Consider the following 143,539-nt stretch of genomic DNA (forward strand, 5'->3'; position numbering starts at 1 on the left):
CCCCTAAAGGTGATCAGTACTCACATGTATACAGCCCCTAGAGGTGATCAGTACTCACATGTATACAGCCCCTAAAGGTGATCAGTACTCACATGTATACAGCCCCTGAAGGTGATCAGTACTCACATGTATACAGCCCCTAAAGCTGATCAATACTCACATGTATACAGCCCCTAAAGATGATCAATACTCACATGTATACAGCCCCTAAAGCTGATCAGTACTCACATGTATACAACCCCTAAAGATGATCAATACTCACATGTATACAGCCCCTAAAGCTGATCAGTACTCACAGGTATACATCCCCTAAAGGTGATGAGTACTTACATGTTTACAATCCCTAAAGGTGATCAGTACTTACATGTATACAGCCCCTAAAGGTGATCAGTACTCACATGTATACAGCCCCTAATGGTGATCTTCCACAAGGAATATCTCTTGAACATCTTCTAGACTCAAGAGTTATAGTTTAGTCATGTATTTTTTTCACACTTACCCTTTTACATGCGTGTAGGCAAACACACAACCAACACGCATGGGCTAACGCATGCATGCACACACAAAAACAACTATGGGCATATTTCTCTGCAGAGAAATGCAATGCTGTAATAGCAGTGCCACGGAGGACAGATAAACTGTTCTCCTGTTGCAGAGAAATCTGAAGAGGCTATTTGTACACAGTACACAGCTCCAGTGGAACTATTTTGGATGTTGAATCAATACACTCCATTGTGTGGAAGTTCTGTGAGAGACCAACAGCATTTTGGATACAACTGGCCTGCTCTCCTCGGCTGTTCAGGTAGGCATGAGTGCATCTTAAGTTAGTGAACACAGTTTGTCCTGTCTGGATAAACATTATATCCTCTCTCTATTAAGGGGTTAGTAAAGCTTTGACGTTTTGTTTTAGAGCCATCATGGCAGAACATTACTGGCTAGTCTGAGTTATTATTAACACTTAATACTAAAGTACTTCATTTTGAGAACAGTTTGCGACGGCTACAGATGATCAGATCTGTAAGATCAGAGATCATAGATTGGTGCCGTACCTGCTTAAAATGCTTGGTTGCTTATTTGCTCATACAAGCAACATAAGGCTCAACATTGGGCTCTCTTGTGTCCCTCAGCAATTTATCAACAAAATAGGCATCTAAAAAACAGGGGGCTCACCTTACCAAGGTCTGGGCTAATTAAAAAGGACCCAAACAGCCTTATATGTCATATGATGTTCATTCAGGAAAATAATGTCAATTCTTTTTCAGCTCTGAAGTTTTTTTTAATTGGGAGTAGAACATTGGAGTGCTACATTCACCTGACAAAGAATAGGAACGTCTCTCGGTTACGTATGTAACCTTCGTTCCCTGAAGGCCTTGTCACAAACCGTGACAAGGGCGCTATAAAGGCAGCCGAAAGGGCAGGACCATTCATCTCTGAAAGGCCGAAATCAAGTGCCACGGGCAGGCCGGGACTATGGCAGAAAGTTTACGCAGCGTCTCGTTCCCTTCAGGGAACGAAGGTTACATACGTAATCGAGAGACGTTCCCTCTCAGGGAAATCAAGCTGCGTAAAAACGCTGTGGGAACCCAATGCCCACTCACCATATAAGCAAGTGACCGTGGTGTGAAGTTTAAGACGCACACTCAGACGAGCACCTGTGCTCCAGGTGTAGCGTTAAGGCCAAGGTGGTAAAACCTCACGAACGTGTGGGGAGAGGACCAGCCTGCCGCCATGCAAACGTTGTGTAGCGATACTCTTCCCGACAACACGGCTTTAGAAGCCGCCATACCCCTAGTAGAATGGGCCCGGACAGCCAAGGTGTGGGCTGGCCGGCCGATTCATAAGCAAGTGTGATGGCCTCAACCACCTACCTGCTCATCCTCTGCTTAGTCACCGAGCCCCCAGTGTTGGGAGGCCCGAAGCACACGAACAGCTGTTCGGAGAGCCTACACAGGGAGGTCCTGCGGACGTACAAGTCTAGGGCTCTGAATGGGCAGAGGAGGTTAAGCTTCGCCTGGTCCGACGCTTTTTCTCAGGAACGGGGGAGGACAGAAAGCCTGCAGCACAATAGGCCCGACCGTAGCGGACGGGACCTTAGGGATATGCCCGGGGAAAGGTAGTAAGAACGTCTTCACCATACCGGGTACAAATTCCAAGCACGATGGGGCCACCGAGAGGGCTTGCATATCTCCAACTCACTTGAGGAAAGAAATAGCGAGCAGGAAGGGGGTCTTAAGAGCCACATACTTCACTGCAGCCTCCGCCATGGGCTCGAAGGGAGCACCGTAGAGACCCTCTAGTTACGATGGCCAAGTCCCAAGACGGAACTCTAGTGCTGGCTGCTGGCCTTAGCCTCAGGGTGCCACGAAGGAAGCGGGATGCCAGCGGGTGTCTCCCCAGGCCTCGGTCCAAGTCTCGACGGGGCGTCTGCCCCCCATATGGCCAGAGCCCGCAGGCAACGCCGAGTGACCTTGATCAGACGGCACTGGTTTCCCCTCGGGGAGAACCCTTTGGCCCTGAGCCACTACTGCAATGGTCTCAAGTGTAACGGGCCGCAAAGGATCACGTAGGATTCCGCTGCCAGGAGACCTAACAGTCTCTAAAACAGTTTCACAGTGAGTGGCTGGCCTAGCTTGTCCTGCTTGACTGCTGAGAGGGTCGAAACAACTCGAGCGGGAGACGGGTATGCCCGCATCGTGGTCGAATCTCAAACAACGCCCAGGAAGGTGGTCCTATGCACTGGGGTCAGCACGCTTTTCCTGGCGTTGAGTCTCAGCCCCAGACGGTTGATGTGGGCAAGCACAACACCTCAATGTTGGACCAATCAACCAGTGGTCTATGTAGTTCAAAATACGGATGCCCTGGAGACGCAATGGTGCCAGAGCAGCGTCCACGCATTTGGTAAACGTACGGGGTGAGAGGGCTAGGCCGAACGGAAGAACCCAATATTGGTAAGCTTGGTCCCCAAAAGCGAACCTCAGGAACTTCCTGTGTCGTGGGAGGATGGAAATATGAAAGTAAGCGTCCTGGAGATCTACCATGACAAACCAGTCCTCTGACCTGATCTGTGCCGCGATCTGTTTGAGAGTGAGCATCTTGAAGCTCAACTCCGCAACAGGGTGGTTCAAACGGTGGAGATCTAGTATCGGACGCAAACCCCCATCCTCGCTTGGAACGGTGAAGTAGCGGCTGTAGTAACCCGACTCTCTGTCTGGAGGGAGAACTCGTTCTGAGGAACCCTCCTCGGAGGGGGCGAACGGCCCTCTGGCTCGCGCTCGCTGGACCCGGTCGTGCCCCGAAGCGGCGGCTGGGACAACGGACCGACTCCCGGAGAGTACCGGGGAGAAGGGAGCACTGAAAAATGCGGTTACAACCTAGCCCCTCCGGTAGGGAAACTCTCCGGGCCCTGACCCCTAAGGCGTCAGGGCCTATTGGACGAAGCCTTCTTCACTGCGTCCGTCGCCTCGGCGTCAGCCTCCGCTGCCTCTACGCTCACCACGTCCAGCTCCTCGGAGCCGGAAGATCGTGAGAGCGGCGTCTCGTCCGGGGTGGAGGAAGCCGCGGAGCGTGCCTCCGACGCCGGAAACGAGCGCCTGAAAAGGCCTCAGCCTTAATACAAAATAATACAAAATTAATAACATAAAAAATACATCTCATCATCATCTTTTTATCTCATCAACATTTCTGTTTGTTCAACAGGTGAGAGCAGAGTTAGACAATATAACTCATGTGTCTTGTGTCATGTGTCCATGGTAGCAGCTTGTTGGAGGAGAATGCACAGGCGTGATTCTCGGGGTCAAACTGCATGAAGCGGCCGGCGGGGAGGGAGGTGGTAGGGTGGCGTGGACTGCGCATGCCTGATGACCTTTTGGCGGGCCATCCAGACTCAAAGCCTGATGTTCAGAAAGTCATGTAGATACATCAAAACACAAGCATTGTGTAGTTCCTTGAAACACGGGGAGAAAAGCAGGACCTTTGGTTAAACCAGAAGACAGGACTGGGTATTAGTGTCCATTTACCGTTTTGAAGTATTAACTTCAATCTCTCCTTGATGAGCACATTGGAATATTTTCAAAGAACAAGGAGCCTGCTTCAGTTGGAGAATCGAAAATCATGCATCTTTGGGAAATGTATCCAACGCCCTTAGCGCCATATGAATCATAACCCGGGAAAAGAGAATATGTAGATTGTCTGTTTTCTGTGAATCACACAATCCTCCACTGTGAAATTACAAGCTCCTCCCTGATTATCCACCCCCCGTGTCTCGTTGCTTCCCCCCCCCCCCCCCCCTGTGGATTTAGTCTGTGTTAATCCCTCGTTCTGTGCAAGTTTGTCTCAGGCTGTTCCAGTGATCTTACCAGTGATTTCCTAGTGTGTCTGCGCTGTGCTTTGACCAGGTTCCGTGTACCTGTACGTTTTACCTGCCCCTTTGGATACTGTTGCCTGTCTGACTAATTACCTGTGCACTGAGATCTTCTTAAGTAAAACCATATATTCTCCACCTGACTTTGTCTTGCCTGAGTCTGCTTGTGAGTCCCTCCCTTGTGGTTGCCAGCGGGCTAACAGAATATATTGGTGTGTTGGTTCAAACCTAGTTGCAGCTCACTTTGTTTTATGTTTTATTAATGTACATCACTAATTAAGCTTCTTTCCGGGAGTTTTTTGTGCTTTCTGGCCTAGCAGGTCTCCGTGGATCATAGTGTCGTGCGGACCCTGGTTCTGACTCCTGGCTCATGGCTCTGCTGACACCTGCTGCTGCCATCATCATTACTTTAAATATGATTCATATTACTGTCATCGAAAAAATACATCTTTCTGCTCTCCCTCCCCACAGAAGCCTCTGTGGATGGTGGTTCGATCTGATGGAGGTTGTCCCTGCAGTGGTCCTGCCGTACACCTGTTCTGCTACTTGCAATTACTTGTATCATTTCAGTTAGAGAAATTGAATGTATTGTACATCTTTTACATTGTTGATTCTGTACACATGACATCCATTGCAGTCTATCCATCCCGGGAGAGGGATCCCTCCTCTGACGTTCTCCCTAAGGTTTCTTCCCTTTTTGTCCAACCCATTGAAGGGTTTTTTCATATTTTGGGGAGTTTTTCCTGTGCCGATGTGAGGGTTTTCGGGACAGAGGATGTTGCATGTGTACAGACTGTAAAGCCCTCTGAGGCAAATTTGTAATTTGCGATTTTGGGCTATACAAAATAAAATGAATTGAATTGAATTGAACTTTGACTGAATGCGGGCCAGACCATTCCGGTCGATGGGGGGGGTGCCGGCAAGGGGGGTGGCACTGACGTTACGCAAAAGTCGGTCGTTTTTTGGAAAATATTCATATGGCCCGACGTCTCAACTCACGGCAGGACCGTAGGGCTTTGTTTTTTGCCCGTATCAATTTCACGATCACCTATCGGCCAGGACACAAGAACATAAAGTCCGACGCCCTCTCCCGTCAGTTTGGCCCAGAGGAGGGTGACTCAACTCTGGACAACATCCTTCCCGCCTCGTGCGTGCTTGCGGCGGTTAGCTGGGAGAACGAGATGGTGGTACGTGAGGCCCAGAACACCCAACCCGACGAGGGGGGCCCCGCCGAATCACCTATTTGTTCCGGTGTCCGTCCGTTCCCAAGTCCTAAGGTGAGCCCATGAGTCCCACCTCTCTGGTCATCCCGGTATCAGACAAACCATACATTGGCTTCACTGCAACTTTTGGTGGTCTTCCACTCAGAGGGTTGGCGGTTTGATCCCAGGCCCGGCTAACCTGCATGTCAATGTTAAGACACTTAACCCCAGCATTGCTCCTGTAGCTGCGACTACATTGTGTGATTGTTAGTTACTGATGGGCAGGTGCCACTGTGTATTGGTAGGTCCTGTCATCGGTGTGTGAATGGGTGAATGATGTCATGTGGCATTAAAGCGCTTAAAGCGAGTGGTCTGCCACCCAGAAGACTAGAAAAGCGCTGTACAAGTTAATTTACTTCTGGGGGGATTCCACCGCCAGACTAATGGTCAGACAGAGCTTGAGGTTTTCCTTTAGGTGTGTGATCGCTAACAATCGCTCCTCATGGAGTGGTCACCTCCCGTAGATTGAGTACGCCCACACGTCAACGGCCACTGGACTGTCCCCATTTGAGGCCTCCTTGGGATATCAGTCCCCCCCTGTTCCCCAGCCAGCCCATCAGTCCTGAGCATTGTAGGCGAGTCTGGAAAGCGACTCGGGCCGCGTTGCTTCGCACGGCAGAGCAGAACAGGAGGGTGGGGATCAACGACGCGCACCTTCCCCCGCCTACCAGATCGGCCAGTCTGTTTGGCTTCCGTCCAAGGACATCCCCCTACTCACTGAGTCTAGAAAGCTCTCCGCCAGATATATCGGTCCCTTCCCCATCATCTCAATCGTCAACCCAGTTTCTGTCAAATTGCAGTTGCTTCGCTCCATGAGGATAAGCCAGTGGTCTCCAGCCCTCTGAACCCTCCTCCGGAACCCCCTCCACCCCCCCGTCTCATTAAGGGGGGGCCTGTCTACACTGTTAAATGACTCCTGGATGTGCGCCGTCGGGGCAGGGGGTATCAGTACTTGGTGGACTGGGAGGGTTATGGACCAGAGGAGCGATGTTGGGTGCCCCGTTCCCGAATCTTGGACCCGGGGCTCATTAGGGATTTTCGCCGCAGATTGTCTAAGCGGTTTGCCGAGAGGCTCCCATTTAGTGAGGGGTACTGTTAGGGACCCAATCTGCATATCTGTTGTTTTTTTGCCCTGTGTTTTTGTTCTGTTTTGTCAATCTAGTTTCCACCTCTATGTTCCGCCTTCGGCCACGCCCCTCTCTCTCAGCTGTGGCTCATTCCAGGAATCACCTGTGGCGGGTATAAAGGCTTCAGTGTTCCCAGGCCTGTCGTCAGTTCGTCCCAGTTCCCAGGCTGGTCTGAGGTGCTGTTTTGTATCAATCAGTTTTTTCACCTGTTTGCACGTTTTTGTTTTTGGGTCTTGCAGTGCCAGAACGTACCACGGAGTACACCTTTGGACAAGACTTTTGATTATGGTGTCGGACCTTGGGTTTCCACACCAGAACCCTGCCCCATACCCTCGCACCACAAGACGTGGTACGGCGGAAGAATTAAGGTAATTAGCTCGGTTCAGTCATTCGCTCGCATGGTTTCTCCTACCAAAGCTATGCCGATGACACCCAACTAATTCTCTCCTTCCCTCACTCGGGCACTCAGGTGGTGACACGGATCTCTCTGACGACATCGCTCAGTGGATGTCCGCTCTGATAAACCCCGACAAGACTGAACTACTTCTCTTCCCCGGAAGACTCTCCCAACCAGGACCTGACTGTTAATTTCGGCAACTCCGTGTTAACGCCCACCCTGACTGCTAGGAACCTCGGCGTGACACTTGACTCACAACACGCTCTACAACATCAGGAGAATACGACCCCTTCTCACTCAGAAGGCGGCGCAGGTACAGATTCAGGCTCTTGTCATCTCCCGCCTTGACTACTGTAACTCTATCCAGAGGCTGCCCGCATCCAGTTCAAAACATTGGTACTCACGTACCATGCTGTGAATGGATCAGGTCCAGTCTACATCCAGGACATGGTGAAATCCTACATCCCAACCCACACACTCTGCTCTGCATCTGCCAAGCTGCTTGTTCCTCCCTCTCTGAGAGAAAAGCACTCTGCGAGATCGTGACTCTTTGCTGTCCTGCTCCTAAATGGTGGAATGAGCTCTCTGATAATATCAGGACTGCAGAGAGCCTTTACATCTTCCGCCGAAAACTCAAGACACACCTCTTTAGGCTATACCTTGACTAAATTACTAACAAACTGTAGCACTAACAAATTGTAGCACTTAAGTTGTACTTATAATGCACTATAAAATGTTTTGAAACTGCTTATTTGATGAAAATTGTACTTTCTTGTTACTTGTTCTTCTGAGTTTGTATCTCTACTCTCAAAATGCACTTATTGTAAGTCACTTTGGATAAAAGCGTCAGCTAAATGACATCCAATGTAATGTTATTGGCTTGAAATTGCAATGGCAGAAAGTAGTTCATCAACGCAATGACGCCAATAAGCCTTAACAAAAAGAGAAGAAAGAAAGGATCGAGAGCTCTTAACGTGGCCAAAGATGTGTATGAAAGAGAAACGTAGCATTTTTTTTAAACTGCCAGTGTGAAGGCTGAAAATGAAGTTTGAAGAACGCAATTTTGGATTTGTGTCCTTAAATCATGGTTTCGCGGCACTCTGGAGAATCAATCAATCTTGTGTTGCTTTTAATAATGGCCTTTATCTGTTTGTAATTTAACTTTTCGGACAAACTGTAAATAGCTAGTGAGTAAGCTCCTTTGATTCAGGAAGCCCGGTTAGATTTGCATATGCCACTTGAAACTGTTTTCTGGGTTTGGTCTCCCTTCCGAAGAAGGCTGTTGTTCAGTGCTCTTGCAGTATGTTGATGAACAGAAGCGGAGCTGAAATTGGTTTTACAAGAACTGAAATGTTAACTAACAGTTCTTGTATTGTATTGCCACTCTTCTTTCATCCATAGGAGTCATTCAGCCTGCTTTAGCCCCTGTTCAGATTTGTGTAGGATTGAGTAGAATTGAGTTGAATAGAAATCTGTCTCTGCTCTCTGAACAATTTACAGTGAATGTTCTTTTCTGAAGTGCTCGGTAGCGACAGTGTGTTTGGTTGGCCTCATCAGGTCAGGTAGCTTTACTTCTGGTATTTGTGTGATTTCTCTGTGTTTTCCTGACATTGCTACTGGCAAAAACAAAGACCCACCCGTACCTTCACTACTGGAGCCCCTAATAGGCTAAATGTTCTGGGAAGCAACAGTGCATTTAGGAGACGACAACATGGCTGAGACCACAAATGAACATGATAGAAATACCTGAATATATAGACGAATTGCAAATGACAAATGTGCCTCAGAGGGTTTTACAGTCTTTACACATGAAACACCCTGTCTCCAAACCCTCCCATTGGCACAGGAAAAACTCCCTAAAAACACCCAGAGTAATAAGCCAAGTGTACGGCAGGACCATTGCAGAGAAAGCCATATTAAACTCCTTCCCTTCTCAGGCCCATGCATCTGATTATGTCCATGTTCCTATAGAATTATAGGACCTGCCGTTGGCGATGGATCATGTGACCTGCTGTTAATGTCATAGGAAGGTGTCTACAATTATAGAGGGACATGCGTATCGACCGTGCATGCTAGTTGGGCGAACGGTTTGCGCGGACAAGGGCACTAGCGCTAGTAATCGGTCCGCTGGTGCTCTCTGTCAGTTTGGTCGGTTATCAAAACATTGGCCAAATGACCCGTTTCAGACTTTATTAGCAAATAGAGAATCCCTTTGTGTTCATTTCTAAAGCTTCACATTAGGGCATACATCATTTTATTGAAGATGCTGCACTACTTTCAGGTAGCTGTGTTGTGCCAGGTTCTCAATAAAGTAAGAAAAAACATGTACGGAAAACCCACTCACCAACCACCGGAGGAGCCGACCATCGAACACCAGAGGAACCTACCACCGACCACCGGAGGAGCCGACCATTGACCACCAGAGGAACCGACCACAAGAGGAACCTACCACCGACCACTGGAGGAGTCGACCATCGACCACCAGAGGAACCTACCACCGACCACCGGAGGAGCCGACCATCGACCACCAGAGGAACCTACCACCGACAACCGGAGGAGCCGACCATCGACCACCATAGGAACCTACCACCGACAACCGGAGGAGCCGACCATCGACCACCAGAGGAACCTACCACCGGAGGAACCGACCATCGACCACCAGAGGAACCTACCACCGACCACCGGAGGAACCGACCATCGACCACCAGAGCAACCTACCACCGACCACCGGAGGAGCTGACCATCGACTACCAGAGGAACCAACCACCGGAGGAACCGACCACCGACCGCACTCGGCGTCACTCAATTAAGGGGAAAAAAAGTATATATAAAGTAGTAAACATATGGATTCAATAATTAGCTTTACATTAAATTGATCAACAACAGAATACAGGCGGAATATATGATTCAATAAAGGTTTTGGAGTCAGGCTGCAGTGGCACAGAAAGGAATGCCAGCATGAGAACATTCCTGCAATGGCCTCTCTGTCCCTCTGTTTTACCTCAGTGGCCTTTTACATCTGGCATGAAGGTGAAGTTCTTTCACCACCGAAAGAGGTCTTAATAAAGTGGTGCAGCTACCAGCTGCTTGTGGTAACGGGGAAAGGCCATCAGAAAGAGCCTCTTTGTTTTCTCAGCATTTTGCACAAGGTGACCAAACGTCAAACAGCTGACCCCTGCTTGCTGCTTGTGTCCTGGACTGAGCAATGAGATAAAGAGTCCCTTGAGAAAGCCCAGTGGAAACGGGCCAATGGCAACTCCAGGAATGCCTTTTCATTTCCTGTGGGACGAATACGTTTCATTCATCCTGCAACAATAGAGTACAGGTCGGAGTATGTCTGCAATCCTTTTCTTCACAGTGAATGGCAAAAGCTTATGTTTGCGCACAGGGTAAATATTCTAACATATGCATCCCCCCCCCCCCCCCCCCCACACACACACACATAGAGTGTGAACAACAGTCTAAACAAAAATCATTCTGACCGAGAGCCCCGAGATGTGCCTGGCTAATCCCCTTTGCTCGGTTTGGGACTGTCTTCAGACTCCAAGAGGCTTCCCACTGACGGGAGGACCACTTTATCGTAGATAGTCAACGAAAGCTAATTGAAAGGCACGAATCTCATTCATTCACTCATTGAGTAACTAAATGTCTGCAAAGAGAGTTGCACTATAAATGTTAACTGTATATTTAATTCAACCATCCTTGTTGTGTTGTGATCGCATTCAAATGAAACATTTATCATAGTATGATAGTATCACCTACTGTGTTACAATGTGTATTCAAGCAACTCACTTATTTAATTTGTTGTTTGCTGCTGGGCAGGTAGTGTGTACCAATGTGTGTAGCCACAGGCTTTTGGTGTGGCTGTATTACAGAACAACCAACTGTTGATTTGGAAAAAGCATGGTAAAACTAAAAAGAAGCTGTAGGCATTTAGATATCTTGTTTTGGTAGAACGTGGTGCAACTGAATCAAGCAGACAAAAAAGCTTAGGGTTTAAGCCAATGCTAAAAACTCTATCTCACACATGTTATTTGATACATTGTTAATATCTAGGAAAGAATGATTTCAACAGGTCCTTACTCTTCAATACGGTAGAAATACTTTGGTATTGTGTATTCTCCTAATATGGCCCAGGGTAAGGAGCTCCCTTTCTCACATTACAACACACCTACCGGACGTTGCAAACACACTTTTTGCAGGAATCCATTTTAGGGATATGTGCACATGATTGAATTAGGTGGTACAGGGTCAGGTAGGAAAGGAAGGCGCATTTTGATATTTGTAGACAGCACACAGGGCTGTAGTGACTCCTGACAAAGCTGCTTTGTTTCTACTGTCTGAAGGCTTGCTGGCTCACAGAGGGATGCCATTGTTTTATCGTGTAATGCTAGCAGTGATCTGTTCAACGATAGCACCCGATGTTTGGTAAAGTAAGACACAAGTATATCACAGCCACTATTGGGTCACCTCAGCTCAGGGTAGAGTTTGACTGAGTTCTGCTGAGAACAAATGCAGATGAAAGCAGAAACCACTTCTTTTAAGACAGCATTCCAGAGGAGGAAAAGAAAGGGGACATAAAGAAAGAAGGTGAAATGCCTTTTGTAAAATGATACACAGCTCAAGAGCGATGCCTGAAAGTGGCATCTTCAGATTTTCTTGTTGCTTTGATTTTATTATCTGGGTGGGGGGGGGGGGTAAAGTGGTTAATCAAAATTTTACATCCACTTGGATCTAAGCAGGCACACACATGTACTTTTCACGTAGGAAAGAAAGCATTTAGTGTCTTTATCTTTGGCGCACAGATCACAAAATATGAACATTTGATTTGTTGATCCAATTAAATATGTAATAGAACTGGAATAAAATGTTGCTTTCAAACGGGCTGCTGCAGGAAATATTTCCTGCCCAAAGCAATAAGCCTCTAGTATTAGCTGTGTGTCCCTTACTGGTCAGCTGGGCCTGCCCCAGGTTTTTGATATTAAAGACAACATGAGGCAAATTGAGGATGCTCAGTGTTGTGATGCAAACCTTCTGCTCACCACTGAGTCACTGAGAGACCAGTCAACTAGTACTGCTGGGAACATCAGTCCTGTGTTGGGATCTTAAGAGACTGGCACTTCAAAGACAAAATAATAGTTCCGTCTTTGATATTTACAATATCTATCTTTTCAGATCAATTCTTTTTACTACCGCTGTCATGCCTTCAGTTATTAAATTATTCTCACAATTCTTCTATTTCATTAATAGTGGCAGAAATAATATTAAAGAATAAATAAAAACTTTTGAAACGCATAGAAATAGAGAATTGTGTGTTTAGTCGTGTCAGGGACACTGTATATGATCCCTACATCATCTCTATGAAGGAATACCTGTGAATAGGAATAGGTGGACTGGGCAGTGGGACAGAGAGGCTGAGTGGACTGGTTACAGTGGCATAGAGACACAGTGGTCTGGTTACAGTGGGACAGAGAGGCTGAGTGGACTGGTTACAGTGGGATAGAGACACAGTTGACTGGTTACAGTGGGACAGAGAGGCTGAGTGGACTGGTTACAGTGGGATAGAGACATAGTGGACTGGTTACAGTGGGACAACACAAATTTTGACCTTCAATAAGTTCACAAATAGCAAGTAAATAAAACAACATTTGAGTTTATTGACACATTTTCATGTTTGAAAATCAGCATAATCTGTACATTCAGTAGTTAATGGTGTGGAAGACTTACAGCCATTCAATAGCCACATAAGACATGTATGAAGTGTTTCCCTGACTGTGAAGACCAAAGTCTGCTGAGGAACCGATTGGGGAAGGCAGCCATGTATGACATACTCATTCACACACACAATACAAAAGTGTTACTGCAAAATGGCATCTTTTCAAATCCAGAGTCCTGTACACACTACTGAAACGTGGTAGAGAAAATACTGTCATGATGAAGAGTTTATTTTGGCTCACATCTAGGAATACTGTATTATCAAAATAATTAGTGAGTTAGGGGGGTATTAGTCAAATGAATGATATTCAAGACATCAGAAAACTACTGGAGTTACTTTTAAAAACACAGGTCATTTGCACATTTACAAAACTTACATTGTCAAATAGAAAATAAACACTGTCTGGCTTTGTGGTGGTTCCATTTCAGCAACTGCCTCTTGAAGAGGAAACAGCCACCCAGTGAGCAGACGGAGGGGGGCACCTGTGCACCAACCGACACCCCACCCTCACCAAGAACGGCTATTTCCCATTCCTAAACCTGGAGAGGTTCCAAATGGCTGCCATAACAGAAGTAGTCAAAGTATATATTAACTCCCATATCTGTGGTAATTGACTAAACAATTTCATGTTCAAACGTTTAACAATTGATGACCGATTTGGGCACTCTGGAAAATACTAAGTGGTCACAAGCAACATGGTCAAACTCAAAGGACCCCATTAGAAAATGCAGCATTCAGCAGATGAAAGGCCCACGAAGGGGGCAATAACAGCCAACTTATGGGACATCCAATGTCACGTTGTGTGAGATGGTCTCAAAAGGTCTCACCTCCGAGTGCTGCTCTCAGATTTGAGGCATGTCAGATTGTGAGAAGAAGCTTTGGTGGATCTAGATAGATAGAAAAGATGTGTGCAAGCAGAGATTTCTCATCTACTTCAGTTTTCTGAGGGAGGAAATGAAAATCTTTAATAATGATTAGTGTTTAGTATTACAAAAATATTTACACAGTGAGATTCAGGATAAATAAAAATCTGTAATGTGTTGGAACCGAGTGCTACGTTGAGAAATGACATCACCTTACTTTAAAACCATATTTCTCATACCGCAATTCCAATATTATATTGAGGTTTTGCTCAGCATTAGAAGAAATGCAATAGTTTGTCAGATTATTAGGAACACAGAGGACATCCCCAAATATGAAAATGAACCTGACAAATGAACGCAGCTGATCATTGAACTGATTTGTGAATACAACATTTCAAGGAAAATCATATTAGGTTCAACAAAATTTCAATATAGATTTTAAACACATGCAGAGACAGAAAATGAAATCCTGTGGTACAGGAATCAGTTAGATCCCCAATCCTGTATTTTATTTTGTGTTGTCCATATGAAAACTTCACAGTAAAATCTCCACAACAGTTACCCGCAAGAGATGATGAATTTTAAGAGAGCACCCAACATTTCGCCCATAAAGAACCAATATTGATTCCAAATTATTCTCATAAAACAGAGTTCTTTAACTCAGACACACAAAAAATAAAAATACTTGGGTCACACCAAACAGATCACAATACTTTCCAAGCTTCAAATACATTAGGAATACAAGAGATGATTTCTTAAATAAATTCTACAAAAATATCTGTTGTACATGCAATATATTTACAATGACTGTTGCTTGTGACAGTCAGTGTTATCCAAGGCCTTCCTTATCGGTCATCAGTGTCCCCCCCCCCCGCCCCTCCCAAGGCTGTAAACCAAGGGGAAACACTAGTCATGATACCACTGCTTTAGAGGAAACATGGTACTTTATCACAGTGCATCTACTCCACTGTTATAGAGCCCCCCCCCCCTCCCAGGTAAGTCTCAATGTTCTTTTTTTTACATTTACAACTTCTCGCTGGTGTCAGACAGAGAAGTGACGTGTCAAGTGTCCCTGTAAACCTAGTGGAAACTATACTCCAGATCCTAATGTCCAACACACAGCGCAGACATGGATAGTCAGATTATTATTTCAAAGTCCTTTCAACTGCAGCTTGGATTCTTGCTTGTGGTTATGAAATACAAATATATTTGTGCAAGCTAGTCTCTCATATCAGGGAAACACTTGTTTGATGGAATCTGGTTGTGTGTGTTTCGTTTGACTTGTACAATTTGATACAGCACCAAACCTGAAAATGTCCTTTTGGCTCACTGTTGATATACAATTCAAACAAACCAGCAGTGAGCTCACTTTGCTGATGTAACATGTTGATGTTATGATGTACAAGCACTATCAAAGATGAGCATGTGGAAGTTACGAGTTTAATAAATGCTGGATGCAGATTATTAGTCATTTTTGTTTACACCCTCACAAGTATCAACCAATAATAGTGTTGAGAAAATCTCCTTTGGCCCCCGTGCCTCCAGCTTCAGCTCCATTCTTTGTGCTGACAGCCTGATGGAAACCACTGTCATGGGTACAACTCCAGTATGCTAAAAGAGGCTAATTTAGAAATTCAAGTAAGTAATAAGCTGTTTAGGCTGTAATTAGGAATTTTACTAAATTAACCACATCATAAAGAATAAATAAAAAAATGGCATTAAATTAAATGGGAAAAACAAAAAAACAAGCAAAAACAAGCAAAGTTGAACTCACTATTATGGTAATACTAATGCAGGGAGTGAAACTTCCCTATAATGAATTAAAGTGTTAGTGTAAGAGCTGGTTGGATGGTTTAGATTCCTACAGCTCAGTAAAAAAAAGATAAAGAGTTGGCAACTTTGCATTTGATGATGGTTATAAAACCATGCACGTTTTTACAGTGGCAACATTAATGTAATAATGCTAAATGCTAGCTTCTTGTGACAAATCCATTCCCATTCTTCAGCCACTGTTCTTAATGTGGAAACGCAAACATAGAGATCCGTTAAACTGGAGATCCAGGCTGGACAGATTTAGAGGGTAGAGATTGCATAGTCTTTATAAATGTTGGCAGAGTTTTGCTTTCACACGTTGTCAAACTTATGTTTCAAATAGTCTTTCATAACCTTTGCAATGGGTAGATCCTCCAACAACTTCAAGCTGTGAAGGCCAATGCAGTGACGGATCTTTATACGACACAAGTCTTGTAGGCTCCGAGGTTGTCCTGAAAGAGGAACAGAAACACATATCACACAGTGAATAATGTCAATGGTGGAAGGACCATTGACTTATCACAGACAGGTCTTTGCTGTTACTCATGTGGAGAAATTAGCATGCTGAAATGAAAATATATAAAGCCAATAGGCAAAATCAGAGCACTGAGACACACTGTTGGAAAAGTCTTTGTAACTGAGGAACACAACTGGAGTTTTTTAAATATAAACTTGTAAGCTTGCAAACCTCAGCATGTCGACACCTCCTCTGACAGAAGATAAAGAAGAACAGGCTCAGACCTTCCCTTGATGTGAGTACACACAGTGTGGTACAGAGCAGCAGCCTGACGCCTCGCTGTACGGGATTCAACTCGGCTCCTTCTTGCATAGAATATATCTCCTGATTTTACATGACATGTCATTTAGGTGACGTTTTTATACAAAGCGACTTGCATTAAGTGCATTTCAACCATAAGGATACATTCAGATACCTGAAAGCGTCCCAGCTGGATTGACCATTGACAGTGTGTGTTCTGCTCAAAGAGGGTCTGTTACACATCTTCATGGAGAATGGCTCATTTAACCCTTCAGCCCACAGCCGCCAAATGAATTAAGTGCTCAATGCATGACTTGAAGAATCAAATAAAAAACAATACCTACAAATCAATATCTAATTTAACAGTGTTTGGCCAAAATCAAAGCATATTTTTTTGCTTTTCCTTTTATAAGCCTGATAAACAGTCCATGGACAGTATAAGGCTGACGTCAGGCTGAGTTCATCTCATCCTGTCATGGATGGTCAGCAGAGGGGAATGTAGCTAATGCCATGTTAATGATCAGCACTGCACTAGCAATCCATGATGGAAGAAGTTAAAGAGTGCGGTTCTTAATTCTGTCTCATCTCGGTCGAGCTGTACATGTTTGGCACCTGCTGACAAAGCTTGTTTAAATTGTTGTGTTTGAGATGTATTTCGTACTGTGTGGTATTATATTGAATGTTGTTCATGTGATTCCATATTGTATAAGGAAAAGCTTTGAAAACCCATGTCTAGGATTTGAAGAAGTTTGCCTTTGGGATATTCAAGTGTCACTAAAAGACCCTGTTACTCACTAGCCTCTCGATTCCCAATGCCATTCATCAAAAGTTCCTCTTTCAGCCCAATTGTTGTCCAGAAGCCTTCCACAGACATACATCACTCCACATCCACTCCATTGCCAGCAGTGTGCAAACAGTGGGGAGGAATCCAGGTGATGTGTGTGGGTGTGGGTAACGTGGGAATCGTGATTCCTCCGTCATGATCTCAACAAACACACCATCTCCACCATGCTAATTGCCATCCTCCACTGAACCATTACTACCTGCATGCTTCAATAGCACATCAGTGGGAAAACAGACATTCCTACCACTCTATAACTTGTGCAGGTGAGCTAAACAAATGTAATATTCTAGTGTTTCCCCGACCAGTATATTAGACACACAAAGCTTGCACTAACCGTACAAAGTATTCTGGGTTATAATAACAACAGAACCACTTAACTAGTCAACAAGTTACATGACCAATACGTCAGCCTGGTTCAAAGATCACGATTTGTTTGACCTATCCACCAAATGGTCTTTTGTGCTCTCTTCACAATCCCTAACAATTATGTGGATAACATCTGACCTGATTTTGTAGGATATCTACAATATTTTGCATAAGTATTCACTTAGACTTTTCTACTTCTGCCATGGTATAACAGTGAAATATCTAAAAAGTGTAGAGTTTATGTATGTATCCATCCATATTTATGTATGTAAATAACTGTTTTTGTAATTGATGGTAGTAGCTTACTAGGTTAGGTTTAAAAGGGATGCATACACAAGTTAACCTAAGTAGAAGGGAATTATTATTATTAACATGCTTAAATAATTGTGTTGTAACCTAGTATTAATGATATATATATATATATATATAATATATATATATATACATTAATTATATATATATATATATAATTAATAATATTATATATGAGAAGATAAGAATGCTTTCAGCACCTTGTTGAATCAATGCCACGTAGAATTAAGGCAGTTCTGAAGGCGAAAGGGGGTCAAACACAGTATTAGTATGGTGTTTCTAATAATCCTTTAGGTGAGTGTATGTGTATAGGAAACAGCTTAGGAATTCGGGCAGCGCACTCCACTAAAATAGCCAGGACACCTAGGGGGCGCTACAGTGATTAACTGCTCATGTACAGGAGCTGACAGCTGTCTAAACGCTGTGTCCTCTTTGATGACGTCTGAAAGACCACCGTACAACGAACAGAACATATGCTTCTCAAGCAGAGGATTAGACAGATTGAATTTGTTTTGTTCAGTACAGTCCGAAATGTAAAATATGCAAGTTATGTTGTGTTCACATCAAACGAGACGAAGTAAATGCAAAGAATTTGAACAAATTGAACAAAGTGGACGTGAAACCACGCGCGGCGAGTAACACGACTATCAGCGTTGAGATTCAACGTTGAATCAAAATGGAGCGGCGTGAAAGCTGCTACAGCGGGACGTTTAGCTAGCTAGTTAGCTATGTGCTAACCGACTGTGGTGAGGACACACAACCAGGACGTGCATGAAAACAGGCACATTCTATCCAAAATAATTAATTGTGTGAAGTTTTGTGGGGCTTTTGAGTTGGACTTTCCTCAATAGGTGAATAGGTTCATAGGTACAACTAAATATATATATATATATATATAAAATATATACAATTTGGAACTGTTGGACGTGTTGCAGACAAGAGAGAAGCCATGTTGGAAAGCAACATTGATGTGTGCAGCAGATGAAAAGGGCTTAGTGTCTGTCATACTGTCTTGGACAATGTGAGTTAATCCTGGAGGTAGAGGTGTAATCAATAACCCACAGATATGTGATCTAGCTGAGGGATTGGAGGCTCTGAAAGGACTTATCTGAATCAGCACACTGCTCTTTGATATCAAAGATAGGGGGGCAGTGGAGGAATGCAGCCATTGTTCTGCAAATCATAAAGCTTCAGGTAACGTGTTCTCCTGTTCCTGGGACTCAATACTACTCATTAAAACCTTCTGCTGGCCAGGAGCCATCTTACACCTTTACATTTGTCTACATTTTCACTTCTCACAGATTCACTTGCTTTGATAAAATCAGAATCCTTTTCTACACTCATCCCTGTTTACAGATTTGTTTTTTCGGGCTTATACCAATTACCAATTGATGATCCACATTGCCATGTCCAACTGCTCCAAAGTCTGTGTAAGCCATCAATAAAGACATGTAATATTTCATACAGCGTAACTCTAGTTTTTGTGTTTTTTTACTGCACGCTGGATTTTCGCACCAGCTGACAGAGGGCCCCCTCCGTTGGTGGAGTCTGTTCGCCCGACTACCATTGGTTCATTGTAAAGCTGGGGGAAAGGTGATTTGTGCAATCCTGATCCCTAAGGATAAGTAGCTGTGATCAGGTGCTGGTGTGGAATGCAGTGGGACATGCTGGTGTGATGGGGAGACTCACTGGTGGCTTCTTGAAGGAAGTCCAGACAGGGCCTGCTGATCCCAGACACGCTAACAGAAACTGCTACTGGAGTCTGGCCCTCGTAGTTCCTGGTGTTGGCATCGCCCCCGTATGTGTAGAGCATCTGGGCGCACAACACATCGTCCCTGAGGGCCGAGAGGTGAAGGGGTGTTTGGCCGTCTTCAAGACGTCCCAGGTTAGTGTCCGCGCCCCGTTGCAGGAACATGCGGCAGTACGTGTGATTTCCTTTTATGACGGCATATCGCAGCAGGAAGCCATTCTGAATGTCAATGTTGGCACTGTGGTCGAGAAGGATCCGTACACAACTGGAGCGCTCACGGATGATTGCCAGCTGGAGGGGTGTGGTCCCTTTGTCACTCAGCGGGTCCACCTCGGCCCTGAACTCGAGGAGGAGGCGTACAAACGAGTCTCGGCCGTAATGGGCGGCCACGTGCAGTGGCGTCCAGCCGTCATTGCTCTTTGCATTTATAATGTCACTGCGAAACTCCAGTTCCAGCATCAACCGCGCGATGCGCGCTCTGCCGTGCATAGCAGCGTAGTGAAGTGCTGTGAAGCCTCCAATGAAGTCCTTCACTGTGGGGTCAGCTGCACAAAGGAGAGAGGAAAGAGAGGAAAGTTGGTTTCTCCAGTCTGCACAAACTGTTACACCTCAGGACTCAAACACGCGCAATGCACTGAAGTTCACACACTGCTACACATTAGGAATAATCCGCAGATGTCGTTAGTGCAAAGACATGAAACATCCTTTAGGGCTCAATTTTCAGTAGGTAGGGATAACTTGAGCAAAAGACAGAATAGTTTTACACACCAGTGTCAGCCATCATTTTGTGGGACAGTGGGAATGCTCAATGTTACACCAACATGTAATCAATTCTAATAAAAAGCACCAGCGAGGTCAGAGCTTATCAAAGATATATATATACATATACACTACCGCTCAAAAGTTTGGGGTCACTCAGACAATTTCATGTTTTCCATGAAAACTCACTTTTATCAAATGAGTTGAAAAATGAATAGAAAATATAGTCAAGACATTAGCAAGATTAGAAATAACTTTTTATTTGAAATATAAATGTTGTTTATCAAACTTTGCTTTCGTCAAAGAATGCTCCATTTGCCGCAATTACAGCATTGCAGACCTTTGGCATTCTAGCTGTTCATTCGTTGGTCATCCCCTTCCACAAGTAGGATTGGATGGGCACTTCATGCGTACCATACGGTCAAGCTGCTCCCACAACAGCCCAATGAGGTTGAGATGTGGTGACTGCACTGGCCTCTCCATCACAGACAGCATACCAGCTGCCTGCTTCTCCCTGACTAGTTCTTGCATAATTTGGAGGTGTGCTTTGGCTCATTGTCCTGTTTTCTAGAAGGCCAGCATCCCAGAGTTGCCTCCTCACTGTGGACACTGGCGTTTTGCGGTTTAAACAAGCTGCTAGTTGAGGAGGCGTCTATTTCTCAAACCAGAGACTCTAATATACTTGTCTACTTGTAGTCCTCCGGGGCCTCTCACTTCTCTTCCTACTCTGGTTAGAGCCTGTTTGTGCTGTTCTCTGAAGGGAGTAGTTCACACCGTTGTAGAGCAATTCTAATTTCTTCGCAATTTCTAGCTCAGAATAGCCTTTATTTCTGAGAACAAGAATAGACTGGCGAGTCTCACATGAAAGTTCTCTTTTTCTGGCCATTTAGAGAGTCTAATCCAAGCCACAAATGGGATGCTCCAGATACTCAACTAGCTCAAAGTAAGGCCAGTTGTATGGCTTCTCTAACGAGCATAATGGTTTTCAGCTGTGCTAACGTAATTGCACAAGGGTTTTCTAATAATTCATTAGACTTCTTCTAAGGCAATTAGCAAACACAATGTACCATTAGAACACTGGAACACCTAGAATAGTCATTTACCACATCAACAACATATTGTGTATTTCTGATTAATTTTATGTTTTCTTCATTGAAAAAACAGTGCTTTTCTTAATAAGGACATTTCTAAGTGACCCCAAACTTTTGAACGGCAATGTAGATATATTTAAAAGGCTTTCTACCTCAGTAAAATAATGACATCTAGTGTTTACACCTATTATGACATAATGTTTTCCACCAAATGAAGCCAAACTTAACAGCAAGACCAGAAAAGAGAACGTTTCTGACCGCCATGCTCGAGAAAGACCCGAACACATCTCTCTTTTCCCTTGGCAGCAGAGAAGTGGAGCAGTGTCCATCCGTTGGCATCGCGGATCTTAGGGGAGTATCCTTGCTCCAGCATTCTGCGGACCGTGCAGACATCCCCTGCTGCCACTGCTGCCTGGATCTGCAGCTCCTCATGAAGCTCAGGGTTCCTTCTGCAGTGATGGTTCAGCATCCTGTCACATTTGGGAATGGGAATGTTCATCTGTACCTAACCTCTGTTAGAACAAAGTGGTGAACACATTATATATGTCTTGGGGAACTGGAAGGGTGTACAAGATTCGGACTCAGCAGAATTAAGCGGTTGATGACCTCACTGCTATGAAAACGTTCTCCCGTCCAAAATAAAAAGTATATTTCTCATATATGTCAGTTAAACTGGAATCAGATATTCTCTCATGCACCAAGGTAGACAGGCGCTTAGGAGACCGGGGCCTTTCAAAAGGAGGTAGTACACATTGGCCACAAGGAACAAGGAATGTAAGCCGTGCTGTGTGAACGCTCTGTTGCGTTTAAGTTTTAAGCCAGGAGAAGATATCATTAACTGCTAAAGAAAGAGGAAGATTTTTCTTTCTTTATGAACTTTTAATAATTTGTGATAAAAAAAATGTCCATTCTGATTACAGAACATGGCTCTACACTCAGGACGTCCTAGAATCCTGCTTTCACTACATCCTGCCTCTAAATCATGGTTGTGATGCAGATTACCGGCTGTGAGGACATGAGGTTTCACAGACTATCAAACAGCTTCTGTTGTTGAGAGGAATGACTTACTTTGTTTGAGTATTCAAACTTCTTTAAAGCACAAACATCTGGTTTACCTTTTGACAAGCTGAAGAGACGGGCTTCTCTTAGTCATATCGGAGCTGCAGCTGCTCTGAGAGGATGGATGAGAGGACCAGGACCGCAGTCTGCAACACACAATCAGCTTTGCATTCAGCACTAAGGTAGTAAGCTGCATAGGATCACTCAATCAATGAAAATGTTATGGGTTTTTCATGCATACAACTTTGCTGTTGAATGTCAGGCATGCCGAATGAGAGGGATGTTGTGACTACACAACTCGCTGATAAACAAACAGCTCTCATCACATGTGGTCACACTGACTGCACCTTTTCATTTGGTTAGCTTAAGCAGTTGATGAAGGAACATGGACAATAGAATGGCTTTAACATTACTTGCTAACATACAAACCACGCACAAGTACAACTAACAGAAGCACACGGAGCCAAACCGGCAGAGGAAGATAATAAGTTCCACACATTACAGAAAATTTAATTAATTCTTTGACAAACCCATCGATTTAAGGCTGGATAACAGTCTGGTAACTGTTAGCTAACGCTGGCTAGCCAGCTAGCTAACAAACTCACTAACGTTAGCTTGCTAGCTTGTGTTGACTTTTTGTCACGTTAACGTTATTTGCTGTAGCGGGTAACTACATTGAGCCCCAAGACTCAGCGTACATCAATATTAAAGATGACTCTACATATTCACTGACAAACCCAACAGCTTGGATTGTATAAAACAGAGACTGAACATACTTGACAGACGCTGAGCCGACGTTTAACTTAACCAATCAGCTCCCAGACAGGAAGCATTGGAGTTGTCAAAGCAGAATATTTCTGACTCAAATCCATCACTTAACAGCGGTAATGTCTATTAAAACTTCCCCGAATGTCATTCACAGCAATGTGTACCACCATTTCATTGGTGAACTATTCACTATAACAACAAAGTCTGTGAACACATCAGTGTGAACCCAGTAGCAAAAACAATACAACTTCCGGCGTATCCAGTCTTTCAGATTAAACATTTCCTCAAATGTAAATCTACAATCTACAAACCGTAGAGTTCGCGAAAACAGGAAATATATTAAAACATGAAATGTCCGAGAGTTAAATTAACTAAAGTTGCTTGTCGACCAAAAGAGGCACGTATCTTTATGTTGCTGATGGCTGTGGGTTATACTCTTCTGTGTGCTGTGCAATTGTGTGACTGCACAACACTTTTACATTTACATTTCATTATTAGCCACCAAGAATATTTAACAGGAGCTGTCAGTATTCTATTATGATGAAGTCATTATTATCTAGTCCACCAAAATGAAATAATGTGATATTGTTTTTATTTTGGGGCCAAACATCCGGTCTCCTTTCGTTAACTCTAGATTGCTTGACCCTGTCCGCCTGCGGTGTTATTCGCTGCAGCGCTGCTTCCGCGTGTATCACATGGGAGCGAGCATCATGGAGTCCGAAGCGGGCATCATGGAGCACACAGACCAATCCACCATCACAGAGCGCGTGGACCGGCTGACCGATGCGTACAGGAGTCTTCTGATGGGATCGTGTCCCAGCCAAAGCGCTGAGGATGTGGCTCTTCTCATAAGTTCTGCGGTGCGTGGACTCGTCCCCCATCACAGAGCGCGTGCTCCAGCGGGGATTTGCAATGACAGCTGGGTGGATGTGAGCTGTCTCAGTTTGACGCTGTTGGTGAGGATTACATCCAACCTGACGTCTCGCAGCCTTTCTCCTGCAGTCACGTGGTACTGCGAGGACATCCTGGCGCTGTCCTTTCAACGCCTGGCTCTCATGTCTCGTCTCGTAAGTTTCCGGGGCTCCGCAGGCTGCCTAAAAACATAACAGCCTGCGTGCGTTTTGTGAACAGACTGCTCCTCCACAGATTGACCAGTTCCAGAATGACGACCGGGTTGTCTCACATCTCGCTGCAAAGGCCGTGTCCGCGTGTGTTTTCCATCAGCTCCACCAATCTGTGAGTGCCAAGTGGACATCTCATTGTCTCTGTGGTGTCTTTAACAACACCAGATTTTCAGCTGCTTAATTTCACAACAGCTTTAGTTTTAGACCATGACACACCAGAATGGCAAAAGGCTGCAAAGCGAGTGCATTGAGACAAAACGAGATACACTGACAATAAAAAGGGGCAAAGCAAGCAGGAGTAACAACATAAAGCTGCTAAACAACTACTGCCTTTTGGCCTGAAAGCTGGCCCACGCAGTTGGATGTGGGTCAGGAGAGGTCACAAGGAATCCACAGCAGTTATCTGATCAATACTAGCTTCATATAGTATCTGACACTATACTATATTCCAACATTATGGGTTAATAACATGTATATTTTAATTTCTCAGGGTATATTCAGTCCTGTCTGGCTCCAGAAGTGTGTGCAAGTATTTTCCTGCTCATCCCATGGACCTGACTTGGATTCCTGTCTGTGGTCTCTTACTGAAGTCTTAAAAAGACTTCTTAAAGGACCTCATCAAGGTAAAACCCTTTGTCATCTCACACAGGGAACAGAAACTGTCTGTTCCTGAGCTCGTATACCTCAGGTATTGTCCACGCTGTGCATCTCAGTCAAATCTAAGTGTCCCAGGTTGCGTGGTTTCCTGAGAGGTGATGTCATTCTGATAAACCGTAACATGAAATAAACTGGGACAAATTGCATTATTTACATGTACGACAGTGACTTGGTCTTAAAACAAAAACAATAAAATTATGCAGACACCCCTCCACCCTTAGCTGTAACCGCCGTATGGCGGCAGTGCAGAGCGGCCGGGGGCTAACCAGTGGGGCACGCTCACATGCACTAAAAGCCACAGTAACGTCTTTCCATTCATCAGACCTCCTTGGGGAACTCCTGGCAGCTCTTGACGCCAGCCTGAGTGCATTATGTTCAAAGTTTCTCCCTGAAGAGAGGACCGCGGGAGCACAGTGTTTGATGGATGCTACCTCCACGGCGGGTCTCCTGCTGGACCTGCTGGAGGTGCTGACTGCTTCCAGTCTGATTGGTGGAGCTGATTTATGTCTGAAGAGTCAGAGAATAACCATCATTCACTCCTCAGCGCTGCTGACAACAGTCAGCTGCTCGCCCCAGTATTTTGTCAAAAAGCGAGCTCTGCTGCTTCTGAAGAGAGCGGTGCTGCAGAAGGCTGGAGAGGACTGGGCTTCAGCAGGACTGCTTTCCACTGCGCTCCGATACAATAATTTCCACTCGGACATGAACATGCTGGCTCACAGTGTGTTGACAGCCGTGGCTGCAGGTTGGTTGCAGAGTGTCCAAGTGAAGTCTGCCTCTTACTTTGGGGGGACCAAAGTTATCAGAGGCGAGGAAGGGCACAAACCAGACTGTGTGGTGCTGAGAGCCGTCAGCCTGCTTCTTCTCAAGTCCATGGAGCTTCACATCCAAACCGCTAGGGCAACAGGTGAGAGACAGGACATGTTGCATGCATTGTTTTGATTAATCGATTGTCACGTGACAATGCCACAGGCCACAAAACCAAGACTGCATGCTGTATCTGTCTTTTTTTGTGTGTGTTGCTTCCTGTCTGTTTTGCTTGCTCATAGGGTGAGTGGAGAGGATGATTTTAGATGCGTTTACAAGCCAACTAAGTTTTATTTGAACTGTTATCCTTGTGTGTCAGGAAGGACTTCTGGACACTCTGTATGACACTATTCCCACAGCAGAGGGCGCTCTCCTAATCTTTAGTTATGTTGTGCTTCCGTCCCAGCAGGAGTAGACAGTGCCTTGGAGGTCTATGGGTATCTGCAGAGTCTGTGGGGCTTCCTGAGGCGGTGCAGTGTCCAGCTGACGGAGGTGACACACCCCTGCTGCTGGTTCAGCCTGCTCTTTGGGGACCAGGACGACGACATGATGGAGGCAGCCAAAGCTTTGTTTTCCATTTTCCTGCATCACAGGTACTACAGTCAAGCATGGCATTTATTTTTTCATCAACATGATCATTTTCCCCATAAGCCAGATTTGATGATGATTTTGACATTTAAACACTGCAAAATGAAAGTAAAGCTTCAATTCCCTCAGACATGCATAGAAGAGGACCAGTGGAATCATCTGGTGCCAGCGAGCCAGGCATCATGTGTGAACTGCTTGTTTGTGCCTGCAGACGGTGTTCTGGGTTGGATGACCTTGCTTTGTTGGAGGCGGCCTGTGCCCATGGCAGTAACCCTCACTGCCACTTCCTGCTGCTGCTTCAGACCATCTCATTCGACCACAGCATCCTCCTTGACTTCCTCATCTCCACGGAAACCTGCTTTCTAGAGTACTTTGTACGGTACCTCAAGTACCTCCGAGGGGACTGGCAGGGCTTCGTGGCAGCATGTGGAAGAATCAGCTGGCACAGCTCTCCTCTTCCCCTGCAGCACTCCCTAACTGAGTCAGGTGGTGGCGACATGGTAAAGGTGACCTGTAAAGGCAGGTCAGATCAAGTCGTAGTCAGCGCATGTGTACAGCCCACTACAGGTGGTATTTTACAAGTGGGAACCATCAATCTTGTAGGGTACGATAGTTCTGACCAGTCTGATCCAGAGAACATGGAGGTTTCTGAGGAGGAAGCCGGACCATCTGTCTGTGAAAGCAATAAATGTAGGGCCATGGATGTGAAACCAAAGATTAGTGGCCCTCCGGTACCTATGAGGCAAAAACAATATGGCTCAGCGGTCTGTAAACCTAACTCCCCTCTGCAAAGAAGACCGGAAGGGCCATCAGTCCTGCAGATTGAGCAACCGTCCCCATGCCCAACCATGTCGGGACAGCTGGGCTGTGAAACATCAGCCAGAGCCGTGCTGTGCATGTCACAGCTCCGAGAGGTGGTGACGAGGCTGCACTCAAAGAAACTCTTCCCATACAACCCTTGCTCTCTCTTAAAGCTCTTAGCACAAGTAGATAACTGTTCCCAGCCTCACGTCTGATCCATTTCAATACATGATCAATCGAATCTGAATAATGTGGTCCAGAGTGTGATATCGCTCCCATGAGTTCACTGCATGTCTATGGACTACTACTACTTTGACTTAACAATCCCTGGAGGGGAAATATTCCTTCTTTTTTGTCACCTTATGCACAGAGAGGATCTACACACGTAATAAGCTGCTTACTGTGACGTATCCGTTGGCTGTTTCAGGTGCAACAACCAAACATTTGATTGTGCATTATGAGGTTACTGGTATGACTGCTCAAACTGAACCATTAGCACATGTATAGACATTCCTCTTGCACAGCCACAGTCCATTTAGTATAACTGGAGCTGCCGTGTGTGACGTGACAATGTTCAAATGGCTGGCGGCTGATATACAACAGAACAATAAAAGAAAGCTTAACATATGCAACATCCTGTCCCAAAAACCTCACATCGGCAATGCTCCAACACGTGTTAAACCAAAAATGGAATCACCCTTTGGGAGAAAACCTTATTGAGAACAGCAGTAAAATAAAAGCTTTGGAACAGCAACATGATGAGGTGCTTTTATTGTGAAGTATAGCAAATTATATGCATTTATCGTCTGCATTACAATTGCTTATTTCACCACAAAAAAAAATATCATTGCTATTTAATCAAGCAGGTCATACTGAAGTGTGTACCACTGATTTCGGATCAGGTGCATACAGCCACAAAAAAGTGAAGAAGCAAAGTGTTCGATTGAGAGGCCAGGTTAAACAGTTGGCGGACTTTGACTTGTAAATATGGCCAGCCTGGAGTTCATGACGGACTAGCTACTCATCATCCTCATACAGGATTTCATCTATGAGCACATCGTTGTCGTCGACAGGGATTTCCTGACAAAGCTGCTCTTTGAAGGCCAAGGCGATGGTGTAGGGCTTTCCTTTGGGGTGTCTGATGCAGCGCTCCAAGTACGTGTCATAGAAGCCCCTCCCTCTTCCCAGACGTCTCCCAAACCGGTCAAACCCCAGGCCAGGCATGAGGATCAGGTCCAGACCCCCTAGACAATGAGAGCAGACAATGTAAGTGCTAAAGGTCTGGGAGAAAACCGCCCTTGCATGTCAAAACAGACCGCACTAATGCAGCTATGACGCTATGCTTTTGGGACTACATAAAAAAATCAATGCTTTAAATCAGTTGGAAATCTCAACAACTTGATTCCCATCGTGTCCGGTGCCACTGTAGGTCCTAATGATTAATCTATTGATGTTGTATCTGATGTCACCAGCAGTTAAATGGTTTCTTTTCCAGTGAAATGTCTCAACACGATGAACTTGTTTGTGCACGCTCTCTCCACACAAGCCAATGTCCTCAGGACATCAGTGAATCAATAATGTCTGATACTATTGGACCCCAAAGCGTTCAGTATTAATAAGGTTTTATCTAGATTATTATAGAAAAACAAGTTACTCTACACAACCATAACATTATAACAGGCAAGTCAACATTCATAAATGTACCAGCATAACCAGTGTATATCAATAATCAATAATCTAAAAAACTTTCAGTTATGCATGTTTCAAATAACTGGTTGGAAAGAAATTTGAAATGAATATGCCCACCTAAGAGTTACATTTCTCCATTTTTCAGTGCCCTGCCGCAGCAGTCTTAGGCCCGCCTACAAATGCTCATATTGGTTGAGATGCGGTTAACGTGTGGACAACGCTGTGAGACAATGGGGGTTAGGTCTTAACGTGTGGACAAAGCTGTGAGACAATGGGGGTTAGGTCTTAACGTGTGGACAATGCATTGAGACAATGGGGGTTAGGTCTTAACGTGTGGACAATGCTGTGAGACAATGGAGGTTAGGTCTTAACGTGTGGACAACGCTGTGACCAAGACCAAGCTGGCTAGCATATTCCACCATTCTCTCCAGCAGCACTGGAGCACGCTATATAGAAGCTAAAGCTGGAGTCATATTGGGAGGAAACATTGATAGAGAGGAGCTGGGTCACATTAAATATAGACTGTAGATGGTGTGTGTCCTTACCAGCAGCCAGCGCTTCCTCTCTTCTGTTGTCATCTTTAGCAGGCTGCCTGATGTTCCATGATGTCAGAGGCAACGTCTCCATGTCCTGCAGACTATTGAGCTCCAACATGTCCATGTGGCTGCTGCTGCTCTCATATCTTGGAATGAAGCATCTTTTACCCCATTTGAACAGATCGTTGATGATTTGCTCTGTGCGCACCTCGTCATCCATGCTTAGAAACACAGCAATCTTCTCACAGGACAAATACTTGGGGTGTCTTAACAGCTGAAAGAAAGTGCAAAATGAAGACACAATATATATATACAGTATATATATCTGCTGTAACATTCCCAGAGCACAGGAACAGGGGCTATAAATGGATTATCATCTTCTATGATTGATTCATACATTCCAAAGCTGTAAATAAAATTATAGTTTCTTTCACTATGTTAGAGCTGAAAGAAGAAGCCGAAAAATCTAATAGTAAAAAAATAAGAAAGCAACGATTTCATGTCTCCTTTAAGCCTTCAATTCATTATCCTACCAAAATGCTAAAGATTCCCAAGTTAAAAATAGAATAAATTAGTAATATAAATAGGGTTGGGTATCGTTTGAATTTGAACGATTCCGATTCCTTGTTTCGATTCCGGTTCCCAGTGATTTCCGATTCTTTTAAGAGGCAAGGTCAAAAAAGTTTAAGTTTAAGATATTTTAAATGAGCTAGCTAACCAAGGGTCTAGCTAGCGGTCGGGGGGGGTGCTAGCACAATCTTTTTTTTCTTTGCAGCGCCAGCCTCACTGCTCATTTTAACAGATAGGACAGCTCCGCTCGGGCCACCCGGCACCCGCGCGGACACTGGTCTGATGCGTCACAAATTCACAACAACCGTGAGTTTTTTGCCAAGTTTTCGGTTTGTTTCGAAAAGTGTAACCACACTTTTGACCGCCGACGCACGCTATCCATGTTCGATCGCTCTGTTAAGCCAACACTTCCGATAGACGCTTCTTCGTTGGTGTTCAGCGGTTTCTATTTCCGCGCCGGCGGACTGAGAATCGAAACTAGGAATCGAATTTTAAACTTTTGAACGGTACCGGGTAAATCGCAAAGCTAGTCCCGATTCCAATCGATTCTCGATACCCAACCCTAATTATAAATAACAACATATTTAAGCACCCAACTTAAACAGTAAAAAATGAAGGTCTAATGTCAAACCAGAAAAGATATTGTGCAATGTTAAAGGGACAGGTTTTAGTGCGGTCTAGTGAAGTGTTGCTCATTTAGGGTTACAAGTTTTTTTGTTGTTGTAGGGGCCAAATCAGCCAATAGAAATTGCATTGAAAGTGCAACCGACCAACCCAGGGGCTGCATAGCTAAAGTTTGGTGTACGTTTACTTGTTCCCAGCAGGGCTGGACTGGTAATCGGGCATACCGGGCGAATGCCGACGCACTTGGGGGCCGGTCGATAGGCCTATAAAAACATTTTATTAAAAAAAAAATGTTTTTTTGCTTTCGACCGGCCCATAAAGCAGGGACAGTGGCCCATTGGTTCATTTTCCATACTGACACTGGGCTGGCTCAATCATCTCTTAGCAGGCTCCACCCCTCCCTCTCCGTGTGTCAGTCAGATGCATTCAGTGACTAAGAGCTAGAAAGAAATGTGTGGATTAAGATGGAGAAACAAAAACGTAAGAGCAAGGGGAGGTGCGGAGAAATTGCGGGCCAAAAAAATATCTAGAGGTTGATGCCTCAACATGTTCAAAAATAACCGACGTGTTTAGTGCTGTAGCTTCAGTTTCCAAAACTACTACAGAACCTGACGACATGTTGCAGAAACAGCAGGTGAACACAGCACATGGAGGACGAGAGGTGACTAGCCATAGCGATAGCGATGCTTGCGGCTCGCAGTAGGGTTTCCAACTCTCCCAACCCCAAATCAGGGACACTTTCGCGGGCTGACGGGGGGAGTGGTACTAGCGGCCGGGTTTGCACAACCTCACATGCTCCGCTCTGGCCACCGGGCACCCGCGCGCACACTGCTCTGATGCGCCACAACTTCACAACAACCGGGAGTTTTTCGCGCGTCATTGACTTAGCAGGCTGTGATTGGAAATCGGTACTGGAGCTGTCCCTATGGAATGCCGTTTTAGTCAAAATTAAATAAATGAACAAATACACGGTAATGCATAATGACACTGCATTTCATAATAAATAAAAACACGGTAATGCATAATGACACTGCATTTCATAATAAATAAATGAATAAAAACACGGTAATGCATAATGACACTGCATTTCATAATAAATAAATTAATAAAAACACGGTAATGCATAATGGCACCGTAATGCATAATGACACAGTATTTCATTTCACGTTCTTATATGCAAATCAGGGGGCGTGGCTATCTTATCACATTCAGAACAGACGACAGAGCCGTGTGCCATCGACACCGCTAGCGAACGCGGAAGCACCCCCCCCCCCCCCGATCGAATTGGGTCGCCTCTTGTCATTAAGGGGTAAAGGTGGGTCCCGAAGCCAGACAAGTTGAGAACTACTGGGCTAAGGGACGTGAGAGTGTTGACATAATGGAAGACATCGGTGGACTCCGAGATAGCATGCTAGCATTAGCGTATCAAATCGATCAACATGGGTTATCTGCAGATACTATTTTGACACATATTGAGGGTTTTCTGGAAGTACTAGGGCTTGCGGTTCCGACTTCGGCAGCTCTAGACAAACGGCCCACCAGTTGAGAAACACTGCCTTAGCCAGCCCTTTTTGCACACGTCTCCGTTGTCTGTTCTGAATGTGATAGATAGCCACGCCCCCTGATTTGCATACAAGAACGTGAAATGAAATACTGTGTCATTATGCATTACGGTGCCATTATGCATTACCGTGTTTTTATTAATTTATTTATTATGAAATGCAGTGTCATTATGCATTACCGTGTTTTTATTCATTTATTTATTATGAAATGCAGTGTCATTATGCATTACCGTGTTCTTATTAATTTATTTATTATGAAATGCAGTGTCATTATGCATTACCGTGTATTTGTTCATTTATTTAATTTAGACTAAAACGGCATTCCATATGTCCCGGCCGGGACAAATCAAAATTGCCCATAATTCGGGATGTCCCGGGTAATACGGGACGGCTCGCAGGCAGCAGAGAAAGGGGCAGCAGGTGTCTGAGTCTGACAGTGAAGTCCAGGAGGGGCAGAGTGAGCAGGAGAGTGTCATTGAAACGGTAAGCAAGCAGGTAGCTCCATGAACAGGGAGGGAGTGTTAATCAGGGCGGTGCTATGAGGACAGTGTGTGTGGACCTGGCTGGGCCACAACCAAGATGATGACGATTTAACAGTTACCTCAATTAATGAATATTATAATAAGGCAACAAACATAATTGTTGTCGGTTGATGCTATTATAAAGTCTGAGTGTCAGGTTGTCATTTGTCAAATTGTCACTTAAAAGTTACTACAATGGCCACTCAGTTAGCTAAAGTCAAATAACACAGCATAAGCTATTTTGCACTGTTTTTGTAGCTAGCAGAGTTGAGAGTTCACTTATTCAATTGCAACTTGGGATATTCTAATGTAACCATTTAAAACTCATAATGTCGACGGCCCTTCTTCTCTAGAAAAAAACTTAAATGATGCCATTTGATTATTTTAATTATTACTCGCCCACAACGAGTTACACGTTAGAAGAGGTCGCTAATGTATGTTATTTAGGGGTTAAAAACCCGCTTCGCATTTTGAAAGCTGTATATTCAAATAACTAGATATTTTCTAATGTTTCATCTGAATTTCCAATATCATCAATATGCAATATTACGGCAAGTGAATACTCTAAATTGTATATATATATATATCATCAGGACGTTTTGTGTGAGTAATTTGTTTGTATAGGTTTTTTATGGGAACAACAATTAGAGGTAAATTTGGTTTGGTGTCATATTAAAGAGGGGTTTGTACTCGTTAAAGGGATAGTTCACACAAAAATGAAAATTGTGTCATCATTTATTCACCCCCAAGTTGTTTCAAACATGTATGAATTTCTTTATTCTGCTAAACAAAAATATATATTTTGAAGAATGTCGGTAATAAGGATAGCACGGATAGTGTACTGGTTGGTGGTTGTGTCCGACCGATTGTGGTGGGCCGGTCTGAGCAAAAATGCCAGGGCCCTTTTTTTGTCCCAGTCCAGCCCTGGTTCCCAGCTGACATTATTCACATATACAAGGGCATGGTAGCTGAAGCTGGGACCATAACAAATATTGGAAATATTTCTAAGACTGGGATTATTAACATATACAAGGGCATGGTAGCTGAAGCTGGGACCATAACAAATATTGGAAATATTTCTAAGACTGGGATCCATTTGTTATGTTAAAATCTAAAACTGTATTAACAGCTGGTAACTACAAAGGGACCTGGTAAAGTTAGGTAAGGGATACACTTGGGTGGTATACCAGGTCATCTACTACAATATTATTTTCCATATATCGCCTCCCTTGAGATTAGCTTTACTACGGCTATAATTCTTACACCTATGTGTGGTAGGCAAATACCAAGTATCTAATTTATTCAATTGTTTTTTCTTATTTATGCTGCAGTTGGCACATGCATGTTCATGCATTCTGAATCCTTTTCTGTTGTATAGTTTAATAGAGCTGAGGAAACCCTGTATGACCAGAACCTTCCTGCAAGATATTACATTGTTATGTGAATGTTTTAGTAATACCGTCTTTACTTCTGACCTTAGAATAAGCTACAACAAATCTTTGAAATATGTTTCCCTGATGTTAAATTTTGACTGTTAAGATGTTTACTATATTATCTGTGCAGAGAAATTTTCAGTTGTTCTTCTGATACACGTGGCTTCAGTTGTTTTCTTTGAAAGCAAGCTTTAATCCAGATAATTTACAGAACGTCACATTGAAAAACTGGACCCATGAAAGCAAAATATACAACACTTGATAATAGATAACGTTGTACAGTTACAGCCAAGGCAGTTTACAGAAAAGTAGCCGTGTTTCTAAGAGAGCAACGCTGATTCCTCATAGCAGACCTAAGTCATGAGCCAGTCTGTGCCACCTGTTCCTTACCTGCCGTGAGAGGACTTCAGACTGTCGCTGCTTCTCCTCGGCACTCAGCGCCGCCACCCTTCGCTTCAAGTCTTTCCTCAGGGCTTGCTTTGCTGCGCGCAGGGCGGCCATTGCGCCGCAGGACTTAAACTGAAGCCAAAGTGAAGTAGAGATGAGGTAACTTAAGTAATTCTGTGAAGTGCGTTTAGGTTGATGTTACTGGGGAAGATACGGTTTCGTCATTGACAGTGTTGTTTGCGGGTATGGGTTAAACATGAACACGTGAGAGGTGGTGAGGACAGTGGAAGTGCAGCTAGTATCACTGCCAGCAGGGGCTGTGAGACGTCATCACGGTCCGGGCAACGTATCACTGCGCCGTGTGTCTGTGACGTTGGCTGCATGCCGGAAGTTTATTGAGAATAGGGCCCTTTCTCAATATGCGTTCTTGTGTGGACTTTTGTTCTCGTGGACTCGTGAAACGACATCAGTCGGAGCCCGAGTACTGTTCCAATTCTAAAGTCCGCATCTCGCCGAGAACGGTCTTAATACCCGGATGTGACTCGCCCTGCCCATTTTACCGGGCATGCATTGGAGCAGGCTCGTCTGTTCTTGTGAGAGCCAAATATCCCAGAATGCATTTCACCTCAGCAACAGGAAACAACGACAGGGGAAAATAAACAACTTTATGTCGAAGTTTATAAATACTACATTATTTAAGTAACGTAATGTAATTTTATGACTGAAGTTAGTTGTTTAAGCAACTTTTGTTGTTACAATCTGCTCCGTGGATGGAGATGTGAGGTGTAGTTAACGGACCGTCAGACTCTCCAGCACCGGGCGGTCAGCTCATCTCAGCCCACAGAAAGCAGCCTTTTTTCGGCGAGTCTTCTGTGAAATTCTCAGCCGATTTTCACGTCTCCGTCTCCAACAGGATTTAAATGTAAACCATAATTCAGACAGGACAAGAAAAGTCAACTCTCATCCTGCATTCACTTCACAGTCATTTTACTTTCTAATTTATGATCAGCCACAACTTTTCATATGTGTTTTAACTAGATTGTGAAACAGTTGGAGGGCAAGGCCTTTCCCACCTTATCCCATTGTGGTAGCACAAGGTAGGGACATAATACTACTCTTGGTCTGATCCCATTTATTCTTAACTGTACAACTATGGACGTTTGAAGTAATTGAAGAAACTCGAAGATCAAAGAAGATTCGAGTCTTGGCACACATGTTGGTTTGTGTTGAACCTTTTGGACACCACATGTCAAAGTTTAGAATTTTGTTTTTAAAAACTCTTCATTCCTTTTTCCTTTTTGAAAACGATGCAAAGAACATATTTTGTCTGTGGAGAGACACTGCCAGTGATCATACTGACATTACAAAACAAAATATATTTTTATTTCTATGATGATAATTTCTTAAAAATATGTTGCCTCACACACTATTTTAAAATGAGGGTTTATTCACTCCATTTTTTCCCCCATAAGCCGGATTCATGGATTTCTTCAATACTTATTCAATGTCTTACATATGAAACTTTGGAACATTTTAGTTTTGACTTGTTTTCTGTTCATAAGTTAGGCTCCATCTTCCCTCAATGTGTGAAGGTTTAAACAAATAAAGTTTTCCCCTCCTTCTAATGCTGTTACATTAACCATATTAGAATCAGGGCTTTTCTCCCATTAGGCTAATAAGTAACTTGGTTTTGCTTAGTCATCTACCAGGCTGGTTTGCATTATGTTGGGGAGGCGCTGCACGAGGGTGGATACAATAGGCAACGTGTGATTGGCTCTGCAGTGGGAGGCGGGCCTGTCCAGAGTCAAACATCTGGAAGGGCTTGCTGCTGCTACTCATTCACTCAGTAAAGAAGAAATACCACTGCCAAAGAAAAGATGTCGTTCCTAAAAGTACATGCTTCGTCAGATTTCTCCTTCCACAACCTCCCTTATGGAATCTTCTCCACACCTGATCATGTAAGTGCACTTTGGTTGTTTCCACTGGATTTGCAAAATAAAATGTGTTGTCGTGTTGGCCACAGTGAGTATTTCTGGTATTTCTTGGTTTTTTAAATATAATACTCACATTAATGTGGATCTTTGAGGAAAAATATAATGTGGGCTTGCTGAAGTGTGCTGAGGGAGAGGATGTATGTGGAAGTGCACACAGCTGCCACAGCTCATGACCCAACCAAACAGCATTACAACAGTGCAACAAAGTTACACTTATTCAAGGGAGAATATCAAATTGCACAACTGCAAATGCATAAATACTTGTTATTGGAAAGTATTAGTATTTTTGAAGCCAAACCTGCTCTACATAAACACTCATCAGACCAATTGGGATCCCTTCAGACTGCAGAGGTTTACTTTTATTTCATCTCACATGTGCTTTATTTGTATTTAGCTCCTGTAGTCAAAAGCACTCTGTTCCACTTCTGAAGTTTCAATAGCTGGAAATATGTATTTAATTCATGTTTGTGTAAAGCATGCAGGTACTTGACTTGCTAGATAAGACTTTGTGGATTGAAATAACTGATTCAGATTTTACATTTATAACAAGTTGATGGAAGTGGGCTACTACAAGTACTGTGGTTCATTAGGTCAATGTTATTTCTTTCCGAAGCCCAAACGTCGCATTGGTGTTGCCATTGGAGACCAGATTTTGGACCTCAGTGTGATTATGTCTTTGTTTCGAGGACCTGTGATGTCCAAACATCAGGATGTCTTTCAGCAGGTAAGATTGATCACTAAGCGGCTGTATTGATCTTGAATTGGACCTGTTCTGTCACATACCCTCCACACTCTCAACCTAATAGTCACAAATGTGAGGCCACAGCATCCATTACAATTATGCAAATTAGGCGATCTTCTCCCCTTATGACTTTTTAGCTATGCTATAAGTAAGTTAAGTGATTACACGAAGGGCTGCTTTCTGTGTTTGATTTGACTTTTCCTTTGTTTCCTTCCTACAAGGCGACGCTGAATGATTTCATGGCTCTTGGCTTTGAGGCCTGGAGTGAGGCCAGGAGGACCCTGCAGATGTTGCTGTCAGCCAATGAGAGCACACTGAGGGATGATGTCAGCCTTCGGAGCAGGTCAGTCTGGAGGTGGAAGGCCTACTGGCTTAAATAGCATCCATCAATCAACTGTATTGTACTGGGGATTCATTATTATAGCAGAAACCCAGCCGTAAATTTAACCCTTTCCTTTCTTAGTTTTTTTTCTGAGACAGCTTCCTTCACCAATGACTTTTGTCTTTTTGTCCTCTTAGAGCATTTGTCCATCAGAGTGCAGCCACCATGCACCTTCCTGCAGACATTGGTGAGCCTGATATACCCTCTCTATTCCATGTACTGATGTTCCATCACACATCCTGAATAATCTGTTTGCTTGAGTGTCTGAAAACATTTGAGGAAGAAAAAAGGCAGCAAGTACAGCTATAGCTCTTGATGGATATTTAATCAGAGCTGCAGTGAGTGACCGCAGGGACGGACTCCTTGGTTTACCTTCAGTCGCTTTGGAACTTTATAGAGAGAGCACTAAAAGGAAGCAGAAGAACCAGATATAAACTGAGTGAGAGATTGAGATAACATGAAAATTATTTATTTTCATAAAAGTAATAGTTGACTTCAATACTTTTGAGGTTCATCAGCACCAGTGAGCAGAGTTAATCAAAATACCAAATTTACAGTATTTACTGGCTCTCCCTGTCCGGTTTTTGCATTTCACTAAGTTTAGAGGGTTAAGTAAATATTTTAGTCTTTTTCTCTCACAAACTGTAATATCTGTTCTTCCCAGGGGATTACACCGACTTCTACTCCTCCAGAGACCATGCCACCAACGTTGGCACCATGTTCCGGGGGAAGGAGAATGCTCTGATGCCAAACTGGTACCCAATCAAGCTTACAAGCAGTAGACACTAACAGCTGGGGTTAGAATGGGGACAGATAAACTTTACCTCCAGAACATCAGTGTAACAACCCTCAGTTACACAGCACAGGCCTTCATGTGTTCTTGGGCCTTATTGGACGAATGCCGAGGGGATTTGTTATGTGGCTGATTGGCAACTTCCCAGGTTAAATTATGGCTTTCAGGATACATTTTAGCAATAACTATTTGAAGATGGATTAAATATTTCTGAATCTATTTAATACTTGCTACTGTGGCCTCTTCTCTTGCAGGTTGAGGCTTCCAGTGGGATACCATGGTAGAGCTTCATCAGTGGTTGTTTCCGGGACCCCCATCCGCCGCCCTTCAGGCCAGATGAGACCTGATCAGAGTAAGATCCTTGGATTCATGACTGTCTATTATATATGTATATATATATTTATAATGCACACACAAGTACATATAGTTAAACCTCCTGCAGCTGATGATAACCCTGCTTGCCTTTTCCCTTTCTGCTAGCAAAACCTCCCGTGTTTGGGCCGTCTAAGCAGTTAGACATTGAGCTGGAGATGGTGATCAAACCTTGTTGTTTTTACCAGTCTGTGTGATGTTTAATAGTAGACGAGTGTCTACTATTAAACATCACACACATTTCTTCTTCACTCTGGTCAGGCCTTCTTTGTCGGAGGGGGGAATCAGCTCGGGGAGCCCATTCCCATTGAGAAAGCCCATGAACACATCTTTGGCATGGTACTCATGAACGACTGGAGTGGTAAGACCAATATTGTCAATATTGGGGGGGACACGATATTGAACATATATTAGGATATGCTTTAGGGAGGAACTACCTTGTAATCCACAGACTGAATCATATTTTATTTATTGGTGGACATGCAGAACACACTGATCCACACATATTTTATATATTTTTATCAAACTATAATCAGTAAAAAGTATTCATCACATTCATTTTGACTTAGAAATACAGCGCTGTCCCTGAAGTTTATCCTGGACATCTGCTTTACCGAAACATAGGAGGATGTACATTTTTGGAAGTACGTTATAGTGTGTGCAATACATCATTTATTAGGAGAAATATTATATTGTTTAAAATAGTTTAAATGAAACAAGTAGAACATGAATCTCCCAGTAGGGGCCACACGTGACAACACCATGAGTTTACAGAATCTTATTTAAGTAGGATGAAGTAGGGTAACACTAGATCAGTGGTTCTCAAGTGGTGGGTCGCAAAGACAACCGCTCGTACCCCGCCCCCCCCCGTCGACGTCGACATCGCTATCACCCCCCCGTTGACAGATCGATTTGGATCGCGGCTACCACGATCCACAGCTCAGAAGACAGGAAACAAGGATGATGTGAGAATGCTTGAGAGGAATGAATGGCAGATGTATCAGAAATACATTTGCTACCATTAATCACCAACAATCTATTGGTCATACCTGATGACCTGTAAGGCTGCAGTAGCAAACCATATTGTTCTCTCATCTCCTTTCTGCTTTCAAAGTTTGATACAGTTCATTTTGCGGGACTGATTCATCTGGTCAGAACCACCCTATATATCAGGCTCAAAAGAGAATGAGGCCATACCAGCAGGTGTCTTTTAGGCGCTAGTAATTAGGGGATTGGTTGGGCCTGCGTTCACAAACCCCCCATATGCGTATAAGGGCATAGAACATTATATGATGGAAGCATATGATGGTTATTCTAATAATGTCTCATGAGTTTTTTCCCAAATTCGTTGCCAAATATAAAATATTTTTACACTTGAGAATTGACAGTAATTCTCCAAAATGCCACAATTAGACGGCAAGACCTTGAGGAACACCATCTAAAAATATCCGTGCTAAGTGGAAGCTCAGTGCCATCAAGAGCGGAATGTTGAGTAGAAGTGAAACATTACAACAAGGGATCAGACAGACGATAGAACAATGGCTGAAAATACACCTACGCGTCAAATATTGTGCAAGATTACGTTTGTGTTCAGCTTTGTCGGGCCTGTTGCTGTGTTGTGCCATGTTGGATCATATTGCGGATGTGCACTCGTAGCAATTATCTTTTGTCTTGATATTTGAAAAGAGAATATCTATTCCTGTCTTTCTTTTATCATTAGGTAGTCCTTTTTAGCTGCAATATAATAGACCAACTGGTTCAAAGAGCTTACCTTGTTTGACAGAATGGTTCAGGTATCCACAGTTCCTGTCTCCTGGGAGTTTTTCTAAAACGTTTTTAATTCCCTGGTAAAAGTTTATCATTACTAAAGAAAACCGGAACCTGCATACTTATGCAGTATTTTCTTTGTCTCCTTTCAGCCAGGGACATCCAGGCATGGGAGTATGTTCCTCTTGGTCCTTTCCTGGGGAAGAACTTTGGGACAACTATCTCCCCCTGGGTCATCCCAATGGAGGCGCTCTTACCCTTTGCAGAGCCCAACCCCATCCAGGTTAGTTCAGGGGTCCCAATTTACAACAGTAAAGAGAAGCATCCAACAGACACCCCTTTATTCGATTTAGGTGATCCATACTAATTTACAGCTGATGAATGAAACCTATTTTCACCTTTTTTAAGACACAGACAGTGTGTGGCAGTGTGTGACATTATAGCCTCCTCCTTATTTGTTTTTTTGATTCTGTATCTGTTCCTCCACTTTCTGCAGGACCCAGAGCCCCTCCCTTACCTTCAGCACCCAGACGCTTACACACTGAACATTAATCTGTTTGTGTCACTCAAAGGTACCGTTTACAGAGTGATCTTCTCTACTAACACACGCAGCACTATGAGCCATACGTAGTGCTGCGGTACAGGGCCATATGAAACTCTCGCTCTCTCCTCTCTCCCGTCCACGCTGCTTCATATTTTGCCACTTGTGCTTTTCAAACTTCACACACACGCTCAAAGCACCAAAATATGTATCATGTACCTAATGCTCAGACACGCATTTCAATGACAGTAATGTTGGAAGCAGGAATGGGTGGGTTATCTCTCTGTAGATTAACAGGGTTCAAATAAAAATGTAAAATATTTAGTTGAAGTAATTTCGTTGGGCTTAAAGAACAACCGTATTCATGTTTTATTGTGCTCATTGTTTGTCTTGTAAGATCAGATCATAATCCGTCTGATCTTTTCTGTAAGCAAAAATAACACAAAGGTTTAAACACTACAACAAACCCCTTAATTTAGCGAGTGTCATCAACAACCTGTTCGTATAGAGTGAGTAAGTTGTCATTATCAGGAATCAGGAATTATTCCTAAACATATGTTAGACATACGTGGAATTTGCCATGGCATAAATTTTACATTATAGAGCAGCATCTCTGTATTCTCCTACTAATTATTTTATTAATTAATTAATCTAATAGCAATTATCACTAGATCATTATTTCTGTTTTTGCTCAATTGAATATCTTCCATAAATGTTAACCATCACCCTCTGCTGTTTGTCAGAAGGACTGTACCTACAGTATGTTTCAATTTGTTCCCCTTTTCTGTTTGCTCTTTCAGGACAAGACATGTCAGAGGCCGCAACCATCTGCAAGTCAAACTTTAAGGTAACAGCATAATGGTGGTCTAGGGTGGTTCTGGTATTGAACAAGTTAATCGCATAGGCTGCATCTGGCCTCTAATTCTGTAGTTAGTGTATGATTAATGCTTGCTACATCCATGAGGGTGGCTAGTGTCTCTTTATCATCTCATTGTTTTGGTTTACCTCTGTGATAACCTGTAAAGCAATTATAGTTTATACATCTATTGGCTTCCACCTATCCGGGTCATGAGGCAGTGGGCTTAGGACAGTGTTCCAGACGCCACTCTCTCCCACAGTGCTTCTTCTGGGAGTCCCAAAGCACTCCTGGGTGAGACCACATATGATGTCTGAATGCATCCTGCACTGATGCCCAAACAACATGAACTTTCCGCTTTAAGCGCAAAGCAGCAGCGGCTCTACTCCAAGCTCTCTGAAAGGCTGGGCTCCTCAGCCTGAGCCCAGCCACGCTATGGAGGAAGATCCTTTCACTTGGTTGTGTCAATCTGATCTGTTCCGTCACTAACCAAAGTTCGGCACCATAGATGAGGGTCAGAACGGAGCTGAAATGGTAGATTTAGATCATCAAAGGAAGTTGGAGTGCACATCCTGGCCCCCTTTTGTACCTTGCATGGTAGTCTGTGGCAGACTGGAGTGGTGGTTCTGCAGCAGCTACCATGCAAGGTACAACCTTGTGATCGGGACTCAAACTTGTTGAGGACTCATTCATACACAGCAGCAAAAGGTTATTGGAGTAATTTGGGGTGAAGTGTCTTGCCAAAGGATCACCAACATAGACAAGCGAAGCCAGGGTTCAACTGCTGAAAATCTCATCCTTGCCCAGCGCCTCGTAGTCGCTTCTCTCATATTCTGACATTCTTATCTCTGCTTGTAGTACATGTACTGGACCATGAAACAGCAGCTTACCCATCACACAGTCAACGGCTGCAACGTCAGACCCGGAGACCTGTTGGCTTCCGGTACCATTAGTGGACCTGTGAGTGCTGCTTATATATTTTGTCATCACTTTTTTTGCTTGCGCCCAGCCTGTGACACAAGTTGGGTGTGTGTTATTAGTTATTAGTTAATATGAAACTAAATGAACAATAGACTGACTAATTTCAGTACAATTACATTTAGAGTAAACAATGAATTGTTTCAAGGTTGAGCGTGTGTGTGTGTGTGTGTTTACGTAAAATGGTGTCGCGTTCATACTGGTCACCAGAGGTAGCAAAGGTTGGTTGAACCTCTGTGTGTAGGTAGATCAGAATGTGCGTGTGAGGACGTCTGTCTGAAGATGTTGGTGTTTATCTTGTTTTATATACTTGGTAACTTTAAAATTAAATTGACGGATATTACCTGGTGACACAAGACAATATTTGACTTCTTTTTCACCAAGCAAATGTTTGTTGATTAAAAATATTATGTAATCATTAACCTTATGTCTTGTGTCTTACATGTGAAGTATATTTGCATTGTACAATGTTTCTGATTGTTCTGCATCTCAAAAGGATCCAGAGAGTTTTGGATCCATGCTGGAGCTGTCATGGAGGGGATCTAAGAACATTAATCTGGGAGGAGGAGAAACCAGAACGTTCCTAAGGGATGGAGATGAAGTTACCATCACAGGTTGGACACACAAGCAAAAAGGAGAAGATGCATTTTGGGCTTTTTGCCATAAAGGTTTTCATTTCTAACCAAATAACGATATTTTCTAAGGAAGTAAATCAGTGTCATCGGGTTTTGAAAGAAAAAGGTGATTGAATTTCTAGCACTGAATATTTATGCATTGAAATTATCTATCTGAATATTTTTCAACGTTAAAATACTTCAAATAATTCAACAGCAAAAAATGTAACTGCAAAAAATTCAACCACAACATCCGGGACCTCAAAGAAGAGCAATCGATTCTAGATTCAAGATCAGGGGCGTCAAGCAAAAGGAGCGTGACTAAATTGTAGCCATGTCCAATAAAAACGGGGCTTTAACTCTCCTTTATCAGTGTGGCCACGTATGAAGAAATACCGTATTTTCGCGACTATAAGGCGCACTTAAAATCCTTTTTTTTCTAAAAAAAACGACGCGTGCGCCTTGTAATATGGAGCGCCATATATATGGATCAATTGGTTGATCCATACTGGTTAACGAGGATCCATTGGAGGGAAAGTCTGGTGCCAGCAGCGACGGTAATTCCAGCTCCAACAGCGTATTGTAACGGACTGTGTTTTCATGTTCTGGAGCGGCGTTGCACTTTACAGAGTTTTGGGATGTTCAGTGAAGGGCGCACAATGTTACGTCACTCATCTTAGTGCCACCTATGGGGACGCGGGAATTGTTGTTGTTTTGGAGAGCGATAGTGGGTTTTTGTTCGGCGTAGGCTACGGCCGACAGTAGCCTGTTTCTCGACAATAAAAACAGAAGATAAGCACATTGTCCAGAGATTTATTAGCGAGAGTCGCTACAGTATATTAAAGCTCGTAGTTGGATGTCGGGATGGCGCTGACGGTCCGCCGCGAGGCGCCACCGTCTGTCCCAGCGCTGCCTCTCGGTGCAAGATGCACGAAAGCATTTGCCAAGAATGTTTTCATTAATCAAGAACGAAAGTTGGAGGTTCAGAGATATTGTTAATATCCACATTAACGTTTGAACAACGTTACCATGGGAGTGAAGAGTTTTCAGAACGCTTAATAACGTTTGATTTAGCACAGCCCGATCTAGTGGATGCATAACGCAGCCCCAGTCAAACATTTTACTGCAGTATCTTCTATGCGCCTTATAATCCGGTGTGCTCTATATATAAAAATAGTTCTAAAATCGGTGATTCATTGAAGGTGCGCCTTATAATTCAGTGTGTCGTATAGTCACGAAAATACGGTACATAAAAGAACATATAATGTTCACCCTGAACCAAAACGTTTTCTTGCCACTGACAATATACAATTTTATGACAAGTATAAAAATCAGCAGATCATCCTATAAGCTCGGTTGGTCGGTTGGCTGTCTTATTATGTAATGTTGATTTGCTCGACTGGGTTCGAATCCAGGTTGCGGCGAACTTTTAATAAATGTTCTTTCATGTATTTCTTCATACGTGGGAGTGACGTAGTGCTCACTTATACAATCGTAGTCGCTGCAATTGACATGGGATGCATTTTGAACATTTTCAGCAATATGTCTGCAAATGTGTGACGACACAAGACAACATCTGCCGCTGTCGGGGGGAAAACAAACAGACAAACACGCACGCGTAGGCAAACCAGTAGGTTCAAAAACCAGTAGGCACGTAACACCGTCACTGAAAAATTAGCAAATACAGGATCCCTTTGTGTTCATTTCTAAAGCCTCGCATTAAGACGTACATCCCTTTATCTAAGACGCTGTGCTACTTGCAGTTCACTGTGTTGTGCCAGATCCACAATAAAGTTTACCCATGGTCATGAAGATACTCATACGTGGACTTTGCATGCCGCTTAATACCCAACTGAGATCGGCTTGTGCCAGTCAGAAAAAGGATCCTTCCACCGACCACTTTCCACACTCGGCGCTAACTCTGCGTTATTCTTGCATGTCCTGTCGGGGGTGTGCTGCTGCCCCCGCCCATCCACGACCCCACCCACTATGCTACAGCGGCTCATGTGTCTCTTCAAGCGCGTTCCTGGTGTCAAAACTCTGCCAATCACTCCTAACAGCATGTCGAAGGATCTTAGCATCATTAAATTAATTCAAAACTAGAAGAAGAGGCGTATTCTGAGCGGCTGTACGCTCCGTTTAACTTCCGCTTAGTTCATGTCCAAAAGAGTCTGTTAAATGTACAAATGTCAGCTGTCTAGTACGGAATGACACAAACCACATTGGTGGCATAAAGAAGAGTTAAAGTCATTATTGGACACAAGCCCAAGTTGTGTTGGGTGCTCGCTCCTTTTGCTTGGCGCACGCTCCTGATCTTAAATCTAGAATCGATTGCTCTTCCTTGAGGTCCCGGATGTTGTGGTTGAATTTTTTGCAGTCGAATTATTTGGGGTTGAATATTTTAACGTTGAATTATTTGCGGTTGAATTTTTTGCAGTATTTTAACGTTGAAAAACATTCAGATACATAATTTTAAATGTGTAAATATTCAGTCCTAGAAATTCAATCACCTTTTTCTTTCAAAACCCAATGACACAGATTTACTTCCATAATTTTCCTGAGCCTTTTTGGAAATCCTAAGAAAATTTCTGTCAAAAAAATTATAGGCAAACTTCTTTTCTTCTCTTTAAAGTATATATATATTAATAATAAACAAGTTTGATGAAATATTTGACAACAAAAATATATATTAATTGTATGTCGTCAAGAGGTCTTACATCATATGGTCATACTGATAATCACTGGTCATTTTTACTCCAACTTTTCTTCTGTCCAGGTTTCTGTCAAGGAGATGGATACAGAGTTGGATTCGGACCTTGCATGGGAACCATTCTTCCTGCCTTGTAATATTGAAACACATCCTGTTATATAAGGGAGCATCCTTCTGTGGAACATATATACTTGAATACACAAGCTTACACACCCAGCGTGTCTCTGTAACCCTGTTTTGACATTCAATATTCCATGAATGAAACTACAAGCAAGAACTGCGCTACTCGCTCTCTGTCATAAACACATGTTTCTCTTAAAATGATGGGTTTTCAGCTTTATTTGTGTTTATTTGAGTCTTTGTAGAGTTGTATTTCTCTAACCTTTTTATAGAAATCCTCTGCAATATGCATGTAGTAGAGGGGTGCTCCCACATGACGTGTATAACAGTGTTACTGCCATACCAGGATCGGTGTTATTGAAGTTCACATGTGTTGGCTTTGGATGTAAAATCATCCATTTTGAGTCTCACTGTGTCTTTTGTTTTCCTTCCTTTAAGTCTGTGCTTAAATGAAATACATCTCAATCAAAAGACTCTTACAATGGCTCAAACAATCTCTTCCGGGGTTAGTGAGTTCAGACACCTCCCAGTCGACAAACCGTTGCACAAAAGTTGCGACCCGAGGTTGGATAAAGCCTAGTAAGGAAATGGTTTTATGTGACTGAATTAGATACCTACTGCCGCAGACGATTATTTATATATATAAATATACATACATATATATATTCTATACAACATATGCAAAATGTTGTGAATTTATGTGAAAGTGCAGATTGATGAAAGGGCTGGCTGGAGCCAATGATTCTCTCTGGAGACCTCATGATCCGGTTAAGTGTCCGGTCTAAACCACACAGTGATAAAAGAACATGGAAAACACTGCATGGGGGGAGTAGGATAGGACCAGCTGCTACTGAGGCAGGATGAACTGATGGTGGTAAAGTTGGAGACCCACTTGAGGTCCCGGGGAAAATGTGGATTCCAGAAACCTGAAGGTCTCCATAGGAGACACATGCTGTGTATCAAAGTCTCTAGTCTGCATCCTTGTAGCCTGCAGCCTTCAGCAGCCTTCGTAGACCTGGGCTGGTTCTCCAACAACTGCATAGGCTGAACCGAGCGGTCTCTGAAATGGGACGGCCATTGTCCTACGGGCAAATTCCTACCTTCTATCACCACTACCGCCACTGCTCCCGTTGCCTAGCGACCTGCTGTGCTTGATAGTAAAAGACTTTGAGACACAGCTACAGTGTTGAGTCTGGAGAGGGGGAGCCGAGTTGGGGAACTGAAATCTCTCCTTCTCCAGGTTTATTTGACCAACCTCCTGTCTGTCCACAAACTCATCCCTGTTCCCGAAGAGGCCAATAACCATTGTGTCCTCTGAGAACTTCATGAGTTTGACAGTTGGGTCCTCTGAGGTGCGTCGTTGGTGAAGATTTTTCCCAGCCAGTCCTGTCAGGAAGTTGGTGATCCAGAGTGAAAGTGTTCCGGTATCCCCACGGGGATCAATAATGGATTCTTTCTTTCTATCTATCCCTGTGATAATAGTCCTGAACGTGAAGCTGAATTCCAATGGTGATTTGAGGTGATCCATGAAGTGGACTGTTGCCAACTTAACTCAGAGTCTATAACTAGTGACGGATTGACTCTTGCCTCCTCCCACAGCAGTTTAAACCTGGGTCCCATATGTCCAGTGACCGTGATTCATTATGTAAAGCATCAATGAAACTCCATCCCAAGACAAATCTTTTGAGCAGATTACATTTATTGACTTTCTCTCCGTCCACTGGGTTAGGAACAGAGCTGGTGTCCCAGAAAGCATAAAGACAGAAACAAAAAAACGTTTTTGTTTAAACAATCATGAAAATGCTCAAATAAGCATCCTGAGTTTAAATATAAAAAACTGCATTTAAAAGAACATAACCACGTAGAACTTGCTTCATCAGATCATCAGAGCATTATTGTGATTTCACAATAAGAGAACTGAATCAATCATGTGTGTAAATTACAGATACCAGTATGGTTAAACAAGTTTGAATGTGGATAAGAAAGTGTCTTGAGAGGCTTGTGTGGACAGACATCTGCCACATCTGCCGTCTTGCTGCATTAATTGATTCTCTATTGTGTTCAGCAGAACCAGATGGGAGGAGAGAGAAGCCCCCCTCTCTCCTCTCCTGCCCACACTGTTTGCTTTGCTCTGCAGGGGTAACCAAGGTTGGCCTTTCACACTCCCTCTTTCTTTTTTTCTGGAGGTTTAACACAGCTGAACTGGGAGCAGGGCACAAAAATGACAAAATGGGCCCAGTGATTCCCATAAAAAGGCTACAGTACCTCAGTCCAGCAGTCAGAGAAGATAATGAACCTGCAGGGAGGTCTGCAGCACTTCAGCCCACACATATCATGATCTGATAAATGTATTTTTAGGTCTCAGCTACCAGCCACCCCTGGATCAATACCTACTTGTGGTGCTTCTCATTCTGATTATGATCATGTCTGATAATTGGCTTATTAACAAATGATAATTTCTCGTCGTCACTGACTCAAACGTAATATATTGTTAATAAAGAAGAGAACTACGTGCCTTTCACAATATTATAGAACATTCATGCTGCATAAGTCTGAATGCCAATATTGTCCTAAATAACATATTCAATGCTTCAATGACACTTCATTGCATCTATATAAACAAAATGTTTGAATTAAGGAAGCCAGATTTTCTTCTTGTCCCTAAGGTCAAACTCCAAAAGCATTTCATCCAACATTACTCTGTCAGTCATTTTTTTGGATCCTTCCTGCCTCATTTAAATATCTTTTTACTTTCAAATCTCATTCAGAGACGGACACAATAACGTTTTTCATGTTCTCAATTTCACTATTTTCTGTTAGTTTGCTATTAAGAGAGAATAAAAGAGAGGTCATGTCCAAACTGCAGCAAACCATCTAAACCATCACAATGTCATGTGCTGAATGATGAACCCCACCTGATTAGGCTGATTGTACTTGATTAGCTTAGCATAGTTGGCACACCGCATAAGCGCTGTATAAGTCTTTGGCGCTTGGTTTGTAGTCAAAGAATCATCAAAGAAAAATAACTTCAGCAGTAGTGAAATCAAGCTACTTAAACATAACAAAGCATTCATGTTCGATGAGGGTCAGGACTGACTGTACAGGAAAAGCAAAATATTGATATTAATATTGTCACAGCTTGAGAGGGAGATGGAGAGGGAGGGGAAGATGGAGGTGGAGGAAGAGTACAGAGGTGGAGAGGAATGTGGAGACAGAGGTGGAGACGGAGGTGAAGACAGAGGTGAAGACGGGGGTTAAGACGGAGGTGGAGACAGGTGAAGACGGAGAATAAGACAGAGGTGGAGACGGAGGTGAAGACAGGGGTTAAGACAGAGGTGGAGACAGAGGTGGAGAGGGAGCTGCATGTGCAGCTGCTGGTGTGTGTTTATTGACACTAACTCCGCCCATTACTTGCATCATATAATCATATTGCATCAAGTGTCTACTATTTCTTATTTAGATTCATGATTATATTCAGGGTGGAAAGGTTTGACGATTTACACGACGAAGCACCAAAGTGGACAACTTAAGATAGCAGTCGACTAACTTAAGGTAATGTTACTCTCTAGATTGACAACTTTAATATCTGTAACGTTATCTTTCTGTTTAACCGTGTTACCAGCGAGTTATTTCATTTTCATTGACACTTGATTTTATTTGTCAGCAATTGAATCATTAGTAGACACATAGGTCATTAAAATGAAATGGGAAAACAAGTATTTTTTTAAATCTTATTTCATTTCAAGGGTTCAGCACTAAGTACAATACAACACCTAAAATGCCTTCTCTTTTATTACATTTTAGCTCTTCCTTAGTCTGAACCCAGAAAGACAGACAAAGGACACCCAGGGGACGGTGGTGTCTACAAGGACAGGGAAGCTAGTCCAGAAGAAGGCAGCAACTGTGAATCCCTGTTACGTCTCCCTTAGTCTAGGTGTAAGGGAGCGCAACCCCCGCAAACATGAGCCCTGATGAACGCGGCGACCAGAGATATGGGGTCGTGGTGTGAGTGACGACTACTAACACACAGGCATATGGTGTAAACAAAATAGGAGGTTTATTCTCTCCTTAAAAGGAAAACCAAACAAATGTTCAGGGGAAAAGGGGCTGGGCGAGACCAAAGCAAAGAAACAAGCAAAAAGGGTGAACACTTCCCTAACTGACCTAACCCCCCCCCCCTTTACTCTACCTCGGGCACGGATGAGGCCCGCTAACCAAAAGTACAGGGAGTGGTCCGCCCAGGTCTTGCCTAGTGTATCTAGACAGGCAGTCAGCTACGGGTGGTGTATACCCATGGGTCTCTTCCCTAACAATATCCCCTCCCCCCCCTGCAACACAGGAAGAAAAATGTTTAACTCAAAATAACAGTATACAAAACAAATGTAACATACACACTAACCCAAAGAGCCCACGCTCTGGAACTACCGTTTAACAAACAAACAAATCTCTCTCTCTCTCTCTGAGTGGAAGGAGTGCGGAGTGAGCGGAGCGTGAGGTGAATTGTTTGATTGTGACCGTTTGAGCTGGAATTTCGTTTATTTACGAGTCTTTATGGTGTGATTGTGTGTGTGTGATTTTTGTTTTCTGTCGGTCTTAGTTTGTGCGTGCTTGTAGCCGATCGGCGTGCAGCACGCACAGATGAACCTCGCGGGGCTAACGCGGAAGCACGGCGTGAAGCTCGCGCCGTGCTTCGCGTGTTCCGTGGAGGACTGTGGCTTGGCCGTGGGGGGGTTGGTCGGTCACGGGAGCGTGAAGTCCGCTGCACGAATGAACCACGCGGTTGTTATTTTCGTAGACAGCATAGAGAAGGCGCGCAAGGTGGTGGCGAGCGGCGTGGTGGTGCGCGGCACCCTCGTTCCCGTGCTGCCTCTCGCCGAGCCGGCGGTCAGAGTCACGGTCTCGAACGTTCCGCCGTTCGTACCGGACGATGCGCTGCTCGGCGAGTTGGTGAAGCACGGGACGGTGGTGTCCCAAATGAGGAAGGTGTCCTCAGGTTGCAGGTCTCCTCTGCTGAGACATGTGGTGTCTCACAGGAGACAGCTCCACATGGTCCTCACCAAGACCCAGGCTCTCAACCTGGTGATCAAGGTGAGGATCGAGGGGTTCGACTATGTCATGTTCGCCACATCGGACGATGGGAGGTGTTTCCGGTGTGGTGGAGAGGGACACCTGGCGAGGTCTTGCCCAGTGAAGACTCCCTCCTCTCAGAACCAGAACCGGGAGGGTGCCGGGGGTGCCAGGGAGGAAGGGGGGGCTGGTGAGGCCGGTGAGGAGTCGGGCGAAGGGGTGAGTGGGGCTCAGAAGGTCGGTGGGGAGTCAGGTGAAGGGGTGAGTGGGGCTCAGAAGGCCGGCGGGGAGTCAGGTGAAGGGGTGAGTGGGGCTCAGAAGGTCGGTGGGGAGTCAGGTGAAGGGGTGAGTGGGGCTCAGAAGGCCGGCGGGGAGTCAGGTGAAGGGGTGAGTGGGACTCAGAAGGTCGGTGGGGAGTCAGGTGAAGGGGTCAGTGGGGCTCAGAAGGTCGGTGGGGAGTCAGGTGAATGGGTGAGTGGGGCTGAGAAGGTCGGTGGGGAGTCAGGTGAAGGGGTGAGTGGGGCCCAACCGGTCAGTCAGGTGGGGGAGGGGATGGGCGAAGCCCAGCTGATCGATCACGGGAGGGAGGGGGTGAATGTAGGTGTGGATGGGGAGGTGAATGCAGCCCAGTGGGCGAGTCTCGTGTGTGACCGTATGAAAGAGGGGACGAGTGGGGTGAGTCAGGAGAACCATGGTGAAGGAGTTCGGGGGTCGCCCGTTCGTGAGAGGGGGGTCTCCGACAGCGAGGAGGAGATGGAAGAGGGGGGGGTGGGCTTTAAGGTCCCCCACCTGAAGAGAAAGACGAGGGCCAGTAGAGGAGGCTCTCAGGCAAAGAGGGGAGGGGCGTCAAGCAGAGGGGAGGCGGGGGGTGGGGAGTCCGACTCCTCTTCGGGGTGGGGCTCCTCCATCAGCGTCTCCTCAGGTGGGACGGTCTCCAGGAGGTACGGGGTGGGGCAGGTGAAGGAGTTCCTGCATCTCACCAAGAACGAGAGGGGAGTGAAGCTGGAGGAGTACTTCTCCGATCTGGAAAAGTTTGCTCGCTCCGCCCGACACGGCAGTACAAAGAAAGGCGCAGGAGACTTCACCCAACAGGAGGTCTTCAGGCTGAGGAAGCTCCTCCTCAAGCTCAACCGAGAAGGGGGGAGCACAACCGGGACAGAGTGAGGCGTCAGCCTGGCTGAGGAGGATCGTGTGCGGGGCAACCCGCGGACAAATAGATGCTGGAGGAGTGCGGCGGAGTCCAGATCGTCCAAACTGATTACTAGATAAATTTTATATTATATACCTGTCTAATTTGTATACATATTGCTATTAGTTAATGTAAAAATAAAGTTTTTTTCAAAATCAATCTCTCTCTCTCTCTCTCTCTCTCTCAACAAGATACTCACAAACCCCAACAACGGAAATAAACACAGAACCATGAGGGAGGACACCAGCGAGCCACCAGAAGATTTCTGCAGATTTCCTGTACATGGAGAGACAGGACACAAACCAACACAAACACCCCCAAAACGTAACAATCCCCATGTGGCCACGCTGATAAAAAGACTGTTGGACATTTGTTGTAATAAATTCAATTTGACGTTTTATTTGTATTTTTAAAAAATGTGATTACTTTTAAGTGTGTTTGACACTTCTTTGACTAATAAAAGTATATTATTAAAAAGGCTATTTCTTTTTTAAGTCCTTTTGTCTCGGTTTGGGTCCATGTCCTGTTTTATTTTGTAGTTTCATGTCTCTCGTGTCCCTGGGTTAACTTCACTTCCTGCCTTGTCCTATCTTCCCCTGTGATTGTCTGCAGTGTCGATGATTGTTTCCACCTGTCTCCAATCACCTGCACCTCCCATGTGTATTTAAGCCATGTCAGTCTCTTCTCCCTGGTTGCGTCATTGCATGTTGTGCATGTTCTGCTTGTCTGCATCGTCTAAGAGTCATCGTGTCCTCGGTTTTTCCCCTTTTTGTATTTTGGGTCATTAAAGGTCATTTTTGCCTGAAACTCTGCCTTTGAGTCTTGCCTCTGCCTGCACCCACCAGCCCTGACACTTTTTATGTTAGCAATTCTTAGTAGTTTTATTTTGAAATCTAATACATTGAAATAATTAAATTCTAACTGTGTCATACTGTAAATATAACTTCTACAGTACTGTAAAACCTTTTATAGTAATTAACAGTTCGTGGGCATCACGATAGGAACAGTAAAATAACGGTATGCAGAAATGTACTGTTTATTTTACATTATTATGCTGCTGTTATAATTTACAGTAGGCATGCTGTAGAATTGCTCAGGAAATGTGGCAGCAAGTAGATTATTGTAAATCAACGGGGAAATTTGTTACAGTGTAGGCTTCATCCTTTGAAGCATGCAGCGGAATGGAGATACACCGTGAAGCCCTGCAGTAGTTTTTATGTTTGTGTTACGGTGGATAAAATAAAAACCCTTTTTATGAACTTTGCCATGGTGAGAGCCCTCTTTGAAACAGGTCATTTTTGTGTTCAGTATGTTTGTAGATAATTTCAGTTTTGGACATATATTTGGAAATCAAAGGAGAAAAAAAAATGTCATCCTGTGCTTTTATTTTGAAGGGACAGCGGAGTGTTGACCGATCGATTTGGGTCGCGGCTTGTCATTAAGGGGTGATGGGTGGGTCCCGGAGCCAGACCAGTTGAGAACCACTGCACTAGGGGACATGACCCTTCATTACCATGGACACCCCACTGTAGTTCATCATGGTTTGATCCCACGTCTGCTGTCTCGCTCACATACATGCTCATAGAACACCCAATGTCAATAATTCTGCTGCTGATGCACCATTTCCTCCTGTTTGTGTGAAATGTTCATCATTCAACCTGTATGCTACTGATAGGTATTTCTGCTACCTTACCGAGAGGTGAGAACAACCGCAGACAAGTCGTATATATTTCACTTTGCAAAGGGGAAGCCCAGCCACACAGCGTATGCAGTGTCGACTTCCGACGAACTTCCCTTTACATCAGCCTTTTATTTGCATCCTTCACACATACACAACAACAGGGTGGAACATGGGGTGGGGGCTTCCTCTGTGTTCTAGAGGGGTGCAGAGTTTTTATGTATTGATATCTACTCCTGTGTCAGGGGTGCAGAGTTCATATGTAGTGATATTTTGCCTGTGTCAGGCTATTTGGCCGGGTTACAGAGTTCACAAGCACGCGCTTATGTGTACAATATCTTGTGTCAGGGGTGCAGAGTTCACATGCACGCGCTTATGTGTACAACATCCTGTGTTACAGTAAGCTGGTGCTGTACCACTCCTCAGTTGCACGTGATAAATTTGTATAAGATGTTCCAAAAGCATAAAAATCACCCACCGTGCCCTATCAGCTGCACAGTGTAAAAGATACAAGCATTTATTTATGGACCACCGTGATTAATAACTACAATATTACCAAACTAAATCCAAAGGTTTGCCTCATTGATGTCTTCTAAAGCAATGTTAAATGATTAATGCCAATTAATAGATCCCATCGCTGTGAAAGTGTCTAATAAAGTATGCTTGTGAAAGGTGTTAAAATATATATTGACTTTCAAACCTTCAACTTTTTGATTTTGTGCCAATACACTTTTTCTAATGGATATATTATACTTTTCATGTGATGATTTTACATCTAAATATTCAAAATGAACTGCTTTCTGAATCCTGTATGACCACCCAAAGGCATAGCGCAAAGCAGTGAAATGATAGAAAGTTCCATCTCAACATTATGAAACCACTCAATTTAATGTGTGATGTGGACAGGCTAAAATAGAAGTACTAGAAGGGTGCACGTGCTTGAACATCTCCTCGGGGAGAAAGCCCGGGCTCTGTGGCTCTTCAAGCCCGAGCAGATCACCCCGACAGGCCGGCAGAGCAGTGGGCTCCACATGAAACAACAACGGGCAGAAACGGAACCCTGAGCGGCAGTCCATTTAAACCCCGCACCAGCCGCACTGTGTCCGCATTAATTTATTCAAGCAACCCTAAAATCTCGCGGTGCTACCACTCAGACATCTTGCATTTCACTAAATCTGGTCTTGGAGACATTTTCCATGCAGATACTCTCGCGCTGTCCCTCCCGACTAAACAAAGTTCGCACAGAAAAGGGCTTTTTAGTCGGCTGAACAACGTTTTCGTCCGCGTCCACCGGTGTAGGGCTGTTGGGCCGAGCCTCGCGTGCCAGATTCCGCGGAGTTTCGACGGCCTCTCGCGGGGACACTCAAGCCGTATTGTGCGTCATCTCCATCGCTGCCGTTTGGTTATTTTCTCCATTGAGGAAACATGGCAGCTCCCGCCGCGGTCAACCCGTCCGGTAAGTCCGTCCCAGATGTGTCGGTAGGTGGGAATGTTTGCTGCTCTAATGGAGAATAGAAAGACAAGCTGGCGTTTCTGCTGAAGGGGGCTGAAGCGCCGACAGGCCGCCGGAGCCTGGCTCCACCATCCATCCCCTTCCCCCAACGACCCGCCGTATATACCCTCACGCGGCCCGTTAGGAGGACTTGGTTATTGTGTTGCGATATCATTTGACCACACATTGGTGTTGTTTTTCGCGCCATGCTAAGCGCTATGTGCTCGTTGTGTGATACAAAGGTTGTGTTGCATATCTTCGCCCCGCAGCGGTGCCCTTCATCTTCTCCACCAGGGACATTTTAACGCGGTTGCTCGTTCCTCTGGTTCTCGCCTGTTGATTTATTGCTGCACACAAATATGTCTTGGACGCACCCATATGCCAAACCGTACGTTATTAAACAATGGGACAACGTAATACGGGGGTATTCTACCCTGAGTGACGTCTGTTGCTCCTGGAAAGCAATCTGCGGACACCGGACACCGAGTAACGGCGGATGGATACCGTGTCCCCCTCGGTGCTGTGGCACGGTGACCACGGAGGCCTGAATGGTAACGCGTCCTATCCCGAGCCCTGTGTCTCTGGATCAACTGGCAAATGAAAATATGGAAATGTTCAAATAGAGTCCGGCGTGAAGTCCTCCCGGCGCTCCGTTCGCACATTGTTTGTGCTCATATGAATGTTCTTGAACATGTTTTTACAGTGAAAAGCTGCAGTTTATGTTAAATCTGAGAAAATCTTATTTCAATGGCAGTTTGGATTCAACAGCAGATTATGTTGATCTAATCGGCCTTCCATGAGGTATTCTTTTTACTAGGACCTGAGTTTACTGCCCTGTGCTTAAGGCATCCCAGTTGAATTAAGTCATTGTAAATGTTCCGTAGCCACCTCACATCTCTGTGGAATTCCCCTAACGTTCTTTTTATCTAAGTGATTCCTGCTTCTCCAGATCGGATTCAATAACTGTCTAGTCGTAATCTTCTTGTGGAGGCGATGGAGTCTCTGAGCCACTCACACCTCCATATGAAATCATGTCATGCATGCCGTACCTCATGCTCTGTGCCATCTCATTGGCAATGTAAATGGAAAAGGAATATAAATAAAGAATTGTCTGGTTAACAGCACTGTGGCTGCATACAGAGTGCAGGGATGAGGTGTTGTTAGAATGACAATGTACAGATGAGAACATCACCCTGTCAGATAGAAGATGGGCAGTGTAATGCCTCTTTCTCATTTTAAAGTCAGGCGCCATGTTGGGCATGGTAGATGAGAGTACCTCCATGGATAGAAGCAGCACAAAACCCTTGCAGCCAGGTGCCAGACTATTGCGATGTTATGTTTGTTGCAATGCAATGATCCAGTCAGCTGTTTGAGGGAAGCGTGCAGGGAGAGGTTGGTGAAGCGCCTCTAACCGCTGATGAAACCCAGTTAGAGTTAAGTAATGCTCAATGCTGCTGCACCCAGCTGATCCGTGATCAGCCTTACTGTTTCTCGTGGCACGGCTCTGCGTCCAGGTGGGTGACCTGAGATCAGATATCCAGTGCTGTGTCACAGCAGGATTATCTCCAGCTGGCCATCACCCAGATCCAATTGGTGTAAGAGCGTTTGAAACATGACATGTGAGATGATGATGATGAGGCTGTGTGTTTAGAGAGGACAAGCCTGATCTTAATAGAAAAAGGTGTTTTATTGTACTGTAAGTGTAATGCTTTGTCAACCAGTGGAGTCATTTCTTGAAAACTTTATCTGCTAATACTAATACCATACATCCATATCAGGGTTACATGCATAGAAAGTGAGCGACGTACAACGCTTCAATTCAAAGTCACGTATTGTTAGCTGGAACATCAACCACAACGCATTCAATAATGTCATATTCATATTGAATGATGCCATGAACCCAAGCAATAAGGATTGAAGATAAGAATGATAAAAACATGTAAGCTGATTACAATACATTTCTACCTCTGGACTTAACAATGCTTTAGAGTTTTAAGAAATGAGAGGTCAACCTACACTGATTTTCTAAACAGTATGCATGTCATATCTGACCTAATAACCTTTTTCCAAAAATGATCTCCAGATTAGTTCAGTCTACAATTAGCAGATAAGAATCTTTATCTGCAGCTGTGCAGAAATAGCAGCTTTTACCCGACAGGCTAAAAAAAGAAAGTGCAGCAGAAAGTGCAGCATCTACAGTTGGTTAAGAATTTCAATTTGAGTGGGAAGCTTCACCTATTCTTTACTGACATACATCTTTCACACATGATTAAGAATGCAGGATTGCTCCTCTGATACTGAGCTCATTAGAGATGCGTGGGTCAGAGAGTCACACCCACCGGGCCGCTGTGACAGCCAATAAGCACCGGCCCGCCATCCGCTGAATGTATGCGTCACAGGCAAACAAGTCAGGAGGTGAGGATGGAGATGAGAGAGAGGGAGATGGGAGAGAGAGAGATATTTCAAAATCTGTTTATTGCTCCATTTGCAGGGAGACACAAACAGTCATCTAGTCCGTTTAGTCTTGAAAAGAATAGAATAATAAATTAAATGAAACCAACTTGTTCAGGCACAGAAAACAGATACAAGCCCATCTTCAAAAAAATAACAAACAGCTCCCCCTCCTCCCCCACAGCCCAGAAGTTGCACCTCCATGGAACCACCATTTCAATGATCCTATTTTTGGACAGATTTTCTTGTACACGTACAAGTGTGCTTCTTTAAACGGAAAAAGCTTCCTCTCATCCAAGACGTCAAACCCTACCAGTTTTTAAATGATGTACACGGATCTAATACATTTGTCAGCGTCACAAAAGTAGTCACTCACCTGTTGTTTTGTTAAAGGTTTAATCTAGAAAATAACTTATATCTTCTAGGGAGTAAAGATCTGTTTTTAAAAAAAATATCCACCAGCAGATGTTGTGGAAGCCTCTTGCTCCATGTCTGTTGCAGTATGACAGCAGTATGTTGCTCGTCCTTTGCTTGCTTCTGCTGCGCCTCGTCCTCCAGCTGTGGGTCAGTGGCGCCCGCCGCCGTGCCTTGAGATCCGCGATCTGCCCTTCAGCCGCCGCAGGTTCGTCTGCCACGGGTTCGCCCACCGCTCCGTTGGCCGTGGACGCCGTTTTGCCCAATACTGGATCTCCTTTAGTTTATGCTCTGATGCTCGGTCCATCTGAAGAAAGCCTTGTCCCATCATGGACCTCTGGCTTTCTAGTGAAGTATCGGGTCTTGTCTTGACAACCCTAATGGTTTAATAAATGTCTGTGTGTTTTTCTGATCGTTCCCCTGGAGTATGAATAGTTCATTTTAAATGGTGAATGTGCACAGGCGGTTTGACACATTGTTGGGTTGGAAAAGACATGTGGAACGAAGACAGATTAAAAGATAAGAGAGCGAGGACAGAAACAACCTTGTCGGAGGGATAGGAATAATTCATAAGGAGAAGGTACCCTCCTCTGTTGCTCCTTAATGCGTTTCCCCTCAGGGGGCTTGAGCTATTGGCTGTGTGAACATGTGACTGAGCCTAAAGACGCTGGCCGTGAGAGACTCACCTAGGTACTAAGTAACATCTCTGGCTTCTCATTGTTGGACATACATTGAGTTAATGTCAAGATGTCAACATATGTCTTGTACAAGCTGGTTTTGTTAAATAGTTTCATATAAAAACATAGTGGTCCTCAAAGTAAGATATGAAGATTTAATGTATTGGTTCTACACTACAGCAGAGACCAAATCTGTCTACTGCTGAACATCAGTGGTAGTTCCTTTTGATAATAGTGATGTTGGGGGAGTCAGTCTGGTGCTTTGTTCCCTTGGTTTACAACTGCTGAGAGTGACCTGAATGGTAGTATCTCACGGGCACACACACACACACACACACGGTGCAGACGTGGGGTGGTGTTAACTCAAACCCACTCCATGAATAAATGACTTGGACGGCACTTCGGTGTGAGTGTGCTTCTGTGGGGAGATGTGGAGGGGAAGGAATGCACACTGTATCAAATATTAACTTTGTTACTGGGTGCGCTGTGGCCTATTCATTGCATCTGACGAAATGAGTGAGTGTGTGCCAAGAGGAAAGCAGCATGGACAACAATGCATTTGAGAGGGAAGAGAGAAAGATGGACGCTGGACTGAAGCGCACTGCAGTTCATCTTAGCTGCTGCTCATGCTCATACAGCCAGCATGTATTTTACATGAAATCATAATTCTTCAAAAAGTCCAGATGAGATGAACATATCCAGCTTTTGTTTCTGAGTTTTGTGTTCTGTCAGTACAAGCCATTTTATTTTGGTGGGTGGGTCTTAAAATAGTTTTGATAAGTATATGTCTTTGAAAGTATCTTTTAAACACTTTTTCTACTTTAAACTATTGCTCATTTAATAAAATAAATCAAATCACTTTATTGCGTTGTAGTTGGGACAACTCATGGCGTCTAAACAATATCAATATTCAATTCCAGGCAGATATAGCAGCAATATCCATGAGCATTAGTGATTAATCAGCTCAACCATATTGAGTAACAGTGTATTCAACATATAAAACAATGTATATATTAGGGCTGCAACAACGAATCGATGAAATCGATTAGAATCGATTATTAAAAGCGTTGGCAACGAATTTCATTATCGATTCGTTGTGTCGCGCGACTATTATCTTTGAGTTTTAAAAGAAAGTTGCGCGCCCCGCGCAGAGCTGAGAAAAAAAAAGTTGAGCGCTCGCGCAGCAGAACATCGGAGAGACCCGTACTACTGTTCTGAAACATGCGGAGGAAGAGAAGCCAATGCGACCTAAATATTTCACACTGAAATGGGGGGTGCGGGTCCTAGCGGGCAACGGGGGGGGGGGGGGGGGGGTGCAGCGCCAGTAGTTTTACGTTCTAATCGCCGCGCTCGACTTCAAGGTGTAACCTTTATTATTGTTCGGTCTGAAACAGCGCGCCCAGTGACGGGTGGTGCAGCAATATTGTTGTCCGGGTGGAAATCAGGATAAAGGTCGGTCCGGGATATTTTCGGGAGGGGCTTTGAAATTCGGGAGGGTTGACATGTCTGATTGTAAGATATGCAAAAGCGACATGGCCTGGCACGAGAGCACCACGGGGATGATTCATGATTTTGTGCCTAATATATTTAATTTGGCGGCTGTAAAGTATACATCATGCGATGTGTGTATGTTTTTTGTGTTAGTCCATTTTATTTGCTTACTTAGGGATGTTCAAGGAGCAATCTGTTAGTGCAAAAGATATTTAGGAAATGCACAGTCAGTTCTATTTTTCAATAAAGGGTTGGAAATTAATGTTTTTACATTTTTAATTTTTTTATCCGATTCATCGATTAATCAAATAATCGACAGATGAATCGATTATTAAAATAATCGTTAGTTGCAGCTCTAGTATATCTAAAATGAAACACAAATGGATGATGATGTTCTTCATTGATTCCCACTGACCATCCAGCCTGGTTCTTCATAAGGGTTCAGAGCGGTATCACATACCAGGGGACATGTGTAATGGTGGTGCTGTGTGACGGAGGCCTCTTCTAATCCCTGTGTTGTTGTCTCCTCCAGAGATGGGCAGTGAGTTACCAGGCACAGTGGCGATGCCGGGGGCGGTAGGAGGCGGTCAAGTGAGGATGGGTGGAGCGTTGCCAGGCCGTGGGGGCAAGAGGAGATCTGGAGGGTGAGTATCTTCCCTGCTGACGTGCCACTACTGATACAAACCATTTCTACAGCAGGGTCTGAATCAACAGCTTAGACACACAGTTATCCTTTAGTGCTGCTGGTCATGCTGGCTGTTCCAAATGCTCCTTGTTGCTGATTTTCTAGCAGCCCTGTTAGAAAACCAGCATAGGGGTGCACGTTATTTATTAACCTAGTAGTGCTGTTTAAACCGCACACCGGTTGATGAGTTACGTTACAGTTCATTGTTTTTTTCAGGCATGCTACTAAAAGCAAATGACACCTTGAGATTGAGAAGGATCCTGAAAATGATGTTAACTCGTAACTAAACCTAATCGTACAGCTGTAACATGATGGATATAGGTATTGTTGGTGCCATCTGGTACGTTAATTGAGTCACATAGTGTTTGGTAACAATGGGGATCAAGGTGTGTTCACAGTTTAGTTTGGGAAATGGAAAGAGGGGGGATGAGAGACAGAGTCATATATTTGGGTATTTTAACTACAGATTTTTTTTTCAGAATATTTTAGTCAAACATAGTGGCGGCTGGTGGATTTTTTTTTTGGTAGGGCCAGCCAATCAGTTTCAATGCAAAAAAAGGGGTATCAAACATGCATTATTACTTTGCAGCTAAATATTTAACATTTATTCCACCAGTTTAACATAATACAGGCATCTTACTCAAACATTTCAGTATATCAATGAATATAGAACAATACTCAGACCATATCGTGACTATTATAAATATCCAAATTTAAATATCACATAAAACATATAATATACTAAAAGATACGTATTTTACAACATATTTATATAAAATCTATTAGAACATGTATATGTAAATATTGAGATGACGTTAGCGTTAGCGTGTAGCTAACTAGCTAGCTAAACCTCCCAGGTGTAGAAGAAACTCATTTCGTCGCTCATGGGTCCATGCTGCTTTTAGAGGGATCAGATCGGTGGGATGTTAAGGGATCAAAAGATTCTGCCAACCAAATGTACAACACAAAACAAACTGTGCGAACTGGGGATGTCAGGAAAACCATTAAACTGTAATGAATGGAACCTCATTTGACAGGTGAAAAGCCTTTTCTGGTGGTGCATTAGTGTGGAAGAAGCTTTGTATGGGTTAGGGGCCTTGTAAATCTAATCCTAATCCTCAGGGGCCAAATCATTTAACCAGTTTACATGCATCAGGACTACACAAACATGAATCAATAATAAACATACGTGGTGCAGCAAGCCATCAAACTCAGCAGAGACGTGTGTGTCTGTATGTGTGGTTGTGTGTGTCGTGCATTTCTGTAGCTGCAGCCAGGCGTGCTGCACGTCACAAATCATGTTGTTTCACTTAGTCTCAAACTCCAAGCCAATTGCGGCCCTCGGGACGATATTTTGTTGCCCACACCATAATACGAAAGTTTAATGTTAGTCCGGCCCGTGAGTTTTATATTGTAGCCATCCCGCTGTTAGCTGCTGTGTGGGACAATGTTATGATTAGGGTTGGGTATCGAGAATCGATTGGAATCGGGACTAGCTTTGCGATTTACCCGGTATCGTTCAAAAGTTTAAAATTCGATTCCTAGTTTCGATTCTCAGTCCGCCGGCGCCGACCGGAAATAGAAACCGCTGAACACCAACGAAGAAGCGTCTACCGGAAGTGTTGGCGTAACAGAGCGATCGAACATGGATAGCGTGCGTCGGCGGTCAAAAGTGTGGTTACACTTTTCGAAACAAACCGAAAACTCGGCAAAAAACTCCCGGTTGTTGTGAATTTGTGACGCATCAGACCAGTGTGCGCGCGGGTGCCGGGTGGCCCGAGCGGAGCTGTCCTATCTGTTAAAATGAGCAGTGAGGCTGGCGCTGCAAAGAAAAAAAAGATTGTGCTAGCACCCCCCGCGTCAACCGCTAGCACCCCCCCCCCCCACCCCCTTGTTCATAGTAAAGTTAATAAATTGATGGAGAAGGTCAGACTATTTCCTTCAGAAAGACCTTTGGCTAGCTAGCTCATTAGAATATCTTAAACTTAAACTTTTTTGACCCTGCCTCTTAAATGAATCGGAATCGAGAATCGCTGGGAACCGGAATCGAAACAAGGAATTGGAATCGGAATCGTTCAAATTCAAACGATACCCAACCCTAGTTATGATGTTCTGGTTTCCTAATGTGTGTGTGAATGCGGCATGCATGTGAGTGACATGGGGGGCGGGGTTGTGTGTGTTTGAGTGAGTGAGAGAGATTGATTTTGAAAAAACCTTTATTTTTACATTAACTAATAACAATATGTATACAAATTAGACAGGTATATAATATAAAATTTATCTAGTAATCAGTTTGGACGATCTGGACTCCGCCGCACTCCTCCAGCATCTATTTGTCCGCGGGTCGCCCCGCACACGATCCTCCTCAGCCAGGCTGACGCCTCACTCTGTCCCGGTTGTGCTCCCCCCTTCTCTGTTGAGCTTGAGGAGGAGCTTCCTCAGCCTGAAGACCTCCTGTTGGGTGAAGTCTCCTGCGCCCTTCTTCGTACTGCCGTGTCGGGCGGAGCGAGCAAACTTCTCCAGATCGGAGAAGTACTCCTCCAGCTTCACTCCCCTCTCGTTCTTGGTGAGATGCAGGAACTCCTTCACCTGCCCCACCCCGTACCTCCTGGAGACCGTCCCACCTGAGGAGACACTGATGGAGGAGCCCCACTCCGAAGAGGAGTCGGACTCCCCACCCCCCGCCTCCCCTCTGCTCGACACCCCTCCCCTCTTTGCCTGAGAGCCTCCTCTACTGGCCCTCGTCTTTCTCTTCAGGTGGGGGACCTTAAAGCCCACCCCCCCTTCTTCCATCTCCTCCTCGCTGTCGGAGACCCCCCTCTCACGAACGGGCGACCCCCGAACTCCTTCACCATGGTTCTCCCGACTCACCCCACTCATCCCCTCTTTCATACGGTCACACACGAGACTCGCCCACTGGGCTGCATTCACCTCCCCATTCACACCTACATTCACCCCCTCCCTCCCGTGATCGATCAGCTGGGCTTCGCCCATCCCCTCCCCCACCTGACTGACCGGTTGGGCCCCACTCACCCCTTCACCTGACTCCCCGCCGGCCTTCTGAGCCCCACTCACCCCTTCACCTGACTCCCCACCGACCTTCTGAGTCCCACTCACCCCTTCACCTGACTCCCCACCGACCTTCTGAGTCCCACTCACCCCTTCACCTGACTCCCCACCGACCTTCTGAGTCCCACTCACCCCTTCACCTGACTCCCCACCGACCTTCTGAGTCCCACTCACCCCTTCACCTGACTCCTCACCAACCTGCTGGGCCTCACCAGCCCCCCCTTCCTCCCTAGCACCCCCGGCACCCTCCCGGTTCTGGTTCTGAGAGGAGGGAGTCTTCACTGGGCAAGACCTCGCCAGGTGTCCCTCTCCACCACACCGGAAACACCTCCCATCGTCCGATGTGGCGAACATGACATAGTCGAACCCGTCGATCCTCACCTTGATCACCAGGTTGAGAGCCTGGGTCTTGGTGAGGACCATGTGGAGCTGTCTCCTGTGAGACACCACATGTCTCAGCAGAGGAGACCTACACCCTGAGGACACCTTCCTCATTTGGGACACCACCGTCCCGTGCTTCACCAACTCGCCGAGCAGCGCATCGTCCGGTACGAACGGCGGAACGTTCGACACCGTGACTCTGACCGCCGGCTCGGCGAGAGGCAGCACGGGAACGAGGGTGCCGCGCACCACCACGCCGCTCGCCACCACCTTGCGCGCCTTCTCTATGCTGTCCACGAAAATGACCACCGCGTGGTTCATCCGTGCAGCGGACTTCACGCTCCCGTGACCCACCAACCCCCCCACGGCCAAGCCACAGTCCTCCACGGAACACGCGAAGCACGGCGCGAGCTTCACGCCGTGCTTCCGCGTTAGCCCCGCGAGGTTCATCTGTGCGTGCTGCACGCCGACCGGCCACAAGCACGCACAAACTAAGACCGACAGAAAACAAAAATCACACACACACAATCACACCATAAAAACTCGTAAATAAACGAAATTCCAGCTCAAACGGTCACAATCAAACAATTCACCTCACGCTCCGCTCACTCCGCACTCCTTCCACTCAGAGAGCGAGAGAGAGAGAGAGAGAGCGAGAGAGAGAGAGAGAGAGAGATTTGATTTTGAAAAAACCTTTATTTTTACATTAACTAATAGCAATATCTATACAAATTAGACAGGTATATAATATAAAATTTATCTAGTAATCAGTTTGGACGATCTGGACTCCGCCGCACTCCTCCAGCCTCTAGTTGTCCGCGGGTCGCCCCGCACACGATCCTCCTCAGCCAGGCTGACACCTCACTCTGTCCCGGTTGTGCTCCCCCCTTCTCTGTTGAGTCTGAGGAGGAGCTTCCTCAGCCTGAAGACCTCCTGTTGGGTAAAGTCTCCTGCGCCCTTCTTTGTACTGCCGTGTCGGGCGGAGCGAGCAAACTTCTCCAGATCGGAGAAGTACTCCTCCAGCTTCACTCCCCTCTCGTTCTTGGTGCAGGAACTCCTTCACCTGCCCCACCCCGTACCTCCTGGAGACCGTCCCACCTGAGGAGACGCTGATGGCAGAGCCCCACCCCGAAGAGGAGTCGGACTCCCCACCCCCTGCCTCCCCTTGGCTCGACGCCCCCCCTCTTTGCCTGAGAGCCACCTCTACAGCCTCTGGTTTTCCTTTTCAGGTGGGGGACCTTAAAGCCCACCCCCCCCCCTCTTCCATCTCCTCCTCGCTGTCGGAGACCCCCCTCTCACGAACGGGCGAGCCCGAACTCCTTCACCATGGTTCTCCCGACTCACCCCACTCATCCCCTCTTTCATTCGCCCACTGGGCTGCCACACCTACACTGACCCCCTCCCTCCCGTGATCGATCAGCTGGGCTTTGCCCATCCCCTCCCCCACCTGACTGACCGGTTGGGCCCCACTCACCCCTTCACCTGACTCCCCACCGACCTTCTGAGCCCCACTCACCCCTTCACCTGACTCCCTACTGACCTTCTGAGCCCCACTCACCCCTTCACCGGACTCCCCACTGACCTTCTGAGCCCCACTCACCCCTTCACCGGACTCCTCACCGACCTTCTGAGCCCCAGTCACTCCTTCACCTGACTCCCCACCGACCTTCTGAGCCCCACTCACCCCTTCACCTGACTCCTCACCGACCTTCTGAGCCCCACTCACCCCTTCACCTGACTCCCCACCGACCTTCTGAGCCCCACTCACCCCTTCACCGGACTCCCCACTGACCTTCTGAGCCCCACTCACCCCTTCACCGGACTCCTCACCGACCTTCTGAGCCCCACTCACCCCTTCACCTGACTCCCCACCGACCTTCTGAGCCCCACTCACCCCTTCACCTGACTCCCCACCGACCATCTGAGCCCCACTCACCCCTTCACCTGACTCCCCGCCGACCACCTGAGCCCCACTCACCCCTTCACCTGACTCCCCACCGACCTTCTGAGCCCCACTCACCCCTTCACCTGACTCCCCACCGACCATCTGACCCCCACTCACCCCTTCACCTGACTCCCCGCCGACCACCTGAGCCCCACTCACCCCTTCACCTGACTCCTCACCGGCCTGCTGGGCCTCACCAGCCCCCCCTTCCTCCCTGGCACCCCCAGCACCCTTCCGGCTCTGGTCCTGAGAGGAGGGGGTCTTCACTGGGCAAGACCTCGCCAGGTGTCCCTCTCCACCACACCGGAAACACCTCCCATCGTCCGATGTAGCGAACATGACATATTCGAACCCCTCGATCCTCACCTTGATCACCAGGTTGAGAGCCTGGGTCTTGGTGAGGACCATGTGGAGCTGTCTCCTGTGAGACACCACATGTCTCAGCCGAGGAGACCTACATCCTGAGGACACCTTCCTCATTTGGGACACCACCGTCCCGTGCTTCACCAGCTCGCCGAGCAGTGCATCGTCCGGTACGAACGGCGGAACGTTCGAGACTGTGACTCTGACCGCCGGCTCGGCGAGAGGCAGCACGGGAACGAGGGTGCCGCGCACCACCACGCCGCTCGCCACCACCTCGCGCGCCTTCTCCACGCTGTCCACGAAAATGACCACCGCGTGGTTCATCCGTGCAGCAGACTTAACGCTCCCGTGACCCCACCAACCCCCCCACAAGCCGTGCTTCCGCGTTAGCCCCGTGAGGTCCATCTGTGCCTGCAGCACGCCGATCGGCTACAAACACGCACAAATTGAGAGAGAGAGAGAGAGAGAGAGAGAGAGAGAGAGAGAGAGAGAGAGAGAGAGAGATTTTTTTTGATTTTGAAAAAACCTTTATTTTTACATTAACTAATAACAATATGTATACAAATTAGACAGGTATATAATATCAAATTTATCTAGTAATCAGTTTGGACGATCTGGACTCCGCCGCACTCCTCCAGCATCTATTTGTCCGCGGGTCGCCCCGCACACGATCCTCCTCAGCCAGGCTGACGCCTCACTCTGTCCCGGTTGTGCTCCCCCCTTCTCTGTTGAGCTTGAGGAGGAGCTTCCTCAGCCTGAAGACCTCCTGTTGGGTGAAGTCTCCTGCGCCTTTCTTTGTACTGCCGTGTCGGGCGGAGCGAGCAAACTTCTCCAGATCGGAGAAGTACTCCTCCAGCTTCACTCCCCTCTCGTTCTTGGTGAGATGCAGGAACTCCTTCACCTGCCCCACCCCGTACCTCCTGGAGACCGTCCCACCTGAGGAGACACTGATGGCAGAGCCCCACCCCGAAGAGGAGTCGGACTCCCCACCCCCCGCCTCCCCTCTGCTCGACGCCCCTCCTCTCTTTGCCTGAGAGCCACCTCTACAGCCTCTGGTTTTCCTTTTCAGGTGGGGGACCTTAAAGCCCACCCCCCCCTCCTCCATCTCCTCCTCACTGTCGGAGACGCCCATCCCACCATCGAGCGACCCCCGAGCTCCTTTACAGTCGCTCTCACGACTCATCCCACTCGTCCCCTCTTTCACTCTGTCACACACGAGACTCGCCCACTGGGCTACATTCACTTCTCCATTCGCTCCTACACTCACCCCCTCACCCACCTGACAGACCGACTGGGCCCCACTCACCCCCTCACCCACCTGACCGACCGGCTGGGCCACACTCACCCCCTCACCCACCTGACCGACCGGCTGGGCCACACTCACCCCCTCACCCACCTGACCGACCAGCTGGGCCACACTCACTCCCTCACCCACCTGACCGACCAGCTGGGCCACACTCACTCCCTCACCCACCTGACCGACCGGCTGGGCCACACTCACTCCCTCACCCACCCCCTCAGCCACCTGACCGACCGGCTGGGCCACACTCACTCCCTCACCCACCCCCTCACCCACCTGACCGACCGGCTGGGCCACACTCACTCCCTCACCCAACTCTCCAACAACCTCCTGGGCTTCCCCAGCCCCCTCTTCCTCCCCGGCCCCCCCAGCACCCTCCCGGTTCTGGTCCTGAGAGGAGGACTTCACTGGACAACCCCTCGCCAGGTGTCCCTCTCCACCACACCGGAAACACCTCCCATCGTCCGATGTAGCGAACATGACGTATTCAAACCCCTCGATCCTCACCTTGATCACCAGGTTGAGAGCCTGGGTCTTGGTGAGGACCATGTGGAGCTGTCTCCTGTGCGACACCACATGTCTCAGCAGAGGAGACCTACACCCTGAGGACACCTTCCTCATTTGGGACACCACCGTCCCGTGCTTCACCAACTCGCCGAGCAGCGCATCGTCCGGTACGAACGGCGGAACATTCGACACCGTGACTCTGACCGCCGGCTCGGCGAGAGGCAGCACGGGAACGAGGGTGCCGCGCACCACCACGCCGCTCGCCACCACCTTGCGCGCCTTCTCCACGCTGTCTACGAAAATAACCACCGCGTGGTTCATTCGTGCAGCGGACTTCACGCTACCGTGACCCACCAACCCCCCCACGGCCAAGCCACAGTCCTCCACGGAACACGCGAAGCACGGCGCGAGCTTCAAGCCGTGCTTCCGTGTTAGCCCCGTGAGGTCCATCTGTGCGTGCTGCACGCCGATCGGCTACAAGCACGCACAAACTAAGACCGACAGAAAACAAAAATCACACACACACACACAACCACACATTTACACTAAAAGATCCGAAATTAAACGAAATTACAGCTAGAAATCACAGTCAAACAATTCACCTCACGCCACGCTCCGTTCACTCCGCACTCCTTCCACTCAGAGAGAGAGAGAGAGAGAGAGAGAGAGAGGGGAAAGAGAAAAGAATGGCTTTGGATGTGCGGAGAGCAGGAGGGTGAAATTCTTTTCGTTTTCGTTTTCGGCCCTCTTTCATGTGACAGCGCAGGTACGACGAGCACAGGTCCCAGAACGCACATAAAACGATGCTTAAAACAGCACACACATGTCACTTACAATGCAGTGGGACTTATTTAGGCTAAACTGCAGTGACGGTATCAGTCTGTGTGTCAGATCCACAGCTCATCCCGGCTCAGATCCCCATGCTTTCAACAGAGAAGCGTGTGTAATAGCAGCCGCTACAGCTGTGTCTGCCTGTGACTGGGATGTGGGGACGAAATCTGATGGGAACGCATTAACCCCCCCCCCCCCAACCTACAGAACCGTTCATGTTCTTCAATATTCTATTCATGTTCAGAATAAAACAACTGTTAGTAATGACACTTGAGAAGTTTGGATTTTTTTGTGGAATACCTGATGCGGCCCAGCCTCACCCAGATACTGCCTCCAGCGGCCCCCAGGTCATTTCAGTTTCAGACCCCTGATAGGATTCTCATTGGTATTTACCCAAATTATGCTTGCCTTATCTCATTACCTTAACTACATTCCTTCTCAGATAAATTGATGCCACCTCAGTAGCTGCGGTTACACATTACACAAAATTGCGTCACTGCGACTGGATCACAGTGGAAGGGAAATGACCCGATATTAGTATTTCATCAGCACACACAGTTGAACTTCTCACGGATGTCTTATTTCTGTTGACGTACATAAAAAAGACAGTTGGCAAGACTTAACAGAAGTAGTAACAAGGTTTGCTGTGGTTGTTTCCCAGAATGGACTTTGATGACGAAGATGGAGAGGGACCCAGCAAATTTTCCAGGTGAGCTTGTGTAAAGCAGGACGTTCTGTCTGGATGTCTGAGAACCAGTTCCTGTTTCAGGGTATCTGCAGGTGGGCTCAATTACAGCTCACATATTAAAGTATTTTATTGCACTCAATTCAACAACGAGGTTGGAGCACGTAAACAAACTTGAACATGAGTCTTCTTTTGACTCTGATGAATCTCAGCCTAATGTCAGGTGGAAGGAATGGAAGGTGTTAAAGAACCCTGCAGATACCCCCTTGTGTGTACTGTGACACCTCATGATTTCCATTATGTGGTTTTCTTTTTAAGAGTTACTCTACTGTTTCTCTGTCATGTCGAGCATCCTCACATTTCATTTATTTTGCTTTTCAGTCCTAACAAGTATGTAGGTTGTTCATGACAGTAAGTGGATTTGTTTCTGCTAGGTTGAGTGGGGTCAGTGAGGAGGGGGAACTGCTGTCTGCGGGGCACTGCACACTTGACAATGGACACTAAAATGCCATGTATGATTTATAGCGCTACAAGAAAACTCAATATTGTCAGTGTAGAGGTTTTTCCTCTCTGCATGAACTCACGCATTATTAGCTATTATTGTTATGTTCTCTCTGCTTCTCAGTGTGTGACTCTCAGTGATGCACAATGCCTTTGGGCAGTTTAGGCCACAGAATGAAAGCAGCTGACGCAGGACAGTGTGAACATGAACAGGATATCTCCACATTCTAGCTTTGGTTGAGTTCATGCAACAAGTTATGGCTATTAGTCTTTGTCACAGCTAGTTTCTTTGTATTTAAATAGAGGTTAACTAAAAATAGAGCTTTTCTTACCCCCTTTATTTTATTTGTATACTATGTATAGACTACTATATAGTTATTTAGTTGCATACGAGACTCAAAATTTCTACTGCTTTTTCTTTGCTTCTATAGTCTTTCTCCACTTTAATAAGTGTACATAGTACTGTAACTGCGGCTTTTTGTCCTTTGGGGAAATGCCCAAAGGACAAAAAGCAGCAGTTACAGTAATTTAGTTTGGTTCAGTTGGCCCATGTTCTTCCCATCAGTCTTTGAACATCTACTCTCATGTATTACAATGAATGCATGTGGAGGTGCTACATGAAGCTGTTCTACCTGTATGTATACCTTGTATTACATGCTGTGCCCTCTCTTGTCTGTAGGTATGATGATGATGATGATGATGATGATCCTGGTGGGGATAAGGAAAGATTTGCCAGGTAGGCCTTGCCAGCTAAGACCACAGGCTCCACAGACTGCAGTGCCAGAGCACTACACACCTGCTCTGACCGAGGACAGGAAAATACGGGAAGCTGGTGCCAAAATGTGGATTAAGTCAATATTTGATTTGATTTGATATTTGATTTTATGAGGAAAAAATGATTTAATTGTCGGTATGTTGCATAGCACATGTCTGGTGACACAAACTGTTCTACTATGCAGAAAGGAACCTTCATAGGATATCACAGAAATGAAGCTCTTTCTGTTCAATCACATGGCAGTCTTACAGGAACTCGAGGCGCTCCCTCCGACTCTCAGGGTTCAGTTCGGCCTAATGGTCAAATCGTTGAGAGTTTGAGGGCTCTCTGGCAGACATTTTGAGCCCTGTATGTATCACGTCTCATCTAATGAAGATGTTCAAAATAGGGAGTAGGAAGTATAGAATAAATATCACAATTGTACATGATATTTTTGAAGTTGTCATGGTAATGTCTCCCAGTCAGTCAGTGTTTGAGAGTGTAGGTTTTAAGGTCTTACGGCCTCAGGGCACACTTTGGTACTGGCCCTCCCTTCACAAACGTCTCCCATGTTTTTCTAACAAGCCGATCGGTCTTAAAGAGTCTTAAAGAAACTGAACTTCTTAGACTGAAGAATAACACAAAAGGGAAATGTGATTGTACATTAAGCATGTAAACATGTTCTAGTAGAAATTAAAATACAACAGCAGTGCTTCCCCAAGGTTTCTTCAGGGTGGGGGGGTAGTAGTCGGGCAAATGGTCCGGCCGACTGGGGGAGGGGGCTATTAGTTGGGCAAGCTGTGTACTCACTCTGGAGCTCTCTGCCCCACTGCTGCGAGCGCCACACAAACATATTCGGGACATATTGATGTCAGTGTGGACCTGATAACAACAAAGAAAATAAAAATGATAGATAGTTTCAAATTCTGTTCAGTATTTCCCCTAAGTGGATGGGGTCGTCCTTAAACCAGGAATAATCTTATTCTGTGTCAATCTGTGTCAATGAAGACAGGAAATACCTTAGACTCAGTGTGTCACCTGATGCCCACAGTGTCAGACTGTAGCCATTGGACAGTGTTCATTTCGTTGACAAAAACTATGATGAAAAATATTTGTTAACAACCTTTTTCCCATGACTAAAACGAGACGAAAACAGATCTTTGAAACTAAAAACTCTGACTAAATCTATGCTAACTTTCATTAACGAGACAAGACGAAAATGTTGGTGGTTGAGGAAAAATACTTTTTTCCCCCTAAATATGCATGCACCTAACACAGAAATAGGCAACGTACGGCCCCTGTACGCCGGTTATTAATGTGACATGATTTTGAAACTGCTTATTTGACAAAATTTTACTTTCTTGTTACTTGTTCTTCTGAGTTTGTATCTCAATGTGGAAATGCACTTATTGTAAGGCGCTTTGGATAATGATTACATCATCCACGATTAGACAGTCCGTTACAGAAGTAACTCCTTGCAGGGTTCTGAAACCTCACGTGTTGCCTAGTGACACACGCGCACTTCAACCAGTCCACACGCCACATCTTGAGATGACGGTGTTAAACTGCCTCGGCCACCGTACGTTCGTTACTAAGCAACAAACAACATGCGAGCACACGTGACAGGTGGAGGCTTTTGATAAAACTGCTCAGTGCAGGTGAAGGATGTGTGTGTGAGCATGTGCAGGAAAACCCGGAGTCATGAAACCAAAGAATAAAGAGGAGAGAAAGAGAAAGAAACTAAATGTTCAATAAAAAGTGGGGGTCCAGTTGAGAATGGCTGGTTCATTATCCAGCCCCCAAAAAAATGTATCGCACCGATTGTAGGACATTAAGGTCTCTCGTTGGGACAAGTAATTTCACAGTGGAAACAATAAAGGACCATGACGTTTCCGTTGGCCGTGTCAAAAGCATCACGAGTAAAAGACAACAAAGTGTTGCGTTTCATGAATTCGGCGGAGCTTTACACTCAAATTTGTTAAATATACCAGCAAATAAATGTTTTGCTACTTTTTAAAAGCCAAATCCTTTCATGTAATGATTTTTCACATGTCATTTAAATCAGCTCACACAAACACTTCATCCATTTGTTCCTGGTCCTTCTGTCAAATTTTAGAACCCATTGTGGCCCTCAAGTCAAAAGGTTTGCCCACCCCTGCTATAGACCTATCCTAGGAGGGATATCTAATGGACAACTTAAGTACTGTAAGCTAGACTATTATGCAGCTGTAGACACAACACAGAGGGTCGCTGGGCCTGATAAGGGAAGAAAAGGAGTTTAATGTGGCTATTAAATGTGACTAAAACTAAACTAAAACTAGATTTTAAAGTTTTTTCGATGAAAACTAGACTGTGACTAAAACTAATATGCATTTTTGTCTAAAGACTAAGACTAAATCACAAATAGCTGCCAAAATGAACACTGCTGCAAAAGAGGAAGTGAATACACTCAAATCAGGGCACCAAGTATGACTTGGTGGTAAAGTCCTGCCTCCAGCGCTTCATTCCACACTAAAACCGTCAAGAAGTGGAGGGACATTGACGGACAACAGCACATCTAAAGGAGTTTTGATCCGATGAATCTGCAGGGCTGGCCAATGGTTCCCAGTCTGCACTTTCCTTTTGTCCAACTGCTCTTCTCTCTGTTTTAGAGAGAACCACAGTGAGATTGAGCGACGTCGGCGCAACAAAATGACCCAGTACATCACCGAGCTGTCAGACATGGTGCCCACCTGCAGCGCCCTGGCCCGGAAGCCTGATAAACTGACCATCCTGCGTATGGCTGTCTCCCATATGAAATCCATGAGGGGCACTGGCAACACATCCACTGATGGGGCCTACAAGCCCTCCTTTCTCACTGAGCAGGTACTGAAGAAACACTTCTTTGGTTTCTTGACCAAGTGGAATTTCAATGTCTTCTGGTGATGTGTTGATGAACGTGAGCCCATGTACCGTCTCCTGTAGGAACTGAAGCATCTAATCCTGGAGGCAGCGGACGGCTTCCTGTTTGTGGTTGCCGCGGAGACAGGGCGGGTGATATACGTGTCGGACTCCGTGGCGCCGGTGCTGAACCATCCCCAGTCCGAGTGGTTTGGCAGCACTCTGTATGAACAGGTCCACCCTGACGATGTGGACAAGCTGAGGGAGCAGCTCAGTACTTCAGAAAACTCCATGACAGGTAGGAAGTGCACTCACTCTAAATACAACTGCTGTGGTCTGTTCCAGCTGGGCTTCTCCTCAGCACCACAGTTCACAGTTAGGAAAGACGCTGTTGTGGACAGAAAGCATCTGAGTGTTTTTTGAGCCAAACAAACGGATGCTTCAATGCTTCCTTTACTTCCCTGAACTTTAGCATAGACATCCCTTTAAGGAAATAAGATCATTCCTCCCCGAAATCCCTTGCGCCTCCATTTGCCGCCAGAATATTATATATACGCCAACATTTTCATTAGTAAGTACAGTATTCCAACTTTATCCGCACACAAGGCCTCTTCTCTCCCAGAACAACGCCGTCTGTCACCATTATTTTGTGATCACCCACAATAGTCTATGTCAGCCACATTGACTTGTATCAACTGTACAGGTAGCTTGCTAACTAAATGCATGTGATTCAATAGCTCACCTTGTCAGGCTGGCTGGTGCGGGTCGAGGCAGGGAGGACTCAGACGCAGAGTGTTCCACAAAAAAGGTGTTCTTTAATGAATCCAGTGAAAAAAGCGAGGACGGACATGCACCAACGACGGTGACACTCAACAATGACGCGACAAGGGACAACAGGCACACAAGGCTTAAATACACTAGGGAGGTGCAGGTGATTGGACACAGGTGGAAACAATCAGGCAATCACAGGACAAGGCAGGAAGTGAAGTTACCCAGGAACACAAGAGACATGAAAACTACAAAATAAGACAAGAAGCAGACCCAAACCGTGACAGAACCACCCCCTCAAGGACCGAATTCCAGACAGTCCTAAAGGGGGGCAGAACCATGGAAATCAGACAAGGGGCGGGAGGGTGGGGACCCGACAGCTATGGTCCGGCGGCCTGCCGGGGCGGCGGACAGGCATGGGGTGCTCCGGGGGTCTGCCGGGTCGGTGGACGGGCGTGGGGTGCTCCGGGGGTCTGCCGGGGCCGCGGCCAGGCGTGGGGTGCTCCGGGGGTCTGCCGGGTCGGCGGCCAGGCTGCTCGGCGTGGGGCGCCAGGCTGTGCGGCTCCGGCTGCATGGCGTGGGGCGCCGTTCTGTGCGGCTCCGGCTGCATGGCGTGGGGCGCCGGGCTGTGCGGCTCCGGCTGCATGCCGTGGGGCTCCGACCCAACCCCTGACCCCACGCCCCCTTCAAGGACCGACTTCCAGGCGGTCCCAAGGGGGTGGGAGGGGGGGGTCACGATCGGGCGTCGTGGAGCCAGGACCGGGTGCGTGGGTCTCGGGGCCGGGACGGGTGGAGACGGGAGTCTGGGGGCCGGGACGGGCGGAGACGGGAGTCTGGGAGCCGGGACGGGCGGAGACGGGAGTCTGGGGCCGGGGGCGTGGGTCTTGGAGCCGGGGGCGTGGGTCTTGTTGACCCTGTTGCCTTGCTGTACGCAGCCTGTAGCTTAGCAGCCAAGGTTAGCACCCGGTCGACGCCTTCACCATACCGGGTGCAAATTCCAAGCACGATGGGGCCACCGAGAGGGCTTTCATATCTCCAACTCTCTTGAGGGAAGAAATAGTGAGAAGGAAGAGGGTCTTAAGAGCCACATACTTCACTGCAACCTCCGCCATGGGCTCGAAAGGAGCACCGGAGAGACCCTCTAGTACGATGGCCAAGTCCCACGGGACTCTAGTGCTGGCTGCTGGCCTTAGCCTCAGGGTGCCACGAAGGAAGCGGGATGCCAGCGAGTGTCTCCCCAGAGGACGCCCGTCTAGTGGGGCATGGGCTGCCGACAGGGCCGTCACATATACTTTGATGGTGAACGGGAATAAACCTGTGGCAAAACGCTCCTGCAGGAACTCCAGTACTGAACCGACTGGGCAGTTAACTGGGTCCAACTGTCGTTGCCCACACCAAGTGGCAAAGCAGCTTCCATCTACCGGCGTACGTCTTCTTCGTGGCGGGGGCTCTGGAGTGGCGGATGGTCTCCACGACTTCGGTCGAGAGACCGGCTCCTAGGAGGCGGGTCCCCTCGAGGGCCACGCCGACGGTTTCCATAGCTCGAGGCGAGGGTAAACAATGGACCCCGACGCCTGAGACAGCAGGTCCACCCCGATGGGGGTCTCCAACGGAGGGCCTGCGAGGAGCGACAAAAGGTCCGCGAACCATCTAGGGCCGGCCAGAGCGGGGCTACAAGCAGTAGGCCACCGTCCTGACGGACCTTCACCAGAATCCCCCGGGAGCAGAGCAACCAAGGAAAAGGCGCGAGGGAGAAACACAGGACAGTGAGTGGTCTCTCTGAAGGCAAACAGGTCTACCTCGCCTCTCCACTAGAGCTCCACCACCTCGGGGTGGACAATACCGCTCAGCCATTACTAGGTGGAAAAACTTCACTACCGCACTAGATGAAGGCACAGAGATGAATGGTCTTGCCCTTCGGGTCCCTTTATAGCGCCCTGGTCCGGCGTCCCCGCCTATGACGTACCAGCTCGCCATTGGTTAGATTTCACACGTGCTTCATGACACGGTCACGCAGGGGCGTTCCCACAGCGTCTTTACGCAGCTCGAGTTCCCTGAGAGGGAACAGTCTTGGATCATTCTCTAATAACTGTCAAATAAAACCTGTCACACCTGCTCACAGTGCTCACTAGAGGGCAGTATTGTCTCCTAAATCTCTTCCTCTGCATGCGCCGTAGTGTCCAGCGGGTCCGCCACTGGTTCCCCATCAGGGCCAGTAATCCACGTAACACACTGATCTCCACGAGGAGCTGTGACAGGAGAAAATATGTATACACACCACAAGTATGCGCACGCGCAGCTGGCTTTGATGCCCCCATACTTCTCAGAGTTACGTTTCAGTCAGTGGAACTAAATCAGTATGTTTGCTCTTTTGTCTGTTGCCTTTTCAAGCCCACTGATTTGGAGGAATGAACAACACAAATCAACCAGAACACCAGTTGTTGCTGTCTGCAGTTGATTATGGGAACTATGAATAATGTGATCCGTTTACTGGGATCCCAGACACAAACATGGCATTGTCAATTCCCTCTCACAAAGTAAGGAAATGTGTGTGTTACTCAATGCTGGTGTCCACTGATAATGAAATGAAAGAAAGACTACTTCCTCCATCCGTGTACTGAGACGGAGCAGTTAATATATTCGCACATCTGTCTGAGATTCCAAACGCATTAATGGCTCCAGTCCTACTCAACATCTGGCTCATTACCTCTCACGTCCTTTGCACAGAACTTGCTTATTACTTCTCGGTAATGATAATAACTTGAGTATTATAATATTATAGCGCAAATGTTTCTTGGTTCACTTCAAATAACAAATAGAAAATGGTCCAAGCAGCGGATGCTTGATATGTATCCACTTTATACTCCCAGCATGCGAGGTTATGCAGGTGGAAAGCAAATTGAGTGACAGAGAGTGGTATGTGCTTGTTGCTCTTGATGTCATGTGCTGTCATGTGTTTACCACAGTCATATTTAGAATTCCATTTCCATCTGGAAAGGATCAGCCCCGTTGTAGTGATGATAGAGACAAGTGATTGTGCAGGTTACAGTTACAGGGCAGAGCAGGGGTGTTATGCCTTTCTTCTCTCATCTGCTCCAAACAAACCACTGTAACCGTGGGAACAAGAGTTAAAGAAGTGATTGATGGGTTTTCAAATGATTCTCATGGTGTCACTCTCACCACCTCACTGCACATATTGCACAAACACGTGCGCGCACACACAGGTGAGCACACTCTGGCTAGAACCAGTAAATAGAATTAGAATAGGATAAGGGACACACCACCTGTCACATTCACATTCCTTTGAATTCAGTTCACATTTGAGGGTTAAAGGTATGATGAGAGGGAACTCCAAACTGGCAATCTGCTGCTATCCTGACCATAACCACGACCACAACCTTTCTTCACTGTAAATATCAGCAAAAGGCTGAAATAGTCCGTACATTTTAAATCTGCTCATCATTGCGTGTTGCCCAGCTTCGGTTTGGCCTCCTGCTGTGTTAGACTCCCGTCATTTCATCCCTCTGCTCCACCATGAGTACTGATCTACACATCCGGGTCATGTGCTCCTGCTTCAGGTTGTAGGAAGTAACCAGCTGAGTTCACTGGTCTGCATGTTGATGCTCATTTCATTTGATCTGCTATTTGTGTGTCAACAGGGCGGATTCTAGACCTGAAAACAGGAACAGTGAAGAAGGAAGGACAACAGTCCTCCATGAGAATGTGCATGGGCTCCCGACGGTCGTTCATCTGCCGCATGAGGTGTGTGCCTTTATTTCTGTCAGCTGACTTTGTGGAGGTTTTTTCTTGTTTTGGAATGACTTAGGCAAACATCCACAGCACGCAGTCGTGAGCAAGGCTGAACACATCATCATCAAATCATTTGGAAAACCTCACAATTTCAGTCCATCATTCAATCCCACTAGAACTAGAACAGATAACAGTGCGTGTCAGATTGAGGAGTAGTTTCTCATTGACGCGTCCATCTATCTAGTACAAACAGCAGCACCTTATTGCCAAACAGCAGCATTCTAAACCAAAAACTCCACTTGAAGCTCGAGCAGGGTGCCCTTCCTTGTAGTTACAGAGGCCCACAGATATTGTACCTTCTCTAATCTAATAATCATCTGCCATCTGTTGACATTGCTACGAACTCAGTTTTCTGATAATGTTTCTCAAGATACCACAGTTTGGCAAATTACTCATTGGCTCCAACCTAGATCATGTTATTGTAACCAAATAACACAGAGGCCTACGTTTTCTGGTTGACGTGGTGGCTGCAGCCTTGTTTTGTCTGGATCCATCACAAAGACCTGCCAGTTTCATGAGAGCCTCAGTGGAGGAGTTGGACTGGCATGTTTTCCTGCTCTGTTGCTATTCTAGGCTCTGCATAATTCAAACAACATGCTGCTGGGACACCGAAAGGAACAGAAAACAGTCAGTGAAACGCAACCACTTCTGTGACACGCACATAAACATGGCTAAGAGGCCGGCTTATGTAATGTTCAGTCACGAGAAAAACACCCTTAAATGACCCTCGGCTGGAAGCAATGGCTGCCTACACTCTACCAGCTGCACACGCTGTGCAGGAATAACAGCACTACGGAGCCCTGACCCGAGATTGGTTTCAGTTGTTTCTCAAGCTATATATTTGCTGGTTCCGGTCTCAATGTGATCTGCTGTGTCTGATTAAAAGATTAACAATAACTTACAGGTCATCTTTGTGGAGCTGGTGTGTAGGCGAGTTTGCCATCAGAAGCCAACCTTTTCTTGTAAGCTGAAACTGTGCGTCTACCTCACTCTTCTTTTCATGTTTGAGCTGATTTACTGCAGCAACCTGCTCCACACAAATAAATCCAATAAAGTCTAGAGAAAATGGCCTGTCAGTGCTGTGAAGGATTGGCCAATTAGCGTGAATGATTGGAAACGCTAGAGCCTATAGAATAAAGCCATGAGATTGACAGCGTTCAGCTGCTGAGTGCACAACCATAGCACCGGGCCACAGCTTTGTGGACTGCGTTTCTCCAGGTCACAGTCTCTCTAGAGCTGCAGTTTGGTTTGTGCTGCTGAATAAACATGGAGGACACCTCATTCTAAGCTAACAGAAACACAATGACTCTTTTCTGGTGATGATACACTAATGAACATATTTATATATATATATATATATATATATACTTCCACCCTTCTTATTGTTTGATTTGAATTAGATTACCCTCAACTATACAACTAGACAGTGAAGAAAAGGACCTTTATTTCTTTCTGCGTGGTGTTTTCGAATGTCAGTGGGCAATTGTATAACAGCAAAGGATTAGAGACTGACTTCCCTCTTTAAAGAACCAAAGTTGACAGTTTGTGAGACCTGTGGTGAAGTAACACCATTTTATCTGCCCATAAAGAAGTGAATGATGGATATTGTTCCACCTCGTCCTAGCTGGAGTCACGTCCCACTGAAATGTAATGTATGCCTTTGTCTTCATTCTTCATTTGTGTGCAGGTGTGGGACTGCTCCTCTGGATCACATCTCCCTAAACCGCCTGTCTAACATGAGGAAGAGATACAGGTACAGGAAATTCCTCTCTAATCCACAAACGACTTTGTGTCTGACTCCTCGCTCTCTGGAGGAGACGCTGTATGTCAGCTTTCAAAATCCTTACTGACTAATAAAACCCTTTGTTATTTTAAGATTCAGGATTTTTCCAAAGATTAAGTATCCAGCTGGTAAAATCCACAGCGGAGAGTCACATCAGTTATTATCCACGTTTACAGCAACGACTGTATGTAAGAAGTGGACGTAGTCTCAATGACATCACTGATGTGTGTATTTTAAAGGCTTGACTTTGGCATTCTGGTGGAGTAGAAATGGACGCTGGACGATGACAATGTTACAAGACACTCTGTGACCAAATTAGAGATGGCCTCATATGGCTCTAAATTAAACCTGTGATGCCCCCTGATGGCCACTAATGCAGGTGCAAAGGTTGCTTCCTGCAATTAAGCTCTGCAATCAGATGGAAATACAGTGTTCAGGGCTGTGAGAGATAACTTCTTCTCTATACAGGGTTTCTTCTGAATAAATGAATCTGGCTTGTTTCAGGTTGGGTTAGCACCATCAATGTAGCAGCTTATATAACATCTCTTTCGGGACACCAGCATTTTTATGTTATGAGAATCAACAATGACATAATATCTTATTGTATTATTTGGTATTTCGCTCTAAATGTGTATAGATGCAGCATTAGATATAATCTAACAAAGTATACAACCACCTGTGCATTGTATTGGGCACTCTCAATTGCTTTTACAAACTAAAAATGTTTATATATATAGAGTGCAGAATTGTTACATGTCTGATAGAGTGTGTGGGTCCTTAACATGCTGCTATGTCTGCTCCATGGACAGGAACGGCCTCGGGCCCTCAAAAGAAGGAGAGGCTCAGTACTCTGTGGTGCATTGCACTGGCTACATCAAAGCCTGGCCCCCTGCAGGTAAACAAACACCCATTCATACACATCCTGAACTGGATGTTGTGGTCTCTGTCCCTGCTTAACCCAAACTTCAGCTCCGTGCATGAGTCCCTGGGCAGGGTAGCCTGGTGTAACCTAAAGCAGCTGTGCACACATCATCACAGGCTCTGTGCTTCATGTATCCCATCCAGTGAAGCTGCAGCACTTACGGCACCATTGTTTGTCTACAGTGCAAAGCAAACATTTCATATCTTTGTGTTTTTTCAGTAGGTCTTGTGTATGACCAAATTCCCAACTGACAGTGCAGGTGTTTTCTTTGACAACAAGCATGTCTGTGGAGTGTGTCCCCCTACTCGGGATTTCCTCTGATCTCCTTTCTGCATTCTGTCTCTTTACTCAGCTTGAGCGTGTTGCATTCATGCTGCTTCTACATATCCCCTTACAGCAAGCATTCCTCACAGTTGTTAAGAAGCAAAATAGAGTTTTATGTAGAAATGGCTGCTCTTCTCAACTAATATATTATGGTCCAGTCCACAACCTGAAAGTAGGTTGAAATATGCCCAGTCACAATATCTGGAGTAGCAGACAGCAGTATGCACAGTCTCAGTCAGAGAATTCAGAAAATAGGACATTTTCAAGATGTCAACTGAAACCATCCTGCAGGATTTACAGAAAAATCCCTTTTTAAGCTTTAGAAATCCAGGTTTTAAACTAATTAGAAATATTGAATTCAACCTTGCCTCGTAGCGTTTATCAGTAAAGCTGTAATTTCCTCTAGTCCTGGAAGAAAAAAGGACTCAGATGCACTCTATGCAGTGTTTACAAAGAGAGAGAATGGAGTGTTAAAGTGGGTGAATCCACTTTTAAGTGCACACAACTAAATGGCCTCCTAAAACTCCCAGGTGTAAAACATACACACACATATTTACACGTTCAGCATGTGTGTTTTGAAATCATTGACATATGGTTTATTTCCCTTGCACTAAAAATACACCTTGGAATGTTCCGGGAACAGTCAGCAGGCGACTCATAACTTGCAGATGGATAACATGAAGAGTGGAGGAGAGGAATGTTGACAGACTCCTGCTTGTGGTTTTATGTGCTGAAGCAGGCTCATCTCTCTCACTGCATGGTGACGTGTTATCTCGAAGGAATGTGCGTCTGCTCTGTGATTTCTGCATATTAAACAGCCTGCTGGTCAATGTGGATGTGATAACAGAGCTTTTATGTTTTAGACTCTACGGAGGATATACAGTATATATATATAGGAAAATCCATTAAAGGATTAGAAAGATCAGAGGATCGGCGCTTCAAACCCAGGACCTGCCAACCCGCATGTCAATGTGTGACACTTAACCCCAACATTGCTCCTGTAGCTGTGACTACAGTGTGTGAATGATGACATGAAGTGTTAAAGAACTTAGGGTGGTCAGAACACTAGAAAAGAGATAAACATGTACAGTCTACTAGTGCAAACCAATGAAATGTGTCGGATCAAGAGAAACAGTATTCACTAACAAACCTCCTTTGCATGCTGACTACTTGTGTCCAGCTCTCATCCACTTGGATACTAAATTGATGACATGGATGCACAGTGTTACTTAAAGAAGCCATATTCTTCCCTGTTACGTTAAGTTGATGTGTTTCTTTGTGGTCTGAAAGAAATGTCTATAATGTAGCACAAGGATCATTACTAACTTTCAGCCTGCCTAAAACAGATCTGCTCAACACAGCCCGTCTGAGGTCTTACTGCTGTTAATGTTGATGAGCCTGCTCGCCCTCCCCCACAGTGACGGACTCCTCTGGTAACCGCAGGGGAGTCTAAGCTGCTAATCACGCGGACTATTAACGCCTCTCTCCATCACAACACGAGGCCTTTTCTCACACACTACAGCATGCTAACCTAGCTAACCCGGTTATTTCAGCTCGACCTTGAACGATCAAACTATTTCATAGAAATGTTCATGCTGTTTGTCACAAATAACTCCCAAAGGCCCCTCAGCGACATGTTAACGGCGTGTTGGGGGGATGTGGTGCAGGGAGGAGCCAGGCCACGTGGGGGAGACTCCCACTTTGTCGACAGGCGTCAGCATGTCCCAGAACTAACAAACAAATCATTTTTATTAGTATCATTTCAGTACAGGAATCAGTTATTTTTCTCTGGTGTCTGGGGGTTGGTAGATATGCCAATCAGCCACTTTAACGTGAAAAAGACCCAGCAAACTTTCATGATATGTCCTCATTAGGTGTTTACCCATAGTGATCATATTCCCATTTGTGAGCCAACATGACAGGATGTCTGTATAGAACTCAGCTACTGGGACTGACTGTTTATTGGAGACGTGCCATCCAAAGACAATTACTATGTCTTTGACGGCCTTGCCCTTGTCTAGACAGAAAGGAACACGTTTAAATCTTTGTTTGAATGAATTATGTCAGTGTATTGTTGGTAAAGATGATTTATCGATTCATGTTGAGGCTTTTTGTGTCTGTTTGCCTGTTGTTGCATACCTGACTCGATTGCACTCTGTGTCTCCATCAGGTATGACAATACCAGAAGAAGACACCGAGGCCGGTCAGACTGGGAAATACTGCCTAGTGGCCATCGGAAGACTGCAGGTGTGTGTAGCCAATGTAGCCAAGTTATGTGGAAAATATAGTACCGTATTTTTGCGACTACAAGGCGCACTGGATTATAAGACGCACCTTCAATGAATCGCCTATTTTAGAACTATTTTCCTATATAGGGCGCACCGGGTTATAAGGCGCATAGAATAGAAGATACTGCAGTAAAACGTTTGACTGGGGTTGCGTTATGCATCCACTAGATCGCTCTGTGCTAAATCAAACTTTATTAAGCGTTCTGAAAACTCTTCACTCCCATGGTAACGTTGTTCAAACGTTAATGTGGATATTAACACTATCTCTGAACCTCCAACTTTCACAGACGGTGGCGCCTCGCGGCAGACCGTCAGCTCGATCCCGAGATCCAACTACGAGCTTTTTAACTACAGCAGCTTTAATATACGCTATTGGAGTGGAAATTACCACGGCTGCTGGCACCAGACTTTCCCTCCAATGGATCCTCGTTAACCAGTATGGATCAACCAATTGATCCATATTACGGTGGACCTGAAGTGCCAAGCAACATTACAAAGAATGAAACACTTTTACAAAGCTCAAGACAAATTAACATTTTGGAAAACAAATTAACATCTTAGAAAACAAATGTACATCTTAGAAAACACATTTACATCTTAGAAAACACATTTACATTTTCGAAAACAAATTTACATTTTCGAAAACAAATTAACAAGACGCTAAACACTTTTACCAATCCCGAAACAAATTAACAAAGGACAGATTCCTTACGGAAAGGGAATGTACCAAATACCGGAAGTGACGGAAGTGTTGAGCGCGGTGTTTTCATTGGTTCTTGAGTTTATGTTGACAAAGAAGTTAATGGCGACCGTCCGAACGTGGACTGCGGCCAAGGGATGTTTTGCCCGTTTTGTGGCAAACACATGAACAGCCTAACGCGGTTTTGCGTTACGTGTGGTCGGTGTTTGGAGTTTTTAAAGGATGCGGACCAGACGGAAACACCAGACATACGGCATCATTGCGTTCAATATTTTAACGAGGGTCACTCGTACGCTGTAACCGTGGACATGATGTCAAGTCTACACGGTGTAAACATGCTTGAGGACTCTTAAAAGTAAACAGAACGAAGCCGGGTTGTACCGCAGAAAGGATTATTCCTCGCCAAACGCCGGTGTTACGTGCCTACTGGTTTGGCTCTGCGTGTGTGTTTGTTTTGCCCTGACAGTGGCACATGTTGTCTGCCTCGGTAGATAAAACATAAAATTACATTTATTAAAAGATCGCCACAACCTGGATTCGAACCCAATCGAGCAAAAGAGCAACACATTACAAGACGGCGGCGCTACGTCATCGGCCAACCGAGCTTCCAAGTGTCCCATCTGATTTCAATACTTATCATAAAATTTCACATCGTCAGTGGCTTGGAAACCTTTTGGTTCAGGTGGAACCAAGACAACTTGTTTTTTGGAGGCGTAGCGTGAAACATTTCATACATATTTATTGGTGTTTTTTCGCGATGCTTGTTAGTTATTTACACATTACATCCACATGGTTAAAAATGGCTTTACAGACGTGAAATGCTAAAATACACCAGGGATTAAGCAATCACTTTAAATAGCAACATCAGTATGAAGGGAGAATTGCAACGTTTGCTTATCGCATCAGGTGACCGAGGCAGACAACATGTGCCGCTGTCGGGGCAAAAAGAAACACGCACGCGTAGCCAAACCAGTAGGTTCAAAAACCAGTAGGAACGTAACACCGGCGTTTGGCGAGGAATAATCCTTTCTGCGGTACAACCCGGCTTCGTTCTGTTTACTTTTAAGAGTCCTCAAGCATGTTTACACCGTGTAGACTTGACATCATGTCCACGGTTACAGCGTACGAGTGACCCTCGTTAAAATATTGAACGCAATGATGCCGTATGTCTGGTGTTTCCGTCTGGTCCGCATCCTTTAAAAACTCCAAACACCGACCACACGTAACGCAAAACCGCCTTAAGCTGTTCATGTGTTTGCCACAAAACGGGCAAAACATCCATCCAATGAACGTCTTTGTCGCCATAAACTCCACAACCAATGAAAACACCGCGCTCAACACTTCCGTCACTTCCGGTATTTGGTACATTCCCTTTCCGTAAGGAATCTGTCCTTTGTTAATTTGTTTCGGGATTGGTAAAAGTGTTTAGCGTCTTGTTAATTTGTTTTCGAAAATGTAAATTTGTTTTCGAAAATGTAAATGTGTTTTCGAAAATGTAAATGTGTTTTCGAAAATGTAAATGTGTTTTCTAAGATGTTAATTTGTTTTCCAAAATGTTAATTTGTCTCGAGCTTTGTAAAAGTGTTTCATTCTTTGTAATGTTGCTTGGCACTTCAGGGCCACCGTACCATACAGTATATATGGCGCTCCGGATTATATGGCACACTGCCGTTTTTTGAGAAAAAAAAGGATTTTAAGCGCGCCTTATAGTCGCGAAAATACGGTATATGTGTTTCTGTGCTTTACGTGGGCGGAAACCTTCACCAAAGAGACAGACATCAGAACAGAGACAGGTAACAGGACAGAGACCGACATCTAAACAGAGCAACATCAGAACAGAAACAGGTAACGAGACAGAGATCAGAACGGAGAGACATCAGAACAGAGGCAGGTAACAAGACAGAGACAGACATCAGAACAGAGAGACATCAGAACAGAGAGACATCAGAACAGAGACAGACATCAGAACAGAGAGACATCAGAACAGAGACAGGTAACAGGACAGAGACAGACATCAGAACAGAGACAGGTAACAGGACAGAGAGACATCAGAACAGAGACAGGTAACAGGACAGAGACAGACATCAGAACAGAGACAGGTAACAGGACCGAGACAGACATAAGAACAGAGACAGGTAACAGGACAGAGACAGACATCAGAACAGAGACAGGTAACAAGACAGAGACAGGTAACAGGACAGAGAGACATCAGAACAGAGAGACATCAGAACAGAGACAGACATCAGAACAGAGACAGACATCAGAACAGAGAGACAACAGAGACAGGTAACAGGACAGGGACAGACATCAGAACAGAGAGACATCAGAACAGAGACAGGTAACAGGACAGAGACAGACATCAGAACAGACACAGGTAACAGGACAGAGACAGACATAAGAACAGAGACAGGTAACAGGACAGAGACAGACATCAGAACAGAGACAGGTAACAGGACAGAGAGACATCAGAACAGAGACAGACATCAGAACAGAGAGACATCAGAACAGAGGCAGGTAACAGGACAGAGACAGACATCAGAACAGAGACAGGTAACAGGACAGAGACAGACATCAGAACAGAGAGACATCAGAACAGAGACAGGTAACAAGACAGAGACAGGTAACAGGACAGAGAGACATCAGAACAGAGTTAGGTAACAGGACAGAGACAGACATAAGAACAGAGACAGGTAACAGGACAGAGACAGACATCAGAACAGAGACGGGTAACAGGACAGAGAGACATCAGAACAGAAACAGACATCAGAACAGAGAGACATCAGAACAGAGACAGGTAACAGGTCAGAGACAGACATCAGAACAGAGACAGGTAACAGGACAGACTGACGTGAGAACAGATAGCCGAATACACGGTGTGAAAAGTAAAATATCAGGAGCAGAAGGTGAGGAGCGAGTGCTTCTAGGAATCCTCCTTCATCGGATGATTTAGGCCAAGTGACGTTAATCAAGAACAAATCCTATGCACACATGTTTTTAGAGTGTACTTTAGCCAGAATGTAGCTCAGCAATGCAAGTGGAAGCAGTGTTCTTGTTCATTGAAATGTGAAAGTGTAATAAAAAGAGCCCTAAAAATAATGAATAATTTCAATATTGATTGTGATTAGGATTTTGGCCATGATCGTGCCGCCCTAGTACAGGTATACTTTTTTTTTGTGTTACGTATTTCAGACCTTTGACCTGCAGAAAGGGATATAAAAATGAGTTCAGCTGATCTGTATTAAATATATCCGCTCCATCCCTCAGGTGACCAGCTCTCCGGTCTCCATGGATATGAACGGCCTGTCTGTGCCCACGGAGTTCCTGTCACGTCACAACTCAGATGGCGTCATTACCTTTGTGGACCCACGATGCATCAACGTCATTGGTTATCAGCCTCAGGTGAGTTAAGAGGATAAAAGGGACTGATGATGTCATGGACATTCATAATAGAGCATTTTTTACAAGCTCTTAATTCCCCTATTAGGGTGGGATAATCGTGATCTCTGTAGAGAGAGCTAAGCCTTCATTTGATATCCGGTATAGTTTGTCTAGTTGATACAAACGTATCCTCATGTTTACTTGTGTTGAGAAATGTCTTTATGAATTCAATATAAATGCACACAATGTCAGGATGAGGAATATTTTACACCTCCCATTTTCTCTTGTTTAAACAGAAATACTGTCTATTTCTACTTGCTTAAACTTTGTTATACTGCCTCCTCCACATTAGACTTATATAATGGTAGTGGAACTACCGAGGATGCTGAGGTTTCTAACATTAACACTCAGTGTTTCCTCGTCTTTCTATCTGAATAAGCAGCACCTCTAACTCACTAAGGCTGTGTGGCATTACCCTAGTCACGATTTCGCCTTAGATGAATGAATCTCTGCATCACAAACACATTCCAGGATTTAGCAGTACTTAGCGGACAGTGGAAACAAGCACACCATGATGAGAAACATTTGCTGCCTGCACTGGTTTGTGGAACACAATCCTGTGCCCAGTCAGCCTGTTTCTTCTATTACTTCACAAGAAACTTCTCACAGAGTATCACTGAATCATGGATCGCGTTAGTGTTCGTAACAAGATTGTGTTTGCAAGATATTCCTAAAATGTACTTGTTATTGTATTTGTGCAGACCCTTCTTTGTATTTTACTACAACACATGTCTTGTAGGACTTGCTGGGAAAGGATATTCTGGAGTTCTGCCATCCTGAGGACCAGAGTCATTTGAGAGAAAGTTTCCAACAGGTAGGACGGCACTCACACGGCCTTCATTCTTGGGGAGATCGGGTTGATTGGGTTAAACTGTAATTAGTGGTATGATACATGAAGCTGTTGTCACAGTATTGCTGGTACTCTTTACATCGACCCAGCTGGATAATTTACACATGTTTAAAACAGTAGTATGAATCTGTACTGTTCCTCCGTCTGCAGGTGGTGAAGCTGAAGGGTCAGGTTCTGTCTGTGATGTATCGTTTCCGAATGAAGAACAGAGAGTGGATGTTGATCCGAACCAGCAGCTTTACCTTCCAGAACCCGTACTCTGATGAGATAGAGTACATCATCTGTACCAACACCAACGTCAAGTAGGTTCCCTTACACACACACACACACACACCATTTAACAGCCTAAATCTGATAACAATATTAAAGGAAAAGTTGTTAACAGTTGAGGGCAGTGTAGAGGTGGAGGTGTTGAAGGTAGGGGGCAGTGTGGAGGTGGAAGAAGAAAGATTGTCATACAGAGAAGCGCCTCATACCAAGTATGGTGGTAGATCTTTGGTGTTGTGAGACTGACCCTGGACTTCTTGTTAAGATACTTGGTACCATGGACTCCCTTTAAATACCAGTCCATATTAAGTGAAAACCCTAACAGCCTCTTCCAGGCCCTGATTGAACCTTCCAGCAGGATAACAATCCAATCTACTCAAAGGTTCCTTCAACTACAGAGTAAAGCTTTTGATATGGCCATCACATTCTTCAACCTAAACTCCTTCGAAAATGTGTGGGATGACTTGACAAGCGTCAACCTCGGAATCTTAAGGATGTGGAGAAGAAATGGTCTCAGATCCAGTGGCATGTGTTCACTACCTTATCATGCATTATAAGAGAACACTCTGAGCTGTTAACTTGGCAAAAAAAAGGCTGAACAAAATATTAACTGAAAGGGCAACAATAATTGTGGCACATATATATTTGAGAATATATTTGTTTCATCATAAGAATTTGAGATTTAAATGAGTTCACATTAAATGAGTTATTTCAATCACATTTTTGTGAATATTTTGAATGAGGATAAAAAATAAAGAAATTTTTACTGAAGGGAGCCATTAATTCTGTCACTGTGGGTCATTAGATGGACTTTAATATGATGTGATGCTTATGGCCTGTTGTGTTTTTGCAGGCAGCTGCAGCAGCAGCAGCAAGCGGAGCTGGAGGTGCACCAAAGGGATGGACTGACTGCCTACGATCTTTCCCAGGTAACACTGAGCTTTAGAGCGTCTTGTCAAGAAATGTCAATAAAACAGAACAGATGGTATTCAACCCCAAATGCATTGGAGACCACTGACCAATGTGAGCAGAACATAACACAGGTTGACACTTACACATGGGCAACAAACTGACATGGAGTGTTCAGGTAGAAAATGTCTGCTAGCATCCAACACTTAGGCTTAGGCACAGTAGGCTACTTGTGCCTTGTTCTTCAGTGATTTTATGTTGAGACATAATAGCATGGAGAGAAAATCCTTGTGTTGTATGATAAATAAACAGGGAGCTGAAGCAAATGTCACAGCCTCTCGCCAGCTGTGTGCTAGTATGGAAGTAAATCTGTGCCATCGGCGGTTGAAATAAAAAGGTGATTGAATTTCTAGCACTGAATATTTATGCATTGAAATTATGTACCTGAATGTTTTTCAACATTAAAACACCGCAAAAAAATTCAACCTAAAAAAAAAAAAGTTGAAATATTCAGCCGTAACAGAAATGGAGGTTACAATATTCAACCCAAAAAATGTCAACCTTGACACACCAACATCCGGAGGTTGCAATATTCAACCCAAAAAATTTCAACCTTGACACACCAACATCCGGGACACTAAGGAAGAGCAATCGATTCTAGATTCAAGATCAGGAGCATGCGTCAAGCTAAAGGAGCGAGCACCCAAAACACCTTCGGCTTCGGATTGTAGCCATGTCCAATAATAACGGGCTTTAACTCTTCTTTATGCCATCAGTGTGGCAACGTATGAATAAATACATAAAAGAACATATAATGTTCACCCTGAACCAAAACGTTTGCTTGCCACTGACGATATACAACTTTATTACAACTATACAAATCAGCTAAAATCCTATAAGCTCCGATGGCCGAGAGTGTAGCGCAGCCACTTTGTGGCATAATGTTATTTTGCGCGACACGGTTCGAATCCCGGTTGTGGCGGACTTTTAATAAATGTCCTTTTATGTATTTCTTCATACGTGGACGTAGTGCTCACTTATACAATCGTAATCGCTGCAATGGATATGGGATGCATTTTTGAACATTTTCAGCACAATATGTTTGCATGTGTGACGACTCAAGTGACGGAGGCAGACAACACCTAAAGCCGCTGCCCCCCCCCCCACTACGATACAGCGGCTCATGTGCCTCTTCAAGCGCGTTCCTGGATTCAAAACTCCGCCAATCACTCCTAACAGCTTGTCCAAGGATCTCAGCATCATTAAATTAATTCAAAACTAGAAGAAGAGGCGTATTCTGAGCGGCTGTACGCTCTCGTTTAACTTCGGCTTAGTTCATGTCCAATACAGTCTGTTAATGTACAAATGTCAGCTGTCTATTACGGAATCTTACAGACACAAACCTCACTGATGGCATGAAGAAGAGTTAAAGCCCCGTTATTATTGGACATGGCTACAATCCGAAGCCGAAGGTGTTTTGAGTGCTCGCTCCTTTAGCTTGACGGACGCTCCTGATCTTGAATCTAGAATTGATTGCTTTTCCTTAGTGTCCCGGATGTTGGTGTGTCAAGGTTGACATTTTTTGGGTTGAATATTGTAACCTTCGGATGTTGGTGTGTCAAGGTTGACATTTTTGGGGTTGAATATTGTAACCTCCATTTCTGTTGCGGCTGAATATTTCAACATTTTTTATTTTAGGTTGAATTTTTTTGCGGTGTTTTAATGTTGAAAAACATTCAGGTACATAATTTCAATGCATAAATATTCAGTGCTAGAAATTCAATCACCTTTATTTCAACCCCCGATGGCACAGATTTACTTCCATATGCTAGCTCCATAGTACTCATAGCATACGGGCTAGTGTTTGACTGCACATATCACCAGCCAGTTGTAATCACGGTGAGACTTGTCTGTTCAGGTTCATCACAAACCAACCGTGATGAACATGCATGTGATGGTTTCATGTCTGCCTCTTTCATTTAAATAGAAGTGGCACCAGTCTAACAACACTGCAACATTGGAATTTTGTCACCTGACATAATGACCCTTCCTTCATTTATAACTCCATGATCCCAAAGATACCTCCAGACTCTATGTAATGTAGTTCAAGAACTAAAAATAATGACTAATGTACGGTATAACCATGTCAAGGACTGCATGTACAGTACACTCACTGTAGCCTCTGTAATGTTCCCTTACCAATATTCACCTCACGCTCAGGTGCCTGTGGCCAGCGTCAGCGGTGGAGTCCACGAGACAGCCAAGAACATGGACAAGACCGAAGTCCTGTTCTCTCAGGAGAGAGACCCGCGCTTCGCTGAGATCTACACCGGCATCGCTGGCTGTACGACACTATACACACACACACACACACACACACACACACACACATGAGCAGCCACTAACTCACAGTCACTGCTGCAGCTTCCTGCTCTTGTTTCTATAATGCTGACCCCGCTGTGTGTGTGCAGCGGCAGATAAGAAGATGATGGTTCCCTCCTCCACAGCTGGAGGACAGCAGCTGTACTCTCAGAGCTCTCCCTTCCAGCAGGCGCACGCTGGCAAGAGCTTCAGGTACGTGTCTCTCCGTCCGATGCAGCGCTGTATACCGACCTTTAAAATGGGGTTGCCAAGGCAGCAGCTTCCCAATGATGAAAACCTTTGTCCCAATATACTTTGAGTGGTTTGGACGCTACGCAGTTATGGCAACATGACATCAGCCTGACAGTACAATATTCTTCATAGTTGGGTTTTATCTGATATCAGGTAACGTACCTCACTAACGATGTGTGTCTCTCTGTGGTGTGTCTTTGTGTCCACAGTTCCTCTGTGATCCACGTCCCTGGTGTTAACGACATACAGCCGTCAGGCTCAACCAATCAAAACCTGGCTCAGATTTCCAGACAGCTCAATCCAGGCCAAGTTGCATGGTCAGGCAACCGCCCCCCCTTCTCTGGACAGGTAACAAGCACACACAGATTACTACCAACCTCTAACGACGTTAGTTGATCATTGTGTGCGTGTTTCTCATGTTCCCTCTATGGAATGTGCCGAGCATATGTTTTCTAACCGGACCACTAATTGCATCACAGCAAGCAGAGGCAGATAATGTGAGTCTCTCCACTTTTAAACACAGCAGACATAAGGTCTTTATGAGTTGTCTGTGTCCTTGAACAGCGGTACGTTAGCCTCAATTCTCCTCTCAAGGTACCCAACAATGGAAAAGCCCATTTTCCTAAAAGCAATGAGTAGTCTCTGAAGGATACTTAAGTCCTTAAACTTTTCCAATTCCAAAATCCAAAAATCAAGAACTCAAAACTCAAAAACCACCAAGGGGAAAAAACTAAGGACACTCTTTGACAACCTGCCTTGACAGAATGACGCGACCAAGAAAGGACTCAGCAGAGTTTTTCCCTAGAACCCATTTCAGGGAACCCGTCTGCCCGGGGTGGGTCACGCTCTGTTAGGGGGGCTTCCCGATCCACAGGCGCCGAATCCCACTGGGAACGGGTCATGAGACTGGCTGCCCGCCTCTAGGCCGACCCCCAACACTGGCTCCAAGAATCACACCCCCGACCTTACGACTGGTGCATGTTGTGGTTTGTAGTTGTTGTGTCAGGTCGTGAGCGTAAGCTCGCGTCTCGTCCATGTTTTTCCTCCCCTCGATATTTTGGATTCTTTCAGTTTCATTTTTTATTTGGAACTCACCATGCAAAACTCGGCACCTGAGTCCTACTTCCTGCCCCTGCCTACCACAGCCTTGACATCCCTTTTGAAATCCTTAAAGCTCTGATAATTCTTGTGGTCTTGCTGTTGCTGTAAAGAGTTCTTTACACAGACTACACACCAAACTACACAAATGCATTTTCCTGAAGCACACTCATATTTTATATTTTTGCAAAGTAATAATAATAATAATATAGATGCAAAGTATTTTCTCTATTTTGTATTCCCATTTCAACTTGTTCTTTCAACAGCATGTTTAATGTCACCTTAGATTGAAACACCGAACCTAATTTTAATGTGACAATTATGCAGGTTTTCAAAATACCGTTTTTGCCTGTTTTCCTTATCTGATACGCTGTACATCTCTCCAGCCCAGCAAAGCCCAGTCCAGTCCATTTGGTATTGGTTCTGGCCACAGCTACCAGACCGACCCGGCATCCTACAGCCCCCTGTCGTCCCCGGCCACTTCCTCTCCCAGCAGCAATGCCTACTCAGGACTGACCAACCGCAGCACAGCTTTTGGTGAGCCCTCCCTCCTCTTCCATTACGCAATTATCTGTAGGGGCTGTGTTTCTACTTGTGTGTGCGTGTCTGGAGACCTCCAGATCTTATTAGGTAGGTCTTGAAGACTTTGAAATCACTACCCAAACACCACAGTTCGGTGTGTGGTAGGGCTGTCAGAATTGCTAAAAAAAAACACCTATATTTGAATATCTGGTTGTGCATTAGGTGTCAATAACAGGACACATTAATACAACGAGACAGAACTACTTAGGTAATTTCTTTAACGTTTAAACATATTTAAGTTCTGTCTCTCTCTCTCTCTCTCTCTCTCTCTTGTCTCGCTCTCTGCGCAGCGGTTTAAATGAACAACAATAAACAAATGCTGAGTGCTGATCAAGAGTTTTGTGCAAGCAATTTAAGGTTGCGATTCTTGTCCTAAATATGGCAGGCTTCATTAAAATACAAATAACATATAGAGGCGGCTATAGAACATACACCAAGCTGGACGTGTGCAGTAGCAGCAGTGAGATGGTGACCTGTCAAATGGAAAGAACTATTAATGTGAAAAGGTTTCAGCACTACAATGCATCAACAGATACTTTCACATTATAGAGAAGGAAGACCTGGACCAAGGAGAGCCAGATACACACCAGGAGAGTGTGTTTGTAGGAGCAGCTGACCTTGCTGCAGGACAGGGCGTGTCCAGCGTGTAGCGACTACTTGATAGCCTCTTAATGGACACACATTATACATCTTTCTGCTCCCTCCTTTCTTTATTCTCATACTACTTAGGCAGATTTTTGGACTCTGGGTTTTACTCTCCATCCATCCGTCGTTCTTTCCTCTTTGCTGTGAGCCCATTAGAAAGACAAAGAAGTGAGGAGCAGTCAGTCCTTCCTTTGCTCTGTTGTTGCATGTCTTCATCAGTATTCTAGAGTGATTCAAGAGTTGCTTTTTCATTATCTTGGATGCTCTCTACTTGAACCATACAAGACCAGCCTCCTCTCTGTTGTGTTTATTTCTGTTCCATCAGCATTCTGTCCCCGTGCTGCTTCCTCTTTCCATCAGCGCCTCAGCCTCTCGCTGCTATCTGGCCAGAAAATAATAGTTTATTATTGTGAAACCGTAGGAATGCTCCTCTGCGAGGGAGGCAGGCAGCTTATCAGCTGTGTGTGTGTGTGTGTCTACGTGTATGTGTGCGTGTGTCAGTTTTGTGCTTGAAATGTTCCAAATAACAGCACTGAGAACGAGGCCTTTATGTGACAAAAACTTCAATTTCTCCAATATTTATTAGAATAATTGATCATACTTTAGTATGGCTGGGGTCTGTGTCGGTACATTACTGCCCTGTGTCCTCACTTATGCAATCAGTCTCCCTCGTGTCGGAGTAAAACCCCCTGTGTGTTTCCAGATGTTTCAGGGGAGGGCAGTCAGAGTGGAGCCCAGTTCCAGGGCCGTCCCAGTGAGGTCTGGTCCCAGTGGCAGAACCAGCATCACTCCCAGCAGGCCAGTGAACAGCACACACACCCCAACTCCAGCCAGACAGAAGTCTTCCAGGTAACACACACACCGTGACACACAGCTGGCTGCTAGCTAGTGCACACAGATATGTGATCTGTATTGTGTCTCTTCAGGACATGTTACCCATGGCTGGAGATCCCAGCCAGGGAACAGCCAACTACAACATAGAGGACTTCGCTGACCTCGGCATGTTCCCTCCCTTCTCTGAGTAACACCCCCAGCGCCCCCTCTCAGACCGGACTGAAGTTTGCGTTCATCTGTCATGCTATTTCATTTTTCTATATTTCTGGATCACCCATGTGCAGCACGGAGAATGTCATTTGCATTCATACAAACGCACAGTTCACCAATGTTTATAGCTGCAAACATACGCATACCGTACCTCATCTGTCCAAAAGGACCCCACAGACAGATGGAGGGCACCTCAGCTCTCTGCCTTCTCAATGAGGACTCCAGCTGTGAGAACAACTGGGACCGTGTGTTCAGCTCCCTGCAGGCAGCATGACCATCCAAGATTGACAGAGCAGAACTCGAGTGGTTTTTTGTGAGCAGTCCATGATGATGAGCACAATGTCTGCTTGACCAATTGTTACACTACACCCAGAGATCTGTTCTGGAGTACAAACAATCAACTGAGTCAATGTCCCTTAACAGGGTTGACACAGAGCCCTGTCTGGACGTTCTTGCCAAGATGTTATTATTTTCAAGTTTCTTTTTATATGATTGTTTTAGCTTAGTCAAATTTGACCAACATATGCATTTATTGACTCAATGAGATTTGATCAAATTATTTAACATTAACAGCGTCACTGAGTTCTAAACGAGAGTGTCTAACTGTGATCTAAAATATTTTTCTCTCTTGTGACCACGACTGAAAAACAATAGAAACAAAAGCTTTGGCAGGTGAATAAAGATTAATACAATAAACACAAGGGAAAAAAACGATCAAACATTTGTTTTCACTTCTCTCTCAGGGTTTCCATAAAGTCCTCTCTGCACATTGAATATTCCAAAAGAAGAGTTAGAGATGAGTGAGCAGCGCACTCTGCCATGCCGCTGTGGGTCACCAGTCCCAAACAGCAGCAGGCAGCGTAATGCGAGCACACACGTTTACATCAACATGTAGAACAATAACACACCCTCAGTCATACATTTGAGCCGTCTGTTGCTCACATGAATCTTTATTTTGCGGATTTTACGCGTGGCAAATAAAAGGACAGAGCAAGTCTGCTTTATGCTCAGCCAAAGTCCAACACAGTCATGTATTCATCCTTTCATGAGAAAGGACCAGTAACGCAGCAGCCGATACCTACACACAGTGAGAGTTCTGAGTGTTGTACACCTCCATCTGTCATCCCTTTCTCCATCAACCTTATTGTGTAACTGTGTGTAGTGATGTCCACAACCCAAGTATTGAAGGCTTCTATGTATGAATTCAAATCAAATACTCATTACAGACAGTTGCAAAGCTAAGGCTTAAAGTGCACTTCATGAAGCAAATTGCTAATCTCACCAGCCTGCTTTAAAAGGGAAAAACCGCCATACGGTCCAAACAAAGCGCAGTATTTAGTGTACTTGGTGTTCTTCAGTTCTGGCTATTCGACATTATTACTTTATAATCTTTTCAACTATTAAGATTATTGAATAATACTTTATAGCGGTGAGCTTTTACATGATAGATTGTACGATGTCTCTGACGGACAGATGGGAGAACCTCCAACGGACATCAGAGTCCTTTTGCTAAAGATCTCAAATTGATGTTTTTTTGTACATAATGCGATTTTTATGTTGACTTGTGTAACTTTCACACAGTACATGTCTTTTGTGTATGTTTTGATGATATTGTGTGCAATGTGAGTACATATTTAACTATTGGTATTTAGTTAGTCTGTTAATTGTACATTGAGTTCTAGACCTGTAAAAACTGTGTAAATGTGACCCATTATTTTTGTGTAACAAATTGTGCTTGTGTCAATAAATTCTTATTGGTTACATGGCTTCTGTTCAAAGTTTTAGTTTCCATTATTTGAAAATAATTCAGAACTGGGTTTTGAGGGCCCAAATGTAATGACACTTACTGTATATAATCAATTCATTGCTTTTTGTGCAGTTTTTTTAATGTTGATGTTTCCGTAAGTGCTTCAACGGTATGCATTTAATTATGTAAATGAGAAGTTGGCTAGTGTGAAGAGACTTTATTGTCCTCCTCTGCTTCACAATGGCTTATAATACATGTATATTTATATTGGTTTTTGCACCTAAGTGCTTTACAGAGACATTTTCCCTTTACATTAGCATACGCTTAATAATTGACATAAATATATTTGCATGTAAAATTACTAAAACAAAAGAACATAAACATCATTTAAATCCATGGAATAAAAATGTGTCTTTAGGTGAATCTTTAAACCATTAACAGCCTTGGGCAGCCGAGATCATCTCTCATTCTCTTCACCTGGTCTCTTGTTTGCCATCCTGGTTCTGACTCGCCGCCTATTCCCGTATGGGGCGCCGTTTGTAAAATGTTGCACGTTCTAAAATCCTGCGCAGTTTTCGTACATTTAGCGTTATCATATGAATAAAAAAAGCAGGACAATATTTAGAGACAAAATCATGTAAATACATGCAACAACTTTTCAAGTACAATGTTTGGCAGTAACACAAAGTTGGTAATAAATAATAATGATAATGATAATGATAATAAATGTTAAATGTAAATGTTATGTATAAATGTTAAATCTAAATGTAAATGCTAAATATAAATGTTAAATATAAATGTTAAATATAAATCTAAATTTTAAATGTTATATATAAATGTTAAATCTAAATGTAAATGTGAACCCCGTTCGAGATGGTCCGATTGACGGGGTGGGAAACAGCCGCGGTGCGCGGTACCCCTGCTCTATAGCAAGAGCTAATTCATACGGCAGCCATCTTGGCTTGCTGCATGAATTACCGTAAATATTGTAATTGTCAGTCGTCATGTCTGACCTTTAAACTCAACATTTAGATTTACATTTAAATTTAACATTTACATTTAGATTTAACATTTACATTTAGATTAAACATTTAGATTTAACATTTATATATAACATTTAACATTTACATTTAACATTTATTATTTACCAACTTTGTGTTACTGCCAAACATTGTACTTGGAAAAGTTGTTGCATGTATTTACATGATTTTGTCTCTAAATGTTTGAAAAAGTGACATGTGAATATTGTCCTGCTTTTTTTATTCATATGATAACGCTAAGTGTACGAAAACTGCGCAGGATTTTAGAACGTGCAACATTTTACAAACGGCGCCCCATATTCCTGTGCCTGCCCCTCTGGATTTGTTTGCATGTTGGACTGATCTCCTGGTTTTGACCCTGCCCGAACAAGTAAAGAACTGATTGGAGTCCTGTTTCTGAGTTGTGCTTTTGGGTTCTAGTACCTGTAATCCCAGAGGTGGACTGTAACGAATTACATATACTCGCGTTACTGTAATTGAGTAGTTTTTTGTGTACTTCTACTTTTTAAAGTATTTTTTTTTATCTGTAATTTTACTTTTACTTAAGTATTTTTTGTTTGAGGTATTGTACTTCGCTACATTTTAAATCATATCCGTTAAATGACATGTAATGTAATGTTACTGAGTAAAAAAAAATGCAAAGGAAAAAAAAAATCGCGCCCAGGAAACTAACGTCACTGCACTGATTGAGTGATGAGAGGGAGAACGAACTCGCTAAACAAGAATGATGGAGACGGACAAAACAGATGCAAACCCAGCTGAAATCGAATGAAAATACGAAGCGTAGCCGCTAAACCGGAAGTACGTAGATTTTCACAGTAAGAATTGACGCAACCGTCTGTAATGACAGCGTTACCAGGGTAACAAGAGGAGAAAAGTTCATTAAAGGATATAAATAAATAAACCTGGTCTGACGGGATGTGTTAGCAGCAGTAGTTGACTACACTCGCTGCTCTTGGCTCTGATATGTATTGTTCACGTATTGTTTTGCTTTAGTGAGCAGAGCAGAGACAGTTTAATGAGATCGCAGAGTAAACGGTCCGCCACTGGAGTGCATACGTCCCGACGTCAGCGAACCGTCGGTCGGACGGAGATTTATTTTCCCTTGTATTTTTTTAACTACACTAGAATCCCACACCCCACCCAGCTGTTAAAAAAGTAACTCAGTAACTTTTACTCTGAGTACATTTTTAGACTGGTAACTTTACTTGTACTTCAGTAAAATTTTCCTTAAGTAACAGTACTAATTTTGTTACTCTTTACACCTCTGTGTAATCCTTACACACTGCATGTGAGCCATTAAAAGAGCCAATACCTGTAGGAGCTACTACACATAAACAAGCCATGGACGGGGAAACACTGAACAAATAGATGAACATGGAACACATGAACGGTAGTCATTAGCTGAATTATATATTAATCAGTTATCTTTGACCCAAACTGTTTAAGATGAGATATTGAGCAGCAAAATAGCCATTGAGTCAACATGTCAACAACACAGGTTTTGTGCACATATCCAGAATGTGGAGAGGAATTATAACATTTTTAGATGCATTAAGCTGCAAAAGCAGCAGATTATGACTGCATGCAAAAACTGAAAGTAGCAGCAGTTAAAACATGACTTAGATTTAGGGCTCAGAAGTACAGGCAGAGCAAGAATATCGATCTTTACTTAGCAGGTCAAAACTAGACTTGTAATGAACCTGACACGAGGTTCCCCAGAATGCTGCCGCTGCAATGAATGTGACTCCATTTAACAAATCACCCAATGCTGCTGCTGACTGTGGTATCACATGACAGAATAAAGCTACCAGCATTTCAGGTCAAGAATGATGTTTGCAATATTTCTTTCCTGTTAACGTATGTTTGGATAGCCAGATTCTTTATAAAAGTAAAGAAAGGTTTTTATAATGAGTGGCATGGCTATTGTACACCACATGACAGCTTTCTATGAAAAAACAAACGGTGCCGAAACATAAAGTCAAGATGACAACTTGGAAAAACAATGTTTGAGTAGCGATATGATGTTAATTCTCAACTTTAATTTTCACCTAAACCGCATTAGTGATGTTGTCAAAGCAGCTCATATATCAGTAATGTTTCATGGACCCACTCAGCCAACATCCGCTGCGAGGAATGAAAACTTTCTGGCGCCTGTCGAGTTTGTGTGAAATGCCAAATCTCAGATGTGCTTCTCTTGTAAACACAGACTAGCAGTTCTTGGAACGCTATTTGGTGATTCCACACCTTTCTTAGCCTCTTAAATTTCCTTGTGACATTCGCTAAGCTCTGCAGCTTTTGTGATTGACTGGCAGGGAGGAAATGGAGGATGTGTTCATCAACATCATCTACATTCTGCTGCCGTCTGGCTCCACTCCACATCTCCTGCTGGATTGTCATTAGTTGATGACTTCCACATGAAATGGAATGGAAAAAGTCCTAACTCGAAAGCTGTAAATAGAGTTCAAATGGCATCTGGTCTCTTCACAGCGCCTCGCCTCAGGGCCCAAACCAAGACCAAGCGTGTGTGTGTTTCTGTGAGATAGTGTCGGATTTGCATAAGCCACTGAAATGTTGTGCAGTGAGCTATGTGTGTATGTAATGTGCTTGGTGGTGCGTAGCTGCATCTGCTCTCAGCGCGTTGACGACAGCATTTAAAGCAAAGAGAGAGAGAAAATCAACCCACTCTTTCTGTTTACCTTCAGGTCCAACCTAGCACAGTCCCATCATGTTCACGGTGTATACATGGCACATGTCATATAGTTAGTGTTTTCATGGCCTCCGGCAAACACTGCTGTGAGGAATATATAGTCTGTATTTAAGTCGTGTAAGTGGCAGCTGTTTGAAATGCTAAGGAAAGGAGCTATAATGCTTTCTTACCTAGCTCTTTTAGGAACCACTGGATCCTCCATTTGACAATTCTAACATGTTTTTTTGTTATTAGATATTTTGCTGTTTATCCACACATGGATAAACAGCAAAATATCTAATAACTTCTACTCTTCAGACAAAGTATTGAAAATTATGATCAGGATGTTTTTTTCTTTTGATCAGTTGCTGGCACCTGACTCAGCGCTCCATGTCAACATCCTCCACCATGAGGGTTTTAATAATGTAGAAAGTAGTCAAAAATAAACATAAATCCACAAATGAATTCCAAAAAATCCAAAGAAAATGAGAACGGGAGAAACACAAACCAGGATCAAGACACAAAATCAACAGCCAGAGGGATACATCCTGGATATTCAATCCTATTTCAATCCCACAGAAATGTTAAGAATTAAAGACAGAAAGAAACAACACATGACATGACATTAATTAATTTGTCCATCAAATATTTCTACTATTTAAGAGGTTTTGACGGAAAAAAAACTTTTTAAAAATAGTGCTGGGCAAAGATGAAACAATTTAATTCTTTAAATGTTTTTTAAGAGATTAACGGCAATTAATCGCATCATGAGTAAAGTTGTACAATACATTCTAAACTAGTGTATTGCACGCTTTTATTTTAAAGTAATGTTATCAGAAAGAGGCAAACAGGACAATATAATATGAGACAGAAGAGCAACTAAACACAAACTTTGACAGTAAGACCAACCAGTGATAGCACAGATGAGTGTGTCTCTGACCCCCAGGAGAGAGACACACAGTTATCCGTATATTTGGCTACAGCTAATGGTTTCATTGAAGCACCATAGTCCATTGGTTTCCAGATGCTGGTACGCCAATTGTGTGATCATTCAATTACATAATACAGCAGCAGATGTTGCAGACATGCCTGCTGAAGGTCTGCACTCACAAATAAACAAACAAACAAATGACAGTATGTTAAAACCATATTCTAAAAATCAAGAAAAAAAGATATGCACATGCTAATGCTATCCTAGCATCAACGACATTGCTGATTTTAGTTGTACTATCGCTATGGTATAGTTTGTAACAAGCTGGTCAAGTAGGCGAACTGCAGGGGGTCCAGGAGGGGGTCGGTGAGGGTCTTGATGTGGGACAGGACTAGCCGTTCAAAGGACTTCATGACTACAGAGGTCAGGGCGACGGGCCTGTAGTCATTCAGTCCTGTGCTCCTGGGCTTCTTGGGAACAGGGATGATGGTGGAGGCCTTGAAGCAGGCTGGCACGTGGCATGTCACCAAGGAGGTATTGAAGATGGCGGTGAACACAGGAGACAGCTGGTCAGCACAATGCTTCAGGGTGTGGGGCGAGACTGAGTCCGGACCAGCTGCTTTTCGGGGGTTTTGTCTTTTGAAGAGCCAATTGACGTCACTCTCCAAGACAGAGAGGGGCAGTGGGGGAGGGGAGAGTAGTCCAGAGGTGTGAGCACCTGATGGGTCGGGGGAGGTGGTGGAGTTGTGGGGGATGGAGTCAGGACATTGTCTTTCAAATCTGCAGTAGACCTCGTTCAGCTCATCTGCCAGGCGGAGGTCATTCATGGAGTGGGGGGTTTTCGGCTTGTAGTTTGTGAGGTGTTTAAAGCCTCTCCAAACCGAAGCAGAGTCGTTAGCTGAGAACTGATGTTGGAGTCTCTCAGAGTACAGTCGTTTAGCGTCTCTCACCGCCTTGCTAAACCTGTATTTAGACTCTGTGTACAGGTCTTTGTCCCCACTCCTAAATGCCTGATCCTTCTGCAGACGTAGTTTCCTGAGTTCCGCTGTGAACCAGGGTTCGTCGTTGTTATAACTCACCCTGGTGCATGATGGTACACAGCTGTCCTCACAGAAGCCGATGTAGGAAGTTACAGCCTCTGTGAACTCATCCAGATTGTCAGAAGTAGTCCTGAAAACACCCCAGTCTGTGCAGTCAAAACATGCCCGAAGATCCTCTAGCGCCTCGCTGGTCCACTTCTTGGATTCCCTCACCACAGGTTTACAGAGCTTAAGTTTCTGCCTGTATGCAGGAATCAGGTGGACCATGACGTGGTCGGAGTGTCCCAGCGCAGCACGAGGGACGGCGTGATAAGCCCTGCTTGCTGTAGTGTAGCAGTGGTCCAGCGTGTTTTCCTCTCTGGTCTCGCATTTAATAAATTGTTTGAACTTCGGAAGTTCATGGCTGAGGTTTCCTTTGTTAAAGTCACCGAGGACAATAACCAAAGAGTCCGGGTTGGTCCGCTCCACACGCCGTATCTGGTCGGCAAGTGTCCGCTGTGCCTCGTGCACGTTGCCCGGCGGCGGCATGTAAACACCGACCAGGATGAATGAAGCCAACTCACGGGGGGAGTAGAAGGGTTTGCAGTTGATGCTAAAAGATTCCAGAGCAGGAGAACAGTGTAGCTAACTGTCCCAAGCTAAAGGCTAAACCCAAACCCCCTCTGTCGCCATCATGGAGTAAGGGTGTTGGCTTTGTGAGCCCAAAGAAGCCCGACGTAGTGTAGAGCCCTTTTCTCTCTAAGGGGTGGGTGTCTCTGTGCGATAAAGAAGCGAGCCAGCAAACAATAACAATACTGCGTGACACAGGGGCTGCTCAGTCTATCATGGTATCTACATCGCTACCCTGGTCTGAGAAGTCATATTGTGGATCACATGTTTTATTGACAGGAGTTGAGATGGGCACAATATCTGTGCCGTTGCACTGGGTTTACCTGTCGTTGTCTATCGTCTCTGTCTGTGTCCGTGTGGGTGTGGTCCCACGGTTGCCAGTAGATGGGGTGTCGTTTCTACTGGGCAACGACAAAGCAGGGGGCAGAATGGTACTGGTCCCAGAGGATGTCTACAACCCAGATCCCGCCTACACTGGAACAGAGACAGACAGGTCAGTGTTTCCTGCACGAGTTGTGACACGTGCGCAGGCAAGAAAAATGAAGAACGTATATGATGTGTCATCCTTATATCGAGCTGTGTGTGATCCAGATCCGCTGCATCCCAACAAAAAGGAGAAGTCTCCTCCACCTTCAGTCGAGCACATACCTGAGGGGAGTGAGTTAGAGTTAGTAGAGTTGGTAGACACCATTACAAAGAGTAAGGTGATTGAGTGTCAACAAAATGACGAAAGCCTGCAAAAATGTTTAGAGGCGGTAGATTAACCAGTTACTAAGGAATCCAATGTTGAATGAAAACGGTCTATTAGTAAGAAAGTGGACTGCTCAACCTTCTGTTGGTATCAGCGAGTGTGTTTACCAGGTTGTGTTGCCCACACTGTTTCTTCCGCAGGTGTTGTCGCTGGCTCATGACTACACGTGGGCAGGGCACCTGGGCATCCGGTAGACTTATGACCGTGCCCTTAGACACTTCTTTTGGCCTGGTCTGAAAAAGGATGTGATCAGGCACTGCAATGCTTGTAAGATCTGTCAGCTAGCAGGAAAACCAAATCAGGGGGTTCCTCGTGCTCCATTGTATCCAATACCGGTGGTGGGTTCTCAAGTTCTCATAAAGACTCATAAAGTTTTTTACCACTTTTGGGTTACCTAAGGAATTGCAGTCGGACCAGGGGTCCAAATTCACATCATCCTTGTTCGCCTCGGTGATGAGGTCATTAGTGATCACCCACCAAACGTCCAGTGCCTACCACCCTGAAAGTCAGGGGGCGTTAGAGGGATGGCATCAAACATTGAAAGGCATGCTAAAAAAATATTGTTTGTCTGCTCAGATGGACTGGGATAAGGGGCTACCTTTTGTTTTGTTCGCTATTCAGTCCAAATGACCTGGTGTTTAATCACACAGTGCGGGGTCTTTTACAAATACTAAAGGAACAATTGTTGGGTGACAAACGACATACGTGGCAAAGACACAAGAAAGATTGCATCTAGCCAGGAATCTCTTTCGGCCACACAGAAACAGATGAAGTTAAGGTATGACAAATAAGCAGTGAAGCGTGTGTTCCTCCCTGGAGATCAGGTGCTGGTGTTGTTGCCAGTACCTGGTTCATCGCTATCAGTTCAGTACTGTGGTCCATACACTGTGGAAAAGTGTGTTAGTGAGACAAATGACATGGTCAGGACTCCTGAGCAGAGGCACCCTTTACGCCTTTGTCATATAAATATGTTAAAGGAGTACCGAAATGGGGACAAAAACAAACCTGTACATCCAAGTGGGTCCAGCCATAATGTTGCTCAAGGTCCGGTGACTGGAGTGCTGGTCACAGAGGTTTGTCCTGAGGATGACATGGAGGATGAATTAAGGAAACGGTCTGGTAATGTTTTGACCGGTGTAAGGTTAAAAAATTCTGAAATGATTAAAATGTTGCCATCTATAATGGAGCATTTAGACAAAAAGAAACGGGAAGACCTTATTTACCTGATCCATGCTTTTCCCAGCCTTTTTCAGGACATTCCCAGTCGCACAACCATGTTGGAACATTACATTGATGTAGGAGACGCCAAGCCCATCAGAATGCATGTGACCGCCCAAAAAAAGAGAGTAAATGAGGAAAGAAGCAGAGTACTTGCGGAAAAACAGTATGGCTGTGCCTAGCCGTAGTCTGTGGAGTTATCCCTGTATTTTAGTGCCCAAGCCAGACGGTACCTCGGGGCTGGCGGTCAGGGTCCGGTTGGGTCAGCACAGGGGCAGAGGTGGACATCCGTTTGAGGGTGTCGAAAGCCTTCCGGGCCGCTTCGGACCATGGAAGGTTGCCTTTCTTCTGGCTTGTACGGGCGGTATTTGGGGCAGCCATTGCACCGAAGTTCTGGATGAATTTTTTTTTGGGGACAATTTATGTCATGGAAGAGTTTGTTCATAAAGGCTTGGAATACTGCAGGGGCGTTGGTGAGCCCGTAGGGCATCACCAGATACTCGTAATGCCCCCTTTCCGTCAGGAACGCCGTTTTCCATTCATCGCCCTCCCGGATTCTCACCAAGTTGTAAGCGCTACGGAGGTTGAGTTTAGTGTATACACTTGCCCCTCATACCTGTTCCAAGGCTGCCGGGATGAGTGGCAGAGGGAACCGGTTCTTAACTGTGATGCATGGCACGATACAAGGACGTAACCCGTCATCCTTCTTACCCACAAAGAAAAAGCTTGAAGCACCTGGGAACGTGGAGGGGCGGGGATAATCCCTGACACAGGGATTCCTCGACGTACAGGTTCATGGCCTCTTCCTCGGGTAGGGACAGTGCGTAGATCTGACCGTCCTTCGGCGCCCCCTTGCGGCCTCGTGCCGTCACGCTGGGGTTGAGACCTCACAACAGCTGATTAGCACAATGCTTCAGGGTGTGGGGGGAGACGGAGTTTGGACCGGCTGCTTTGAGAGGGTTTTGTTTAATAATATTAAATAATATTTGTTTCTGAAGGTTCTCTATTGGTACTGTCGTGGTGTGATTTTTGATACTTGTTGTTTTTTGTGTTCTTCCATTTTCCTGGCAATAGGAGACGGCGGAGGGCGAGGTTGGTGCTAAACGAGACACACCTGGTTCCCATCCCACTCAATCACTTGTGCCATAAAGACAGGCTCTGCTCGTCACTCCAGTGCCAGAATATCCTCGCTCGTACCCGCTACAACTCGTGGCTCCCGGCCTTTTTCCCCCGTGCTCGACTCCAGCCCAGCCAGCTCAACCTCCGTCGTCTCCTCCGTTTCCAGCGCTTTGTGTTTTTTTGTGTATACCCTGCTGTGAGGATTAAACCTTTTGAAGACCATCTCGCCTCCTGTCTCTGCATTTTGGGGTCCACCGAGAACCGCACCGTGACAGAATACTCTGGCCAGTCATGGACCCCGCAGAGACTGACAAACTACGGCAGGCGTTATCCATGCAAGGCACCCGCGTTGGACAACACGAGCAAGTAATCCACGAAATCATGGAAACGCTCCAGAAACTCTCCTCCGGGGTCACCCAGCTCAGTAGTCGTCTGGATCAAGTCGTCACCCAGATCTCCTCGTTGGCCCCCACCGGAGATCCTCTGGTTTCGGCCGCGGCAGCAGCAGTGCCCCCAGCCCCGCTTCTCAGCCCTTTCCGTGAACCTCACATTCCCACCCCAGACAGATATTCGGGTGAGTTAGGGACATGCAGTCAGTTTTTACACCAGTGTTCTCTAGTCTTCGATCAACAATCTGTGACCTATGCTGCTGATAAATCTAAGATAGCTTTTATTATGAGCTTATTGTCTGGCCGGGCCTCTTCTTGGTCGCTAGCCATCTCAACCAGGGATTCTGCAGTTACAAACTCCTACCTGGCTTTTGTGTCTGAGATGCGCAAAGTATTCGATCAGCCGGTGCAGGGTAAAGAAGCCGGTAACCGGCTCCTTTCCCTCCGCCAGGGTTCTGCGTCAGTCTCTCACTACGCTATTGATTTCCGCATTTTAGCAGCGGAGAGTAATTGGGACGAGGCTGCACTACAAAGTGTTTTTCTAAAAGGTTTAGCTGACAGTGTTAAGGACGAATTGGCCGCACGTGATTTGATTTCCTTAGCTATACGGCTGGATAATCGGCTACGAGAGAGACGTAGGGGGAGGCTAGCTAGACAGGGAAACCCCCTCCCCTCCTTGCTGAACTCACCGTCGCCGGCCGAATTCCTACAGCCATCTTCGGTCGTCGTTCCTGCACCTGCAGCAGCTCCAGGTCCCCGTTTTTCTTCCACCCCCAGTCGTGAAGAACCCATGCAGTTGGGAAGGATGAAACTGTCCCTGGCCGAGTCCGGAACAGGCTGTGCATCTACTGTGGGCAGCCCGGACACTTCCTCGCCACCTGCCCTCAGCTGCCAAAAGGGCAGGCCCATCAGCCACCGGAGGGGCGCTGGTGAGCCGAACCACATCCCCCTCCACACCCTCCAACCACATTCTTCTCCTCGGCATTCTCCGGTACGCCCAGAACTCCTTGCCATTACAGGTTTTTGTCGATTGTGGGGCAGATGATAATTTTATTGACTCTGAACTATGTACTCAAGCTAACCTGCCAACGGAGACTCTCTCTGAGCCCAAAGACGTTTTTGCAAAACTGCAAAAAGTAATGACATTACTGTTAAAAACAAGTACCCGCTCCCCCTGATCGATTCCGCTTTTGGCCCCCTGCATCATGCTACAGTGTTCTCAAAGCTGGATCTTCGTAACGCCTACCACCTCATCAGAATCAAGGAGGGGGACGAATGGAAAACTGCCTGTTACATGTCCCCATGTTTTGTGTCTCTGCCTTTAACTGTGAGTGGGGGTAGTGTTTTGTTTTTTGTCATGGCTTACAGGTGTGCAGTGCTGGTTGGCTGTTGGCGAGGAGGCGTGGCTGTATAAGACCTGGGGAGCAATCAGCTAACGAGCTGGTGGGCTATATAACCAGCCTGGTTGAGGAAGAGAAGGAGAGAGAAAGAAAGGAGAGGCTGTGTTTTGTTGTATGGCCTGGCTGACATTGTTTTGTTTGGGATCTGGTCGAGTGAGACCCAATGGTACTCTACCTCAGTTCTGGAGAAGGGGTAGGTAGTGGGTGTACATTTTCCATCACGTAGGTAAACCTTTGTTACACACACTAAGTTAGCTGGGTGGGGTCACCCCTGTAGTTTTATAGATTGTGTTAGGCAGGGAAAGGGGTGTAGAACAAAAGGGACCTTTTGTTTATTTCCTTACTTTGACCCCAATCCCCTTCTCCTCCCTGATTTGGTTACGTGTGTACCTTTTGTTTTGTTGTTTGTTTGTGTCACCTACTAAATGTCCCACGGGGACCAAACACAAATTTTACGTGTCAGGCCTCATTTGTTTCAGCTGCACCCCCCCACACTATTTCACTGTCCACTGCTGATTATACAGGGGGCGCCAGCACAGGTTTTTACGTTCCCCACCTGTAAAACGAGTTCCAACCTAGGTGGGAACGTAACACTGCCTTTAACACACCACTCGGCCATTTTGAATATCTGGTCATGCCTTTTGGGCTGACCAATGCCCCCGCAGTTTTTCAAGCCCTCATCAACGATGTGCTTAGGGATATGCTCAATCGTCTCGTGTTTGTATACTTGGATGACATTTTGATTTTTTCCAGAGACCTGGAGGAACACGTGCAGCATGTAAGACTGGTGTTGAGAAGACTGCTGGAAAACAGATTATTTGTAAAAGCCGAAAAGTGTGAGTTTCATGTCACCTCTGTCAGCTTCCTTGGTTTTGTGGTGGAAAAGGGACAGCTGAAGGCGGACCCTGCTAAGGTCCAAGCAGTGGCAGAGTGGCCACCCCCTTCCACCAGGAAGCAACTCCAGAGATTCCTGGGATTTGCTAATTTCTATAGGAGATTTATCCGTAACTACAGTCAGGTATCAGGACCACTTACCCAGCTGACGTCCTCCAAACTCCCCTTTGTGTGGTCACAGGCAGCCGAGACTGCATTTAGACGTCTTAAGAACTTGTTTACCTCAGCCCCTGTGCTCTCTCACCCAGATCCCTCTCTTCAGTTCATCGTGGAGGTGGACGCGTCGGACACCGGTGTTGGAGCGGTGCTCTCCCAGCAATCCCCTGTCGATCAACGAACTCCCCCCAGTGCCTTTTTCTCCCGTCGTCTGACCCCAGCCGAGAAGAACTATGACGTGGGTAACCGGGAGCTTCTGGCTGTTGTCCTCGCTCTCCAGGAGTGGAGGCATTGGCTGGAGGGTTCCACACACCCGTTCCTAGTATGGACCGATCACAGGAACCTCTCCTACCTACACTCGGCCCGTCGTCTGAACTCGCGCCAGGCTCGGTGGGCCCTGTTCCTAGGCCGCTTCCAGTTCACCCTCTCCTACCGTCCTGGGTCGCGGAATATAAAGCCAGATGCCTTATCCCGCCAGTTCTCCTCCCCTGTGGAAGACCTTCCCATGGAGACCATCCTCCCAGCCTCCTGTGTGGTAGGAGCAGCTAGGTGGGAGGTCGAACAGGTGGTCCAGGAGGCACTACGTGACCAACCCGCCCCGGAGAACTGCCCCCAAGATCGGCTGTTCGTTCCGCCCACGGCCAGGTCCTCCGTGCTCCAGTGGGGACATGCTTCGAAGATCGCTTGTCATCCCGGTTCTCACCGGACCCTCACACTTCTCCGGCAGCGTTTCTGGTGGCCTACCATCGCAGCCGACACCAGGGAATTCGTCTCAGCCTGCTCCGTTTGTGCTCGCAGCAAATCCTCCCACCAAGCGCCCGCAGGCCTCCTTCGCCCACTGCCGATTCCCCACCGCCCCATGTCCCACATTGCAGTAGACTTTGTTACTGGACTCCCACCTTCGGAGGGTAACACTGTTATCCTTACTATAGTTGATCGTTTCTCCAAGGCTGTGCACTTCGTCCCTCTGTCCAAACTCCCCTCGGCTCTAGAGACTGCCAACCTCCTCGTCCTACATGTGTTCAGACTCCATGGCATTCCTCTAGATATTGTGTCGAACCGGGGGCCTCAGTTCGCCTCTCGGGTCTGGAAAGCCTTTTGCCAGGCGTTGGGGGCGTCGGTCAGCCTTTCGTCTGGGTACCACCCTCAGACCAACGGCCAGACGGAGCGGGTCAATCAGGACCTCAGGTCAGCTCTCCGGTGTGTCTCTGCTAGACACCCTGCCTCTTGGTCCACCCATTTAAGCTGGGTTGAATACTCCCACAACTCCCTGGTCAGCTCCGCCACGGGCATGTCTCCTTTCATGGCTTCCCTGGGTTTCCAACCTCCCCTTTTCCCCATTCAGGAGACCGAAGTGGCAGTCCCCTCAGTCCAGGAACATCTCCGGCGAGCCCGCCGGGTATGGCGCGAGGCCGATGCGGCCCTCAGACGTACTGCTGCTCGCAATCAGCGGTTGGCGGACCAACATCGCTCCTCAGCGCCCCCATGTCAGCCTGGTCAGAAGGTGTGGCTCTCCTCTCGGGACATCCCGCTCCAGACCGTGAGTAAGAAACTGGATCCCAGATACATCGGCCCTTTTGAGATTGAGAGAGTGATCAATCCCAGTGTGATGAGACTCAAATTGCCTCCGGAATTTAATATCCACCCTGCTTTTCATGTGTCCCTATTGAAACCTGTCTCCACCAGCGATCTGTGCCCTCCGGCCGAACCCCCGCCACCCCCCCGGCTTGTTGACGACCATCCTGCTTACGCGGTCCGGCGGCTGCTGGATGTCCGTAGGCGCGGCCGGGGGTATCAGTACCTTGTGGACTGGGAGGGGTACGGTCCTGAGGCGCGGTCGTGGGTATCCCGCTCGCTCATTTTGGGGCCGGACTTGTTGAGGGACTTTTATCGGGAGTTCCCCGACAAGCCTGGTAGACCGCCAGGAGGCGTCCGTTGAGGGGGGGGTACTGTCGTCGTGTAATTTTTGATACTTGTTGTTTTTTGTGTTCTTCCATTTTCCTGGCAATAGGAGACGGCGGAGGGCGAGGTTGGTGCTGAACGAGACACACCTGGTTCCCATCCCACTCAATCACTTGTGCCATAAAGACAGGCTCTGCTCGTCACTCCAGTGCCAGAATATCCTCGCTCGTACCCGCTACAACTCGTGGCTCCCGGCCTTTTTCCCCCGTGCTCGACTCCAGCCAAGCCAGCTCAACCTCCGTCGACCATCTCGCCTCCTTTCTCTGCATTTTGGGGTCCACCGAGAACCGCACCGTGACAAGTACTTCAGAGCATATCTACTACTTCCACAAAATTCTCAACATGTTTAATTATTAAGGTGGTTAGCCTTAATGTTGCTGTTGTTCAATGTTTCATCTACAGTAAGGTTGGTTATCTATGTCATTAGAATGCAATTTAAAGGTTTTGAATACCTTTATATTTTGTAGAGCTCAAAAGCAGAGTGTGATAGAAAGGCCTACAGGATAGTGGAGGAAATACCACCTGAGTCAAGTGAGGATGATGTTAGTGGCAGTTTTGGTAAATGGCTGCCAGAAAAAGGAGAAAATGATACCAGTAGTTGCAGTGGAGCTGAGGGAGTTGAGGCTGAGTAGGACGAGGATGAAGATGATGCTGATAGAGTTGAGGTTGACAATATTTGAGTTTTTACATCTTTAACTGTAACTTAATTGTTTGTTAAAAACATTTTGTCAGTTCAAAACTTGCTGTCCACCTAAGTGGACATGTTTAAATCGTTATTTTTTTTTAACTGAATAAAAAAATCATTGTTGTTCATGCCTAGAGATCAATAGAAACACTTGGTAAAATATCTTGACTGAAGTTGTCTTAAGTCATAAATGAAAGGGATTTATAGTGTCTGAAGCAGTATGTCACATGACATGGTGTTGCTACATTTGAGTGAAATAATTATGGATCTCTTTATATTTGATGAAGTTGAAAATGTGAAGCCATTTTTAATCTTTATTGACAGGCAGCCTTGTAAAGCCTCTTCTCATTGTTAGCACCTGATTCAGAGGCGAGCTTAAGCTGCTCGTCTTCCCCGGCAGAGTGAGCCAAGTATTTTTCTCGCTGCCCCTGCTGTGGATCTCACCCACTCTGGTTAAGGAGAAACCTTGTTATTGTCATGTGTGTGACTCAGTGGTGAAAGTAAGCCGGTACTGGCCGGTATGCCGTACCGGTAAGAAATGTCTTCCCGGTGCGCCATACTGGGAAGAAATTACGACACACGCACAGGCCCGTCGCGATAAGGCAAGCAAAACAAGCAATTGCTTGGGGCGCCGAGCTGGCTTGGGGCCCCAAGACAACGACTGGTTAAGAATAAAATGCAACGACAAACTGGGTGAGCGCCCCTTTGATACTCAATGCAGTAAAGTGCAATAACACTGTTATCGGGATACCCCTTGTAGGAGCCATAAATGTTTTCTTTATATATTTTGCCTTTTATAAATGTTACACTTTGTGGGTTGTTGGTTTGTTTGATTTGATGTTTTGTTTATTGGTTGTTATGGGACATGGGTGTAGCGGTGGGCGTGTGGTGCGCAAGGAGATGCCTAATTAAACCCTACCTGACACCCGTGCGGGTCAGTTTGGCATGGGGTGAGGACGGGGGAAGGCGATTCTTTGTGTACCGCACTACGCACTACGCACTACGCGATCCGCACTTCGCGACACGCACACCTCATGGACCCCGTATAACCCGGTGATCTAACGTGTTGCTCTACCTGGCAATCAGAACGACTATTGGAGTCATGGAAAGCTATGGAGAAAATAAACAGAGAGAACCGGAACAAGTGTGTGGACAGAGGTTATTGGTGCGCGTAAACAAGTTCATCTCCCCCGCCTTAGCCCACTGCGGCTTTCAAACGAGTTGGTCGGTTTGGATCCAGTATAGCCGCAATATTTGTACACAAAGACGCTAACAGTGAAAGGTTGTTGCTGAATTTCTTGGAATTGATCATCGTATTCTACTACGTGAAGAAGATGGTCACGTTGTTCCTGACGTCATCGCGCATCTACGGAGCCACGAGACGATTGGAGAAGCTGATTCTACGTACCTGTTGGCGCCTGCTTTGATTCATTCATCATTTGCTTCCTGAAAAGCTTCCGAGAGTAACTAGGTCTACTACGACGTATTCATCAAAGCCCCACCGCTGGAATCAAAGGTATTGACACATTTGACTATCCGTGTGGTGAATACGGCATTCGGCGTCTTCAACATTAACGCCCCCTGTTGGATTAAATGCGTCTTCGTAGCCTCGTCGCTGGAATTGAGGTATAAAGACTCTTTGACTGAATCGTATGGGATCATAAGACTTTTAAATTTCGTGGTCTCTCTTGTGAACATTTCAAGTGCCTAATCCATGTGGATTATGGACATTGTTGCATATTACTGATGGTGTTTTCCCCTATGAACATTTCAGTTTCCTGCTGCTGTGAATTAATAACGTGGTGAACTGCTGTTTGCTTACAGTCTGATTAATGTCATTTTTTGCCGTTGCTTTTGAGTGTTTGAACTTTATGGTGTTATGGTAATCGATGAATGGTCATTTACTTGAATTAAAAATGAGTACTGAAGGGGTAAATGACTGTCAAAATGGAGGTTTAGAAAGGAGACAAGTTAAACCTACTGCCAAAGCATTAGCACTTAAAATTGAAGGTATTCAAAAGGAAAGACAAATAAAAATCAAGAAACTAAAAGGTTTAATGGACATAATAAATAACCTTATGGTAAACCAAAATGAACAAAATATAAAGGCCATACAGTCTCATCTTGAAAATTGTCATGTACTTTTTAAAGATGCAACCCAGCTCCATAACACCGTCATGTCGACGCTTCCCCAGGAGGAGCGGGAGAAACAACACAACTGGTTCACAAATGTACATGCCCACAATGTGTCTTTTATGGAGAAGGTAACAAAATGGCTCTCTGCGACCAAACAAGCTGATGTAGCTCAAGATCATGCAGAGCCCTCGCTCACTGGGATCGCCCAACATGAGAATGCACCTGCCAATGGAAATGCGACAGCTGATGTTCATGTATCTAAAGGCAATACGAATGCTGAAAATCCTGACTTCCTGACTTCTGCTATACAACTGGACGATGTGAAACCAAGTGACAGCGTTTCAAATATTTCAGAACAATCCAATACTTCAAAACTATCTAACACTTCATCCACCCGCTCAGCACGCATTAAAGCTGAAGCAGAAATGGCTGCACTCATGGCTCGTCAGAAACTATTGCAAGATAAGCATGCATTGGAAGCGGAAGAACAACTACTCAGAGAAAGGAAGGAAAAGTTGGCTTTGGAAATGGATATTGCTGCATTCGCTGCCAAATTGAAAGTCCTTGGAATGTCTGACTCTTGCCCATCTGAAGTTAGCAGGAGCAAAACAAACGGGATGAATTCTTACCTGGAAGGAGAAAGGAACAAAGTTAAGCTTTGTCCACTAAACGTGGAAGCTGGGCTATTTGCCCCGAGAGCATCAGCACGACAACCCTGTCATTCTTCAGCTGCAGACCACATACTGGGTGCAAGGCCCAAGGTGAAACCATCACAGGTCATACCATCTGCTCACCCACCAACTCTGACAGTAAACATGGTACCACAATCACAAGTCATGTCTACTTACCTGCCTCTGGCCCATGCAAAGCCCCAGTTTGAGCATCACCAACCTACACCTGGAATGCAAAGTTCTGAGTCTAAACATCTGGTAGCAGTCCTAGAGAAACAAAATGAAATCACATCAATGCTAGTGGAGCAGCAGTACCCTTCTTTACTCCCAAAGAGGGATGTGCAACCATTTGATGGAGACCCATTGCAATTTCAAACGTTTATGAGGTCATTCGAACACAACATTGAGCAAAAGACCCTTAGTGCCAGAGACCGCCTGTACTTCCGCGAGCAGTATACTAGAGGGCAGCCTCGAGAGCTGGTTCGAGGCTGTGAGCACTTGCATGAGGCGGAGGGATACGCTAAGGCCAGGTCACTGCTAAAGGAGCAGTTTGGTAATCCCATGAAGATCGCTTCTGCCTACATGGGAAAGATACTTGCCTGGCCAGCTATTAAATCTGAAGATATAAAAACACTTCAGGTATACAGCATCTTCTTAAGACAGTGCAATAATGCAATGAGAGGGATTAACTTCAGTTTGGAACTGGATACACCAAGTAACATGCAAACAGTGATTAAGAAGTTGCCATACAAGCTCAAGGAGAGATGGAGGGAAGTTGCTTGCAATTTACAGGAAATGTTAGGACGCAGAGCTTCCTTTGATGATATTGTTGAGTTTGTGGAGAAACAAGTCAAAATTGCAAGTGACCCACTGTTTGGCGATCTAATGCCACATGTTCCTCCAGGTGCTGTAAGAAGGGAAGTGAACCATGTTAGCTCTCAACCTTACTCTTCTAAATTTAAAGGAAGTAGTTTTGCAACCACCATTGCTCCTATGAGTAAAGGCACACAACTCCATGACAAGAAGTCAGCGTGTGATAACAAACATGATGCCTCAGCTGTCACAAAGACTTGCTTGTTCTGCGGAGCAGGACATACCTTGGCTCTGTGCTTTTCATTGGAAAGAAAGGCACACAGTGACAAGATGACTTTCTTGAAAGAAAATGGCGTATGCTATGGCTGCTTGTGCATTGGGCACAGAAGTAAAGACTGCACAAAACGTCTGTTCTGTAAGGTATGCAATCTGAGACATCCTACCTTGTTACACATCTACTCAAATCAGTCACAACCTGGTGCAGCAAAAATAAACCAAGGAGGCAAGGGAGACAGTGGAGGATACAGTGGCAGTGGTCCAATCTCTGTACAATCTAGTGGGCTAACTGGGGCCGGAGAGCGCGATTGTACACTTGCCATCTTGCCCGTCCAGGTGAAGTCTAGAAAAGGGAATGAAGTAGTCACAACGTATGCCTTCCTAGATCCAGGGAGTTCTGCTTCATTCTGCACAGAACGCCTCATGAGTAGGCTAAATATTACTGGAAAGAAGACTGACATCCTCCTCAGGACAATGGGTCAGGAGAAAGTTGTCAGTAGCCACATTGTAACGAACCTGGAGATTGCTGGACTGGGCACAGACTGTTTCTGTGCACTACCAGAGCTCTTCACACAAAAATGCATGCCTGTCCATCAAGGAAATGTTCCAAAGCAGGAGGATCTTCTGAAATGGACATATCTAAAGGAAGTGAAGCTAACGGAGATTGACTCTGAAGTAGACCTGCTCATTGGGACGAATGTTCCTAGGGCCTTGGAACCGTGGGAGGTCATCCGCGGTGCAGACAGTGGCCCTTACGCAGTAAAGACTATATTGGGGTGGACTGTAAATGGTCCACTGAGGGGGGACTGCACTGATGACTCCACCTGCGTCGAACGAGCAGCCACTGTCAGCAGGATTTCTATTGTCACACTTGATGATCTATGGGATCAGCAGACGAAGGTTGACTTCCCTGAATGTGCTCAAGATGAGCAGCCAGGCTTATCCAGAGAAGACAGTCAGTTCATGGAGTCTGTTAAAGAGTCGGTCAAGTTGGTTGATGGACATTACAGCATTGGCTTGCCCCTGAGCAAAGCAGACCCAAAGATGCCCAACAACAGGAATGTGGCAATGCGGCGTGCCTTGAGCCACAAAAGGATGTTCGCTAAGAAAAAGAGAAGAAGAAAAAAGAAAACCAGGAAAAAAGGGAAACAGAGGGAATATTTACCTCTACTTCAGGAGCGACAGAAATGGCAGGCCATCAAACGGAACTTCACCCCTGGAGACATAGTTATCATTGTGGATGACACTGCTCCACGCAATTCATGGCTCACTGGAAGAGTTGTGGAAGCAGATCCAGACAGAAACGGATATGTCCGCAGGGTTCGTGTTAAAACAAAAACTGGATTCTTGGAGAGACCCATCACTAAGTTATGTCTTCTTCAAGAAGCCGAAGATTAATGAGCTGTGTGCATGATGAATAAAAGGAGTAACACAATATAAAAAATGCATTCAAAGATTATTCTCAGGAGTTCTAGATCCAATAAATTAACTATTAGTGTTGTCTCCTACATATTTGTGTTATGGATTGTCTCTGACCCCAAGTGCACGACACCAGACACAGCTTAGGTTTAGCCGGAAAACGGCGTAGTTTATTTCACAAATTAACCAAATACGAGAAACAAACCAAAAAACGAGAACTGCCTCCTTAATTGGCAGGGGGGAGAAAAAACAAAAAAAAGGCAACTCCAAAAACTTCTCTAGTCCGTGGGCGCTCTTAGTCCAATCAAAAAATGAAAACTCACACGATACTCACAGGGAAAACAAAAAACTCTGCGTAGGGAATTCCGGAAGGGTTTCCAAGAGGAGCACAGGGGAAGAACAATCAACCCTCTCTGGGGAAACACAGAGCACGAACTCACAGCGAGCCACTGGCAGATCTGCTTCTTAACCTCCCTGTGGGATGAGCTGACGAGCTGCAGCTGTGGCGATGAGCAGAGCGGCGTCAGGTGTGCGACTCTCTGGCTGGTCGAGCCCTAACACTACCCCCCCCTCCAAGGGAGCCACCCGGCGACTTGCCAGGCTTCTCGGGATGGGCTCGATAAAAGGCGGTCAGAAGCCCCGGGTCCATGATGAGCCGGCGAGATACCCAGCTACGGTCCTCCGGGCCATAGCCCTTCCAGTCCACCAGGAACGGGTACCCTCGCCCCCGACGCCGAACGTCCAACAGTCGGCGAACCCTCCACTGAGGGTGCCCATCCACGATTGTGGGTGGAGGTGGGTCCGGGGCAGGAGGCATCAGAGGACTGCAGGCGACGGGCTTAATCTTTGATACGTGGAACACAGGATGGATCCGCATAGAAGCCGGTAGTTTCAGCTTCACTGCGGCAGGACTGAGCACCTTCGTGACCTCAAAGGGGCCCACGAAACGGGGGTCCAGCTTCTTGGCGGTTGACTGCAGGGGAAGATCCTTGGCGGACAGCCAAACTCTCTTCCCGGGGTGGTATGTTGGCGCTGGGTTCCGGCGACGGTTGGCCCCCCGGCTACTACGTTCAGCCGCTTGGAGTAGAGCGGCTCTGGCGACTCCCCGGATGCGACGACATCTGTCCAGATAAGTCTGTACCGACGGAACTGCCACCTCAGGTTGTTGTGCCGAAAACAGCGGTGGCTGGTACCCCAGCGACACCTCGAAAGGGGAGAGACCTGTGGCAGAGCTGACAAGGGAGTTAATCGAGTACTCAACCCATGGGAGGAACCGACTCCAGGAGGACGGGTTCCTGGCAGCCACACAGCGGAGTGCCGTCTCCACACACTGGTTCATCCTCTCCGTCTGCCCGTTAGTCTGTGGGTGATAACCAGAAGAGAGACTGACAGAGGCGCCCAACCCCTTGAAGAATGCCCGCCATACCTGGGATATGAACTGAGGTCCTCTGTCCGAGAGCACATCCTGGGGGAGGCCATGGAGCCGGAACACATGGCTCATCAGGAGGTCCGCCGTCTCTGACGCCGAAGGGAGTTTGGGGAGGGCCACCAGGTGCACCCCCTTACTGAACCGATCTACTATTGTTAATATCACCGTCCTACCCTGGGAGGCCGGTAATCCAGACACAAAGTCCAAGGCCACGTGGGACCAGGGACGGCTAGGAACAGGGAGGGGTTGCAGCAGCCCGGCAGGTGCCTGGTGAGAGGCCTTGCTGCGGGCACAAATGGGGCAGGCCAACACAAAGTCCCTCACCTCGTTCCTCATTGTGGGCCACCAGAAACGTCGAGCTAGGAAGGTGAAGGTGCGGTGGACCCCGGGATGACAGGCAAACTGGCTGGCGTGGCCCCACTGAAGTACCCGGGGCCTGACAGATTCCGGGACGAAAAGCCTACGTGGGGGTACGCCACTCGGTGTAGGGTGGGAGCGCAGCGCCCCCCTCACGACAGTCTCGATGCCCCAGGCCACCATGCCGATCACCCGGGTCTCGGGGACGATGGGTGCCGACTCCTCGGTGGCCAGTCCCCCCCCCTGATGTAGTCGGGACAGGGCATCCGCTTTGATGTTGCGGGAACCGGGACGATAGGTCAGGGAGAAATTGAACCGACTGAGGAAACCGGCCCAACGAGCCTGTCGCCCATTGAGACGCCTGGCCGCCCGGATGAATGTCAGGTTCTTGTGGTCTGTCCAAATGGTAAATGGCTGCTCTGCCCCCTCCAGCCAATGGCGCCACTCCCCCAGAGCAGCTACTACTGCCAGCAACTCCTGATTACCGATGTCGTAGTTCATCTCCGCGGGAAGAAAACGCCGGGAGAAGAACGCGCAGGGGTGCACCTTCTGATCTCCCACCGCCCGTTGGGAAAGGACTGCCCCCAGCCCGGTGTCCGAGGCGTCCACCTCAACAATGAACTGTCGCTTTGGGTCGGGATGGAGCAGCACTGGGGCGCTAGTGAACCTCCTCTTGAGTGACCGAAAAGCGGCGTCGGCGGCCGGGGACCAGATGAACGGCTGGGAAGAGGAGGTCAGCCTGGTGAGGGGTTCTGCCACGACGCTGTAGTTCCGTATGAACCTTCTGTAGAAGTTAGCAAATCCCAGAAAGCTCTGCAACTTCTTTCGCGACGTAGGGCTCGGCCAGTCTCCCACCGCCTGGATCTTGCGGGGGTCGGCCCGCGTCTGCCCTCTCTCCACAATGAAACCCAAGTAGTCGACAGAGGCGGAGTGGAAACGGCACTTCTCAGCCTTGACAAAGAGTCTGTTCTGGAGGAGACGCTTGAGCACCCGACGAACGTGCTGGACATGCTCCTCGAGAGTCCTGGAGAACACCAGGATGTCATCGAGGTACACAACCACGAACTCATCCAGCATGTCGCGGAGCACGTCGTTCATGAGCGCCTGAAAAACCCCCGGGGCGTTGGTAAGGCCGAATGGCATTACGCGGTATTCGTAATGACCTCGGGGTGTCTTGAAGGCGGTCTTCCACTCGTCCCCCTCTCTGATCCGGACCAGGTGGTAGGCGCTCCGGAGATCCAGCTTGGAAAAGATGGCAGCCTGGGTCAGGGGCTCGAGGGTGGAGCTCATGAGGGGGAGGGGGTACCGGTTCTTGACCGTAATGTCATTTAGTTGGCGATAGTCAATGCAGAGTCGGAGACCCCCATCCTTCCTCTTCACAAAGAAGAACCCCGCTGCCACCGGTGAGGATGAAGGCCGAATGAGCCCTGCTGCCACTGACTCCGAGATGTAATCATCCATGGCGGCCTTTTCAGGAATGGACAGGCTGTACAACCGACTGCTGGGAAGGGGGGCCCCTGGGCGGAGGTCGATTGCACAGTCGTATGGCCTATGTGGAGGGAGAGACTGAGCCCGAGACTTGCTAAAAACCTCTCCCAGATCATGATATTCCCGAGGGACAGCGGAAAGGCCCGGGGAGGGGGCACGGGGAGTCGGGCGGGGTGATGGACTTGGAGCTGCCTGGAGACACTGGGCGTGACAGGAGGCGCTCCACTCCAGAATAGTCCCAGAGGACCAGGCAATGTGTGGCTCATGCTGCACGAACCAGGGGTACCCGAGAATCACTGGGGCCAACGGGGACTGGATGAGGTAGAATTGGCGGGTCTCTACATGGTTACCCGCCACAGTGAGGGAGACTGGGTGGGAGCATTGGGTGATGCGGGCTAGATGACGGTCGTCCAGTGCAAAGGCCTCCAAAGCCTTCTCCAGTGTCCTCAGTGGAATGTTAGCCTGGACAGCGAAACCCAAATCCAGGAAACAGTCATCCGCCCCTGAATCGAGGAGGGCCCCTACCGTAATCCGTTGATCTGCCCAAGCCAGGGTGACGCTAACCCGCCGGTTAGGTGATGCAGGACTACGGGAACACGAAAGGCGGCTCACTAGGATCTCCCGGGGTCCTGGTGAGCCTAATCTTTTGGCCGTGTGGGACAGCCGCTGATGCGATGCCCCTTCTGGCCACAGTAGAGACACAGCCCTCCCCTGAATCGGGCCTCCCGTTCGGCTGGGCTGATGCGCGTGCGTTCCAGCTGCATGGGCTCCTCCTCGGTCGCTGTCTGTGACGTGGAAGGCCGGACGGGACTGGGGGAAGTCGAATGGGCGACCGGGTTCCTCTCCCGTGTGCTGAAGATGTGGGGGATAGGGAGGGGTCCCCGGGGAACTCGCTCCCGCCTTCTCTCATTAAGGCGTCCATCGATGCGGATGGCGAGACTGACAAGGTCGTCGAGGGAGGCGGGCTCCTCCCGTGTAGCTAGCTGGTCCTTCACTGCCTCGCAGAGTCCCCTTCGGAAGGCAACCCGAAGGGCTGGGTCGTTCCACCCGCTTTCTGCAGCGGCCAGTCTAAAATCCACTGAGTAGTCCGCCACCGAGCCGCTGCCTTGTTGGATGCTGGCCAACCGGGCGCCGGGGTCCTTACCCCTTACTGGATGGTGGAACATCTTGCGGAGCTCGGCCACGAACTCCCTGTAGGAGTGACGGAAACTGGCACCCATGGACCAGGAAGCGGCAGCCCACTGGGCGGCCCGGCCGGTAAGCAGGTTCGTCACATATGCGACTCGGGCAGCGTCGGAGGTGTAGCGGCTGGGTTGGTGAGTAAACACCAACTCACACTGCATTATGAAGGTGGCACAAGTCTCGAAGTCACCCCCGAACGGGTGTGGGCTGGAAAGGCAGGGTTCCCAGGGTAACGAGGCAGGTTCCGCAGGGCTACTTGGGAGGGGATCCCCCGGGGGCGGGATCACTGCCCTCACCGGCGGAGGCTGGTTCGGCGGCTGGGTGGTGAGAGCCGCCGTCAATGCCCGTAGCTGTATTAGAATCTCGGCTTGCTGGGCCGCCGACGCCACCTGATGCTGAGTCAGGCTCTCCACCGAAGCTTGAAGGGGCTGGACCTGGGCCTGGAGGTTCTGCACGGCAATGGCGGCCGCCTCCAGCTGGTGAGTATGATTGTCCGTCAGCTGAAGCTGTCTATCCAGGGCAGCTTCTAAACTGCCACGGTCTGTGTCGGCTGGGGTCATCATGGTGAGTTCGTACTGTTATGGATTGTCTCTGACCCCAAGTGCACGACACCAGACACAGCTTAGGTTTAGCCGGAAAACGGCGTAGTTTATTTCACAAATTAACCAAATACGAGAAACAAACCAAAAAACGAGAACTGCCTCCTTAATTGGCAGGGGGGAGAAAAAACAAAAAAAAGGCAACTCCAAAAACTTCTCTAGTCCGTGGGCGCTCTTAGTCCAATCAAAAAATGAAAACTCACACGATACTCGCAGGGAAAACAAAAAACTCTGCGTAGGGAATTCCGGAAGGGTTTCCAAGAGGAGCACAGGGGAAGAACAATCAACCCTCTCTGGGGAAACACAGAGCACGAACTCACAGCGAGCCACTGGCAGATCTGCTTCTTAACCTCCCTGTGGGATGAGCTGACGAGCTGCAGCTGTGGCGATGAGCAGAGCGGCGTCAGGTGTGCGACTCTCTGGCTGGTCGAGCCCTAACAATTTGGTTGTTTATAATTATGGTCTGAAGCATAATTAGGGGCCGGAATGTAGGAGCCATAAATGTTTTCTTTATATATTTTGCCTTTTATAAATGTTACACTTTGTGGGTTGTTGGTTTGTTTGATTTGATGTTTTGTTTATTGGTTGTTATGGGACATGGGTGTAGCGGTGGGCGTGTGGTGCGCAAGGAGATGCCTAATTAAACCCTACCTGACACCCGTGCGGGTCAGTTTGGCGTGGGGTGAGGACGGGGGAAGGCGATTCTTTGTGTACCGCACTACGCACTACGCGATCCGCACTTCGCGACACGCACACCTCATGGACCCCGTATAACCCGGTGATCTAACGTGTTGCTCTACCTGGCAATCAGAACGACTATTGGAGTCATGGAAAGCTATGGAGAAAATAAACAGAGAGAACCGGAACAAGTGTGTGGACAGAGGTTATTGGTGCGCGTAAACAAGTTCATCTCCCCCGCCTTAGCCCACTGCGGCTTTCAAACGAGTTAGTCGGTTTGGATCCAGTATAGCCGCAATACCCCTCAAGGGGCCCCTCTCATGATCTGTGCTGCTGCCAAAATACAAAAACTTGTCACTCGGCAGTCATCATGAAGCGGAATTATGCTTCAGGAAGCCAGAAAAGGAAGAAGAGAAAGGAAGGAGGATAATAAAAAACAAGATAGTGGTAAGTGATAATTTATTACTTACCACTATCTTGTTTTTTATACAAACACAGGTGGATTAAAGAGTTATTCTAGAGTGATAAGAAGTCCTAGTAAATGCTTGCTAAGTAGACTACAATACAGTAAATAAACAAATAAATAAATAATAAATAATTAGGCTAAGTGAAATTTTCGCACATGAGCATTAAACCTGTATCATAGTACCACCAAGAAAAAAAACTACTTTCACCCCTGGTGTGACTCCATGCTGTGAACTGAACAGGGATCTTTGCTCTATGGAGATCACACCTCCCGTCACTGTAAGTGTGTTCTATGAATATCCAGACAGATGATGTGTCACTGTCAGCTCGGACAGGACCCAGATGCAGACCAGACCAGTGGGTAGAAACCAAAGGTTTATTCTGAGGGTCAGATGGCAAACACAAAACAAAAACAACACCAGTAGTCTGTGACTCGCTGGTTCCTTCATAGGATCCTTGATCCAGTTGGGATACGGTCGTGTCAGGGGGTACGAGGTTTAGGTGAGGCGAAGTCCAGCAGGGTGACGACTGTCGTACCAGGGGTAATCTTTTGGCATCTAACGATCCGGCAGGGATCTCCGGGCTGCTCCTAAATACCTCCCAGATCGGGAACTGGCGCCAGGTGAGTGATTGGGAGCAGCTGGTCAACGTCCTCAACGTCCACGCCCCTTTGTCATGGCCACCAGAAAAACATTAACACAGACAGGGACACGACAACATCAAAACATAGTCATGACCTGATCACGGCGTGGCCTGCGTGACACGATGGGCAGGTGGCTATGTTTATGGAGCTTGTGAAAGGGGTGCTGGGCAATCACTGCATCAAATAAACATACTAACTGTTATAGATCGGTTTGATTTAAAGTGCCCAACAATAAAAAGCTACCTGCACAACAGATTCATGATGATATATCTGCCACAAATTGACCATTAGAGTCTGAAATTAAGGAATACTGAAAAAGTAAGAACAGAACCAACACTGGCAAAGGCCTTGTCTAAAATTGTAATTTCTTGTTACTTGTTCTTCTGAGTTTGTATCTCTACGATTGAAACGCACTTATTGTAAGTCGCTTTGGATAAAAGGGTCAGCTAAATGACATGTAATGTAATTTTATCAAAGCAAGAATATGTTGTTGTTTTTTTTAACATATTTTTTTTTGTACCGTAGCTTTGATTACAAAGTGTACAAATATATATTACAAATATTACATCTGTACAATATATACACACAAAACAATTGGTCAGATAATACCTGTCAAAATGAGGAGTCCTTACTTTGAATCCAAGCCATGTGTTTATTTCACAAACTTGTAACTTACACACAGTCGTGTTTCCGCCCGCTACCACATACTACTCAGAAGTAACACTTTGAAATGCTGGCTTTAAAATAAAACATGTAAATGATGTTTATTTTTTAGGGGTCAAATATAAATAAGTTATATAATTAGCTCAAGTTAAAGTCAAAATAAATAAAACCGTAATAAAGTACAGACCAAACAGGATATCCGGTGATACCGGAAGACCAGCTCGTCTCCATTCTTGAGAAATGGACGTTCTCATTCCTACACTAAATTAGCAACAAATCTGGACGTGTAAAGTGGGGTGTTTCGATTTCATTAACGTTCAAGTTACGAACTGTGGAGTTACGTTTAAGTGACTCTAATCTTCATTAGGTCTTAGATCAGTTGTTACCTGACTAGCTAACCTTAAGTTAACTACCGGGCAGCCCACTAGTGTGTTAGCCGGCGAGCCATCGCTCATTCAACACTGTCCGGTAGGGTCTGTGGATGGGGAAAAATAGCACCTGATATCTGAAGAAAACTAATTTTAAATCCTTTGGGTCGCCCCGTGCCCGTCACATGCCCGAACCAGGCCCCAGGATGAATGGCTTTTCTCTTGGTGAACTGTGCTGGCTCTTCTGCTGTCCGCCCTGCCCCAGTCGCATCGCGGCCAAGCTAGCTTTCCTCCCACCGGAGCCCACGTACTCCATGCACACTGATGCTAATGGGGTAACTAGCTTACATTTAAGTGAACGGGCGGACTGGCAGTACTCTCAACGAGAGCTCGATGCAGTGGAAGTGTTCAGCACAAGGAGCAGCCGGGGTAACCAGGTCGGCTGTATGTTTGTGCGTTGCGCCCCGAACAGTCGCTACACGCTGCTGTTCTCCCACGGTAACGCCGTGGACCTGGGCCAGATGTGCAGCTTTTACATCGGCCTGGGCTCCAGGATCAACTGCAACGTGTTTTCCTACGACTACTCGGGCTACGGAGCCAGCACCGGCAAGCCGTCCGAGAAGAACCTGTATGCGGACATCGAGGCGGCCTGGCAGGTCCTGAGGAACAAGTAAGTATGAACCATGTATTGGGACAAGCTGCTCCATGTCCATGCAGTCAGCTATGCCCAAAACACAGAAGTGATAAACCAAAGCCTCGAGTTACATCAACAAACATCATTTTAGGTAGGTCTCCAGAACCGTTTTACAAGCAGCAGAGCAAGAGATGTTAATAGTTTAGTGAGTAGAAAATGAACTGATCAGTACACGTTATACAGTGAAACATTATAATTTCAGGGTGGGGAGGAGCCCCCCTGTTATAATGGTATGGGACACACAGGTCTTAGTTAACACCAACCCCAAGCAGCTGCTTGGAGCACTCTGAATTAAAATGATTTCCATCCACAAACGAGACTGTACTTGATATTCTATTGTAGTACACAAGTAGTATTGACAATTCCTCATTCAGTGCCACCATCTACAAAGATGATAGTAAAGTATATTTGGGTAGTACAGCACGAGCGAGTGGGGTAGAAGGATTATGCAGGCAGGACACAGCAGATTTTTGAAGTGTTTCCATTTCTGCTGCTACATCAATATTCCATTTCTGTTGGGTACTAGGGCTGCAAATAACGATTATTTTCCTAATCAACTATTCGACTAATTTAACGATTATTTACCACAGTGTGGGAACGTGGAAAAAAAGAGGTATCCCTTTTGGCTACAACGTGTGGTTTATTTCAACTTTAAATGTATTTGAGTAACAAGTTAATACAAATGTAATCCTAATATACATTAAATGGTAATACAAAATGTATGTGCGAATATGAGTGATGAGAACATGACAAGTGACGAGCATGTTGAGATGCTCTCTTTCCAGACTCCTTCACCTGAGGGTGCACGACAAGACACACATGCCTTTGCTTGGTACTAAAAGAGAAAGAAAACTGAGCTTTAATGATCACGTTGTAGGCTTTAGTATCATAATTTTTATTACGCTAGAGTAGATCTCTAGTAATTGTGTTCATATGAAATAATTTTTCCACAATCTTGTTTTTGAAGAGTGTAAGTGTTAAGAGTTAACGTTAACTATTCAGAACGGACATAAAGACAGGCTACAATAATTCAATTCAATTAATCCGATTTCAGGAATCAGGAAACGTTTATTCCCATTATATGTTAGACATACTGGAAATTTGACTTGGCGGTTGGTGCATGACGGAAGACAGTACAATAATGACAATGTAGTGCAGCAATAAGATAGAAATGAAATAAAGTATTATAACATATATGCATTTAACATAATAGCATTAGCAAGCATCCTCCATGAGATGTCCTGTTCTCCAACATGTGAGTGTAAACCTTACGATAAATTAACAAAGCTAGCTTTACTTTAGTTAGCTGAACTTACCGACATTGTTGCGACGGTGTTGTAGTTTAAAAATGGCGCTTCGTGTGTTGTCTTTCCCCTTGCGGCACGCGCAAATGACGACACTCTTTCAACCAATCAACGTTCTGCAGTGAGTCTAGCTCCACCGTTGAAAACAGCCCTGTTAGAAATTCATAGTGAAGTTAATAAAAAGTAAAACGTTCATAGAATTAACATTGATGGAGAAGGTCAGACTATTTCCTTCAGAAAGACCCTTGGTTAGCTAGCTCATTTAAAATATCTTAAACTTAAACTTTTTTGACCCTGCCTCTTAAAAGAATCGAAATCGAGAATAGCTGGGAACCGGAATCGAAAAAAGGAATCGGAATTGTTCAAAAATGATACCCTACTTGTATATCACTAACAGTGTTCAATATATCTCACACATATTTGTAGGTATTTTTTGTTCTTCAAATGAATCCAGACATTCATGTATTTTACCTTTTTTTTTTTTTTTAAATACAAAATGACAATGACATTCAATATAGTCTAGAGAAAAATGGGCAGTCAGTACGCAGGGGCAATTCCTCCCACTGGCTGAACAAGGCTGATCTTGGTAAGTAAATACAGTACGTACATTCTAATGATTAATAGATTCAATGCATAGAGAATGAAAAAGGGATTATTTCCGTGTTCTTGCTGGTTTTAGCAATGTTCTGTCGGATACGTAGACGGCATGAACAGGTAGCTGTGAGAGGAAACCAGGCATATATAGTTGTTAACCTAGGGAAAACACTGTGCGTGATTAGTCTATGGTAAGACGCGGTGAACATCTCAGAAAAAGAAGCAATTGGAGTAATCTCACCCTGGGTAAAGAGAGCCTTGCTTATGTCTTCCAATGTACCAGTTCATATAAGCATGTCGTTCTTTCATTGGTGTTCCCAAGTCTCATCGCAACAGGGAGAGTTTGGCCTTGTGGTTGGTTGTTCAAGTATGCCTCTTGAGGACTGGAATCTGTAAGATTTTTGATAAAGACAAACTAGTACTACGAAATATATTGTACAACTCTGTTGTTGTTACATCAGGTGACTCTGCTCTTGCTAGGTTCAAGCTTTGCAGTTGAAGTCAAAATTGATATAATTAAGTTATATAATATAATATTAACAGGATGATTTGCTTAGAGCATTAATCTATAAAGATGGTGTATGTGGTTGTTTTCATCCTTCATATTGTCCCCTCTGGTTATCCCCTGAATGATTTCTCCATCCTATCGGACCTCCACCACAGCCCATTTACTCCCTTCAGTCAAAGGGGTTTGTTTTTCAAATTAAAGCCCCCTTGAGGCTAAAGCGAGGTAGCATCATCCAGGCTACATAGCACAGCTCTGTGGCACTCTGCTGAATTCTAACTATTTCGGTCTTCGTTGAAAGACAGATCAAGGACCTGCCAGGTTTTTAAGGATGTTGTGCATGTTGGATGTTGTGTTTCACGCTTCAGGGGGGCTGTGTGGGGCCCGAGATGGAGCTAAAAGAGGGAAAATGATTTTCAGAAAGACCGAAACACTTCTGCCTGTTACATCAGTGTGTTTTGGACGAGGGGATTGTTCCACGGAATGCATGTGATGACATGATCATATTCCACCTCCTAGGTTTCCAACGCCCTTTATGCACGCACCTCATTAACCCGTTGTTTAGAAGTTGAGAAAATCAAAGCTGTTGGCTGCCTTGACTCTGGCGGTCAGGTTTTAGTGCCAGTTGTAATGTTTCCGTAGAACCTCTACTAAGTATACCTGAACAGGCTGGATTTTGTATGGAAGCATTTTTCTGAGAAAAGTGGTGGAAAGTGTTCTTCACTAGAAGTTTTAAGTTTTACATATTCATAATCCCAGAGCAGATGGCCACAATATCTTATTAAAACTTGCTTCCTGGTCTATTTAGCCATTTTACTGTAGTATTTCAAAAAGCCCTATAATGAAGACCCCCTCCATTACAAGACTGGTACAAAGGACACAACGCAGAGTGTTTGCACCAGTTCTAGTAAAAGGTCAGAAGGAAATTGTTTCGTCAGAAATGGGGGTTTCAGATAGTGGTACCATCCAGCTTGTGGCCAAGTGGTTCGAGGATAAAATCTGCAAAATTTGTATTCATGGGGATGAGCATGTTTATCCTGCGGCTGAGGTCCATCCTACAGTGGGTGGACAAACGTCCATATACCATATAGCAGTAGCATTAGCTACCATATACTGTCATTGTTGGCAATGATTTTCCCACCCTGCTAAGTCTTGTGCAGCAGGCCAGAAAGGGCAAGTCTAATGCACAGATTCCCAGTAACTACAAAGGTTGCAAGGCCATAGAAAGCTTCTGTTATGGTAGATAAAAGGGCTCAAGAGTAGTCTTTAGTGGAGTCCTTACTTTGGGACCAATGGTTACCTTGTGTACTCGTCGCCTACCAGGAGTTACCACAGGCTTCCACATGCGACAGGTTTCTTCCTTTCAGTCCAGCACAAGATTTGCCTAAAAAGGATCCCCCAGGGAAGCAGAGGAGCCACAGGGTCCCTGAGCGGTTGGTAGTTGAGTTATGAAGCAGTGAATGGTGCAGCCTTGATGTTTTGGTACCCCCCCAAAAATGGCTCACTAAGGTGTTGCATTGACTTCCGGTACCTGAACCACACCCAGAATGGATGACCTGTTAGAGGGAGAACAGAGTACATCACTACTCCCAGCAGCATGGCTGTGACCTTGGTGTGTGTGTGTGTGTGTGTGTAGGTACGGCGTCACACCTGAGAACACCATCCTTTATGGTCAGAGCATCGGCACCGTGCCCACCATCGACCTGGCTGCTCGCCACGAATGTGCTGCTGTCATCCTCCACTCACCACTCATGTCCGGCCTTCGAGTGGCCTTCCCTGACACGCGCAAGACTTACTGCTTTGATGCCTTCCCCAGGTGAGTCTCACCTTAGCAATCGTTATTTGGGAAACTAGCAACTGTATTGTAAAATCCAATTTCCATAATTTGGAACAAACTTTTGCCACTTCGCAATGTCAGTATGCAGTCTAGCATTGTTCATTTTGTTTGAGCCTATGTCTTTGGACAAAAAGTTATTCATTTCTCGGCTCATTTACATTCAGTCTGATTTCTGTCATGCATTTAAAAAACAATTTAAAAAATAACGAGCAAATAGACTTATATAGATGTTATAGCCGTAAGATTTTTTTAGAGTACAGAGCTACAGACTAATGGCTTTAATACACAGAGGGTTCCGGTTGAAGTAGATCCTGCTTTGCAGATGGTCCGTCTCAGCAGGCAGTGTGTGTTGTGTCTGTGTATTCAGTGCAGGGCATCTAGAAGGCAAGGATTGATCATGATCATTGAATTACATCCATAAAACCATCTCACAGAAAATAGTCATACTTCGAAATAGGATGGTGAAGTAGGACAACAAGTTGACTTCTATACTCCGGCTAGGTGTTAAGAGGTGGGCCAATAAGTCTGCAAAAATGCCCTAAAGGCAAAGGGATGCACAACAGCCCACACTGTTGTCTGTTGAAAAACCATCTGCATGAGAAGCCTATTATAAGTTTTACAGAAGCGCTCTCATGCTAGCTAACGGCAGCAAATGTGGAGTGCAGCCATTAGCTAGTGCTGCTACCTTCATCTGTAACTGAAACACCTGGATGAGTCTGTACAGCATCTTGGGTTTTAGGCTGCAGTGATGCTAATCTGTATTGTAATGTTACATTGCAAGTCAATTTATTATTGAGCTAGTAAGTTGGCTACTTTTAACTGATCTTCATCCTCCTTTTGTAGACTAATTTGCAAATGTTTTCATTGTTCCAACACTTAGCTGATGTATGCAAGTCAAATGTCTTTACCACTTCACTATAGTTATATAGCCACCTGACTTTCTTCTACGCGGAGTGTGATGAGGGCAGAACAGCTGCCATGAGAACATGGGGTCTTCTCATCACATCAGTATTAACCCTTACCCGTATCCCTCTCTGTCCCTTTTCGCTGCATAGCATTGACAAGGTTTCCAAGGTGGCGTCCCCTGTACTGGTGATCCACGGTACGGAAGACGAGGTGATCGACTTCTCTCACGGCCTGGCCATGTACGAGCGATGCCCCCGCGCCGTTGAGCCACTGTGGGTGGAGGGAGCAGGCCACAACGACATTGAGCTTTACGCCCAGTACCTGGAGAGACTGAAGCAGTTCATCTCCTTTGAGCTCCCCAGCTCCTGAGGGGGAGCAGCACTCGGGCCTGGGTTCATCTTACCACACTGAAGAAGCCGCTTCCTTCCCATCCCTCACCTCCTTCTCTCAGCATAGGGGCAGGTACTGAGCTGATCACTTGGTTCTCCCCTGATCTCTGCGCCATTTCTGGGTAGGAATGTGCAGTAGACTGGAAGAGGTCCATGAGAGTCTGTGTAGTACTGACTGCTGCTCAAACATGTGGCCACGCGTCAATGATCCCAGGCCGAGCCCATGTTTGCAACTCCTGGTCTCTTTCCGTTCCTCTACTTACTCCATCATGTTCTTTGTTCCCCCCAGCGTCGCGTTTCACTGAGTCGTTACAGTGTTCAACTTGATTTTTTAATTCTTTTATACCAGATGATGATGATTTAATTTTGCACCTTGAAATACGAATTAAGTTTTATACTTTGTATTTTTTATTTACTATTCAGGGTTTTACCGAACAATTGCACTTTTATTGTGCAGATATATCCAGGTAATTTTGTCTTCGGAATGTTATTGTTAATACTTATTTTTGTTTATTTATCTGCATTCCAGGTAAAACTTTTTTCAGTTGCCTGTGTTTTAAAAAAAGAGTGCACAGCTGCACGTCTGGCCTTTCTTGTGGCCTTGTGGTCCTGTAGTCCTTAAGCATGCTTCTCTCTCATACAGGAAGACAAGAACACCAAGCCTCATTGAGAAAAACCCCATTTAAAACCCCTCCATCATTGGCACCCAAACAAAAACATTATTGAAGTCCTTAAATACTTTAGAGGCCTGGAGCAGTCGGCATTTCAACCCAGAGGCTGCAGTAAAGTACAACAGGTCTTTGAAGTTGCAGAATATGCACACTGTGACATTTCAGCACCTGGTAAAGCCATCTATGAATAAGTAATATCACTACATGACCCACAGTCTAATTCCATGTACGAATCAAATCCTCAGCTTTCCTCAGTAAGAGAGAGCAGCAGGTGTTGGGGCTGTACTCTAGTAAACTCATACGATGGGACAAACCGAAACGCCCTCGGCTCGGTGCTGGAGACGGTTCCATGCCGTTGTAACTCCTTTGACACTACAAATAAAGCCTTATGTCCATACACATTTCACCGACTGCAGGTCTTTGTGGACTTTGGTGGAGCTGATTACTGCTGCTACTCATCAGATAAATCAGTCAGTGAACACTGTGAAAGGCGGCAGTTACGGATCCTGACCGCTGTCCTCTCCTTAGTCAGCCTGCAGGAGGAGAGGCTCCAAAGACCTGTGAAAGAATTACAGTGGCTGCGCACATTTAAACTTGTATCCATTCATTTGTCGATCTAACCTGTGACAAGTGAAACCTAAAAAGTTAATCATTAACAAAACAGACCTTGTGAAGTGAATATGATCTGTGTTCGAGGATCTTAAGATTTGCCTAGTGATTAGTGATGATCACGTGATCAATTGTGTATTGCTGTGAAGAGGTTTGTCCGTTAAAAATTCAGTGTCTTGTCATTCTAACTAATGTTGGGCTGTTTTTTTGCTGTTAAAGAGCCCCATCTCCAGTATATTTCTTCAAGCTCTTTTTTAGAGAAATGAAGATTCTGCTTTTATGCCGATTATTATTTTCATACTGACATTTTTATGAGGTTTTCCAGTCTAAATGTTAGATTTACACGGTTTCTGAAGCTAGTTTGTATAATAAGCCTCTGTAATGGTATATTTAATTATCTTCTCTATAGATATTAGCCCTCACAAAGGGGGGGTTGAGTATCATTGCTTTAACACTTGAATCCCATTATGCACATGAAGGGCAGACAAAGCCACTAGAGTCTGATTTTGGTAATGTGTAAAACTTGATATAAGCCTTAAAAAGTGCCGAGAAAGTGATTCATTTGGTAGTTGAAAGAAGGCAGCAAAATGAATGTTGTTATGCTCAAAATGGAATAAAGGATGCATGAAACCTGATTGTTTCTGTGTTAGAAAGATTCCTGTAATGACTCCTGCTGGCATGTCTTTTTCGGGGGGGGCCTTCTCTTTAGAAAAGAAAAATGTTGACCACATTAGTAACAATATTTACTGTCACAAGGTTCAACCCTCAGCTGGAAATCTCTGCATGTATTGTAGCACAGATGAGTTCCATGAAAATACCTGGAGGAGAGAGAACCCCCTCATACAACTCTTCAAAAGACATTAGCCAAATCGTTTAAGGGGCTTTAGTCAAGTGTGCATATTAGAAGCATGTTGGTTCTTTATATGTCATTAGGAAGCATTTTAAGGCCCAGTGTGCAGGTTTAGATTGCGACCATTATATACCCCTCACTGTGTCGGTGGAGCTTCTCGACTCAAGGCCACGCCTAGCAGTGAGAATTACTGTATGTTTGATCATGAATAGTGGTATATTTAGTAGTTTGTGTGTTATTAGATATTAGTTATATTCTGTTAGGTATACACATTAAACATGTAATATATTTTGTAAGTAATTTAAATACTGTACAGATGTTTGTTTGTAGGTGCTGGCATGGTCCAGGTGGTGGGGCCGATATCCTCGGGTGTGGGTACCCCCTCTTTGGTGTGCTGTGTCTTTTTGAGGCACCCTGGGTTTGTGAACCCTCACGTGTGAGTGTGTGTGCGTGATACATGTGCGATCGGGGGGCCTATTCTTTGCTTTGGGATCTCGCAGAAGCATAAACTAGGCTTTACTGTCAACCAGTTGAGAACCACTGCTCTAGAGTGAACCGTCGCTGGTGACAAAAAGCCAGAGATGCTGCTTTTGTTTTCTTTGTCTATATAATAATGCTGTAAAGGGCTACAGAGTGAACCAATTCTGCAACAATTATTACAAAGTTCTAAAATATATATATTTATATGCATTCCAGTCTAAATCCGCTGATATTAGTTAAATTTCTCTTAGACAAACCTTCCCAGTGCTAAGGGAAAACCAATACCAAGCACTCAAATCACATTATCACTTTTCAATTATAACTGACCGTTTTCAATTAAAGAGCGCATCATTTTCAAATGCTAAACGCTAGGCTGATGTCCATATGAGCATCCCCTTACTTTTCAGGGAGGAGGGGGGACTTTTGCCTTTCAACCTCAGAATAGAGCGAATTTTCTTACTCTACACTTGTCCTCCTATTACTGGCTAAGGAAGCTGCCGTTCTATCGCACGTGGGTCTGCCTTCATTCCATTGGCTCTTACCATTCCAAAGCGACTGGATCTGAAATAACTGCATCTCAGCCCTCTGTCTTGAAATGTCCCTGAGGCTTCTGTATTTCTTCTGCTTTACTCAAAGTAAAACCTTTAAACATATATGAGCATTTGAGGCAACGTGTTTTGTGTTTTTTTTCAGGTGAATCAATTATTATTTGTTCTGTGTGCCATACAATATGTGTGTGTGTGTGTGTGTATATATACTCACCGGCCACTTTATTAGGTACACCTGTCCAACTGCTCGTTAACACTTAATTTCTAAGCAGCCAATCACATGGCGGCAACTCAGTGCATTTAGGCATGTAGACATTGTCAAGACAATCTCCTGCAGTTCAAACCGAGCATCAGTATGGGGAAGAAAGGTGATTTGAGTGACTTTGAACGTGGCATGATTGTTGGTGCCAGAAGGGCTGGTCTGAGTATTTCAGAAACTGCTAATCTACTGGGATTTTCACGCACAACCATCTCTAGGGTTTACAGAGAATGGTCCGAAAAAGAAAAAACATCCAGTGAGCGGCAGTTCTGTGGGCGGAAATGCCTTGTTGATGCCAGAGGTCAGAGGAGAATGGCCAGACTGGTTCGAGCTGATAGAAGGGCAACAGTGACTCAAATAACCACCCGTTACCACCAAGGTGGGCATAAGAGCATCTCTGAACGCACAGTACGTCGAACTTTGAGGCAGATGGGCTACAGCAGCAGAAGACCACACCGGGTGCCACTCCTTTCAGCTAAGAACAGGAAACTGAGGCTACAATTTGCACAAGCTCATCGAAATTGGACAATAGAAGATTGGAAAAACGTTGCCTGGTCTGATGACTCTCGATTTCTGCTGCGACATTCGGATGGTAGGGTCAGAATTTGGCGTCTACAACATGAAAGCATGGATCCATCCTGCCTTGTATCAACGGTTCAGGCTGGTGGTGGTGGTGTCATGGTGTGGGGAATATTTTCTTGGCACTCTTTGGGCCCCTTGGTACCAATTGAGCATCGTTGCAACGCCACAGCCTACCTGAGTATTGTTGCTGACCATGTCCATCCCTTTATGACCACAATGTACCCAACTTCTGATGGCTACTTTCAGCAGGATAAAGCGCCATGTCATAAAGCTGGAATCATCTCAGACTGGTTTCTTGAACATGACAATGAGTTCGCTGTACTCAAATGGCCTCCACAATCACCAGATCTCAATCCAATAGAGCATCTTTGGGATGTGGTGGAACGGGAGATTCGCATCATGGATGTGCAGCCGACATCGGCGTGCTGCACGCACAGATTAACCTCACGGGGCTAACGCTCGCGCCGTGCTTCGCGTGTTCCTTGGAGGACTGTGGCCTGGCTGTGGGGGGGTTGGTGGGTCACAGCAGAGATGCTCACGAGTCCCAAAGCTCGAGTCCGAGTCGAGTCTGAAGTCTTTCGAGGACGAGTCTCAAGTCGAGTCTGAAGTCACCGTGTGTGCCGAGTCGGAGTCTTAAACTCGTGCTGCCTCTCGCTGAGCCGGCGGTAAGAGTCACGGGCCCTTTCTCAATATGCGTTCTTTTGTGGACTTTTGTTCTCGTGGACTCGTGAAACGTCATCATTCGCAGCCCGAGCGCTGTTCCAATTCTAAAGTCCGCATCTGGCCGAGAACGGTTATAATACCCGGATGTGACTCGCCCTGCCCATTTTACCGGGCATGCATCGGAGCAGGCTCGTCTGTTCTTGTGAGAGCCACATATCCCAGAATGCATTTCACCTCAGCAACAGGAAACAACGACAGGGGAAAATAAACAACTTTATGTCGAAGTTTATAAATACTACTTTATTTAAGTAACGTAATGTAATTTTATGACTGAAGTTAGTTGTTAAAGCAACTTTTCTGCTGTTGGTTTGTCATCATTCAGCCTTCGTAACAATGTGCTCCGTGGATGGAGATGTGAGGTGTAGTTAACCGACCGTCAGACCCTCCAGCACGGGGCGGTCAGCTCATCTCGCCTGTTTTCGGCGAGTCTTCTGTGAAATGCTCCGCCGGTTTTCACGTCTCCGTAGCGGTTATACATGAGATTTAACTGTACTATAACGAGTATAAGTTTTAATGTGGTGTCAGAGACTGATGTTATTCACAGGTTAACGTGTTTGAGGACAGAGTTTAGATTCATAACTTCATGTTTAAATGTAACTTTAACGTCTTGTCTGTATCCGCAGAGTGCAGCTTGTTTATTGTCCATCATTGTGCATTAAAACTAACGATGTTTTCAGGGCCGGCGCTAGCCATTTCAGTGCCCTAAGCTAACCAACCAACCACCACCACCACCACCACAGGAATAACAACCATTCAGAATGTCTTAGTTAGGTTCTCTTTATTCCCCAAATAACTTCTAAACATAAATAATTTACATAAACAAACAAAAAGAAATAAATTATATAAAAGATCAAATTAAAAATACCAAATACCACCACAATTACTAAAAACTGTTTTGGAACTGAACATTGTAAACACAGAAAGTATTCAAGTATATAACCATGTAAGTAATAATGTGCTAATTTCTTCAGTAAATAATATACATAAGTACAAATAATAATAATAAAGTGCAAATTTTAAAGTGCAAATAACCATACATAAGTACAAACCGCACAGTAGAATTTACTTTACCATCTCTATAAAAGAGACCATTCTGCTATCCGATAGAACTATATTCAAACATTTTCACTACCATCAGTTGTCTAAGGCCCTAAGGAGGCACACGCCTGCATTTCCTAGCTGCAAAATCAGCTATCAGGTCATCATATGACAGTTTCTGAGCCACGTCCCCATTGATGCTGATGACAGCCAGACCACTTAAACGTTCCCTATTCAGATCCTGTTCAGTCGAAGGGTTTTTCCAAAGTTAACCTTACCAAGAGCCGTTTCCCACTCATCATTTCATTACATTGTGAAAGTGTCACTTGTAGCTAGGCTACTTTTTCACTACACAATAAGATTGTTTGAACATAATTGATAACCAACGCAAAAAAAGCGTCCTGAAGTGCAAAGCAAACTATGCTAATAGGCTAACGTTACCCGACTATATCTCTGATGGCTAAAAGAAATAGCAGGCCCAATTTAAGCATAATCACAAATACCATTGCTAGCTAGCTAGCAACGATTGCTAGTCTTATTGCTAACGGTAACAGAAACGATAACGGTAACATCAATGATAACAAAAACGTAAATGATAACATAAAAAACAAATAATAACAAAAACGGTATCAGAAACTTCGGGCGGCCCGCGGACGAGTACCGAATACGACCCACCGGCGATCCGTGCGGACATTGTGAGCGCGAGTATATGTGGCCAGCCGGCCGCCCGGTGACCGCTAGCAATGGTCCTCACAAGAACAAGTTTGGGGACCCGATTTAAAACATTGTCTTACCTGAGAGCGACGCGCGAGCATCATCCCGCTGTCGCTTCTTTTTTCTTTTTTCCGCCCCGATATTTTATTTATTATTTATACTAGTAGCCTACTGTGAAGATTTTTCACGTCCCAGATTTTTTGATGCCCCCCCCAGGCACTTGGTGCCCTACGCGCAGTGCGTGATATGCGTGTGCGGAGCGCCGCCGCTGGATGTTTTAATTAAAGGACATGAGGAGACCGTCCTCGAGACTCTGAATCGGCAGCAGAACTTCAGCTTCAAAGAAACTCTGAAGCTCTGAATTATAATAATAATGAATAAACAAATCCCACATATGAATTATTGTATTATGGTATGATGTGTGGTCAGCAGCTTGCTGTACGAGGACCACTATACTGATTATCAGCCTCTTGATGTTTGAGTAACAAGACAAACTGTATGTGTGTGTGTGCATTCAAATATTTTAGTATAATAGTTCATTTTTGTCACTGTATCCAACCTCCTCCTCCTAAAATGATAAAGCTAATTATTTTATGACTGATTATATATTTAAATATGGTGCTCAATATTATATATACCATTTCTAATTTTAAATGAAAATGAGACAAAAGCTTGTTAATAGTAAAATATTTAAGTCAAAAACTAAATTAAAACGTATTAGCAAGACCAGCTGACGTGGTGACGTCATCAAGTCAGCTGCTGGAAATGACCGTTCTCCGTTCTCCCGAACCTGCGAGTCAGGACTCCCGAGTCTGTCTCCCGAGTCAATTCTTGCGGGAACGCAAGTCCGTTCTCGCCGTCTCAGGTATTGAGAAAGGGCCACGGTCTCGAACGTTCCGCCGTTCGTACCGGACGATGCGCTGCTCGGCGAGCTGGTGAAGCACGGGAAGGTGGTGTCCCAAATGAGGAAGGTGTCCTTAGGCTGCAGGTCTCCCCTGCTGAGGCATGTGGTGTCTCACAGGAGACAGCTCCACATGGTCCTCACCAAGACCCAGGCTCTCAACCTGGTGATTAAGGTGAGGATCGAAGGGTTTGACTGTCATGTTCGCCACATCGGACGATGGGAGGTGTTTCCGGTGTGGTGGAGAGGGACACCTGGCAAGGTCTTGCCCAGTGAAGACCCCCTCCTCTCAGGACCAGAGCTGGGAGGGTGCTGGGGGTGCCAGGGAGGAAGAGGGGGCTGGTGAGGCCCAGCAGGTCGGTGAGGAGTCAGGTGAAGGGGTGAGTGGGGCTCAGAAGGTCGGTGGGGAGTCAGGTGAAGGGGTGAGTGGGGCTCAGAAGGTCGGTAGGGAGTCAGGTGAAGGGGTGAGTGAGGCTCAGATGGTCGGTGGGGAGTCAGGCGAAGGGGTGAGTGGGGCTCAGAAGGTCGGTGGGGAGTCAGGCGAAGGGGTGAGTGGGACTCAGAAGGTCGGTGGGGAGTCAGGTGAAGGGGTGGGCTTTAAGGTAAAGAGAGGGGGGGCGTTGAGCAAAGGGGAGGCGGGGGGTGGGGACCCGACTCCTCTTCGGGGTGGGGCTCTACCATCAGTGTCTCCTCAGACGGTACGGTTTCCAGCAGGTACGGGGTGGGGCAGATAAAGGGTTTCCTGCTGCTCACCAAAAACGAGAGGTCGAGTGAAGCTGGAGGAGTACTTCTCCGATGTCGAGAGGTTTGCTCGCTCCGCCCGACACGGCAGTACGAAGAAGGGTGCAGGAGACTTCACCCAACAGGAGGTCTTCAGGCTGAGGAAGCTCCTCCTCAGACTCAACAGAGAAGGGGGGAGCACAACCGAGTGAGGCGTCAGCCTGGCTGAGGAGGATCGTGTGCGGTGCGACCCGCGGTGGAGTCCAGATCGTCCAAATTGATTACACTAGATACGTTCTATATTATTTACCTGTCTAGTTTGTATAGATATTGCTATTATTCAATGTAAAAATAAAGTTTTTTTCAAAATCAAAAATCTCTCTCTCTCTCTCTATGGCGGTTGGGTGCGTGGTGAGCTGGTGAGTTTGGTGGAGAGTTTAGTGACTTTTCTAGGACTGTCTTTCTACTGTTCCTCTTATTTCACAGGGTGAGTGAGTAACGGTAGTCTGTAGTGGTTCTGGGGTTTTGGTGGTGATTAGGGGACGGAGGACCGTGCCTCGTGTCGGGAATGGCGTCCTCCGAGACGCCGTCTCTGAGGCATGGGGTTCGGGTCCAGCCCGACCCCGGCGTCCCGGTAGAAGCTGTCTTGCTGGCCATCGGGGAGTGCGTGGGGCACGCTAACCTGTCCCACGCCTCCCGCATGAACCGGGGGTTGCTGGTGTTCCTGAAGGAGGAGCGGCTGGTGGCGGAGCTAGTGGCAAGCGGCGTAACCGTAGACGGGGTGTACCTGCAGGTGTCACCGCTCGCGGTGCCCTCTACGCGGGTTACCTTGTCAGGTGTCCCCCCCTTCATACCCAACCAGGTGCTGGAGCGCGAGCTACTGCGCTTCGGAAAACTTGCGAGTGGTTTCCGGTCCGTGGGACTGGGCTGCAAGAGCGATAAACTTAAACATGTCCAATCCTTCAGGAGACAAGTGTCCATGTTCCTCACATGTCCTTCACAGACGCTAGAGGTGTCCTTCAGAGTGAAGCACGGCGAGGGTCACTATATGATCTACGCAAATACGGGTAGCATTAAGTGTTTTCTGTGCGGGGGAATGGGGCACAACCGTGACGCTTGTCCTCACAAGCCCGCCGAAGAGCGCGCAGAATCGGAGCCCGCACCGGCAGAAGGGCTCGGTGACGCCGGGGCGCCGATGGACGACGAGCCAGCGGGAGGCGATGCGCCGCCGGCTGAGACAGGAGTGGAGGTGAGTCACGGCGGACAGGTAGGCTCACATGAGAGGGATCAGAGCCCAACTACCGGTATTAATACAGCAGAAAGGAGGGGGGTGGAGGAGAAGGAAGGAGCAGAGGAAACAGGAGCGGAAGACAGGACGGAAGTTAGGGAGGGAGTGAAAAACGGGGAAAGGGAGATAGAAAATACAAGAGCAGAGGAGCTGAACGTTGAAGTGGAAAGGACAGGGGAGGAGGAGAGAGGTGTGGCAGAGGGAATAAGCACAAAGTGCAGAGAGGAAGGCAGAGGAGCAGAAGAGGATGAGAATCGAGAGGCCAAAACAACGAGTGAAGATGACAGGACAGGAGTGGAGATGAGACTTGGAGCTGAGGACAAGACCAGTGAGGAGGGAAAGGAAGAGTCTCAGAAAACAAACAATAGGTGGGAGCAGAGAGAAGGAAAAAAGGATGATGGGAAAAAGGCTGAGGAAAAGAACTGTGTGGGGGAAGAGGGGGCAGAGACTGAAGGTGTTGTACACTGTAGCAGAGCAGGTGAAGTAGGCAGCAGCGCTGACCCCCCAGGTGGAATGGGTGGAGGGGCACCGCCCGAGAAAGAGGAGGAGGCGATGGACTGCGACAGTGAATCAGATAACCTCTCTGACTCGGGCTCCATGTCTGCAGATGGAGACGTGTACTCTTTGGAAGAGATAAACAGCTTCCTGGATGACACGTTTGGGAAGTCCATCAAGGTTTTAGATTATTTCCCAGACAGTGCTAAATTCATCAGAACTGCCGTGCTTTTGCAGAAAGTTTATGATAATAACTCTCTGGATAAGAAAAAGCGCTTCAGACTGAAGAAGCATGTAACTATTCTCAGGAAGATAATGGAGAGAGACGGAGTGAAGGGTTCCAAGAGGCTGAGGACCAGTGATTGATTTTGGGATGAATGTGCTGCACTCCTTTTTTGTGTTACAGTTTCCTGTTTTTGTCTGCGTCACTGCTTCTTTTCTCTTTCTAATGCACAAGGTGATTTTGGGCTCTTTAAACATAAATGGTGGGAGGGACCGCCAGAAGAGAGCGGTCACTGCAGAAATAATCAAACAAAAGAGGTTAGACATTGTCTTTCTGCAGGAGACCCACAGCGACCCTCACAACGAGGTGGACTGGGGTCTGTGGTGGGGGGGGCAGTATGTCCTGTCTCATGGGACCAACCTGTCTGCAGGTGTGGCCGTCCTCTTCTCACCTGGGCTGGACGTTAGCATCCTCTCCTCTACAGAAGTGGAGGCGGGCAGGGCACTAGTGGTCAAAGCATCCATAGCTGGCATCATTTTTGTGTTCATTAACATATATGCCCCGAATCAAGGCCCTCTTAGAA

The 143,539-nt window shown here is 45.8% G+C and overlaps 6 protein-coding genes across 9 annotated transcripts; 4 read left to right on the forward strand and 2 right to left on the reverse strand.

The window, feature by feature from the left end:
* Window positions 1–14,617: 14,617 nt before the first annotated feature.
* Window positions 14,618–23,285, reverse strand: asb7 (ankyrin repeat and SOCS box containing 7). The gene is made up of 5 exons (XM_037482789.2): window positions 23,252–23,285; window positions 22,532–22,621; window positions 21,675–21,886; window positions 19,506–20,111; window positions 14,618–15,989 (listed from the first exon to the last, which is right to left on the reverse strand). The coding sequence occupies exons 2-5, from the start codon at window positions 22,567–22,569 to the stop codon at window positions 15,850–15,852; spliced, it is 996 nt and encodes a 331-aa protein (XP_037338686.1). The 5' UTR covers window positions 22,570–22,621; window positions 23,252–23,285; the 3' UTR covers window positions 14,618–15,849.
* On the forward strand, window positions 22,532–27,825 carry lins1 (lines homolog 1). 2 transcript variants are annotated; one of them, XM_037482762.2, is made up of 7 exons: window positions 22,532–22,657; window positions 23,878–24,310; window positions 24,390–24,479; window positions 24,858–24,990; window positions 25,347–25,928; window positions 26,235–26,421; window positions 26,628–27,825. In XM_037482762.2, the coding sequence occupies exons 1-7, from the start codon at window positions 22,596–22,598 to the stop codon at window positions 27,430–27,432; spliced, it is 2,292 nt and encodes a 763-aa protein (XP_037338659.2). In that variant the 5' UTR covers window positions 22,532–22,595; the 3' UTR covers window positions 27,433–27,825. The 2 variants fall into 2 exon arrangements, with proteins under 2 accessions (XP_037338659.2, XP_037338666.2); XM_037482769.2 differs by having other exon boundaries at window positions 26,238–26,421.
* Window positions 27,826–27,970: 145 nt separating this feature from the next.
* Window positions 27,971–34,823, reverse strand: mthfs (5,10-methenyltetrahydrofolate synthetase (5-formyltetrahydrofolate cyclo-ligase)). The gene is made up of 3 exons (XM_037482805.2): window positions 34,543–34,823; window positions 29,452–29,716; window positions 27,971–28,461 (listed from the first exon to the last, which is right to left on the reverse strand). The coding sequence occupies exons 1-3, from the start codon at window positions 34,651–34,653 to the stop codon at window positions 28,235–28,237; spliced, it is 603 nt and encodes a 200-aa protein (XP_037338702.1). The 5' UTR covers window positions 34,654–34,823; the 3' UTR covers window positions 27,971–28,234.
* A 1,288-nt stretch (window positions 34,824–36,111) lies between these two features.
* Window positions 36,112–46,612, forward strand: fah (fumarylacetoacetate hydrolase (fumarylacetoacetase)). Its single transcript, XM_037482780.2, has 14 exons — window positions 36,112–36,497; window positions 37,147–37,257; window positions 37,497–37,618; window positions 37,795–37,844; window positions 38,322–38,412; window positions 38,705–38,802; window positions 38,931–38,983; window positions 39,084–39,183; window positions 40,742–40,872; window positions 41,086–41,161; window positions 41,931–41,977; window positions 42,845–42,946; window positions 43,461–43,578; window positions 46,355–46,612. Exons 1-14 carry the CDS (start codon window positions 36,417–36,419, stop codon window positions 46,423–46,425), a joined length of 1,251 nt encoding a protein of 416 aa, XP_037338677.1. The 5' UTR covers window positions 36,112–36,416; the 3' UTR covers window positions 46,426–46,612.
* Window positions 46,613–55,277: 8,665 nt separating this feature from the next.
* arnt2 (aryl-hydrocarbon receptor nuclear translocator 2) lies at window positions 55,278–98,575 on the forward strand. 3 transcript variants are annotated; one of them, XM_062561684.1, is made up of 20 exons: window positions 55,278–55,798; window positions 61,400–61,511; window positions 70,610–70,659; window positions 71,819–71,870; window positions 74,540–74,753; window positions 74,853–75,066; window positions 79,196–79,298; window positions 81,034–81,099; window positions 81,939–82,024; window positions 84,546–84,622; window positions 88,628–88,762; window positions 89,541–89,615; window positions 89,802–89,953; window positions 90,772–90,847; window positions 93,048–93,171; window positions 93,299–93,401; window positions 93,650–93,788; window positions 94,925–95,075; window positions 96,469–96,614; window positions 96,692–98,575. In XM_062561684.1, the coding sequence occupies exons 1-20, from the start codon at window positions 55,768–55,770 to the stop codon at window positions 96,788–96,790; spliced, it is 2,205 nt and encodes a 734-aa protein (XP_062417668.1). In that variant the 5' UTR covers window positions 55,278–55,767; the 3' UTR covers window positions 96,791–98,575. The 3 variants fall into 3 exon arrangements, with proteins under 3 accessions (XP_062417668.1, XP_037342539.1, XP_037342548.1); XM_037486642.2 differs by having other exon boundaries at window positions 70,610–70,657; window positions 71,814–71,870; XM_037486651.2 differs by lacking the exon at window positions 71,819–71,870 and having other exon boundaries at window positions 55,281–55,798; window positions 70,610–70,657.
* Window positions 98,576–126,464: 27,889 nt separating this feature from the next.
* Window positions 126,465–134,770, forward strand: abhd17c (abhydrolase domain containing 17C, depalmitoylase). The gene is made up of 3 exons (XM_037452417.2): window positions 126,465–127,296; window positions 131,360–131,539; window positions 132,616–134,770. Exons 1-3 carry the CDS (start codon window positions 126,812–126,814, stop codon window positions 132,833–132,835), a joined length of 885 nt encoding a protein of 294 aa, XP_037308314.1. The 5' UTR covers window positions 126,465–126,811; the 3' UTR covers window positions 132,836–134,770.
* The last annotated feature ends 8,769 nt before the right edge of the window (window positions 134,771–143,539 follow it).

Source organism: Pungitius pungitius, chromosome 4 (assembly GCF_949316345.1).
Source record: "Pungitius pungitius chromosome 4, fPunPun2.1, whole genome shotgun sequence".
NCBI lineage: Eukaryota > Metazoa > Chordata > Actinopteri > Perciformes > Gasterosteidae > Pungitius > Pungitius pungitius.

Bases quoted from the DNA above. Each gene is read 5' to 3' on its own strand.
- abhd17c (XM_037452417.2), top strand. From the start codon at position 126,812: ATGCCCGAACCAGGCCCCAGGATGAATGGCTTTTCTCTTGGTGAACTG. The intron at 127,297-131,359 runs GTAAGTATGAAC...GTGTGTGTGTAG, and splicing joins TGGCAGGTCCTGAGGAACAA to GTACGGCGTCACACCTGAGA. The intron at 131,540-132,615 runs GTGAGTCTCACC...TTCGCTGCATAG, and splicing joins TGCTTTGATGCCTTCCCCAG to CATTGACAAGGTTTCCAAGG.
- mthfs (XM_037482805.2), bottom strand. From the start codon at position 34,653: ATGGCCGCCCTGCGCGCAGCAAAGCAAGCCCTGAGGAAAGACTTGAAG. The intron at 29,717-34,542 runs GTAAGGAACAGG...ACTTTCTTTCAG, and splicing joins CTGAAGTCCTCTCACGGCAG to CTGTTAAGACACCCCAAGTA. The intron at 28,462-29,451 runs GTAAGGACACAC...CTCATTGTCTAG, and splicing joins AGAGGAAGCGCTGGCTGCTG to GGGGTCTGGACCTGATCCTC.
- fah (XM_037482780.2), top strand. From the start codon at position 36,417: ATGTCGTTCCTAAAAGTACATGCTTCGTCAGATTTCTCCTTCCACAAC. The intron at 37,619-37,794 runs GTCAGTCTGGAG...TTGTCCTCTTAG, and splicing joins GATGTCAGCCTTCGGAGCAG to AGCATTTGTCCATCAGAGTG. The intron at 41,162-41,930 runs GTACCGTTTACA...TTGCTCTTTCAG, and splicing joins TCTGTTTGTGTCACTCAAAG to GACAAGACATGTCAGAGGCC.
- lins1 (XM_037482762.2), top strand. From the start codon at position 22,596: ATGGATGAGAGGACCAGGACCGCAGTCTGCAACACACAATCAGCTTTG. The intron at 22,658-23,877 runs GTAGTAAGCTGC...CGTTAACTCTAG, and splicing joins GCTTTGCATTCAGCACTAAG to ATTGCTTGACCCTGTCCGCC. The intron at 24,311-24,389 runs GTAAGTTTCCGG...GCTCCTCCACAG, and splicing joins TGGCTCTCATGTCTCGTCTC to ATTGACCAGTTCCAGAATGA.
- asb7 (XM_037482789.2), bottom strand. From the start codon at position 22,569: ATGACTAAGAGAAGCCCGTCTCTTCAGCTTGTCAAAAG. The intron at 21,887-22,531 runs GTAAACCAGATG...CAAATGTGACAG, and splicing joins TCTCTTCAGCTTGTCAAAAG to GATGCTGAACCATCACTGCA. The intron at 20,112-21,674 runs GTCAGAAACGTT...TCCTTTGTGCAG, and splicing joins GGTCTTTCTCGAGCATGGCG to CTGACCCCACAGTGAAGGAC.
- arnt2 (XM_037486642.2), top strand. From the start codon at position 55,768: ATGGCAGCTCCCGCCGCGGTCAACCCGTCCG. The intron at 82,025-84,545 runs GTAAACAAACAC...TGTCTCCATCAG, and splicing joins CAAAGCCTGGCCCCCTGCAG to GTATGACAATACCAGAAGAA. The intron at 93,789-94,924 runs GTAACAAGCACA...ACATCTCTCCAG, and splicing joins GCCCCCCCTTCTCTGGACAG to CCCAGCAAAGCCCAGTCCAG.